Source organism: Uranotaenia lowii, chromosome 3 (genome assembly GCF_029784155.1).
Source record: "Uranotaenia lowii strain MFRU-FL chromosome 3, ASM2978415v1, whole genome shotgun sequence".
Taxonomy (NCBI): Eukaryota; Metazoa; Arthropoda; class Insecta; order Diptera; family Culicidae; genus Uranotaenia; species Uranotaenia lowii.
Genome location: NC_073693.1, coordinates 213519423 through 213627371, shown reverse-complemented (window position 1 = coordinate 213627371; position 107949 = coordinate 213519423). Strand labels below are relative to the sequence as shown.

The window sequence follows — 107949 nt, the reverse complement described above, 5'->3', positions numbered from 1 at the left end:
ACCACGAGACCACAGAAAGAGTACTATATGTGCCGTGATCGGGATTCGATCTCATGGACTCTGGCTTAGAAGACTGGAACACTATCCTCTAGGCCACGACCGGCGGCACAATGTGAATTTTAAGCATGTTGTTATTTCAACGATGACAATAAAACTCTATTTTCTCGTTAAAATCTAAGAATTCAACAAATTTATGCCGACCGTTCTCAAAAATGGGCGCGTGGAGACAAGTAGTTTCTAGGTAAGTTTGTAGTACTTGAATTATACTTCAAGATGTGGTGTTTAGTTTATGGATCCACTTGCCCCATTTTACCCTAGAAATTGGTGAAATTTAGGAGAAATAAAACTTGAAATTGCGATAACTTCGGAAGACAAGGTCGTAGAGACTTAAGACCTAGTGCAAAATATGCGTATTGAGTATCGCAATAAATGTTGTGAATATCATATTTATGTAAGTTCAAAATTTACAATAGTTAAGTACAAAAAACAAATTTTAAGTATGTTTTAAACTAAAAGCTATATAACTCTGCACTGAATAGAGATAGAGCTCTTGTTATTTCAGCAAAGTTTCATATTTTGATGATATCTACAACTTTGTAGAACAAATTTGGTCTCTATATCTTCAAACAAAAAAGTTAGTGTTTTTATTTTTATCGTAGTAGGCTGTGACTAATTTTTGATACTTTCACGTTATGGGAAACAATCTTACTAGTTAATGTTTTGAAGACATCTAATAGCTAAAATGAAAGACAAAAGCACCAGGAAAAAAGTTCCATTTCAGACCCTTTTGGACCACTGTGCGCTGGCAGGAATCAGCGTGACTGAGTTGAAGGGCTCCGAGGTCTCCGTAAAGCCTGGCTCGTTGCGTCCCGGTGAAGAAGTCCGTGAAGAAGCGAGGAATTGGGGATGTTCGTGAAAGTCAACACGAAAGCTGTTGGAAGGTTCGGACGACGAGAAACTCGAGAGTCTTCTGCGGTTGCTTAAAGTCGAGGCTATAAAAGACTCTTTGTCCATTCTCGGTAAACCATCAGTGAAGGCGTTCACTTGCGTATCTTGAATTTTTAATATCAGGATTATGGTTAAAAACTATCATAAATCACTCCTAAACATTTTTTTAACGTCTTCTCAGAATTCAGAAAAAAAAAATGAAACGTCAGCTTCAGAAAAAAAATTCAAAAAAAGTTTACTCAAAATTAAAACTGAGAATTAGAGGACAAAATGATGATTAAGACAATTTACCAATGATTATTAATGAAAGCTTTCAAACTAAATTTTTTTGACAATATTAAAATCACAATCAATGTCTAGAAACAGCAGCTTATACTATTTATGACGCGAATGAATTCTGAAGATGAATACCTATTGGCTAATAATTGTTGGCGGCGTACCACTCCATGGCCTTTTAACCGTAATGGCAAACACTCTTTCACGTAAATTTCTTGGTTGACAGTCCCGGAAGCTATGAAAATGCTGCTTTTCAAGCCACAGGTACTTTGGCAGTTTCATGTGCTTGAAAATATCTGTAACCTTTTCCCTTCCTTTTGCCGTATAAAATTCCTGTCCCGGAAGCTGCTTGTAGTCGGCTTTGACGTAGGTTTCGTCGTCCATTACCACGTAGTCAAACTTCGTCAGCATCGTCGTGTACAGCCTCCGGGATCGCGCTTTGGCCGTCGTATTTTGTTTATCATCGCGATTTGGAGTCACTTCCTTCTTGTAAGTCGATAGTCCGGCTCGTTTTTTGGCACGATGCACGGTTGTAGACGATACACCCAGCTTATTTGCGGCATCTCGGAGAGAGAGGTTAGGGTTTCGCTTGAAACTACCGGCAACCCTCTTTGTCGAATCAGCGGCTTCCGGTTTCCCTGATCCAGACTTCCTGGCTGTCGGCAAACGTTCCCCAAACACTTTAATTATATTTGTAACGATTGAATTGGCAACTTTTAGCGATTTTGCCAGCTTTGCGTGCGAGTAGCTCGGATTTTCGCGATGCGCGAGCAAAATTTTGATACGCTGCTCTTCTTCCTTGGACGGCATTTTGACAACTGAAGAGTGAATTCCAAAATCAAAATAGGAGCAAACATTCTACACACACACCTTCGAAATAAAGGGTGTTCAGGTTTTTTAAATGCAAAATTGAAAGAAATACGTTAAGTTGATATTGACCGAATTTTGACCGTGTCACCCTTTAACCTACATAAAAAAGAGATTCGGCCTGTGTGCCAACAACCAATTCGTGTGGATGGGATAGGTTTTGATTCTCCTTTGAAACATGCAACTAGAGATTCTCTCTGGTCCTAAAATTTCGCGCAACATCCTCTCTGTTCACACAGCAAAGGAAGAGACTCCTCATACAATCTGAGGGGGCATTGAAAGTATCGTATATATTGAAGCAATCATGAGCGAGTATCGGAACTTTGAACTCAATTATGTTGTTCAGACAATATTCAGCTACAGCTATTAATTTTAACGGTATTTAGTGTTTAAAAAAATCTGAAAAACATGCATCAGAAAAAAATACTATAGATCTGCTACCAAATGCCAAAAAATCTTAAGAAAACTGAAGTAAGAATCTATGTTGTGCACAAGGTAATATTTGCTTGATTTTTTTTTTCAGGATTATGACCACAAAAAATGTAAAAAAAATGGTATAAAAACCATACTTTTCGATCGATGAACCGTCGAAATTGTTTCAGTTACAGTAGATTTTTTTTTTCAAACTTGCAAAAGGTTTCGTCGTCGATAATAACGCTCACCGATTCATGTAATTTACGAGCTCTTGGTTTGACGAAGGCAGCTTGTTTTTGACTCCTCTTGGCTTCTGCTGTTTCTTATAGGTCTCTAAAACCAATGTTACCTTGGCACGATGGATAGTACGGAGAAAAGATCCCACTTTTTTGGCCTCATCGCGAACTGAGGCAGTCTTTTTACTGATGTAAACAAGCATAACTGTCCGGTCCAAAGTTTTGTACACCGGACCCGTTTTCTGCCCAAATTTGTTAATCTACAAAGCTGCTTTCCTCTTCATACTTCCAAATCGCATTTCAGACCGTCCCAATGCTTAGATTTTACATTTTCGCCAAGTGACTCAGCGAAATGTTGGGGAAACTGGAAAAGTGCATTTGTGCATGATATTTTTACACTTTTTCTGGAAAATGCATCTCATTTTCACGAAAACTTTGAAAACTTTAGTTCACGATACACAGAGTCTTAGGTTAGGCTGTGAATGACCCGCCCAGCAGAAATGCTGTTTGAACGTTATCCGGAATGAGAAGAGTTTTATGAAAATCGTGCTTTGACTTAATTGGACACCCTATAACCAGAGGGAGGCAACGTTACACGTTTTGTCTATGTATCGTGTGACCAACATCTTTTAAATAAGTGGTCGTGAATCTCGTTTTTAAGCTTTTTTTCCTCAGATTTAAGCTTTTTTTACCTTGAGAAGATAGGAGATGAAAGCTTAAATCCGAGGAAAAAAGCTTAAATCGGTCAAAACGAGGGGAAACGAAGGGGAAATCCGAAAGATGTGCTCCATACGGTTTGAATAGCGTTGCCGCCGCCTGCCTATAACCGAAGTTTAATGGTGAAACTATACCTCGAGCTTATTTTTAGGCTTCTAAAAGTTGAGCATGTTTAGTATTGAGTGAAGCTTGGCGACGAACGAATTAAATTGGCGATCGCTAACTTTTCAGCTAGGGATGCCGAACACTAGTTCTGAATTTTAATAATTCACCAGTAGATAAGTACCTTTTGAACATTTACAACGTTTGTTGACAAAAGAGTCTGGGTTAACGTGTATAGAACTTGGTTTTATGATGTACACGCACCCAAAATAATCTGCACGTAGCGGCTACGTGAAAAACTACATAATTTTTATCCAATAGATTTTCACGTAGCTTCTACGATTAAAACATGTGAACGCGCCCCTAATAAGAATTGGTGCTTCATGAATGTCATCTAAAATTTACGTGAATTTAAGATCGTTGCGATTTGGTTGGAAGGTGGAAGTTACGTGAAATAAATTTAGTGTTGAGGTGTTGTTTAAATCAGTTGTATTGTTTCTTTCACTTATTCATACTATTTTTTATTTCGAAAATCAATTTTAATAAAATATCAACCATAAATTTACGTAAAATTATTTATTTATTTATTTATTTATACTCACTATAATGATAAAATAAAATAACGTCTTTCTGTGACCGAGGCATGGGTCGTTGTTGTTACGAGGTACCGGTCGCGGAATATTTCACCAGAGACTGCAAGTTGCCATATTGAATCCGTTTCCACTGCTGCTGCTAAATCGAAGCAATTGTTTTGCTGTGCCTGTAAGGTTATAGTAAAAAGTTAAAATTGATAATGATTTTGCCTCCTGCAACCTTAACTTACCGGTAGACGCATCTAAGGATCACCAGTTTTGCCACCTCCGACCTCCCATGGAAAGCCCTGAATGCCTTGGTCCTCCAGCCGCTGCAGGATTGTGGAAGGCATCTTGACTGCATACTGCTGCTGGTTGGGTTAAATACAGCTGTAATGTGAGCAATAACTTAATCTGTATTTAAATTACCTGTGAGATAAATTACGGCCTTTACGGTCCAATCCATCCCGATTTAGAATGTTCCGATTAACGAAACAGTTTGTGGTGACACAAGTAAACAAAGACTTCGGAATGGCCCAGTGCTGCAGCCGTGGGTCGTTTTTCTTCTTATAAGAATCGCGAGCTACACGATCGTTAAAAAAGCTCAAAACGGATTTCAAATCATCAACATAGACTTTACGTGAATTTCATGGATCGTCTATGTGGAAGGAAACAAGTTATGACAAAATCACATAGAATCGATTTGATGCAACAAAATCTTCATTTACGTGAAAAATCCCGTAGAAAAAATTTCTAAATTATTTTGGGTGCGGAGTTGCAATTGCAATATTGTCGCTGAATTCCCAAACCGAAGTTTTCGTCAACATCAGCGCCGGCGACATTAATTGATGACATTTCATGTTGACCAGACATCTATCAAACATCTTCCAATTATTAATCGGGACCAAATGAAAGAAATAGTAACTGGTTGGCAAGGTGGCAATCGCAGCGTGAAAACTTCAGATTTCATCTGCATTGACGGGACAAAAAAGTCTTTATAGAGCCATATAAATCTTTTAAAGAAAACAGTTGTAAACTAAAGAAATTGTTTTAATTTTTAAATCAAAACATCAAATTATATGGCCCGCTAGCCTAAACCATTGGCATTCTTTCCCATCAAATAAAGACTCCGTTCATTTTAGCAAAAAAGAAAAGTTCTCAAAATTACTTAAACATAAAAATTTCATAAAATTAAAAAACAAAAGCAAACAATAGATTAGAAATGACAAAAAAAATCTAAAAAAGATCTAAAATGACCAGAGCTGCAGTCAGTGTCAAACATTTAATGTCAATCGACGTTGAGACTGCCTTAAATGTCGATGTCATGCGATGCTTAGTTTTGGTCAGCAACTTAAGCTTACAATGTCATGATCAAGTTGAAAGGTTAGCATCTTGATTGCTACCACATTTTTTTCTTACAGGTAATGATTTTGCCTAACTGACATTGTTGCTTGGAAATTGAATTCGTAGACGACTTTAATAATAATAATAATAATAATAATTCGTTTTATTCATGTGGCAAAAGATTTGAACATTCTTTTTGATTTGTTGCAATTAGGTTTGTTAACTTTTCAATTATCACGACATTCTTTGATATTATTTTGTTGACATTGTTTACTTGTCGCTGATCAGGTTCAATTTTTTTCAATCCTGGTACTACCTTAATACCACCAGCATTGAAAATGACAAAAACAAAAAATAAAATAAATATATTAAAAACAAAGTTCTATATATATCTAAAACATGAGAACAATAACAGAAAGTACTAAACATTTATTAAAAATTGCGTTAAAAAATTAGTTTATTTTTATAAATCAGTGAGAAAAATGTTGATGATCAAAATCTTTCGATTTTTGCACGGTTCGGTTTTTGCAACACAAAGTTTTCGAGCGTGATGCCAAAACGAAGGGGGCCTGTACTACAGTCCTAGACTCCGTTATTCACGTGGTTTATAACTCAAACGTCATTAAAGATAACCAGAAATGTATACCCTGTCTATCACAATTTTTTTTTCATCAATTCCAGAATGCTGCTCAGGCTGCTGTCCATATATGGGTGCCTCAATATGGCCTCGGCCGGATATGTTTCCGTGCAGTTGCCCTACATGAATCCTGCAGGTATCAATTACGTTAGTGGCCAAACTCACCTTCAGTCCGGTTTGGTGGCCGGACCAGTAGCTGCGGCCAGATATCCCGCTACCGTAAGCCACCATGGTGTTCAAGTTGTAGGCAGTCCATCGTATTATTCGTACAACTTACCGAATCCTTTGTATGGCTATGGCGCTGGACATGTGACTCCTGTGGTGTATGGAGCAGCTTCTAAGCCTTCGGTTGTTACTGTAGCTCATCAACCAGTACAGCCAGTTCATACCGTTCAATCCGTGCACCCTGTTACAGTAGCACATCAGCCTGTGCACCCTGTCGTTACTCAAGTACACACAGCAACTGTGCAACCGGTTCACGTTCAAACTGCAACCGCGATACCAGTTCACTATCCTGTTTCAACAATTGCAACTCCTGTTTCGACCACTTTCACTAAAGTTTACACTAGAGAGGAAGACTCAGTTTCAACGCATACTGAATCCCCACTTCCGGTGATAAAATCAAGACGATACAAAGTCCGACGTCCAGCTATCCAGAATCACTTCTACGACATTGAGGAACGAGTTATCATACGGCCAGTTGGCAGTGCATTGGTAGAGCTCGAGCAACCCATTTCCAAAACGGAAACTGGTGTCAAGACGCATGTTGTACAATCTTCTTCGGAACCCGGTATCCATGATGTTGGTCAGGGACATTTCGTTACAACAAAAACAAGTGTAACGCCTAAACCTCCATTCATCATTTATCAACAAACACCGGTCCACCAGGTTCCAGTTGTGACACCAAGCATCGTAACAACGAAAACAAGTGTAACTCCAAAACCTCCGTTCATTATCTATCACCAAACACCGGTTCATCAGGTTCCAGTTGTAACACCAAACCCGGTCATCGTACACGCAAGTAACACTGGACACGTTTTGCATCAACCGGTTCCGGTAGTTCCACAAGTTCAAACGCCTGTCTACGTAAATCACGCTCATCCTGTCTACGTTCACGTGGACAACGTCCCCACTAATACAGCTGTTTCTACGGTTAAACCAGTTTATGCTTCCACTGTTCCAACCACTTCATACCCTACGACAACGGAAAGCAGCTACGATTACGATGATAGCGTAGTCGTTGAAGCACGAAGCGGTGATCGTACGGTGCATGAAGTAACATCAACAGAAGGGCCAGCTAAACTGTACTCTGCAAACAATACAAGAAGTCAACAATCGCTGAAACCAACACGATGCGATGAAGTGTTATTAGATGAGCTACCGAACCGAGGAGATATTACAATCACATATGCTACTAGAGCTACCCATCAAAATCAAGAGTACGAAAACGAAAACATTACTGACAGTACAGATTCTACCGAGGAACCTGCTATTCCATCTAGTACTTCGAATTCGTTGAATGTTGAATCAAAGACCACCTCAAATGTAAGCACTCAATCACAGGAAATCAAAGTTGAAACTCGCCAACAAACGAAATCCAAATCCAACATCGAATTCAGTGATGAAGTTTCCGACCGCATTATAATTTCCAACAACGGATCCCCTGAAGAGGCCCGCTCCAATCAGGAACAATTCATTCGGCTTCTTTCGGAACGCGATTCGATCTCCGAGGTAGGATTGGGGCCTAAAGGAGAAACTTCCAGCAGTCTTATCAACGCCTACGTGCGAAGTCGAGTTCTTTTGGCAACACCCGCTCCCCTGGGCTCGAAAGAATCCAGCCGGACAGTCAACATCCGGCGAATCATCGTCTCGCGGCCAGTAGAAACGGAACAAGAAGTCGAGGTGCGAGAACAAGCTTACCCATCCTACGGCTTCGGGCATCAAGTTGCTTCCAGCACTGAACAAGTTCCCGTCTACACCCCTTCGAAGCCGCCGGCTTTCGCTGACGACGACAGTAAGTGAGTTTGGCCGTTTAACTTATAGTATAATAAAGTTTTGTTATTGAAAGCACTTTCTTCGTTGTTCTTGCATTGCAAAAGAAACTCATATCACGATTTCCATACCTATATCTGACGTAACGATTATTTCGGACCACGATCGTGACTCAACGGGCGAGTCACGCACATTCCGGCCGAATAAATCCATTTCGAAAATGTCATCCATGCGGTTCAAAACTAGCCAACCAGCTGCTCGGCCTAGACCTTTCCCACATAACGTCGGGAAGAAGACAAGTCCTATTTCCTGTAGGCTAATCTTCTCAATGTCAGTCAACAGCCCTGCCCTTCACGTGTGCGTTTCACTGGGCAGTAGTCGAAAAAAAAAACCTCTGGGTAGGTAGGTATCACTCGATATGAACTGGGTCAGGAGCAGTTGTTCTTGCTTCCATGGGGCAAGTGACCTTTAGCGTTTGCCGATCTTCATTGATGATCCAGTTAAAAGTTCATTTGCTCGCGTTTTGCGACCTTCAGCAGCGGTTGCTTTTATGTTTTCAGGAGTGGTTTACTCTTGGATGTTGTGCTGAAAACTATGCTGTGCTGCGAGCTTTCAACTTCCATACAACGACGCTCTGAGTCATGTATCACTGGAAGTCGCATGTAGGCTTTGCTGAATAAAAGCTTAAACTAAGGTGAGCTTTTACAGGGGGAAAATAAAACGAGCTTTTGAAATCCCTCGGCTAGTCAGCAAAGAGAGATTTTGAAGCAAAACTTCAAACTAGTAGGGTGGCATAATAAAATAAAAATTAAGGTAACATTTGTTTTAGAGAAAAAGAAGTTTAAAGAAAAGTTTAAAACATTGTGTGACGATTACCTTTAGTGCCGTTTTGATTTATTGTCTAAGCTTTTTCAATGATTTCAGTTAATGAAGTTCATGATTTGTTTTTCAAATTTTATAAACCGGTGCTATTGTACTCTTTTCAAACTTGTATTACACCAACGTAAAGGAATTCCCAATCGTAGATTTGAGTACAATTTCCTTCCATCCTTTAAAATAACGAATAACAGAGCCTAAGCATTAGATGCGAATTCCAATATTCATAACATAACACGAAAAGTTTTCGTTTTATTTCCAGACAAAATAAATATATCTCGCGTGAGCTTTCATTTCGCCAAAAGGACCAAAATGTATACAAAGAGATTTATTACGAAAAAATACAAAAACTGACATAAACTAGTTGTAACTTCTTTCCATTCAGAACATTTGGAGCCTGGACAACATATTCTATATGTGAAATAAAAATTTTAAAGTCATTTTGATAGCTTTTGCAGCAGTTTTTTTTTGTGAATTCTTAAGATGTTTCATACGACGTAATGAAAGCTCACGCGAGACATATTGAGGCTAAAATATTTAGCATTATTTCGTGGTCGATATGAAATTTTGCAAACAATATGTTAGTAGGATTTTCAGGGAATCAAATCTTTTTTTCAAGTGTGTGTTTCTGAAAATTTAAAAGATGTTACATTAATTTTTCTTGAATCAGATAAAGTGATTTCCAATATGTCATCTGAACTCATTAATCGTTCAATTGGATGAAAAAAATTAGAATACATGCATTTTTCTAAATACTGTTTAATGATATTCAAATGATTATAAAATACTTTTTTTTATTTCCTTACTGGAAACGGCTCATACTTTTAGGCTCTAACCCAATGTTGCCATCCGTCCCGCAAAAGCGGGACATGTCCCGCTTTTTTGTTGAATTTATTTATTTATTTATTTATTTATTTATTATAATTCAATCATCTGACAATAGTGTCTCCATGACAACAATATATTGAAAAACTTATATAATTCAAAATTTTTAACTATTTATCAATGAGATAAGTTCACGTAATCTGCTAGAATTCCTTATCCTTGATTTGTATACAGCAGTAGTTGTGTTAAAGTCAAAGTCTTCGTAGAACCAGTTGAAGATTCTGCACATCATTCGAAGAGGTTCACCTTGACCATAGTTAGTTCGATGAAAGCCAACACGGATAAATTCTCGGCCTCTTAACATCCGTGAACCAGCGTTGATGTTAATTTCACGAAGTAATGTGGGGCAGTCGGTTTCACAATCCAGTATTTTCTTCAGAAACACTGCTCGGGCTGTTATACGGCGTTCCTGAAGAGTCTCCATTCCAAGCAACAGGCATCTCTGGCTATATTCGGGAAGTTCATACTGGTTGTTCCATGGTAGGAATCTCAATGCGTATCTAATAAATCTAGCTTGGACTGCTTCAATTCTGTTCGACCAAAACTTGGAACTAGGGCTCCATACAACCGAAGCGGTTTCCAGAATAGATCGCACTAACGAAAAGTAGAGAGATCGCAGGCAGTAGGGGTCACGGAATTCTTTGGAAATTCTGGTGATGAAGCCAAGGTTTCTATTAGCCTTAGCAATTATCGCCGAGTAGTGTTCGCGAAAAGTCAATTTTTCATCCAAAATCACTCCTAAGTCTTTAACAGACGTGCAACGTTCAATGGGGGAACCGGAGATATTGTAGGACCATTCAATAAAAGTTGTCTTGCGGCTGAATGAAACGATAGCACATTTTGGAATGCTAATAGCTAGGCAGTTCACGCAACACCAGTCATTAAATTCGTTAATGTAATGTTGTAACATCTGGCAGTCGGAAATCGTTTTTATCTTACAGTAAATTTTTAAGTCGTCTGCATAGGCCAATCTGCACTCCTCAGGAAGCAGTAGAAGGACATCGTTGAAAAAGATGGAGAAAAGCAGCGGACCAAGATTGCTGCCCTGAGGGACCCCAGAAGGATTCCGAAATTCTTTCGATTCATATGATCCTATTTTTACTGACACTTGTCTGTCGCTAAGATACGATTCCATCCAGGTTATGTCCCGCTGTCCCGCTGTCCCGCTTTTTCCTCAAAATGTCCCGCATTTTTGGGAAAACTTTTACAATGCACACTGGTATAGAACATCAATCTAGCGCAACTAAATTAATAGCGCCCATGGATGGAAAGATAGACTTTTGATGTCTTCAACAGTATTCCATAATTTTATAAGGCAAATACTTTGAAATAAAATATAGAGTCGAGGGGTCCACCAATAGCAAGATAAAAATGCTAACTTTTTTGTAAAGCATTTTAGAGCTTTGGTTTCTTCTACAAAATTGTTTATCTTGTTTGCTGAACAAGTCAAAGTTCTATAATTTCATTCTAAGGATTTACAATGAAATTAAAAATAAAACCTTGAAAAAACAGATTTTTAAATCTGGATCGTTGTAGGTAAGGCAAAACCATTTTCAGTCTTCGAAACAAAGTTGAAATAAGTTAAGATCTACAATCTTTTAGTACATGACGATGTGTTTTGAAATTGCTGAAGCGCTGTAGAAAGCATTTAGTGAAATATGTTAACGATTTTCAAAGAGAAGTTTATCAAATTGCGCAAATTTTCGCACCATCAGGCAATGTGGATTTTATTTTTGGTGTTAAGAGGAATCATTACCATATAAAACTAGCGTGGAACTTGGTGGAACTCGGAGCAGTTTAAAGATTCAAAATCTAGTATTTTGTTCACAAATATCACTTTTTAGACATTTGTTTTTACAACACTTGCTTCGGTTAGGAGTAAATGGTGTATATCAACGTGTTGACAGCTCTGGTTTCAAAATGGTCATAGATCCTTTACTCAAATTGAGTTTGTAATTCAACGAAAACTTATTATCTCAAAAGTGTTTTTTTTTTGTTAAATAGAGCAAAAATTGGCCTGCCATCAGCTACTGAAAGCTGAAAGCTACTTTACTTTTGGAGTTAAATCACTTCCACGTGTCACAGATCATTTATATAATGATGTACTAGAACAGATTTTATTGATAAATTCGAAACGGAAAACCGGTTAATTCATCTAATTATTTCTTATTCTCAAATTCTGCAAGTTCATTGCATCAAATAAACTAAGAAACTAATAAAGTGTCTAAAAAAAGTGATATTTGTGAATAATATACTAGATTTTGAATCTTAAAATTGCTTCGACTTCCACCGAGTTCCACGCTAGTTTTATATGGTAATGATTCCTCTTAACACCAAAAATAAAATCCACATTGGCTGATGGTGCGAAAATTTGCGCAATTTGATAAACTTCTCTTTGATAATCGTTAATATATTTCACTAAATGCTTTCTACAGCACATCAGCAATTTCAAAACACATCGTCATGTACTAAAAGATTGTAGATCTTAACTTATTTCAACTTTGTTTCGAAGACTGAAAATGGTATTGCCTTACCTACAACGATCCAGATTTAAAAAACTGTTTTTTCAAGGTTTTATTTTTAATTTCATTGTAACTGCTTAGAATGAAATTGTAGAACTTTGACTTGTTCAGCAAAGTTATGTATTTTGTTAAGATTGTAGAAGAAACCAAAGCTCTAAAATGCTTAACAAAAAAGTTAGCATTTTTATCTTGCTATTAGTGGACCCCTCGACTCTATATTTTATTTTAAAGTATGCGCCTTATAAAATTATGCAATATTGTCGAAGACATCGAAAGTCTATCTTTTCATCCCTGGGCGCTATTAATTTAGTTCCGCTAGATTGATGTTCTATACAAGTGTGCAATGTTAACTGACTAGCAACGGAAAGAATCAAACTTTAGTCTCAATTTAAATTCTGTAATAAACAGAAAATCTTTCAGATATGTCGTTTTCTCTAAACAAGCAGAATTTTTCATAGTTTATATAAGACAATACTGAATAACTTAAAAGTTTTTAGCATTACAATAAGATTCTGATTGAATTAAGTGTTCTTGGAGCACGTTTAACCAATTTATGAAGAAAGTATTGTTGAAGTTGCTTTTCAATAATTATAGAGTATAGAATTATAGAGATTATTTTTTTTCAGCGGAATTTTAGTTAAATTGCTTAATATCAACACCACCTTTTTCGAATCGATTGTCCAAAGTATATAAAGATGGCAGTTTTCTCGAGTTTTCAAATTTTTAAACAAATTACCAAACAAACTAATTTATATATAAATTACACAAAGATGATTTACGCGGTATTAAATCCATCGTTTACATGTACGACTTGAAATATTTTCTCACAAATAACGAGTTAATTCGCAAGAACCGTGGAAAATGACGGTGCATATAGCAAAAAACCGTGAAAATCAATCTGCGTTAAAGGAAAACCTTAGTGTACTTTCTAAATACAACCTTGGCTGATGATAAACGTATAAGTTTTGCTCCCCAATAAAGCTTTTTAAGACTTCCTCAAATGTCCCGCTTTTTTCGGCTGTGTCACGCTATTTTTTCGTGAAATGTTCCGCTTTTTTCTGAAAGTATCTGGCAAGCCTCTAACCCTAATCCGCTCTTGAGTGTCAATATGACACTATTGGAAATTTGGCGGCTTGTAACTTTCTTCGGGTGCATCCAAATAATACAATTTCTTCGAAGATCCTCAATGAATTCTCGAAATTTTTGATTAAACATCATTACTTTTTTATGGACGCACCCTGAGAGCCCAGGAATAAAAAAACTCCCTAATCAGACCTTGAGCGTCAACTTAACACTCTTCTCTTGTTTCTCAACAGATTCTTACAAAATTTATAGTTTCAGAAACCTCGTTATGTAAATCAAATATGTTTCTAAGACAATATTCAGTTAAGTTTCCGTTATTCAAAGTCTAAGGAAAAAAAACCCAATAAAAACATGTTTCGGGAAAAAGACTGTAAATCAGCTAAGGAATCAAAAACATTTCACTAAGTGTCCAAGAAAGATGAAGATAGAAGCTATACGTTGGCCATAAGTATAATTTTTTTTTGAAATTTTTTAAGATCATGACCAGAAAAAAATGTAAAAAAAACCTATGTAAAAACTGAACTTTTCAATAAATGAATCGTCAAAGTTGTTCAAGTCATAGGGGGCACTCGTATATGGCCGGACACTGCCTACACACTCATCTGGCGCAATCCCTTATAGTTTAGTTTTGACCCGTTATCGGAAAAGACTGGGTTAACTCCTTTTTCATGTAAAGTCCTTATACCCCTTATAGTGTACACAGCATGTACGTCAAAGCAGAGATGAAAATTAGTAATGTAAGCATGTAAAATCTACACATTATTTTGGAAGCCTGCTCTGCGATGTCAGCCCTTTGATGTTAGCCCTTAAAGTGTCAGAAGGATTGAAAGATAACAATAAAAACATATCATAGTTTGTTTTGAATTTCTGTATTCGGCAAGGTATAACTTTCATGCTCCTGTTATAGAATAGGAAAATATTCAATCAACTCAATCAACTGAACTTATCTTTAAGCATTAACCGATTCATTGAATCGTCGAACGAGATCGGTTACGGCAGAAAGAGTTCTATATTCTGAATGACAAGTTAAAAAACTACCCTTTATTTAGTAAGCCAGCTTTTCAAAATAATGTGTAAAATTGACTCGAGGAAACGACACTTTTTTTGACAGATCTCGACTGTTCGCAATAATGGGTCAATTTTACAAGTTTAAGGTGTTGCGCCAAATGAGTGTGTATGGCCGGACAACATAGATTTTTCAAAAACACAATATCCTAATAATGTTTTTACACCATGAATATACAGTAAATAGTAGCCTAATATGGTGTAAGAAATATGGTTATCGAATCTGAAAAGGTAAACCAATGATAGGCATCTAAAGCTTTTGCCTAGTAGTACGGAGAGGATCGCTTAAACTTTGCATTTGTATTGTGTTCAGTTTTTTCGGCTTGTGAAATTTGAACTGCACATGAACGACACCGTTGATTGGTTTTCTTTCGACTACAGTAGCTAAGATAACAAAACGGAAGTTCAAACGAAATATTAAGAAAATTTAAAGAAAAAAAAGTGATTTGTCTATGACTGGACACCAAATTGTTGTCTATGATCGGTCAAGAAAATATCCAAAATTATAGATGATTTCAACATGAAACTTTCATTTTTTCATCTCTATACTGCCGTTCTAAGCAAGAATGTCCCATGTGGGTCATTTTCACTTTTTTGCTGGAAACGGTCTCTTTTAGTGTTAACTTTCGAATAAAAACACAAACAAGTATACTTTGTGCTGAACTTATACGAAATTTTCATCCAGGGAGTTGTCTCTATGTTGAAAGATCTACGTAAGAATGTCACACTAGAAAAACTTCTATGAAAAATGCAAATTTTATCAAAAAATCCTCTTAAGATGAGTTTAAACTGTTGAATTTAATGTTATTCACTGAAAAGAACACTAAAATAGAGGGCGGAGGAGCCTTGAGTGTTTTATTCAGAGAAATTTTCACTAAACACTTTTCGGTAGGCACTACTTAGAGGATCCATACTCAACTATACATTTTTATTAACAAAGAGGAACGTATTTCTCAAATTACGGTTTAGCATGAGTTTTTGGGAAAAAAAGACTACGCAAGCTTTTAAAATCATAGAAAAGTTGTAGCCGTGTGACAGTTTTTGTGTTCACTACGTGTTCACTACGAAAAAACTATCGGTGAATTTTTAGTTTGTGAGAAAAATTGGAAATATAGCTGATATTTCAATCGCGTTTTTCTCATTTGCACGTTTTCCCACATGGGACAATCTTGCTTGGAACGGCAGTATAGCACCCTCAAATGGTTAGCAGAAGGTAAGGATTTAATAATTATTCTGGTTTCTGACAAACTTTAAATTTTGCTGTCTGGTCTAGAGATGTACCGAATATTCGGTCGGCCGAATATTTGGCGCCGAATACCGCCAAAAAACCGTTAAGCCGAATATTCGGCTCACCGAATAGTTGAGCTAGGCATTCGGCCGAATCGGCCGAATTTTTATTTTTTTAATTTAAACAAAAACAGACTTTTCAAATTTTTCAACTGATGTTGGATAATTTATAAAATATCCAAAAGTAATGTTGAAAAGGCCTTAAAATAACCAAAAACTTATGGTTTCAGTAAAACATTTTAGGTGTATCCGTGTATTTTTTACTGTAGATAGCTTTATTTATTGATTATACATGTATCCAGGCTTGTCCATAAACCAAATAAGGAATTTGAGAAAAGATAAATCTGACCGGGATGGACACATATTTGTTTAAACTTTCCGTATTTTACCCGGATTTATTCAGATTTTTTGCTAAATCAAATAAAAAACTCAAATTTCTCTTAGAAAATTTTGTTAAGAGTGAATTTATTCGTTAAATAAGATTTAAACACTGCTGTTGTGATTCGATGAAAACTTTTAATTTCAAGTAATTTAATTTTTTTCCTTTTGTATGTTTGATAATGATGTTCAGATTTTCCTTTTTAATACAAGTTTCTCAACGAATCGTCCAAAGCCGACCCGGCCGTATGGATACGTGTCGTAGAAAGTATTGTGTGCTTAAGGTTAAAGAGCATCGTTCTTTTTGGCAACTATTTTTAAGACATCTAGCAAAAATTAGACATTTATCTAATTCGATGTTGAAAAAAGCAAATTCAAAAAGCTTTAATCCTGTTTTAAAATGTTTTGTACCAGATTCCACTGGAACCCAATCTCTTTTGTGATAAACGTCCTAGAAGCGGCAAATCATCTGATGTCCTTCCAGCTAATAATGACATCTTGAAAATCAAAGAGATCTCTACTTAAAAAGATCTGATGAATTATACATCTGGATGAAAATAATCGACTACAAAACATTAGGGGCATTAAGATGGCAGAAAAGACGAAAAATGAATTTATTGTTTTGTTTGGTATTGAAAATGCAACAGAATATTCGACCGAATATTCGGCCGAATATTCGTTTGGCCGAATAGTTGAACAGGTCTCTATTCGGTATTCGGCCGTTCGCCGAATACCACCATTCTGTACATCTCTAGTCTGGTTATAGACAATTTTTCTCTAGATTTTTCGAAACAAATGTTTAATTCTGGTTTGTCAAAAAAACTTTTATGACTGGCTTCATAAAACGTTCAGTATTGGAAAACACGTACTCACAAGACCTGGGCAAGTGATTTCAGACATTTTGCTACGTTTTTTGTGCCATTGGGGACAATTTTGGTGAAGTAATTCGTGGTGTCCAGCCATAGACAACACTTTTGGAAATGAGTGAAAACTAACATAAAATTATTGCTCTTACCACATGAATATGTTGTTAATTATTTTTCTTCTAATGTAGTTAAGTGATCATAATATTGATACTCTTGAAATCAGTAGAAGAACCAATATTTACAAAAATCTTTTTTTGAAGTTATTGCTTAAAAGCCTTAAGTGTCCGGTAGTAGACAATTTCCCTCTACCAGATAAATTTTAAAAAGAGCATTGAAATGTTGCAGTAATTTGTCACATTTTTGCGTTTGTAGATTTTCCAAATACGAAACACAGATTTTTTTTATGAATTTTCAAAAGTAGCTGTTTTTCGAACTTTTTGTCAATTTGCAATTACTAAAAAACCATTATGTTAAACGAATAATTGATTTGATAATAAATGATTGAACATTTCAAGTTGACTTCATAAGATCAAATTGTGGCGTAACCATCATACACATATTATTTCACACAACTCTCAAATTCCATTTCATACTCACAACACATACCATAGCCAATATTCAATGTAATACAAAATATAAATTTATCTCTTTCCACACACAGTTATCAACCTAATTACAAACACATAAATCCAAGATGTGCCATAGACTCAACCTTGTAAATATAGTTTTAGTTGAATTCAGACACCCAAACCGAACTGTCTTGAATTTCTGGTTATCCGAAACCATTCCCCAGAAAACAACTATTTATCCCATAACTGGTGACCCCGACGTGATAAACGCGCGGAAAACGATTTCCGTTACAATAAAGAATCGTTTTAGTAAAACCCCGCAGTAAAACCGCGAACGCGAAACTCCAATCCACATTCTGTGAACCTCGCCAAAGACTTTAAAACAAAATGGAGTCCGGTGATAAAAGTGACTCGGTCAAAGCAGAGCAACCGAGTGGAATTAAAGAGCCGACGGTTATTGCGAAGATCAATTTCCCGGATTTCGATCCGGATGACATTGAGACGTGGTTTATTTGTCTCGAGGCCGCGTTCAGTGTAAACGGAATAAGAAACGACAAGTTCAAGTTTAACGCGGTGATCGTCGCTCTCGGTTCGCGCGCTAAATTTGTGCACACAGTGATTTCCAAGTGCAACGAAGCGAATACTAACGACAGATATGAAACGCTTAAATCTGCCGTGGTTGCACATTTCCGACCCTCCGAAACGCAGCGGTTGACTAGCTTGCTCTCTGGGATGTCCCTAGGGGACCAAAAACCTAGCGTTCTTTTGTCCGAAATGCGACGCTTAGGTGGAGCTGGTTGCACCGATAACGTTCTTGCTAATTTGTGGTTACGAGCACTTCCCAACACCGCTCGATCCATAATTGCCGCTATTCCTACCGCTACGTTGGATGACCAGGCAAAGGTTGCTGACAAAATTCTAGAAGCCCCTCGTGAACAAATTTTGTCAGTTCAGTGCAGTGAACCAAAATCGTCATCATCTCTGGAAGTGCAAATCGCCGCTTTGTCACGTCGCCTTGACGAAGCCCTTTCTGGAAATTTCCGTGATCGAGAACGACAAAATGGCCGCCCACGTGGTCGTTCGTTCAGTCGTCGTGATTCTACTCCAGCCCGAAGCAAGACTCCTCGTCGATGGATCTGCTGGTTTCATTACCGGCACGGCGCCCAAGCGCAAAAGTGTGAGAAGATAAAAGGTGACAACCACAACGTTAAGTGCATTTTTTTCGATGGGAAGATCGAGGTGTACACTCGAAACAAAGATCAGTAGTGATCCACAACAGCAATCGTCAACCTCCCGAAGAATGTGACCAACACACCAGCAGCTGCCTGAACCCGAAACATAACCCGAACCATAACCCGAACCCAAACACGAACATCCAGCGAATCCACATCTTCGACACAAAAAACTCCAATCGATTCCTCATCGACACAGGCGCAGACGTCTCCGTCATCCCACCATCTCCAAGAGAACGTTTCTCACCGACACCATCGCATCAACTCTTCGCAGCAAACGGCACCCGAATACAGACATACGGCACCAAACGTCTTACAGTAGAACTTGGCCTGCGTCGATCATTCGTGTGGGTATTTATCATCGCAGACGTAAAATCGCCGATCATCGGAGCGGACTTTCTCAAACACTTCGATCTGCTTGTGGATTTGCGAAGAAACAAGCTGATCGATAACACCACACATTTAGAAGTCCAGAACATCACCACGACCAGTGAACCATCCATCACCACGTTCAACATCAACTCTCCATTTGCTGAAATTCTCCACGAATACCGAGACATCACTGTTCTCGATATGAAGCACAAGCCGACCAACACCAGCGTCGTCCATCAAATCGTGACAACTGGTCCACCTGTATTTTGCCGTCCTCGTCGATTGCCGGTGGATAAACTCAAGGAAGCGAAAGCCGAGTTTCAATTCCTTATGGAGCAAGGAATTTGTCGTCCGTCGAAGAGCTGTTGGGCGAGCCCTCTTCACCTTGTCAGAAAGTCGAACGGCAAATGGCGTCCATGCGGAGATTATCGAAATCTCAATGCCGTTACTGTTCCTGACCGATATCCTGTGCCACATATTCAGGATTTCTCCAGCATTCTGTATGGTAAGCGTATTTTTTCATGTATAGATTTGCAACGGGCCTACCATCAGATACCAGTAGCCCCTGAAGACATACCAAAAACAGCCATAACAACTCCTTTTGGCCTTTTTGAATTTTTATACATGACTTTCGGACTGAGAAATGCAGGACAGACTTTACAAAGACACCTACATGCCATCCTAGGTGACCTTGATTACGTTTTTCCCTATATTGACGACCTGTGCATAGCATCCGACACCATAGAACAACACAAACAACACCTTCGTATAGTCTTCGATCGCTTGCGACAGAATGGTCTCGTCATAAATGCATCCAAATGCCAAATTGGTCAACCTTCTGTTGAATTTCTCGGTCACGAAATTACGCCCGAGGGAATTAAGCCAAAGTCGAGCAAAGTTAAAGCTATCTTAGACTTTCCTAAACCAACGATCGCCAAGCAACTAAAAAGATTTCTCGGCACCATAAATTTCTACCGACGCTTTATCCCCCGAGCAGCAATCAATCAACAAATTTTGCAAAAGCTTATCCACGGCAATATTCGAAACGATTCCACTGTGCTTGTGTGGGATAGAGAGTCAGATGAAGCATTTGAGCGATGTAAGGCCGATCTTGCCAAAGCTACCCTTCTCGCTCACCCTTCTCCTGATGCCAAACTTTCCTTGGACGTCGATGCTTCGAACGAAGCGATTGGCGCAGTTCTACACCAACTCACACCAAATGGTCTTCACCCTCTTGCATTCTTTTCTCGCAAGTTGAGTGAAAGCCAGCAGAAAGCAAGCACCTACGACAGAGAGCTTCTCGCCATGTACGAAGCCATCAAACACTTTCGTGACACACTACAAGCTCGCGACTTTTGTGTGTACACGGACCATAAGCCTCTCACCAGAGCTTTCAAACAACGTCCAGAGAAAGCTAATCCAACACAACAACGACGACTTGGTTTTATAAGTGAGTACACCACAGACATAAGGCATGTGTCTGGCGAAGATAACAAAGTCGCCGACATGCTTAGTCGCATCAACAGCATCACCTCCGAAGTGATCGACTACGATCGTATGGCTGATCTACAGAAATCCGACCGTGAGCTAAACGACTTTCTGACGAACCCTCCGACCAATACATCGATGCAGCTGAAACTTTTGAAGTCTCCCGCATCGACTGCTCCTCTGTATTGCGACGTATCGACCGAGGCAATCCGACCATTCGTGCCCGAAGAACAACGACGACAGGTAATCGCAAAGTTGCATAATATCTCCCATCCAGGTGTCCGTACAACAACCCGCCTTGTAGCCGAGCGATTCGTTTGGCCATCCTATCGTCGTGACTGTAAGCAGTATGTCACTTGCTGTATACCGTGCCAAAAATCAAAAGTACAGCGACACAACAAGGCTCCCATCGTTCGGATCGCTGTTCCTGATATTCGATTCGCTCACCTACACATGGACCTAGTCGGCCCCTTACCGCCTTCCGAGGGCAATATGTATTGCCTTACCATCATCGACAAATTCACCCGGTGGCCCGAAATATTTCCGCTACCGAACATGACAGCAATTACCGTGGCCCGAGCGTTCATCAACGGCTGGATCGCACGATTCGGCCTACCAACACATGTTACGACTGATTGTGGTAGGCAGTTCGAATCAGAGTTATTCAACACTCTGACAAAACTGCTTGGCATAACACACTTGCGCACAACACCATATCACCCACAAGCAAATGGCCAGATCGAACGGACACACCGACAGCTGAAGGCAGCGATCATGTGCCATCAACATTCCCGCTGGACCGAAGTTTTGCCGATCGTTCTTCTCGGGATGCGCTCATCCATGAAGGAAGATCTGCAAGCAACGTGTGCTGAACTCACTTACGGAACAACACTTCGATTGCCTGGTGAGTTTTTCCAACAAAGCGAATTCAATAAGCCAACATCCGAATTCGTAACCGACTTCAAAGCCATCATGTCTCAGCTGAGACCAACACCCACCACGAATCACTCGAAGAATTCTGCATTCATCCAGAAGGATTTGTTTACGTGCAGCCATGTTTTCATGAAGGTTGGTGCGATCAAACCACCCCTCACACCACCTTACGACGGTCCTTACCGAGTGATTCGCCGTAAAAAGAAGATCTTCATCGTCGAAGTAAATGGTAAGCCGACTGCAGTTTCCATCGATCGTCTTAAGGCCGCTTTCTTACAAGCAGAAGCTGCTAAAGAAGATGATACCAGTACGAGAAAAGCCGAAGAACCACCCATCTACAAAACACGTTCCGGCCGCAACGTGAGGATTCCACAACGATATTGGTAAATCTAAGGGGGGAGTAGTGTGGCGTAACCATCATACACATATTATTTCACACAACTCTCAAATTCCATTTCATACTCACAACACATACCATAGCCAATATTCAATGTAATACAAAATATAAATTTATCTCTTTCCACACACAGTTATCAACCTAATTACAAACACATAAATCCAAGATGTGCCATAGACTCAACCTTGTAAATATAGTTTTAGTTGAATTCAGACACCCAAACCGAACTGTCTTGAATTTCTGGTTATCCGAAACCATTCCCCAGAAAACAACTATTTATCCCATAAAATAAACATATAATCGAAGGATATATCCGATGGTATTTTTCCTGTCAAATATTTTTTCGCTAAACTATCGTGAAAAGAATCAAAAATTTGCTGTTTTTAAACAAGATTCAGCAAACATTTTGAACGAAAAATTGCATAAGTTACACATTATGAAACCAAATTTTTATCCCAGCACTTATTTATGAAATACCGCCAGAACCCTTAGGGTTCCGAAGTGTCAGATGAAAAAATAATATATTGTTTAGATTAAGGTTGCCAGAATTTTTGAAGCACGTATCCGGACCGGACAAATCCGGACTATTTTAAACCTGGCAAAATCTGGGCATTCGATTTCAAAATTCTCGACCCAAAATCCGAGCAAGATCCGGGCAAATTTTGTCAAGATCCAAGAATTTCTCAGCAAAATTAAAATAAAAAAAACTTGAAAAATGAATATTTTCATCATAATTATTAGTAGACTTTAAATCGTACTTTCAAGAAACTTTTCACGATTATTTTTATGAAACTTGCTCAAAAAGTTAAGTTTTCGACTTAATTTTGCAACACAGTTTGTTTTTTTTTATATGATTTGAAGAATAGAGTGAAAAAATCAGGACAAAAACCGGGCTTTTTAAATGAAATGCGGGCCACCGGGCCAATCCAGACATTTCCCAAACATTTAATATCCGTGCAAATCCGGATAGAAATGGCCACCTTAGTTTCGATAGCTATGTATTCAAGATTGAAATAGAAAATCTATTCTGCGCGTTTTCTCGTTTGCTTTCATGATTTGCCGCTTGTGGTTATTCCCGATAAGTAGAAAAAAAGCTTTTTTGTAATTCCACACAAAAATATTTGTTTCAAAAAAAAAACTGGTTATATTGTAGCCTACTTTTTCTACCGAAAAAAACAGTGTTTCGAAAGTAGTGATTTTCGACATTGAAATCTGTTTTTGTACATTCAAGTTTTAAATTGATCATACATCGAAAACTGCTTCTAGAGGGAGCTAGTTTAAGAGACTCTCATAGCCAAAGTGGTATAACTGCAAAAATGATCGATTTTAAGTTTTTATTGCGAAACGATCCTTCATGTTCCAAACTATATTTAGGAAGTTTTTTCAGATTTTCATCATTATTTTTTTTAATACTTCAACTTTCGAACCAAATCTACAATTTTTCTAAAGAGCCTGTTTTTTCGATGGTAGTTTTTATGCACTGGTCGGTTTACCGGTTATCAGAAAAGCTTTGAAAATTATTGATAAACTAACAGGTAAACTTGATCATTTGGGGTTTTCGAGGCATTTTGTTTCACGCGTCTTAATAAATGTTCATGATAAAATCGCCTTCGCACATATTTGCAGACCACGGAATGATCCAAAATTACAAAAAAAAAACCGTCTGGCGATGACACCCTTTTAAAATGTGATGTCTTCAAAATTATATCCCTAACTGCATAAAAGCATATTTTTTCTGTATCAAAGATAAGCTTCAAAAAACTATGTGTTGTATGTATTTTTTTTATTAGATAGTAGCTTTGTTCAACTTAAATTGCATAAATTTCTAACTGGGGTATGAAGATATTAACTTAAATCTGATCAGTTTCACAATGTTATACCTCTGGTTATAATTTTTGATTGTAAATTGTATTAATCGAGTATTAATTCAACACATCAACAAGCTGAAAGCCAAGTGACAGATTCTTACCACTCACGATAGTCAACAGAATTAGCAAAAAAAAATGTTAAAACCAGCATCCGTTTGTTTATTACTAATCTCATTGATCATAGAACAAAAAACTTTAAGTCATTAAAAATTTTATGCTGATATGAAAAACACTTAAAAAAATATTTTAGCCTCAGTTTTATTTTGTGTTTCTCGTCCTTCTGAATGTTCAATTCCACATTCTAAAGGGTTTTGATGTCACAATGCCTCAAAATTAACATTTTTACGACGTGCACAGAATTTTAGAGCTAATTTTTAATAAATTTGGGCTCTAAATCCAAATCACAATTGTTAGTTTTTTTTCTATCAGGTTTTCTTTTTTAAAGCTCTTTTAAAAATAGTTAGACATCTTTTTAAAAAAAAATTCTGCACTTTTCCGAAAAAAACTGCATAACGTTACAAAAATTTAAAAAATAAAAAATAAAGTTTCTAGAAGCTAGTAATTTTGACTTCTGCGAACAAAGAAAAGAAGTATTCTCTTTGCTTTCTTTCACCTGCTCTGTAAAATTTAAAAATCTTGACGATTTTTTAACAGTAATTTTAAAGTTGTTAAATATAATAAAACTTGAGAAGTTCACTAATGTCAGAAATACTTGTAACGATATCTTTTCAAATATCTAAAAATTGTAGAATTTAACTTTTTAAATGAATTTTTCCTCCTAAGCAAAAAAATCAAAATCAGATTTTGTCTTTCATGTTGTTTGCTGATTTATCGGATATCAATGATTAATATCATACAGATCTGCCTCATTTTTTAACTAATAAAAACTTATCACCAAAGTTAGATTTGAAAAACATAATCTGTCAAAAGCTTCGAGTTCAGTAAGCTCAAATTTTTCAAATCACAATCATAAAACAGAGGCACATAAAATGCTGTTAAATTTAAATAATAAAAGTGTGATATCTTTTCAAAATCTTTATTATAAAGATTTTAAAATGAAAACACGTTTTTATAGCAAAAATTTCATTGTTAAAAATAATCTTATCTTTCTATGTGATGTTTATTAAATTTCAATCAAATTTTCCCAATTGACTATTGAAATTTTTTAATTTTTAGATAAGTTTGTCTTAGGTTTTTAAATCTGAATTTTCAATTTTTGAAAACAAACTTTTGTTGGAATCCACTCAAACTAAATATTTAAAAAAAAAAAAAAGATAAACATGGTTTGCACAGACATTTTTTTTTTACTATTACGTGTCACTGAAACTGCACCTTTAAAATAAATCAACCTCTAATTAACAAAACCAGTAATTTTAAATTGTTTTTCTTAAAAGTTAACGAAGATTCATTTATTATTACAGCAAATGTCCTGTAAAAAAGTTGTGCACTAGAAATTAAATGTCACGTAATTTGTTTTTCGACCTGTAAAATAACGTTAAATGCCCTGCTCCTTTTTGTTACAGGACATTCGCGTAATTTTACAAGAAATAATTTTTTCTCTGTGTTTCATTTGTTCCATTATTGAAATTGACGGGGACAACATATTCCGATTTTATTTTTTTTTTATAAATTTCATTATTATAATTTTTTTTTGTATAGATCTTTATCTAATGTAATCTATGAAAAGTTCAAAAAGTAATTCGAAGTTGCACCAAATTAGTATATGTTTTGTGTATTCAGCATTTAAAACAAGTAGGTACTTGGAATTCCATTCTTTTGTTTAACAGTTTCTCAATGATTGTTCAAGAAATCAGTTCCCAACCCAAAGTTGCCGAAATCACAGAAAAATCTGTATTTTCACAATGTTTTTAATCACAGAATCTATGTTATAGATTACAAAATTTTTAAATTTTACAAAGATTCCGCCGAATTTTGTGATTCTGATAGTTTTTTTGATCATGTATCTTTTTATGCCAATATTTATCTTGAATTTCTTTTCGTGATTTCGTTAAAAATGTGATGCTGAGCTTAAAGATAATATATGTTTTTTCCTAAGAATTGCTTTTTGTTTGATATGACTTTTCAATAAAATTAATAAAAATAACGCCACAGAAAGCTGGCACAGATTCTTTGGTTAAAATCACAGAAAAACAGAATTTACTTTATCCAAAAAAAAAAAAAATATTTTACGGTAACCTTGGCTATGGTAATCTCTCTATGTTTTTTTCCAAACTTAAACGTTAAGAACTTTACCGGAACTGTACAAAAAAAACAATGAGGAACCAAATTCATTAACAACTTCGGATACAGGTTGTTTTGAGGATTAATGTTTGGAACGACTATTTTTCATTAAAATTCTTCTAGGTACCCATTTATCTCTAAATGTAGTTGAGAGTGGGGTAACGTGGACCATGGGAAAACGTGGGCCACTCTTAATATCTCAGATATGTGTTAAGATAAAAATCTCAATCCAACTGTCATCGCCGTCGCTTTGCGTAAGCATATTTTTCTATGCGATGTTTACTTAAGTACGCAACATATGCTTCTTTTATTTTTTAAGCTTAAAAAAATTTACAAAAAAATTACTTACATAATTAAACAAGCACCCGCTAATTGCATCAATGTGGAACCTAAAGCTCATAACAAAAGTATGCTCATACGCTTATGATCTTAGTTTTGTAATGTTCTCAAAAATCAAAAAGTCACACAAACGCAACCAATTTGCAAATCAGAGCTTGTATGGAATCGTGGACCACGTTTTGTGGGGTATCTTTCCCTATCTGTAAAATTTTCTTATGCCAAATGAAGTGTTATGAAAAATATTTTGTCTATCCTATATAAGGAATTTTGCCTCATCTGAAATTGCTTTAAAATAACTTAATGAATAATGAACTTTCAGTTTTGGGTCAACTCGTAAACTTTGCATGTTATTTAGTCAATTTGGATTTGGTGGCTCACGATTCCCCACAGTTTTTCTAAATCCAAAAAAAATCCTTTTTTTTTCAAACAGACAGAGCTCGGGGAAGTCAATTTATTTAAAAAAATATAATAAAATTGCCTTATAATTAAGCAGTTGCGGAGCAAAGAAAAAAAGTTGCCTATGATACCCCACTCTCACATATTATTTTTTTAACTTTGTGGCAAGGTATTCTCCACTTTCTCCTCCGCATATGCGGTCAAGACACTCTCTAGCCTTTCTGTGTATTTATCATGATTAATTATTATCAAACTTAGTTCGAATTTAGCCCTTTCGCAAAAACAAATTTGGAAGAATTTTGATAAAATCTGTAGGACCTAAAGAACTAGATATATAAATTGGCTTTGCATGAGCCGCGTAATTGAATTTCCTTTCTTTAAGATTCCCAATCAGATTTGCTCCCGGCTGCAGCAATCTCCGTTTGAGCAGAATTGTTATTGCCCGACCGGCACTTGAAATTCGATCCCTTCTGGCTGCTTCTATAGGGTGGATGGGCTGGCCCGCGCATGTGGCATCGAACCGGAAGATTATAAACCGGTTGCTGGAGATTCAAGGTCAAACCATCCGGGAACGGGTGTAGAAAAAGGAAGACAATTTATTCTCCAGTCTCGTTTGTAGCTAAGTTAAACTGTAGCAAAAACAGTCAACAATCTTCGTCTTAGTCTCCTTCAATAACAGTGAGGCTCAGAACCTGCCAGCACACCGGCAAGCTCAGGAACTTGTTTCCCGTCACGTGACTCCCCGGTACCCGACTCGGCGCAATCGATGAGCTCATAGGTTAAAGTTTCCTGAGATTTTATTAGACAAAAAACAACCCACCCGAGCCTTTCTAATTGTGCCGGGGCATTGGGGATATGTTTTAGTAAATTTATCTACACCTTTCGTTGTCTCCTCTAGCCAGATATCGATATCCACTCGGTGCAACGAACTTAGAATTGATTGAAGCCTTTTACAGCATCAGCTAGCAAAGCATTGTGAGTGAATTCGAACTGAAAAACTGCACCACAATCGGATTGCGATTCATTTATAATCACCTAGCAGTGTGGCTGCATTGTTGCTGCATAGTAATACTTTTAACCCAATTTTACAACCTATCTTTTCAATTATATAAATTTTCCAAAATATGGAAGAAATGGTGAAAATTTTATAAACAGAATAACGTTGTAAAAATACAGAAGCATCACCAGGATATGAAGCATACAAATTGCTTGAAATCATCGGGTAGCAAAGGTATACAACATGCTTAATCGCAGTATATTGCACCGAAATAACACGCCCTAAATCAAAGATCATTTAAGAAATAAGCACTAGGCCGAAATAAAACATCTTTGCTGCTGGCGAGTCGGAGCCAGCTTCTTCAATTGTTGATTTCAAGAATCTCGTCAATTGTGCGTTTTCCAGGCGGCTAGACTACCCAAGTAACCCAAGTAAGCACTAAAGCTTTGCCTTTTTATAGCTTTATACAAGCATTCAAGTGCTAAATGACACTATATCAGCACATCAAGTGCAATTTTGCATTACAAGAGTCCTTCGAGTGCTATGCTGCATCATTTCAGAATTATGCCACTCTTTTAAAATGCAACCCGCATTTTATCAGCTTTGCACAATGCTTTTGAAATGCAACATAGCTCTCAATCAAAGTGACAAATGCTATATTTTCTAAGCATTAAATTTGCATTACTTAAGCTTGCTTTAATGCTTTTTAGCACTATGGAAGTACTACAGTGGGATTAGGCCAAAGCTCATTACCATTGATTTATGCTGAATTAATGCAAATTATGGGCACCGGTCGCCAAAAAATTGATTCAAATAGGGCTTTTTTTCGAAGATTTAACGCGGACCTGATAGGTCCACAAGCAGAGTTACTGAAAAATGTACGATTAATGGATGTCATGAGTTCGATTCCAGGTCACCTTCACCAGAAAAATGAAAAATAATCATCTAGAAAATTCAACCCGAGAGATCCCCTTTATATGCATCAGCGAATATCAAAATAAGCCAAATTCATTATCATGGCAGAAAAATGGAGCCAAACAAAAATCGAATTTTTTTTTTACACGCATGGTTGTACCTCATTTGAACGCCATTTGCATTTTCTCAGCATTTTGCCCGCCAACGCTATAGCATCAACTTAGCATAGCACAGTGCTTTTATAGGGTTATACCAGTTTCTGCACTAAAGCCGCAGTTAATTTCGCCAAACCTGGCTCACAGAGCTAATATGATGCACAGAATCAAGCTCTATAGCTGACGTTAGAGCAAAACTGGTGCATGTTTTTAGTGTTTATGGTTACTTGGGTACTCCACCACGAGCTTCTAGGCTTTGCCTCTTCTGCGTTGCCCATCTAGAAGTCTGTCAAGAGACTTTTTACAAAACTCGTTTTTATCTCCTCGCTGTGTGTATCCAATCCATCTCCACTCACGTTCCCGATTCTAGTGCTTTTTGATGGCGATGTATTTCCACATTTGAGATCCAGTTGCCAGGCCACCAAGGCCGTGTGAACAGAGGGGGTTTTAGGAGTTTTTCCAAGTTAAATTTTCAGTTCAAGTAGTGATAAAGTAGTAGTACTTGCTTACTTACTTCATGATCCCGCGCCTATCCTTCGGTGCATAGGGCCGTGGTAAAAGACCTCCACTGTTGACGATCCGGAGCCAACGTCGTCACCAGGTCCCAGTCAAGATTCTCATCGACAGTTCGGATTTTAGCGACTAGGCTTCGGTGCCACGAGTTTCTGGGTCTGCCTCTTCTTCGATGTCCTTCTGGATTCCAATCTAGCGCCTCCCTGCTAATCTCGTTTTCATCTTCTCGCAGCGTGTGCCCAATCCATCTCCAATTTCGTTCCCGAATCTCGATTTCTTGCGCCCTTTGATGACACCGGCAATGTCCTCATTCGAGATCCAGTTGCCAGACCACCAAGCGCTTATGATATTCCGTAGGCAGCGATTCACAAACAATTGCAGTTTTCGCGTCGTCACCGCATATGTGCACCAAGTTTCGCACCCGTAAGCAATACGGATTTGACGTTTGAGTTGAAGATTCGGATTTTTGTTCGTAGAGAGATCTGGCGTGACCGCCAGATGTTTCGGAGCCTCGCAAACGCAAATCGGGCCTTTCTGATCTGGGTTTCGATGTCTTTCCTGGTACCACCATAAGGCGTTATCTGGCTACCAAGATATTGAAAGCACTCTACTTTCTCAACTTTTTGCTCAGCTACCATGAAACTGGAGGGATTTCCTGTGTTGATCTCCATCGACTTGGTATTTCCGACATTGACTTGGAGACCTGCTGCCTTGGAGCTTTCGGTGAGGTCGTCGAGTTTGCTCTGCATATCCGGTTGTGTTTGGGCGAGCAAAACAATATCGTCAGCCAGGTCAAGGTCGTTCAGTTGTTCCATTGTTGAAGCCACGGCAATCCTCGGTTCGGTGGACAGTCAATCGATCCAGTCAGAATCTCATCCATTACGATTGGAAAAAGTAGCGGTGATAAGATACATCCTTGTCTTACTCCAGCAGTTACCGGGATTTGTTCGGACAAGACACCGTCGTGCAAGACCTTGCTCGGAAATGCGTCGTATTGTGCTTCGATTAGATGAACTAATTTCTCTGGTACTCCTCATCGACTTAAAGCCGCCCAGATGTTTTTATGGTTAAGTCGGTCGAATGATTTTCGAAATCAACGAACGCCAGCAGAAGAGAGTCCTGGAATTCGTTGATTTGTTCCAGTATGATTCATAGCGCAGTGATGTGGTCCACACATGATCGTCCGGATCGGAATCCAGCTTGTTGCCGTCGGAGTGTAGCGTCGATTTTCTCCTGGATCCTGTTCAGGATCACTTTGCAGAGTACTTTGAGAGTTGTACAGATCAAAGTTATGCCACGCCAGTTACCACACTCGGCCAGGTCTCCTTTCTTCGGGACCTTTACGAGAATACCCTGCATCCAGTCGGCCGGGAATGTTGTAGTATCCCAGATGTCAGCGAAAAGACGGTGCAACATTTGTGCTGACAGAGCAGGGTCGACTTTCAGCAATTCAGCAGGGATGCAATCGATCCCAGATACTTTGTTGGATTTCATGTTTTTGATTGCAGCTTCTATTTCAGCCAGCAAGGGCGCTTCCGAGTTGACACCATTTATGAGGCTTACTGTTGGCGCTTTGAACTGCGGGTTCTGTTGGCCATCGCTATTCGTGACTCGGAAGTTTTGGCGATGTGCTCAATCGGTCAATAACATACCTGCTCAGTCTTTCAGCAGCATTCTTGCATTAGTCCTTGCAGCACTGAGGCGGCGAGAAATGTCATAAAGTAATCGGATATCTCCATTGGCGGCGGCTCTTTCCCCCTCTTCGGCTAGTGAGTTTGTTCAAGCTCTCTTATCTCGTCTACAAGCTCGTTTAACTGCCTTTTCCAGCTCCGCATACCGTAAGCTGGTTTGGCTGACCCCGTACATGCTTGCTCAATTTCGACTTTCGCCTTTCTCCGATCATCGACCATCCTCCAAGTTTCATCCGTCATCCGTTCACTTCTTCTTCCACAAACTTTCCCGAGAGTACCATGGCTCGTCGTGATAAAGGTATTCTTGATTCCACACCACTGTTCTTCGACTGTTCCGTCTGTCGGTGATTCCGAGGCTCGGTATTCTAGCTGTTCAACGTATGCCCTTTTCACCTCTGGATTCTCCAACCGGCGGACGTCGTATCGACACCCGACTTTCTCCTCGCGCCGTTGGACACGTGCAACTCTCAGTCGTATCTCACCAAGGACGAGGTGATGGTCAGATGCAATGTCTGCGCTTCGTTTGTTGCGGAAATCAAGGAGGCTCCTTTTCCATTTTCGACTGATGCAGATGTGGTCAATTTGATTTTCTGTTCGGCCATCTCGGGATACCCAAGTGACCTTATGTGCTGGTCGATGGGGGAAGAGCGATCCACCGATCACCATGTTGTTGTTGCCACAAAATTCTACAAACAGCTCTCCGTTTTCGCTCATCTGTCCTAGACCATGGCGCCCCATGATGCGCTTGAGGTCCTGATTGTCGGAGCCAATCTTTGCGTTGAAGTCGCCCGAATGGATTTGAATGTCACCCTTCGGAATTTTCTCTACCACGCTGTTCAGTTGACTGAAAAACTGCTTTTTCTCCTGCGATTTGTAACATCAGTTGGCGCATAAAACTGGACCATTGTAAGGTTTCTAACCCATGTTCTGAATCTGGCTACGATTATTCTTACGTTTATCGGTTCCCATCTAATGAGGGCCGCGTAGGCCTGCGGGCTTAACAGGAAACCAACTCCTCGTTCGCGAGTAGCATGTTTTCCTCGTATGCCAGAGTAAAGCAGGACTTGCCCGGACTGTGTCTTGTGTTCTCCAGTGTTAGGGCAACGGACTTCGCTCAGTCCCAGAATTTCAAGCTTGAGGCGGCTAGCTTCTCTAGCAAGTTGAGTCAGCTTGCCTTGTGGGCAAGGATTAAAACATTTCAAGTTCCAATTCGTGTCCGTGTTTTCATGCTAAAAGTCGTCGCCAAAGTTCCAGGTCGGTGGTAAGTGGTAAGTTGTAAAGGGAAATTACTTGGTTCCAAAAGGTGTTGAAAAATAAGTGTTGATAAACATGTCAGAAATTTGGGTAACGCCGATGTGGTCTAGCGGATGGGCTGGCGCGAGTCTGGTTTTGGTATGCCAGGCGCTTAGAACTGACTAGGTATATAAAATTATAATTGTTAATCAGTTGCCAGCTGGTCAGGTATATACCTGATTGATCCTTCTTCCAAAATATACCTTACATAAACACAGTACATTCACTGCTTAACAGTTCATACGAAGCCATGGATCCGGGTATAGTGTACGCGCATTGGATATTTGTCGAACTTAATAATCTAAATATTGCGCCACTGGGCTTCTCTATAAGCAACATTGTAGTTGAGGATGCAGTCATCTCAAAAGCAGCAGCTAAGCTCAAAAATTCTTTCTCTACAGTGTCCTAATACCTGCTACTTTTATTAAACGTTTCATGTCTGTTTTGCTGACTCCTGTTAGGCTTATTTTCCAAGCTTCGCTTGACAGACCCATCTTCCTCTCACTATGGAAGGAGGCTTACATGTTTCCAGTGTGTAAAAAAGGTAACAGGAGAGATGTCAACAACTACCGGGGAATCTCGGCGTTATGCGCAGTAGTCAAACTATTCTAATTGGTGGTCTTGGATCCAATTTTCTTGTCCTGTAAGAATATTTTTTCCTACAATCAACACGGATTCTTGCCCTCCACAAGCGCTCAACGACAACTAACTGTAGGGATTAGAATTGGGTAGAGGAATGACAGCATTATATTCGGATTTGCCATGTACTAGAATGAGTGAAATATCAAGGTTATTATTATAAAACGATAATGACTATACACGTATAAGCGTGTATTTCATACGTTCAGCAACGGATTTCCGTTAATACTCGAACGAGCTTACGATAACGTGTGTGAGTGAATACTTGTTGGAAAAAAAGAAAGAGAGCGTGCCACTCTTTCTAGCTTCGTGTGAGGGCTGGAAAAGTCAGTTAATAAACGAGATTGAAGTAGAATAGACGCGTAGAAGAAATGTTATTGCACGTCGTGGAAATACAAGCTTGAAAAAATACGGCCAGTTACTATACTAACCTTCTGACGTTTACTTCTTACGTGCATGAAAGTTTTGCTGCGAAGTCTCATACCGACGCTATTTACACCGATTTGTCTGCGGCATTCGACAAAGTCAACCACGATATTGCCTTTGGAAAGCTCGAACGCCTGGGTTTCTGTGGAACTCTTCTTGACTGGTTCCGGAGCTACCTATCAGGACGTTAATTAACAGTTCGTACGGAGGACTCTTTCTCCAGACAATTCACTGCTTCTTCTGGTGTGCCTCAGGGAAGCCATTTAGGACCGATTATCTTCTCAATCTACTTCAACGATGCGTTCTCACTGCTCGAAGTCCCAAAGCAATGCTATGCTGATGACCTAAAACTATTTTACAACATCAACGGCTAGAACGATATTGATTTCCTACTAAATTTAACCTCTTCGCACACTGGTGTGATATAAACTGCCTGTCTTTAAATCGCAGTAAATGTGCAGTCATCAGCTTTTCAAGAAAGCGGCAGCCTTTTTCCGCTGAGTACTTCCTCGGCGATGAGCCAATCGCACGCGTAGAACACATCAATGATCTGGGTGTAATTCTAGACCGGAAGCTGGAATTCAGGACACGCACAAACTACGTTGTCGACAAAGCCTCGAGAAGTCTTGGATTCTTATTTCGAGTGTCCAAGGACTTCAAGGATGTGTATTGCCTGAAAAGTTTGTATTGCAGTATTGTTCGCTCTATCCTTGAATATGCATCAGCTGTTTGGTGTTACTACTACCAGAATGGGGCCGTACGGATCGAGGCTATACAGCGGCGCTTCTTGCGATTCGCCCTTAGACCAAGCTTGCGAATTTTGATTTTTTTTGCCCGAGTCGAGTTTTTCTTTGACTCCATCCTTATGCTGCCTGAGTTGGGTAGAGAATCCGCTCAAGCTAACCCGGACAGAGCCGAGTCAAATAAAATCACCACTCTTGGCTCTCTTGCTCAAGATCAACTCCCTACTCAACCGAGTGGTGAGTTTATCAGACTCCCAAGGAGCCTGAGTCTGATGGGAAAAAAAATCCGTAGAGTAAAAATAAAATCCGCTCACAGGTAGGCTGATTTTAAATCCTTGAGTCGGGAAGAGTCTCTTGGTTTTGACTCGCTTGAGTATTTTATTTTGACTCGCTTGAGTATTTTTTTTTGACTCGCTTGAGTATTTTTGTTTTGACTCCGATTCTTTTCGGCTAGCTTGATTTTTTTTAGATTTTGACTCAAGGTTTTTTCTGGCTTGCTGGAGTCGTTTGATTTTGACCGGCCTGAGTCGTTTTTTCTACTCGCTTGAGGCTTATGGAGTTTGGATTCTGGCTCGGCTCGTCGTTCGTGTGGAGTGCACTGGTAGAGATGATTGATTCCTTTACCTGTATTATACAGGCTGTATATACCGGGACAAGCGTCGGATGTCTGGTTTGAACCAAATTTGTTCTATTCGCGCTGTTTGCTTGCGTCGCTGATTGTAGTGCGCTATATAAATTACAAAAGAGTTTTTAATTTCTATCTGTAAATATAATTCATTTAGAAATTGTTTTGAAAAACGACGGCATAAGCCAATTAAGTTTGTAATCATACAAGAAACAATACGTTAACGCAATTATTTATTATGGTCCATTTTAAAATTTTCAAAACTACTTAACATTTTTATTGATCATTGCGTTTGAAACTTTAAAACTTTAACTCGAAATAAAGAATTCACTTTCAAAATTCAAAATTTGATATTTTTAGTACAAATTTTATGATTGACAATTAAAATTTTAAAATTCATAACTAAAAGTCAAAAATAAGCATTCAAAATGCAAAATTCACAATTCCAAATTCCATACTAAAAATTCAAACTTCAGCGATCAAATTTTCAAATAATAAATTCAAAATTCCAGAAAAAAAAAATTTGAAACGCAAAATTTAAAATGCAAAATTTGAAATTCAAAATTCAAAATTGAACCCTAAAAATGCATAATTATAAATTAAAAATTCCAGATTGAAAATTCAAAATTATAATGCAATAAATATAATTCAAAAATTAAAATTACAAATTGAAAACAAAATATTTGAAATTAATCATTCAAAATTCTATTTTCAAAATTCAGAATTTAAAATGAAATATCTTAAATTTGAAATTCAAAATCCAAATTAAGAAATTTAAAATTCAAATTTATGTAAGTACTTAAATTCAAAACTTACAAAATTCAATAATTTAAATTTAACATTCAAAATGTTATATTCAAAATTCAACATTCAAAATTTTATATTTAACATTCATAATTCTTTTTTCAAAATACGAAATTTAAAATCGAAATTCTTCATTGAAAATTCAAAATAACATATTCCAAATTCAATAATTACAGTTATAGTTTTTTGATTTTATCACTGTTCGATTTTATCAATACTCGCCAAATTCACGCTCGATTTTTTCACGGTTATTGTTTTGATTTTATCACGCTTTTTAAGAAATCGTTCATGAAACCATTCCAGGACCTTAGTTTTTTTCAAATTCATATGAAAAACAAAGGATTATCTACCCATAAACGATTTCGAGAAACACACTTTAATAGTCTAAGTTATACAAATTTCAAAATGTTTTTCGACAAGGTAAACTTAAGCAAAGGTGTGAAGATTAAAATAATAAAAATTGAAATTTGCAGATTTAATTTTTTTATGCATTTTTCGTTGACATAAGAGATATCAAAGGTTAAATTTCCATAAAAACTTAATAATTCACTTTAATTAGATGAAGACTATAAAATTGATATTCAACATGTTTTTATTTCAAGAAAATATCTTAAAATTGTTAAAGAGATGAATAATTTGAACTGAAATCGATCCTTTGTGTTTAGTAATCTTACATTACATCTTATGATCAAAATTTATTGATACAAAACCTTTTCACCACTGAAAATATCAACGGTTTTGCCATATTCACGGTGAAATTTTTTTTCGACCGTGATAAAATCAAAAACTACTATACTACAACATCATGAGCATTTCTAGATCATGAATAATATCCAATAAGTGTTCGAAAGTAATTCAAAATTTCAATTCCACAATTCATCATTCGAAATACAGAATTAATAACTCAGAATTTGTCATTGAATTGTAAATTTTAAATTTTTGATCTAGAATTTTGCATTTGAAAATTTTAGTTGAGCATTACGAATTAACAGTTAAAAATTTGGAATTTTAAACTTAAAATTTAAACTTTAAATTTAAAATTTTGAATTGTTTTGTATTTTGTATATTGAATTGTGAAATTGGAATTTGGAATTTTGAATGGAATTTAGAATTGGCAATCTTAAATTTTAAATTTTTAAAATTGATTTTAAATCGGATTTTGAATTTAAAATTTAAGATTTTTCATTTTAAACTATGAATTCCAAATTTTTGATATGGAATTTTGAATGCTAAATTACAAATGTTGTGTTTTTGATTTATAATTTTGATTTCTGAAATCTGCTATCTGAAATTTCTAATTTTGCATTTTGTAGGTTGATTTTTGAATTTCGAGTTTCAAATTTTGAATTTTAATTTAGAATTCAGATGATTGAAGTTTGAATTTCGATTAGGGAATTGTGAATTTCGAGGGCTCATTTTCAACCCTGAGTTACGAATTTCAAAAATTTTAATATAAATAATAAAATTGTATTAAAATTGTATTAAAAATGTCAAATTTTGAATTTTTGAAAGGGAATTCTTAATTTTGAATTACAGTTTTAGAATTTCAAAACGCAATTTCGCAATAATCAATAAAAATGATAAGTAGTTTTGAAAATTTTAAAATGGACCATAATAAATAATTGCGTTAACGTATTGTTTCTTGTATGATTACAAACTTAATTGGCTTATGCCGTCATTTTTCAAAACAATTTCTAAATGAATTATATTTACAGATAGAAATTAAAAACTCTTTTGTAATTTATATAGCGCACTACAATCAGCGACGCAAGCAAACAGCGCGAATAGAACAAATTTGGTTCAAACCAGACATCCGACGCTTGTCCCGGTATATACAGCCTGTATAATACAGGTAAAAGAATCAATCATCTCTACCAGTGCACTCCACACGAACGACGAGCCGAGCCAGAATCCAAACTCCATTCGCCTCAAGCGAGTAGAAAAAACGACTCAGGCCGGACAAAATCAAACGACTCCAGCAAGCCAGAAAAACCTTGAGTCAAAATCTAAAAAAAATCAAGCTAGCCGAAAAGAATCGGAGTCAAAACAAAAATACTCAAGCGAGTCAAAAAAAATACTCAAGCGAGTCAAAACCAAGAGACTCTTCCCGACTCAAGGATTTAAAATCAGCCTACCTGAGAGCGGATTTTATTTTTACTCTGCGGATTTTTTTCCCATCAGACTCAGGCTCCTTGCTAGTCTGCTCAACTCACCACCGAAGAAAAAATCACATGTGCTGTGCTGAGCAGATTTTCTAGTCATCAATTTGACTCTACTCACCACTTGAGCGATTTTTTTTCGGAGCGAGTAAGCGGTGCTTGGTGAGTAAGGTTCAAAAAGGAATCTTGATTTTATTTTACTCTCGCTCAGCCTGGGGTGGATTTTTTTCTGTTCCGCCTCACACTCACGTTCGTATGAGCCGATTTTTACTCGTTGAGTTGATTTTTTGCAAGCTTGCCTTAGACACCTGCCTTGGCAAAACCCGTTTCACTTGCCAAGCTATGAACATCGATGCCGTCTCATAGACATAGACACTCTTCAAGCCCGCAGAAACGCAACATGAGCTTCCTTCGTCGCCGATCTCTTGACATCGCGAATTGACTGCCCCACGCTCCTAGAAGCCATTCCTCTCAGTGTGCGAACCCGTGGACTTTGAAACCAAGATCTTCGATTGTATGTTCCCAATCGTTTGAACAATTATGGAGCTAATAGCGCTATAATCGGTGAAATGAAAACATTCAACCGTTTTTCTGAGCACTTCGAGTTCGACGTTTCGAGAGATGTTTTCCGTAGTAAAGTTTTAAGTGTATTGAGAACCCTTTAATTAGACTAAGTACGCTTTTTATATTAATTTTAAGTCATCATTTGGACCAATATGTGTTCCGTTGATTTGTAATAAATAAATAGAATAAATAAATAAAGAATGCACGTGAACCCTTCACTAGAAACTGCGGTGAATCTGTGCACCCATGGTTGATAACCAACTTACAACATCGAATTCCTTATATCAAATTCTAGCATTTGTAAATATTATAAAGTGTTTGTTGTTTTCATCGGCTTTTTTCGGCATAAATTAAAACTTGCCAGTTGGTCCAAAAGTTTCGAGCTACTTTTGGCGTCTCGCTCCTCCTCAGTGGACCTTAAAATTAAATTTATTAATTGTATAATTTTTCCATTTTACACGAACTAATTATCTTACATTATCTTGCGATCGTCGTACTGTTATTCGCTGTCTATTGTTTGTTTTCGATGTTATGTTTACTCTAGGCAGAGGCCAGAAGTATTTTGAACGTCCTATGAAAGGCTTAATAACATTTTTAAATTACCGTTTTATTAAACTTTCAACAGTAAGAATCAATCATCCCAAGAGCATTAAATTCATCCGGCATTTTCGAAGGTTTTCGATATTTCTGTATGTGACACTCGTAATCATCGAAATTATGTAACGCTATCTTAATACTTTTCCCTTCAAGCATCAAACAGTCATCGCGCTGCATGCGGATAAGGAAAAAGCGCCTGAAACCGAAAGTGGAATTCTGCTCCACACGTATCACCTGCCAAGCCAAGCCAACCCAAGTTTCGAGCCAATGATTGCCGATTCTCGAAGATCATTACCGAGGTTAAAGCGCTGCTGCAGTTATAGATTGTATCGCGAAGGTGGGCTTACGACGAGCGGATTGTCGCGTCCACCAGTTGTTGTTTGTTGTTGTTTTTTGTGCCGCCATACAAGGATCACTTTAATATTTTTTGCACACTAAATTTAAAGAAACGGTCATAAAGGGCAGCATTGTCAGCTGTGTTGAGTCGGATTTTTCTAGCTAACGTGAAAAATACTGCCCAGGAACACCCGTTAATTTGCTCGCGTTGGTGGATTGACGACGAGACGGTGTGGTTTTGATGCGAGAATCACTTCCTTATTCGAGATATGATTAAAGTAGCAAAAAAAACGAAACGATCACACGACTTCCCCGCGTGGGGCAACGTGTGAGTCAAAACGGAATCTCCGGCTAGGCTAGGGGCAGCTTTTGGGATAGTAACGGTATTCACGTGCTCGATCGGCTGGCTATACTGGCGGCGTGTTGCGTTGTTGTTGTTTACTTCAATGGGGTATTTACGCAAAAAACGGTTATGTTTTTTTATGAGACTGACAGCGACGCAGATGAGGAGGTAAAAATTTACTAAAAGTGGGTGTGTTTCTTGCTGTAGGAGCTGGGTAGTTCAGTATTTCACATCAGTTGTTGCTGTTTCTTTTATTAAATTTCAGTACCTATTGTAATTCATATGACAGAATATTTTATTCTTACTATTAAAAACAGATATTTATGCATTAAGCTTTTTCTTACTCAATGCATAACTATGATTTTCATCGAGTTGCATACACAAGTTTATGCAAATTTGAAAAATTCCCTTGATTTTTTTTTATATTTACCTACCATGTCAACAAATTACAATATGTAGACGATCATGACAACGGCTGAAAATTGATGATCAAGTAGGCCGTGGAATTTGGTTTTCTACACTGAATTTTATTCTGAAAATAAGCGCTTTTCGATACTGTTTTCAGTGTCGGAATGTTCACTTTTCAACACTAAATACAGACCCCGTTCGTTTTTGGCAACATTCGATTTTGGCAACATTCGATTTTGGCAACATCCGATTTTGGCACATGTGCCAAAATCGAACGGTTTTTAGAAGCGACATTACCTTTTAGTTTTCTCTATAACAGGACCAATATAATTTAGACAATCATCAAAAAACGTTTCTACGTTCAGAAATGGTAATAGAATACAACAACAAAAACTAAAGTTTTTTATAAAATTTATAAAGTACTCAAAAAATACAAAAAGATGAAAAATTGAAAAAAAATTGAAACAAATACAAACAAAAGACTAAAAATGTGAAAATCAACTTAAAAATGATGAAGAATGACAAAAACAGCTAAAAGGACAAAAAAACAAAGATTACTAACAAAACAAAAGTAGTGCAAAATGCATAAAAAACCTGAGAAAAAAAACTATAAAAAAAACTAAAAATAGTCGGAAATTGACTTAAAATAACGTTAATGATAATAAAAATAGTTATTTTGTAAAAATAAGGGAAAAAAGTTTCAGAAAAAAAACCGTTCGATTTTGGCAACATTCGATTTTGGCAACACAAAATATTCGAGCATGTTGCCAAAAACGAACGGAGTCTGTAACATTCAAGATTTTTTAGAATAACTTACCCCTTACGTATATGGAATATTTTTGTTGAATTAGGCTATCACAGTAGACTGAGTCGATTTGGGGTCATTTTTGAATTTCTTAAACCCTAGGGTCTAAAAAGCTTCGTCTTGGTCCAAAACTCATCCATGATTTTTTGCAGAATTTTTAAGTAACGTTTACATGAGTAAATTTGAACTTTTAGGTTTGTATGGGAAAATTGAATATTTTGTACTGAAAAATCAACATCATTTTTGTTTCTTCTGTGGAACCGAGCCAGCTGACAGTTTTTGTGCCAATTTATAAAATTCCGAAAGAAAATTTTCTGTTGAACAACTTTGTAGAAAATCATAACTTCGTATCTTATTAGGCAAAAAAGTTATTAGCAGTTTAACAGAGGTATGTCTTTTCGCATTGATAAATAATAAATTCAATTGACATCACTCCTGGAGTCTCGCGAAGTATAGCATGAAAAGTAGCCGTGCAATACCTCGCTTGGCACCAAGCAGGGATGTCAATTGAATTTATTGTTTATCATTGCGAAAAGACATACCTCTGCTAAACAGCTAATAACTTTTTTGCCTAATAAGATTCGAAGTTACGGTCTTCTACAAAGTTGTTCAGCGGAAAATTTCCTTTCGGAATTTTATAAATTGGCACAAAAACTGTCAGCTGGCTCGGTTCCACAGAAGAAACAAAAATGATTTTTCAGTACAAAATATTCAATTTTCCCATACAAACCTAAAAGTTCAAATTTACTCATATAAACGTTACTTAAAAATTCTGCAAAAAATCATGGATGAGTTTTGGACCAAGACAAAGCTTTTTAGACCCCAGGGTTTGAGAAATTCAAAAATGACCCCGAATCGACTCAGTCTACTATCACAGCTTATACATAAAAATAATATGAGTATCGGATAAAATGGATTTAAATATCCATTATGATATTGTTTTAAATTGCAAAGCCATTACAAGACTTCCGTAGATTTATATCCATTAGCTACAAGTTGTTTGATGTCTTATGAAAAAACATTAATATAATCCTGTAAAATGTAAATTCACTCTCTTTTAATACCACTGTAAACTCCTTGCAAAGTATAAATCCATGTGTATAGATTTGTGTTTCATAATAAAAATAAACTAAAAGCTTCAAATCCTTTAACAGACGAAGCAAGTAAACTTCATAAGGTTCTCAAAATTTAACCATTTCTCATAACGAATGAATGTTTCTCGCGTGAGCTTTCATTACGCCGTATGACATGTAAACAACATGTAAACAAACAGTTTTATTACAAAAAATTACAAAAACTGACATAAACTAGTCGCATTTTCTTTCCATTTAGGTTATTTGTAGCATGGACAACGTATTCTATAGATAGGTAAAATACAAATTTTTAAATTGTTTTGATAACTTTTGCAGCAGTTTTCTTTGAATTCTTAAGATGTTTTATACGACGTAATGAAAGCTCACGCGAGATTTGTTATTTTAAATGCATAACTTCTTGCAATTTCATGATACTTCACATAAAACATTTCACCACATGAGGCAATATAAAGATGTTTATCGTACCTTTAAAACCGTTATCCATTCTGAAACTAAAATTGCTTACACTGTTATCAAAACAGATCAATTTGTTTGATGTTTAACTTACTTGTTAATTTGTCATAAACACTACCGTTAGATAAAGTCTCTCATTATCGGCCCATAACGCACAGTTTTAATCATTCATCGATCTCAAACATTTCTACCTCCTACCCACTCTCATTAAGTCGCAAAGTCAAACCTACCTTAAGCCACTTGACTCATGACGTCTCCAACAGGTTTGCTAGAACACAACCAAACAGGGCGCTCGTCAGGTCCTGCAATGCATGACGCCACCGACAAGTTTGTTTGGAAGCTGTACGCTTCCATCGATCGTGGATTAGCACGTGACAAAATTTTGTTTCTTCCAGATTTTCGTTGTTTCGAAGTTGAAATGAATTATTTGAAAATATTTTGTTCCATACCAATTTTGAGTGCTCTTTAAATGGTTTTTTTTGTTTTGTTTGTTTTGTTTGTTTTGTTTGTTTTGTTTGTTTTGTTTGTTTTGTTTGTTTTGTTTGTTTTGTTTGTTTTGTTTGTTTTGTTTGTTTTGTTTGTTTTGTTTGTTTTGTTTGTTTTGTTTGTTTTGTTTGTTTTGTTTGTTTTGTTTGTTTTGTTTGTTTTGTTTGTTTTGTTTGTTTTGTTTGTTTTGTTTGTTTTGTTTGTTTTGCTTGTTTTGTTTGTTTTGTTTGTTTTGTTTGTTTTGTTTGTTTTGTTTGTTTTGTTTGTTTTGTTTGTTTTGTTTGTTTTGTTTGTTTTGTTTGTTTTGTTTGTTTTGTTTGTTTTGTTTGTTTTGTTTGTTTTGTTTGTTTTGTTTGTTTTGTTTGTTTTGTTTGTTTTGTTTGTTTTGTTTGTTTTGTTTGTTTTGTTTGTTTTGTTTGTTTTGTTTGTTTTGTTTGTTTTGTTTGTTTTGTTTGTTTTGTTTGTTTTGTTTGTTTTGTTTGTTTTGTTTGTTTTGTTTGTTTTGTTTGTTTTGTTTGTTTTGTTTGTTTTGTTTGTTTTGTTTGTTTTGTTTGTTTTGTTTGTTTTGTTTGTTTTGTTTGTTTTGTTTGTTTTGTTTGTTTTGTTTGTTTTGTTTGTTTTGTTTGTTTTGTTTGTTTTGTTTGTTTTGTTTGTTTTGTTTGTTTTGTTTGTTTTGTTTGTTTTGTTTGTTTTGTTTGTTTTGTTTGTTTTGTTTGTTTTGTTTGTTTTGTTTGTTTTGTTTGTTTTGTTTGTTTTGTTTGTTTTGTTTGTTTTGTTTGTTTTGTTTGTTTTGTTTGTTTTGTTTGTTTTGTTTGTTTTGTTTGTTTTGTTTGTTTTGTTTGTTTTGTTTGTTTTGTTTGTTTTGTTTGTTTTGTTTGTTTTGTTTGTTTTGTTTGTTTTGTTTGTTTTGTTTGTTTTGTTTGTTTTGTTTGTTTTGTTTGTTTTGTTTGTTTTGTTTGTTTTGTTTGTTTTGTTTGTTTTGTTTGTTTTGTTTGTTTTGTTTGTTTTGTTTGTTTTGTTTGTTTTGTTTGTTTTGTTTGTTTTGTTTGTTTTGTTTGTTTTGTTTGTTTTGTTTGTTTTGTTTGTTTTGTTTGTTTTGTTTGTTTTGTTTGTTTTGTTTGTTTTGTTTGTTTTGTTTGTTTTGTTTGTTTTGTTTGTTTTGTTTGTTTTGTTTGTTTTGTTTGTTTTGTTTGTTTTGTTTGTTTTGTTTGTTTTGTTTGTTTTGTTTGTTTTGTTTGTTTTGTTTGTTTTGTTTGTTTTGTTTGTTTTGTTTGTTTTGTTTGTTTTGTTTGTTTTGTTTGTTTTGTTTGTTTTGTTTGTTTTGTTTGTTTTGTTTGTTTTGTTTGTTTTGTTTGTTTTGTTTGTTTTGTTTGTTTTGTTTGTTTTGTTTGTTTTGTTTGTTTTGTTTGTTTTGTTTGTTTTGTTTGTTTTGTTTGTTTTGTTTGTTTTGTTTGTTTTGTTTGTTTTGTTTGTTTTGTTTGTTTTGTTTGTTTTGTTTGTTTTGTTTGTTTTGTTTGTTTTGTTTGTTTTGTTTGTTTTGTTTGTTTTGTTTGTTTTGTTTGTTTTGTTTGTTTTGTTTGTTTTGTTTGTTTTGTTTGTTTTGTTTGTTTTGTTTGTTTTGTTTGTTTTGTTTGTTTTGTTTGTTTTGTTTGTTTTGTTTGTTTTGTTTGTTTTGTTTGTTTTGTTTGTTTTGTTTGTTTTGTTTGTTTTGTTTGTTTTGTTTGTTTTGTTTGTTTTGTTTGTTTTGTTTGTTTTGTTTGTTTTGTTTGTTTTGTTTGTTTTGTTTGTTTTGTTTGTTTTGTTTGTTTTGTTTGTTTTGTTTGTTTTGTTTGTTTTGTTTGTTTTGTTTGTTTTGTTTGTTTTGTTTGTTTTGTTTGTTTTGTTTGTTTTGTTTGTTTTGTTTGTTTTGTTTGTTTTGTTTGTTTTGTTTGTTTTGTTTGTTTTGTTTGTTTTGTTTGTTTTGTTTGTTTTGTTTGTTTTGTTTGTTTTGTTTGTTTTGTTTGTTTTGTTTGTTTTGTTTGTTTTGTTTGTTTTGTTTGTTTTGTTTGTTTTGTTTGTTTTGTTTGTTTTGTTTGTTTTGTTTGTTTTGTTTGTTTTGTTTGTTTTGTTTGTTTTGTTTGTTTTGTTTGTTTTGTTTGTTTTGTTTGTTTTGTTTGTTTTGTTTGTTTTGTTTGTTTTGTTTGTTTTGTTTGTTTTGTTTGTTTTGTTTGTTTTGTTTGTTTTGTTTGTTTTGTTTGTTTTGTTTGTTTTGTTTGTTTTGTTTGTTTTGTTTGTTTTGTTTGTTTTGTTTGTTTTGTATGTTTTGTTTGTTTTGTTTGTTTTGTTTGTTTTGTTTGTTTTGTATGTTTTGTTTGTTTTGTTTGTTTTGTTTGTTTTGTTTGTTTTGTTTGTTTTGTTTGTTTTGTTTGTTTTGTTTGTTTTGTTTGTTTTGTTTGTTTTGTTTGTTTTGTTTGTTTTGTTTGTTTTGTTTGTTTTGTTTGTTTTGTTTGTTTTGTTTGTTTTGTTTGTTTTGTTTGTTTTGTTTGTTTTGTTTGTTTTGTTTGTTTTGTTTGTTTTGTTTGTTTTGTTTGTTTTGTTTGTTTTGTTTGTTTTGTTTGTTTTGTTTGTTTTGTTTGTTTTGTTTGTTTTGTTTGTTTTGTTTGTTTTGTTTGTTTTGTTTGTTTTGTTTGTTTTGTTTGTTTTGTTTGTTTTGTTTGTTTTGTTTGTTTTGTTTGTTTTGTTTGTTTTGTTTGTTTTGTTTGTTTTGTTTGTTTTGTTTGTTTTGTTTGTTTTGTTTGTTTTGTTTGTTTTGTTTGTTTTGTTTGTTTTGTTTGTTTTGTTTGTTTTGTTTGTTTTGTTTGTTTTGTTTGTTTTGTTTGTTTTGTTTGTTTTGTTTGTTTTGTTTGTTTTGTTTGTTTGCTTTGTATTCTTTTCAACCGTCAAATTAATCGTACATCGACACGCCCTGAAAAAGGAATTTAATGTAGTAATCCTACCAGTACTACCACTATTGCTTCAGCCGGTAGTATTTTTTGCCCACTATCTCGGCTTCTATCAGGTACCTTTACTATCATCAATAACAACCCCTTTGGAGGCGTGTTTCATAGAGTTATCAGACGCGTGTGTGAGAAAAAAATACTCCGTTCTTACCTCTTTTTTTCTTCTGTCTGATTTTCATTCCTCTCGTCGGCGTCAGCAAAATAGAGCACTCAGCTTATGCCGATATATAAGAACTTGATCCGTTTCGTCAGCAGCTAGTAAGCATTACAGTTCTGAACCGTTAGCAAAAAGGACATCATCCTTCAAACCTTCCGAAGGTTGCATCTAAAGTGATTTTAGTTTAAACTTCAATTTTGTGTAAGTATTAAAAAACGTTACAAACGTGGAAGATCACCAATTCGATGTGCCCGAACAAAGAAAAGACTTATTAGACAGTGGAAACGACGAACCTGTTACAACGTGATTGCATCAACTGATAAAATCAAGTGCGAATAAAATTTAAAGAAGAATGAAGAAAGGTTCATGAAGTTTCAGTGAGAACCATGAAGATCATAAAAATTCTGTAATTAAGTAGTGAATATTGAGGTATCAAATATTTTCGAAAATGTGATAGCACCATTTTTTTAAAGTGATATTACTTTTTTTTTGGGTCCATAAATAACATTTAGGAGTTTTTAAAAATTCAAAATAAAACTTATCGTTGTTAGAAAGCTTCCAAATTTTCACCCAATTTGAAAAATGAATTTATCAATTTTATCAAACTTCTAGGTCTTATTAAAGTTTTTGATTTTATAAATTCGGCTTTTTTTTTATCAAATCGAAAGGACTCTGAATTTCCCATCTCATTTGAACTTTACAACTAGATCACAGCTTAAAGTTCAACTTCTTATCTGCATTTTAAGGACCCTGTTAAGTGAAAAACGAGTAACGAGTTTGCCGAATTATCCTCATCATTTTATTTCTGCCAATAAAATAACGTTGTTAAAATATAAAACCCAGCTTGCTGAGATGTCAGTCAACATGCAAATGTTCTGTCAAGCGGTCTTCATCTGGAGGTAGTCACTCGCTTCACGAGAATCTCTTTGTTCATCAACTAATCAGTTTTTTATCCGTTTCGAATCTTGATCGTGTTTCATGTGGCTCATATATCTAGAAAAGCTATTAAGCGCCCAGAGTCCGCTTTAAACCAGCCACATAGAGCCGATTTACCCAAGAGCTGTGAGCAGACAGGGATTTCCTTGTGAGCGCCAGGAATGAATTTGCCCTCGCATACCTAACTCAGCATCTCTCGCACAATAACAATCAGGTGGAAGAATCGGTCGGAAGTGAGCTGTTTTGCCTGGATAATGACCTATGAATTATCGGTAAATTGAATAAATGGAAATAGCTCTCGAATGACCCGAGGTGTAGAACGAAGATAGCCAAGTCGCCAAGCTTACACGATCTCGATCGAATGCAAAACGAGACGAAGAAAGAGAGATAAAAAATGCAATAAGCTTTAGCGCGTTTATGCAACCGACATTAAACTATTATCGCAGGGGCCATACCACAAGGTAGTAGGGATTCCAGTAGTCGAAAGCCAGTTTTTAACCGGCGTGGCTGCGATATTAGTAAAAATTGTTGATCAAAACCGTTGCTCTCAGAAGTTGAGCACGATTTTTTTTGTTTCTTTCGATTTTTCGTTACGTCATATCGCTTTTATTCCACACTAACATTAGGCGCGCAATTTAGCTAATGCATCTAATGTGCAGCGTCCGAAAGCGTTTTTGGTGAATAAGGAAATGATTTTATCGGTCGAAATAACCGATAGTAGCCTTAATTTTGCTATTTAATTGATATTCCTACTTCAAATCTGTTGAGCAGAAATTAGTAACAAAAACCATTTAATCTGAAGTCTGAATCCGAAAGCACTTTTAATTTTTTTAAATTTCATGTTACAATATTGTCATGAATTAAAGTTAAAAAAAAAAGTTCATGATGTTCCTGATTCGGATTCTGATATTTATCAACATTATTATCCTGTTTTCGATCCTGATGAAGAACCCAATTCAGATCTTAATACTGAACCTGAAGATAATCATGAAACTGATCTTGATCTTGATTCTGAACTTAACCCTGACTCTGAACCCAACCCTGATCCTATCCTCACCCTGATGTTAATACTTAAACTAATTCTATCTACCTTCTCAAAGGTCGGGCGCCGAAAGTCCGATGCATAGGGCCGAGATACAACATCTCCACTACCGACGATCCGGAGCTAGCGTCTTTACTAGCTGCCAGCCAAGAATTTCGGCAACTGTACAGATTTCAGAGGCTATACTACACCTCGTTGCAAATCTCATTTCCATCTCTTCACAGCGTCTGCCATAGGGATAGCCATCTCCACTTACGTTCCTAACGCCGTTTCACGTTTGAGATCCAGTTGCCAAGCCACCAAGCATGGATGATATTCCGCAAGAAGCGATTTACAAAAACACAAGCTGTTTTCGCGTCGTCACCGCAATTGTGCACCAAGCTTCGCATCCGCACAACAATACGAATTTGACGTTTGAGTTGGAGTTTCGGATTTTTGTTCGATTACGATGAGAAAAAGAAGCGATAATAAGAAACATCCTTGTCTCACTCCAGCCGTTACCGGGATTGGATCAGCCAAGATATGTCACGCATGACATGTCACGAAAATGCCTCATACTGTGCTCCGATGAGAATGACTAGTTTATCTGGGACTCTTCGTCATCTTAGAGCCATCCAGATGTGTTCATGGTTAAGTCGGTCGAATGATTTTTCGTAATCAACGAACACCAGCAGAAGAGAGTCCTGGAATTCGTTGATTTGTTCCAGTATTATTCGTAGCGTTGTGATGTGGTCCACACATGATCGTCCCGATCAGAATCCAGCCTGTTGCTATCGGAATGTAGCGTCAATCTTCTCCTGGATCCTGATTAGGATCACTTTGCAGAGTACTTTGAGAGTTGTACAGATACAAGTTATGCACATGCACACCAGTTTCCACACTCGCTCAGGTCCCGTTTTTTCGGGACCTTCACGAGGGGACCCTGGATTCAGTCAACTGGGAATGTCCCTTACTAAATGTGTACCAGATGTCAGCGAAGTAACAATGCAATATTTGTGCTGGCAACCCGATCAGGAGGGAAAAACAAAATTATATCAAAATGAGATATTTTGATACTTATCTTTTTTCTATCTAAATGAGTTATAATTCAGTACTCGTAGGATGTTAAAATATCTCAAATTATATCAAAAAATCTATACGATCATAGCTAAATTATATCAGTTTTTGATATGCTCATATCAAGATTATATCTCGTTCAGATAGCATAGTTTGATATTGGACAGAACAAATTATATCAAAATTATAACTTATCAAGATATGAGTGCTTCGAGAAAATTTTCTAGTGGAAGGTCAATAAACCACATTATTTGATAAAACCATGCCCCATTTTTGGTTTCCCCAAAATTTGATTCAAATTTATGAATCTGTTGAGCGAAACTCGTTAATGTAAGATTTGAGCCGTTGACTTCGATGTCCGTGTTTCAGAAAAAGTTGTACGTATATCAAAATAAGATATAATCATTTTATTTTAGGACAATCCGACAAAAATCTTGATCAATGAATATGAGCTCAACCCCATTCAAGTTTGTCAATCAGAATAAGATATATTTCAGAATGGAGAAACTTAAAATCGAAAATTTGGAGTACTTAATTATAACTGAATCAGATGTAAATATCTTGGTGAGATACGTTTGAGTTATTATTTTGATATGCTCTCCTGATCGGGAAGGCACACATCGGCTTTGAGAATTGCAACAGGAATGCAATCGATCCCAGACGCTTTGTTGGATTTCATGTCTTTGAAGTCAACTCTATTTTAATTCTTTCCCATCGTAATCCTGATCTGTATCCTAAGTCTTATCCTCATCCTTATCCTTATACTTATTCTTATCTTAATTCTGATCCTCATCCAGATGATTGCCCTTATCTTGACCCTTATCCTTATCCTGATCCTAATACTCAACTTTATTCTCATTTTTATTCTTATTCCAATCCTGATTCAGACTATAATCATGGACCTGATCCATATCCTTATCCCAATCTGAATCTCAATTCTAAACCTTATCCTGATCCTAATCCATATCTTTATAGTAATCCTTATCCTAATCCTAATCCTTATCCTAATCTTAATCCAAATCCTAATCCTTATCCCAATCGTAATCCTAATCCTATTTCTTATCATAATCCTAATTCTAATCTTAATCGTCATCCTGATACAAATCCTAATTCTAATCCTATTCCAAATCTTTTTTCCGAATCCTACCCTAATCCTATCATAATTCTAATTCTTATCCTAATCCTAATATATGTATATATTTATCCTTATCCTGATCCAAATCCCAATCTTAACCCTTATCCTGATTTTAATCTTAAGGACTGTATTCGAAAAAATGTAACATTTTCATTTGTGAATAACTTTCAAAGGAATTGATGAAAATTGAGCGTGAAAAATCAGGGAAGTGCCCCATTGAAAGGCCCCAAAACTGCTGGAAATCAACTATGCGATCATAATTCATGTGGTTAATTGTTCTAGGGGTTCTAGAGGATCTAAAAATGTGCAAAAATTTGCATAAAAGAACGAATGATTCATTCCATGAAAGTATTGGAAGTGAGGGGCTTAACAAAGCGCCATCCAAACCTTTCAATTGGAGAAGTGGTAAAGCAGGTAAATTTCTCTGTCTGATTCGTCCGACAAACAAAAAAACAGACCAAACATCGTGTCTTAATGATGAAAAACGCTGTCCACCGATAAAATAAACAAAATACGGTGGTTAAATCGTGAACAAAATGACAGATCGGTTAGCGGGGTGAAATTTTTAAAATTTCTTGGAGGAAATCGATACGAACTTCTAGCGGACACTTAACAGATCTCCTGTCAGAAATTTGTCAGTGAAAAGTTTCGCCTGAATGTTCGGGAGAAGAACGAGAGTAAAAATGCTGGTAATCCAACCGAATCGGCTAATATTTTTGCAGACTTTTTCCGAAGTGTGTTTTGCTCTGCTGATGTATTCCAAGACAAAAACTACCTAGACTCTTTGCCTTCCTATGACATTAATTTGCCCTTACCGTGCTTCTCTGAACAAGATGTTAACCAAAAGTTGTCTTCTGTTCACCCAACTAAAGGTTCAGTCAGGTCCTGACTGCATATCGCCATCGATTTTAAAATATTGTACTGCATCTCTAGCTGGTTAAATTTGCAGTATTCTAAATCAGTCACTTAATGAACGATCGTTCCCTAGCGCATAAAAAATCGCGGCTATTTGTTCAATATACAAATTGGGAAATGCGCACAACGTCGAAAATTATCGTCACATCTCAATTTTGAATTCAATCTCTAAAGTATACGAAGCTTTGATGCGAGAAAGACTTTACGCCGCCTTAAACCTTTTATATCCGAATCACAACATGGCTTTGTGAAGAAGAGGTCGACAGTTTGCAACTTGATGTGCTACGTAAGCTTAATCAGCAGTAGCCTAGAAAAAGGTTGTCAAATGGGCTCGATTATATCGATTTTGCAAAAGCTTTCGATCGAGACCTGCACGATATACTTATCATCAGAAAGTTGGACCGACTTGATTTTCCAACTTGGTCGCTTGAGTGGATCAAGTCGTATCTCACAAATCGCTGCGCTTTCAAAAAATCACGATCTGGAATATTCGAAACCCCGTCAGGAGTTCCCCAAGGAAGCCACCTCGGACCGCTACTTTTAATTACGTTTGTAAATGATCTATGTGAAACACTCCACTCTGACAAGCTCTTCTATGCTGACGATCTGTAGCTTTTTAGGAGGATTCAGAGTAGTATAGATGGTATGGCACTGCAAGCTGATATCGCTAGGCATGAAATCTGGTGCCGCTTGAACGGGATGCATGCTAAATAATGCAAAAAATGTAAGGTAGTGAATTTTACCCGCTCACGAAACATCGTCAATTTAGACTTCCACCTATCTGAAAGTTATCTGGAAAACGTGGAGTCCATATTTGATCTTGGAGTAAAGATTGATAACAGGTTCACATTTGCTGAACACATTGAAATTACTTCTGCAAAATGTTTGTAAATCTGGCCACGCTTGAAAAAGTCATACCGAACTTCAGCAAACTTTTATTATTGACACCCTGACTTATCGTGTAGACTCTTCTTACATACTCCAGCGTGTCAATTTATACGTATCCACGAGGTTATTCGCTCTTCAGCGCTGGTGTCCCAGTCATACGGGACTGTTGGCCAGCGGGTAACATCGTGATGTGGGAACAGCTCATTGACGATGACTCTCAGTTTATCGGGGCACGTTTCAGGTGGTGCACCCCCACTTTTAGTTCTGCCCATGACTATCCGATAGGCATCACCCCATGGACAGTCGTTGGCGTCACGGCATAACTGCTTGAAACGTGCCCTATTACTTGCGTTGATGGCCCTGCGAAGGGCCGATCTCGCGCTTGTGAAGAGTGGCCTACGCTCCGTTCGCTCTTCTTGGGTCCTTGCGTTCTGCATCCTGCGCCTTGCCCTATGGCAGTCGGCACGCAGACCCGCAATTTCCTCCGTCCACCAATAGACGGGTGGCCTAGTGCTTTTATGCTTGGCCCTTCTCGGCATCGCAGCATCGCAAGCGCGAGCTAGAACCCTCGTCAGTTCTTCCGCGGACAGGTTGTCCAGGTTCCTCTCCCAGTGCAACGCTTCGACAAAGACGTTCTGGTCGAACTACGTTGTCTTCCAGAGGCGTTCTCCTGTACGAGACTCGCGTCTACCTGTCCGCGTACTTGAGCCTAGCCGATAGCGAATCGCAAAGTGATCGCTATTCGTGTAGGCCTCGCTCACCATCCAATTGCATACCAACCCCGGGCTGCCGCAGGTGACATCTATGGTTGACTCGCTCCCGTTCCAACCCTGGTAGGTACTGGTGTTCCCTACGTTGGCCACATCCACATTAAGCCTCGCCAGGGCTTCTAAAAGTATTTGACCTCTGGGGTTTGTGAGGCGGCTACCCCATTCTTCGGCCCACGCGTTTAAGTCGCCAGCAATAACTATAGGGCTTTTCTCCGTTAGCACATCTACCATCTCCTCAACCATAGTGCCGAACCTCTCCAAGGACCATCTTGGGGGAGCATAGCAGCTACAGAAGTAGATCCCGTTAACTTTGGCCACCACCATGCCTTCGTTTTCCGTCGCCACCACTTCTTGTATGGGGAAACTACTTGTTACCCATATCGCGGCCAGTTTGGCATCATCGGTCGCCCAATTAGTGCCATTCGCAGCTCTGCGATATGGGTCTGCCACTAGCACGATGTCCAACTTTTCCTCAACTGTCATCTGCCGCAACAGCTGGTGTGCTGTGTAGCAGTGGTTGAGGTTAAGTTGGACGACCTCTATGCTCTTGGCACCCGGGGTGGAACCGCCTGCGCCTTTGTGTAGGCGGGGCACCTAGGGTTGCCAGCAGCGTGGTCTCCAGCGCAGACAGGGCATTTAGCAGGCTTCTTGCAGTTAGCCGACTTGTGGCCGGTTTCGCTTCAGCGCCAGCATATGCCGCTTCTGTCTGGCCCAGTGCAGTCGAACGACTTGTGACCGTTCAACAAGCACTTGAAGCACCGATCCGGTTGCTGGGGGATGGATATCTGACAGATAGACCATCCCACCTTTAGCCGCCCACACCTAAGTGCGGCGTTTGCTGCTGAAACCGGAAGTTTGACCAGCCCAATCTGCAATCGGGCTCTCGCCTTTATCCGTTCCGTCTCTTTTTGTTTCTTTTGAATTTTTTCTCATTTTGAATCCCACGAGTGGCAAGGTAACGAACGGTCCACTGCGCCAGTGACCTGCTTAGCGCAGCAAGGACTGGGATACTGTGGGGTGTGTCCCGGTGCCCCACAGGCAACCGTTAGAGACTGGCGTGACTAAACGACCCGCCAGCCTTCCAGGTACATCGGCACGGTTAAGCTTTACACCTTCACCAATGGAGTCGGTTTCCGATAGAAATTCCATTGCCGTGATCAAAATTCAATAGCGAGGGTCTTCATAAGGGGGGGGGGGCTAGTTCTCTCGGCCGTACATATGCATAAAGCAGACACGTTTCCACTCTGCACCACGAGGTGGTGGAACTACTTCGCAGAGCTGCGAATGCTGTGAATGTTTCAATGTAGTGTACCATCCGTATGATTTCAATGTGTGTAAACGTGAATTTAAACAAGACATAACTAGAATAACTTAGTTTTTAAAAAAAATTGTCTGTATGGTAATTCCTTATCCAAAGACCAAGGAATGAAAGAAATTTCAAAAAAAATATTTAGCTCAAAATTTGGCTAACGATCTGTGGAAGAAGCAAATCAATTAGTGGTACATAACGATTGGCAAAATAAACGGCCAAACATGCCAAAAAAATCCCTACAATAGCGACCGCTTTCTTCCATGGCACTTTCACAGGTTTCATTAAGGTTTATATTCTGTTTTGGTTGGATCCAGATTCTTGCTGTTAAAATAAAACTGTGATAGAGTGATAAAGAGTAAATAATGTTGTTGCCTTGCAAAAGGTGGAGAATCTGATAAACTTGTCATAGCTTCGATAAAATAGACAAACTTGAAGTATTTTTAAGGTCAAATTCTTTTTTTTTCTAGGATTTTAACTCTCTCGAGTTATTCATCCTGAAGAGGCCAAACTCCAGGAAATGAAGAACGAATTTAAATAGAATTTAAATAGAACTAAAATAGCCGTGATTTAGAAAAACGGTAATTCAAAGTATGCTATAAAGATGGCGCATATGTTGCCGAAAAATTTAAGTCAATAAACTTGTTCGTTAGACGTTATCTCAAAAATTACTTGACTGATCGCCACATAATTTTGCACATGTAAACATTACATTACTAGATAGTTTCTCTGAAAATTTAATCAATTTTCATCCATCCGCTCAAAAGATATTCACATAAAAAAAATCTCAATTGAACATGAAATATTCGCTATAAAAAAAACTCATTTCACTGATTCTTGGATCAGAAACAAACTATACAAAAAATATGATATTGTTACAAAAACTTTAATAAAAATTTCGATTTTGATTTCTCAGTACATTTCATTCAAATACTGCATTCTATTGTCTATTGATTGTCTTAAAATCAGATAAATGGTTTCCGACTTCGACAAGACTATAGATCTGAAAATCAAGCCAAATTTGAGTATCCAGAATAGGTTCTTACAGAGGTTTTGTGTCTATAAAAAAAAAACGCATTTTCGTCTATCAATGTATGGATTGAGTAACATTTTCTAAAAAGTGTTTTAAACGGATCTTTTCGAAATTTTACAAATAAATTCTATAGTTACATATGTACATATTCTGTGACATTGGCTCTCTTATTTGATTCAATAAGAATTGAGAAAGTCCTTTTTTCTGAGCCGTTTGTATAAGTTTTCATTAAATCAGATAACAGAAATCCGAATTCTTAAATCGTGTTGTCTCATTTTTTTTATCAAAATAAGATAACAACTAATAACTTAGATAAAGGAGAGGGGAAAAATGGGATAACAACAATTACAATACAATTCACCACGATGCATTTGGCAAAAAGTATGGCGTCGGATGGATAATATGCGAAATAATAAAAGCAACCATCTGACGTACCTACCCGAAAAAGTAGCACGCATCGATAGAATTGTCACAGCAATAGAACCTGTGCGGGAAACACATGCGAGCGCTTTTTGGTTGATATTATGCCCGGTCGGATGCAATCTCATGTGTTCGACCCGTCCATTTTTCGATGTGGATTTGAATGCAACGAGTTTCTTCCTCGTTTCTTATCAACATCAAAACGGAGAGCAGCAAATAATCATCCAAGACGTCTAAAGCTGTTAATAAATCAAAGCCCGTTCACACTTTCGATTTCTTCTACCCAAAGTGCTCAAGCTTTGATAAGGTTGAAAGATCAATGCTTTCCTTCTTTTGTCATAATACTACTTTTAATTGTTTAACTCACCGAAATGCCAATAATCAAATAAGAATATGTCTATAATAAAATTTTACATATTTTATAAACAATTTTAAGTTAAAAATAAATTTCTTTTTATACTGTGAATTATTTGAATGACTCATTATGAACATGAACATTTTTTTTCTCAACCAGTAAATTTCTTGTTTTCAACTGTAAAACTTAACGTTTATTGTTTTTAAATTAATTCTAACATTATTAATCTCTGATTAATAAATTATGCCCGAAAAAATGTAAAGTTTTTCTGAAGACGAAATAACAAGATAAAACTTATTTCCAACTTATTATCAATATTTTAAAGTTAAGAATTCAGCAGTTCATGAATTCAAAGATCACCTGTATTCGAGTTCTGAAGTCTCGTTTATTATTCTAATATTTCAGTTCTGAAATGTTGTTCCTGAGTACAAATAGTGAACAGATAAAAATCGGGGTCAAGCTAGTTCAAATTCCTCAACTAAGATTTTGAATGTTGTTTCAGTTGGTAAATAAAACCATTATCACACCGAGGCTATCTCTTGCTGTTTCCATTTCGGAGCGATTATTTCTGAGACAGTATTATGACTACTTTTAGCTTATCTCCAAGCAATCCGAATTCTTATTTATAAAAATGCCATCACTTTGACATCGCCTTTTTTACACGGAGACACGTGCATTCATGCATCGATAACTCGTCGACAAATAAAAATCCGATCTCAAACCTTTTACGTTTGTAGTTTTACGCAACAAACGCTCTGACGGTGTTAAGCACATCGAGTATTTGAAAGTTCGCTCCAATAATGCTAATTAAATCGTTGCCCCATAGATTCACCCGCACAACCGCAAAATGAACGGACTCATCGTCTTCACTTTCGCCCTGCTGTGTGCCTCCGGAGCATCCGCTCAGATCTATCTTAACCAACCAATTGCACTGGCACTGCAACATCAGCCGGTCCACCAACAGGTTTGATTGGTCAATTTTGCTACAATCCACTTAACAAATTACGTCAATTAAATGGCAAACAAAGCTAAATGAGTAATTTCCATCTCTCTTTAATTGTTTTTGTTTTCGTTTGTTTTCTAGCAACCGCCATTGGCTCATCCGGCTGTGGTCGAAAACGCCATGCACGAAGCTCAATATCCGGCTGAGCTGCAGAACAATTTCTACAAAAACCCGCACATTGCTGAAGCGCTGGCCAAGGAATCCTGGTTTGGGGATAAGGAAATGCCCGTCTACGAACGTGCTGCCGATAAGATCCCCCGCGATCGTATTGCCAAAATCATCAAGAACGCCGGATTCATTCGCAGACGTTAAGCCTAGAAACAGAAAGGTGAAAATGCTTTCCGATGATGCTGCATCTGTTGTTGTTTTCTTTATTGAACATTGTGTACATAGATAGGATAAATCATTCCTGTAGTAGATAGTGCATCGGATAGATGCAATACTAGAAGTACAAAACGTAGGATCTGTAATATTTATTTGTAAATATTGAACAATAAATTATTCAATACGATTTTTTTATGAATTTTTATTAAAAAAGAACGATCCATACAGTGTGGCTTATTGGTTTTTGAGACAGTATGAATGGAGTAATTTCTTCACTGCACATTGTTCTTACTCGACAAACAAGGAGATTTGAAAGGCCCAAGTTTACTTCTTTCTAACTTCATAACAGAAAATACAGGGTAGTGTTTAGGGATTGAATCCTCTCCATTATTTTTGTTCAGTTCAAATTTCAAATTTGAACCTTAAAAAAAGTGCTGGATATTTACTAAGTTTTTTTTTTTTGTTCACACTGTAGGTTTCACACTGGTTATTGAAATCAAAAATTCTAGAACTCATTGTTTGTTGGACTATTTTGAAACCATGATTTCCAAAAAAAAATCACGAACCCTATAGAACTAGAGGAAATATCGGATTGTGCAACAATTGGTCTGCTCAATCTTCTCTTGCCCAATTATTAAACATCATTTTATTCTCTAGCTGGCTGCATAACTAAATAAAACGCATGATAAGATGCAATAATTAACTTATTACTTACTACATTCAGTTGATAAAATTCGAATTGTCTTTTGGGGATCCATATATAACGCGTCTAGGGGGGAGAGGGGGGGATACTTGTTGATTTTGATTATAAAATCTCGTACGAATTTGTTACGTAGAGGGGGATCAAAAATTTTCTAGAATTGCGTGACGTGATATTTGAACGGCTTTTTATTTTTTTTTTTTTGTAGCGGCCCACCACACTCCCCCATACTAAAAGGCTCCATTGAGCCCCCTGGTAATGGACGCTACTGTTCTCAGCACGTCTGGCAGCAGAAACAACAATAAAAAATCTAATACGCGACGCGAGCAAAACATTACTCATGCTGAGAACTCAAAGTTTATAGTTTAGTGCGAGGATATGGGGCGATATAAGTTAAACTAATTTATACTTTGAATCTCAATGGAAAGAGATTTCCTTTAAAGAGATTCATTTTTAAGAAAATTTTAAATCTATATATATAAAAAGCAATTTCTGTGGGTTTGTTTGTTTGTTTGTTTGTTTGTCCACTATAGGCTCAGCCATCTAGGTAGAGAGCTGAAATTTGGCATGGATACTCATTAGGACCAGGAATGATGAAAAATGTTTTCAGATTTTCGGATGAACCCTTCTAAAGGGGGTCGTCCATACAACACAAATATTGTTTTCGCGATATTGACGTTATTTATTGTCGGATTGTGACAAAAATTTGCACATAGGGGTTTTAAGAGATGAGAAATTGATTCCAGGTATTGAATTTTGTGTCAGGGGTCGGCAAAAAGAGTCGTCCATATGAACTGTTCAGTGTTTTTACTATATTGACGTTATTATGCATTGGATTGATATGAACATTTACACATGAGTGTTGTGAGGGACGAGCAAACGATTACAGGTATTAAATTCAGAATCAGGGATCGGCCAAAGGGGTCATCCATACCAAATTTTTTTTATGTTTTTACGATATTGGCGTTATTATGCATTATACAATAAACAGTATTGAGATGAAAATTTGCAGACGGGGATTTTAAGGAACGGACAATCGATTCCAGTTATCAAATTTAGTAGAAGGAGTCGGCAAAAGGGGTCGTCCATATCAACTGTTCAATGTTTTTGCGATATTGGCGTAGTTTTAGATATGTTTTTGATGAAAATTTGCATAAGAGTATTTTGAGTAAAGATCAATCGATTCCAATTTTCAAACTCAGGGTCAAAGATCGGCCAAAGGGGTCGTCCATATTAACACTGTTTTTGCGATATTAATGCTTAAGTACATTGGATTAAGATGGAAACTTGGTACGTGGGAGTTTCAAGGAACGAATAATTGACGTTATTATGCATTGGATTGAGATGAAAATTTCCACACAGAAGTGTTGAGGGACGCTCAATTGATTCAGATTTCAAATCTCGAGTCAGGGGTCGGCAAAAATGGTCGTCCATGTTATCTGTTCACTGTTTTTGCTATATTGGGAGTTATTCTGCGAGTCGAGTGACGTGACTCTTAAAATTTCACTTCTTTATCCTGACTTCAGGAAAAGTTTCAGAGAAGTAACGTTAGTATGAATGAGCTCCAAAAATCGATCACAGGACATATGAGCTGAAACTTCTAGCCTAGAGTGGTTTCTAAAGTCGGCACAACGAGGTAACGATTTTGCACATCACGTCACGCGACTCTCAGACTAAGCCCCATTGTCATGATTATACATCGGATTATAATGAAAATTTGCAGATGGGAGTTTTACAGCACATGTAATTGATTTCACGTTTCAAATTTTAACAAGGAATCAGTAAAAGCTTTTGTCTTAAAAAAAATTTCGATTTTTTTTGCAATAATTACGTTGTTAAGCATCATATCGAGCCAAAAATTAAAACACGAGAGTTTTGCAGGACGCGGAATTGATTCCTGATAACAAACTTTCTATAAGACGACAGAAAAGGGGGTCATCCACATTTACTGTTTAATGTTTTTGCAATAATTGTTTTATTATGCAAGAGATCCAGGCAAAATTTCATTCACGGGTGTTTTACAAAACAAACAATTGATTTAAGAATTAAAATTTTTAATAAGACGACAGAAAAGGGATCGTTAATATTGCCTTTTAAATATTTTAGACATAATTTCGTTGTTGTGCATCCGAAAAAGATAAAAAATTGTACACGGGTGTTCTCTTCGACAGTCAATCAATTTCTTATTTTAAATTTCCTTTTAGTAGACAAGCAAATAGGTAGTTTCCAAATTCTGTTTAGTATTTTTAGCAATTTTTTGGTGAAAATGCGTCCAAATTACCAACCAAATACAAAATCGTCAGCTTTAAAGTTAAAAACGAAACGAAGTTCTTACGGGATCAGCTAGTATTTATATAAAAAGTAATACTAAAATTAAAAGATTAAAATTAAAAGATTAAGTTATAACTATAATTTTACAATAATTAACACTACAAAATTACAAAAATAATAAAGGCTAGCTTTGTTCGGCTTGTTTTACGGACTTAATTTATTTTTAAATATTTGAAGCAATTTGACTTGGAAAATGGATCGTGAATTGATTTCTTTTAATTTTTTGGGTAGGGAATTATATTTTGTTGGTCCAATAAACTTTTTTTTTTTGTTTCGATTATAGTCGTTTTACCATCTTTATGGCATTCGCGACTTTATCAACGTTGCAGTTGGTGGATCGTTATTGAAAAACTATCCGGTACAACTGTGTTCGATGTTTACTCTTGGGCTCGAACTCGCGGACATCGGCTCAGGAGACAACAGACTTGCCAACTGAGCTATATCACAAGCCCTTGTTGGTCCAATAAACGATATCCTTTTTTGTCCTAAGGAGGTTGAGAATCGACAGCGTTGAAGATGATTTAAGTGACGAGTATTATGTGTTCGTATTCCCGTTGTGAAACGTAGGTTTTGAATAGAAGTTGACGAATGCAGGTTATCAAAAACATACAATATAGTTTGGAGATCACAAAGATCTGATAAGGGTAAGATATTATGGACTCTGGCTGGATGAATTAATAAGCCTAGTTGGATGCAGCAAAGGAAGATTGTAAATATTTTTCAAGCATCTATTTTGCAAAGTTTGAAGTTCATGTAAGTGTGAAAGAGATGCTCGTCCCCAGACTGTTATAAGATAGAGAAATAAAGAGTGAATGAATGCATAATAGAATTTTAGAAGAACATGTTGTGACACGAAGTTCTTCAATCTTCAGAGTACACCACAAAGGGGAGAAATTCTTTTTTTCTAAATGTTGTATATGACAACTCCAGGAAAGAGTACTATCTAAATAAATACCTAAGTATTTGAAGGTTTTCACCTCTTGTATGGCAAACTGATTCATATGTGGATCCCTGTGTTGTGATATAACTTTCCTGGATGAATGGAATAACATGTATTTAGTTATTTCGTAGTTTAAGGAGAGCAGATTGCTATTGAAAAATGTAGATAGCAATTTCAAATCATATTCCAGGTTTTCGATAATTGTATTTGGAGACTTTCCTGTGTAAAATAAAGCATTTTCATCCGCAAAAAGCCGTGCTGTACCAAAAAGGGGAAGATTACAAATGTTGTTAATGTAAATTAGAAAAAGTAAAGGACCCATGCTACTGCCCTGTGGAACCCCTATATTAATATTCCTTATATGACATGTTTCCTTTTTTCTGCTAAATAAGTGGAAAACTACGTTTAAGAAGTTTGGTTTTCACGCAATGTTGATTTTCAATTACTTTACTTTTAAGCAAGGACACTTTGAATATGATTCAAGAAAAAATTATTATATTTTAAGCCTTGAGTGCCGTTCCTTTTATACAAATTCTATTATTTTAAAAATAATTATGACAAAAATTTCTTTATAATTCAGAAAATATGTTTCTCTTATCTCCAAATCTTCAAATGGAAATATTGAGTTCATTAAACTACTTGAAAGTTGTAAAAGTAGCCTTAATGCACGTAAACTGACTGGTTTTGAGGGAGTACTTTTATACCAGATTTATTTAAAAGCCCTTCGTCCCGACCATAAACTCAAAATTTTATGCAAATAATTCCTGACAAAATTTTCCCACACTTCGAGTTGATCTGCTGCATCTACTAAGCAGATTGGAATATCTGAAATACTTTTTATTTCAATGTGATGTGAATGTTTCTTGAAGATTGGTGACATTCTACAGGAGTTACATTCATTACAAATTATCCCATTTTCACGTAAAAAATATTTTAATCAAATAAATTTTTTTATACAAAGCTGCATATCTTGGGCATAAAACAGTCGAATGATTTGAAGCTTTGGGCGTTGTTGAGAGCATTCTTAAGCTTTTACTTGATATTCAGTATGTTAAAATAAATTAACTTTCAAGTGTGACAAAAAGCAATTATTTAAAAAAAAATTACCTCTTCTTCATATGGGTAAAGGGGATCAAAACAGACCTTGTCCTTTTATCCTTTCATCAGCAAATAGTTCCATTGAAATATGTTAATATGCTTTGAAATATGCTAATTTCCACCAGCATAAAATCCTCAATGACACATCTCTGTAAATTAAATCAAAAAAGTTAAATTCAAATAATTTATAACAAATTCCAAATTTCATGGGTGCAATATATTCTTTATATTCATTTGAATATTTCGAAGGGGAATTTCAAAATTCCACAATAATCATTTTTTGAGCTAATAATTCCAACAATTTAAAAATTTAGCATTACTTTAAACATACTGCGTTAAGTCCTAAAAATCTAGGCAAGTAAGTAAAACCAAGAAAATTGGAATCAGAATGTAAAATTATCTTGTTCAGGGAGGGCCATAAAAAATAATAATACTAATAAAATCTCGTATACATTCACTCTTATTCAAGTTAAAGGCCCCCCCCCCCATAGAATATGCATAGCAGAAATTTCCCGCAATTTGGGATAATTTTATTCAAAATCTGACAAAATCTGATCATTTGAAATTTTTCAACACATAATCCGGATAAATCTTAGCAGAGTTCTGTGGTTATTAAAAAATAATCAAGAAGAAATCGAGGAAACCTAAAATAATATATTTTTCTATTGAACTACGTCTGCAGCGTTCAAATCTTTTTTCCAACTCCCGAAAAAACCTTTAATAAAAAACAAATTGAGCTCAATTTGAATTTTCTTCTTTTAATATAAAAAATGTGAATGAATCCAGCAAAATACGGACTTGATTTTACTATATCCAGGCAATTTACTCTTAATTAATCCATAAAAACATATTTTAGGAGAGATGAATCGTTTTGTTTGGAATATGAAATTTTTCTTCACATAAAAATATAAACAGCTTTTGAGGTGGAATAACATTTCTTAACCTTCGACGAAAATTGAATACATTTCAATAATTATTAGTTATTGAAATAAGATTTGCAGTACAGAATAGGCACAATCGATTAAAACATCTCCCATTTTCAATAATTACAAGTTTTTCGCATTGAGTGAAATTATATGTCGCATTTACTTCAAGCTTTTACATTATATGTGGGAATTTCATAAATATGTAATTTATGAATTGGTTCATGTCCACAAAAAAATTCAAAAAGACTTTAATAATAACATTCAAAAATTGTCAATATCCGAGTAAATTTCGTTCATTATACGAGTTGAATAATGATTATGAATTTGAAATTATCATTTGAAATTTTTGAACTTGAGCTGAAAATTAAATGAATCAAACCGGCCCATCTAGAATTAGTTTATTGATGATTTCTTAAATTTTCGTTTGCTTGAACTCTTGAATTTTAAATTTTACTCTTGAATTTTGGGAAAAAAAACTTTTATTTAGATTCTACTATCTAGGACTATATAACATCAATTTGAAATCTCATTTTCGCATATCAAAGGTGAATAAATTTGTGGGCTTTGTTTCTGAAAAATGGGGGATGAGAGGTTGGTTAGCCGAAAATTAAACAAAAAGAAGTGAACTCGGCAATTCAAAAAGCTGCCTGAAAGTGTCTAAGCCAATGAATGAGTTTTATTTTTCTTCAATTAAAAGGTGTTTTGAAAGCCTATTTAAAGTAGGATTTGTGTAATTCAATGAATGTATAAGTTTTAAGGTGTTCGGCGTTCGGGTTGCTTTAAAGAGGGCGGAAGAGCTGTGCCGGGGCATTGGTCTCAGAAATAATTCAAATTCTATGCCTTGTCCATCCCCAGGGGTGGGTGGTTCTTAGTTGCTCTTATTTGATAGAATGTTAAAAAAAAAGCTTAATTGTGACGATGAATAGAGAGGATGAAAAAAAGAGAAAGTAGTTGAAGATTGTTCAATGGCTGACCAGAAGGTTCGAAAATTCACGTTCTGATACAAGCCGTGGCTTTAATATGTAACCCAGCCAATCTTTAAAACGGCTTTAGGCGAATGTAGATACACTTTTCTATAAGTGGAAACTTCCAGAAAATGGAGCAGCTATGAAGGTGGCAGATCAGCGTCGATAAGACTAAGTCGATGAAATGAAAGTCAATACAGGAAATCCTTCCAATTTCACGGTCCAATTTGTCGGTCGATTCCGGCATGTTCACTGTGGTGGAATTGGCTAACGCGTGAGTTCAATTCTCGTCGGTGAGCCGTTTAATCTTTTTCAATAAAATCATGGTATTGGCGGCTTATGTCTTTCCTTCTGGGGTATCAATCATGTTTCTCTAACACTTTCCGTCATCTTCTTAAATCTGTTTCCTTTCTCTTCCTGTGATTTTTTTTTTCGGATGATTGATATAATCAAACAATTTGAATAAAACTCTTTATTAACCAACACTATCGAAGAAGCATAAGGATACAACATTAAATTGTTAGTCAAATCTAATTCACTATTCCTTCAATAAATATTATTCATCTATCCAATCTAGATTCTTGAGTGCACGCGGGAAATGATTTTTTATTGGTGCACCTGTTTGTTAACAAATTAATGAATGAAAGCTTCTTAGACTATATGTTTTGAATAATTTAGAAATCTTGTGAATTACTGTGATTACAGTATGATAAGCCATGAATTTTATGCACGCAGATCGTATGATTCATGGTCATGAAACGGTGTTGATTTCAACTATTGAAATGCGTAAATAACTCTACACTTATCGTTTTATCTTCTATTAAAACATAGAGGTTTTGTGTTTCATTCAACCAATTGAAATGTTAATAGCCCGGATAATTGTATGATTGTTGGGAAGGTTTGAAGTCGTTATATTTATGATTCGGTGGTCCATCAATTTCGGCACTGTTGATCTCGTCTCCCACCGGAAGTCCGTTCGAAGGTTTGAAGGACTTAGATTGAATCTCCACGGTTCCACTGCGATGGGTGATGGCTGCGTGGGCTGCGGCTTCCGCTGCGTTGTTTTGAGCTTCCTGGGCCGAAGCTGCCGCCTTGTGAGCCGCCTCCTGGGTAGCCTCGAAATCAACTCGGGCTGCGTTCAGCTGCTCCTCGATGGCTTCAACTCGGGCCTTGGCCGTTCCAACCATCTGCGTTTGCGATGCCAGCTCAGCTGCAGCTTCGCTTGCTGATTGCTGAGCGTGCTCTGATGCTACCTGGAAACGATAAAAAATAGACAATCAAAATTATTGGAGTTTGCAAAAACACGTTTATTCTTTTCTTGATTGAAGTTCCAGTCAATGGTTTTTAGGATTATGGAAGAAAATTTAGAGTATGTACTAAAATTCAGTGTTGTTTTTATTTTACTCTCAGTAGTGTCTAGCATGTCTACAATGGAGCAGCTAAACGACGTTGTCTTAGCAGACGATATTGTTTTGCTCGCCCAAAGACAACAAGACATGCAGAGCAAACTTGACGACCTCACCGAAAGCTCCAAGGCAGCAGGTCTCAGAATCAATATCGGAAAGACCATGCCGATGGAGGTCAACACAGAGAATCCTTCCAATTTCGTGGTAGTTGGGTAACAGGTTGAGAAAACGGAGTGCTTCCAGTATCTTGGTAGCCAGATTACGCAAGATGGTGGTACCAGAAAAGACATCGAAACCCGGATCAGAAAAGCCCGATTTGCCTTTGCGAGTCTCCGAAACATCTGGCACTGTTCTGGCAAACGTCAAATCCGTATTGTTGTACGGGTGTGAAACTTGGTGCACATACACGGTGACGACGCGAAAACTGCAAGTATTTGTGAATCGCTGCCTGCGGAGTATCATCCGCGCTTGATGGCCTAGCAACTGGATATCAAATGAAGTACTACATCGCCGGTGTCATCAAAGAGCGCTAGAAATCGAGATTCGGAAACGCAGGTGGAGATGGATTGGGCAAACGCTACGAAGAGATGAGAACGAGATTTACAGAGAGACGCTTGAATGGACTCCAGAGGGACATCGAAGGAGCGGCAGGCCCAGAAACTCGTGGCGGCGAAGCCTAGCCGCCGAAACCCGAACTGTCGACGAGAATCTTGACTGGTACCAAGTGAAGACGCTGGAAGACGGAGACGGAGGATCGGCGCGGGAACGTTAAGATAAGTAAGTTAGTGTCTAGCAATTGAGTTTCTCGTCATGCCAAGAATGTTAAATCGGATTCTAGATAGTTTAGGGGCTCTAAATATGATTCATTGGCATGGATTATGCCGAACTGCCATGGTCCAAAAAGTAGCAAGACACGTCTCCTTGTATGGCAAAGGTTGCACTATCGAAACAACGAAACGTAGAAGCGGCCTGGAACCCTGCTCAAGAGGTAGACAACGGGCAGGAAAATCCGCGGGCCAAAAATCCTAGGGTTGCCAGCCAAGGGAGATAAAGAAGACCGGACAACGGTCGGAGTAGACTGACCCCATCGACGGGGGGCTGTCGAGTAGAGTGCGTCCGACCGTACGGTTTGAAGCTACAAAGATAAGACAATACCTTCTGCGTAGCGGATGCCGTGGGTGCGCCGCGTTCGTGCGTAGGATGCTCCACCTTCGGGGAGTATCCGAGTAGGGCGGTTCTCAACGACAGAAGCTGCGGGGATAAGACTTGACCTTCTTCGCAGTGGAAATCGTTGGGGTTATTCCACGATCGGGGAATACCCACGGGTAGAGTGGCTCTCGACGCCGGGTGAGCTATTCGAGTCGGAGTAGGATGACGTCTTCGTCGGGTCGGGAATCATCCGAGTCGTTGCGTTAAGTTTCGCGCGTGTGCCGTATCAAGCGCGAGTCTAGGATAAGCTACTCTCGATCAGGCACATGACGGGCAAGGTGGCAAACTTCGAACCCTGAAGATAAAAGGTCGGTCAGGCCTCAAACCTTCAGGCAGAGAGGTTTGTGTGATCAACCCCGAGTCTTTATGATAAGGGGTCGGGTCTCGAGTCTTAAGAGGAGGGATCAGGCCCTTTATCAACAAAAAGAAGGGGTACCAGTGGTCACCTCGAGCCATTACGAGGAGAGGTCAGATTTCAAGTCGTTAGAGGGGAGATCGGGCCTTGAATCTTGCAGAGGAGAGGTAAACCTCGAGTCGATGCGAGGAGGGGTCGGATCTCAAGTCGTTAGAGGAGAGATCAGGCCTCAAGTCGCGAAGAGGAGAGGTTTTGTGGGAATCTCGAGTCATTGCGAGGAGATGTCGGTTCTCAAGTCGTTAGAGGAGAGTTCAGGCGTCGAGTCGTAAGGATGAGAGTTTTTGCTGAAAGTGGTCTCGTTAATGAGTATTGCCTTGGAGCGCATTAGCGCGAATAGACCTCCCACTATTGAAGCATAGTGTACTAAACAGTTCGAGGTGGGAACCAGGTCTGCGGCCCCAGGTGGAGTTAAGGGAGTAGGGGCTATACACGAGTATACACGGAGTATATAATGAGTCTTCCCATTGTACCCATAGACCCAGAGTAGCAAACTGGAGGGACGCGGTGGCTCGCCGTGCCTTGGAATACAATCCGTAAACCAGGATTTACCACCTGTGGTTACCAACTAAAAAAAAAGAGGTAGAGCGCAACAGGTTGAAATTACGAAGAACACATCGACTGATAGCCATGCATGTACGTTAGACTGCCCCAAATGACCCGACTTTTGAAAAAGTTATACGCTGCAGCCTTAAATTGATCCTGGGTCTAGTACAAGATCTCATGCCAAATTTGGGCCAGATCGGACTACGGGAAGGGGTCGCTCAACGAGCCTGAAGTTTGTATGGGATTTTGAGACATTTTGTTCGAGAGGAACATGAAAAACTAGCTTTTCGTCAATAACTTTTGTCTCCTTCGACCGATTTCTTTCAAAAACGGGTTTTCTTAAAGCCTTAATTATGACAAATATTTCATCCGAAGGTTTCATTTCAATTAAAGTTAAGATAAAAAAGTTAATAAGCTTCAAAAATTGGCTAACTTTTTAAAGGGTGATATTCATCACTGTTTTAATGAGGCGACTAAATGTCCGACCAGAACACTCAATGTGAAATACATGCCGTTTCGTCAAATAATGATCGATTTCAACCATTGATGTTGCGCTCGATTGCAATTTTTGATGTTTTTTTTAATATTTGAATTTGGATGATATTCACTTGATAGTTTGGAAAGAAGTAAGGGCGGAAAAATGCTTGACAATTTAAAAGAAAAATTGCATAACCACAGGGGCTTAGAAGCATGACTGGACGATTTGTGATGCCAATAAAAAAACAAACTATTTTTTCATCAATAACTTTGGTTTCCGTCAGCCGATTTCTTTCAAAAACAATTTTGCTAAAAGTCTAAATTATGATAAATATTTCATCCGAGGACTGCATTTCGATAAGAGTTAAGATAAAAAAAGTTATTAGGCTTCAAAAATGGGCTAACTTTTTTACGGTGGTATTCATTACTGTTAATAAGGCGTTAATATGTTCGACCGCCCCAACTCATTGACAGTGATGAATACCATCCTTTAAGAAAAATCGTTTTTGAAAGAAATCGGCCAACGAGAACCAAAGTTATTGATGAAAACAGGTTTTTCATGTTTCTTCCGAGCAAAATGTCTCGAAATATTGTAACAGATGCGTCTTGCCCACAATGTCAGTAACTTTTTATAGGGCGCCACTTCCAAAGAGGAAGGTTACTGACACAAGATCTGAATGCCGGCCCAGACTCTTAAATAGGGCGGGTTGTAGTTATTTGGCTCGATTTATCTTAATCTGGCCCACGGTTGACCAAGTGAAAGCAGTTTAATTAAACTTGAACCACTCTGTCAAGTTATTTCCAAGGGGTGAAGCAGAGAATCTTACCTATTCCATATCGAAAATTTCTAATAAGAAACTTGCGCTCAATAAAGGCTTGCACTCAAGGAATTGCCTAACCATCGGCGTAAATCCATTTTTAAACATTTCTCCCGACGCGTTTCAGCGTTTGAACTCAGGGAGGATCAAATTGTTGTTATTAGTGTAGTATTACTTTTTCAGCTGTATTTGTTGTATTCTGATTAAAATAATTTCCTTGATTTCCTTTTTACTTCAATTTCGGTCTAACCGTTTCCATTTTTTTCCAAAACTTTGCAACATCAGATCCATAGTCTGATTAATATTGTGTTTTGTTTTGTTTTTTTTTTTTTTTTTAAACACTTTGTACTTTATTATCTCAGATGCACTGTCTGAGTACAAATTCTTCCATTCAGGTCGTTTTACTGACCCTATTAAACCGTTCTTCATTCGGGTAACCGACCATATAAAATGCTGCTATAATTTGATTTTCGTAAACTATTTTGTCTAACTAAAGGCGGTTTTTTTTATGGCTGAATATATGAATATTGCCCAGCCCTAAGCAAGCTGAGATGTCATGTCACAGTCCGAACTGTCACTCATGGATTATTATGCTTTGGACGAAATCTATTTGCCTATGATTTTTTTTTCAGGAAACGAAACTTTATTGGTAAGTATAAATTTAAGATAAAATGAGCTATGACGGTGTTGCATAACACATAAACAAAACAAAAAAAAAACACTCAATTCGAGGTATCCAGTTTCAAGCAACATATCGATGTTTGCCTCCAGTGACGAGAATCTGAACCAACTTCAATTTCGTTATAACGATATGTTGTCTAGGTAGATGCTTGTAATAGTTGGGATTACATATTATAATTTTTCGTTCAGATTCTGAGATCAACTATTCTTCGATAGGTTTCGTAGCTAATTTCCAAAATATCACTCACTGCAATCCATGGTGGTCTTTTTTTTACACTTCGCTTTCGTATTGATTCCTAAAAGCAAAAGTTAGCACATTTTATCTTAAATTTATACTTACCAATAAAGTTTCGTTTCCTGAAAAAAAATCATAGGCAAATAGATTTCGTCCAAAGCATAATAATCCATGAGTGACAGTTCGGACTGTGACATGACATCTCAGCTTGCTTAGGGCTGGGAAATATTCATATATTCAGCCATAAAAAAAAACCGCCTTTAGTTAGACAAAATAGTTTACGAAAATCAAATTATAGCAGCATTTTATATGGTCGGTTACCCGAATGAAGAACGGTTTAATAGGGTCAGTAAAACGACCTGAATGGAAGAATTTGTACTCAGACAGTGCATCTGAGATAATAAAGTACAAAGTGTTTTAAAAAAAAAAAAACAAAACAAAACACAATATTAATCAGACTATGGATCTGATGTTGCAAAGTTTTGGAAAAAAATGGAAACGGTTAGACCGAAATTGAAGTAAAAAGGAAATCAAGGAAATTATTTTAATCAGAATACAACAAATACAGCTGAAAAAGTAATACTACACTAATAACAACAATTTGATCCTCCCTGAGTTCAAACGCTGAAACGCGTCGGGAGAAATGTTTAAAAATGGATTTAAGCCTCCTCGATGTTAAAGCGTGGCAACACCCCCGGGAGAATAAAAGTTTTACGAAGGAGTAGCCCACAAATTTCAAACCTCCCTGAGTTCCAACGTAGCAATGCGTCGGGAGAGAATTAAAAAAAAATTTAGCCTCTACGATGTTATACGCGAATCGCTCCGGGAGAAAAATTTAATAAAAAAAAAAAAAATATTAATAATAAATTAAAAAAAATATGTATAAAAAAAAAAAAACTGAATAGTAAGAAAATTTAAGCCTCCGCGATGTTTAGACGTGGCAACACCCCCGGGAGAAAATTGAAGAGGCAGGAGAGAAAAATTTAAACCTCTGTGAGTTCAAGCGTGGAAACGCGCCCGGAGAAAATTTTTAAATAGTAAGAAAATTTTTAACCTCCGTGATGTTTAGACGTGGCAACACCCCCGGGAGAAAATTGAAGAGGCAGGAGAGCAAAATTTAAACCTCCGTGATTTCGAACGTGGCAACGCGTCCGGAGAAATTTTACAAAAAAAAAAAAAAAAACCCTAGAAAATAAAAGTATAATGAAAATTTAAGCCTCCGCGATGTTTAGACGTGGCAACACCCCCGGGAGAAAAATTGAAGAGGTAGGAGACCAAATTTAAACCTCTGTGAGTTTAAGCGTGGAAACGCGCCCGGAGAAAATTTTTAAATTGGAAGAAAATTTTTAATCTCCGCGATGTTTAGACGTGGCAACACCCCCGGGAGAAAATTAAAGAGGCAGGAGAGAAAATTTAAACCTCTGTGAGTTCAAGCGTGGAAACGCGCCCGGAGAAAAATTTTTAAATGGTAAGAGAATTTTAAACCTCCGCGATGTTTAGACGTGGCAACACCCCCGGGAGAAAAATTGAAGAGGTAGGAGACCAAATTTAAACCTCCGTGATTTCAAACGTGGAAACACGTCCGGAGAAACTTAAAAAAAAAAACAAAACAAAAAAAAATGATGAAAATTGTAGTTACCAGTAGTACGATAAATAGGAGACAGGGCAAATGAGTTAGATAAATTTACAAAATAAAATTAAACCTCCGTGAGTTCTAACGCGGACGCGCGTCGGGAGGAAAATTAAAAAACAAAAAATTTAAACCTCCAGAAGTGGTAACGCTGCAACGCGTCTGGAGAAATCTTTAAGAAATAAATAATTTGATATAGAGTTTGAAAAAAACGAATAAACTGATGAAAAATCGAAAAAAAGACATTATTATTTCGGTTTTCTTAAAAAAAAAAAGAAAAAGAATAAGCATGAAGCAAGTTTATAAAAATTTTGAAATGTTTCACTTCAAAATTTTTATGGTTTTTGGATAGGACGAGTGTAACGGTCCAGTTAACGTAGTCAAACGGATCGTTCAAATCAAAAAGTAGCGCATTACGAAAGTGCCATCTTGTGGTGGGTTTTGAAAGTATTCAACGGTAACAAACGCAAGAAACGGTCCTTCTAAAACCGTTGGCGCGAAATTGATCTAGGCATAAGATCGGAAATGATTCCTGAATCCGGTTGACCACCGTAGGTATGGGTGTAAGCGAGACAGAAGATAGGGAGCTGATCTTTTGTAGTAGAGCCATAGGCCTGACTACCTTTAAAGAAACTTGTGCTAGGGACTTGATAGCGAAGCGCCAACCGGAATGGTTATACTCTCAGTACACGATATTAAGTTAGTCGGAAATAGTTGTGATCCTTAGATTTGGATTAGTTATTTTTATATCAGCTTTGATTGAGTCCGATCAAAGTTCAATTCAAATATTGAAGTGCTAGTTCCTACATATTATTGTAAATTATAAGCGAAATCGTACAGTAAGTAGATGAAACATAGTAATATTCATGGCCACGTGTAATTGATGGGCTTATTTAACAGTGGAAAATAAGATCGAGTCGTGACTCCAGTAGGATTTTTGGTACGCTTGGGAAATAGCGATCATAGGTGAGGTAATTTATTAAAAAGAAGCAATTCGAAACTGTTGGACCACATAATGATTACCAATGTGCACCGTTGACAGGTAACCCGCGTCAACGTGGGTGTAAGTGTGGGCTACCTTTTTTTTTTTTTTTTTTTTTTTTTTTTTTTTTTTTTTTTTTTTTTTTTTTTTTTTCCGACACGTCTAGCAGCCTTAGGATCGTCCTGCACGGTGAATATACAGTGCGATACTCGGTTGTGGTCTGAGAGCCCCCGGGTACGGAAATTTCCCCAACACAGACGAATCCCGTCGGATTGGAATACCTAGTCGTTACAACAACTCAAAACGACTCCCGTACATACGTCATCAACCAGCCACGGTTAGGAATCCCAGCAGTATCATCCTCGGTTGTGGTTTGAGAGCCCCCGGGAAGGGATCCTGGCCACCCTGAAGGCTGTGTCGGCTTCCGCTTCATTCGGTTACGTCATCATCCGATTACCCACCTACGTCAAGGAGCTACTAGCAGTAGTCCACTCGGTTGTGGTTTGAGCGCCCCCGGGTCACGCAAAGTCTCCTACGCTGGTTGCTTCCTGCGCTCTCCACTAAGCAGCAGTCGCCAACCTCTAGGCGACTACGATAAGTACCATCAACTTAAAACAGGACGTCGGCCGTTAAAATAAGGTAACCTCTGTAAAAAAAAGTCGGTTAGTGAAAGGGAACTAGATAGGAGCTTACTAGATCACTAGGAATATATAAACAAAATCTTGCTATAAAGAAACAGTTCGGATATGCTTTTTTTTACTAAATTACCTCACCTATGATCGCTATTTCCCAAGCGTACCAAAAATCCTACTGGAGTCACGACTCGATCTTATTTTCCACTGTTAAATAAGCCCATCAATTACACGTGGCCATAAATATTACTATGTTTCATCTACTTACTGTACGATTTCGCTTATAATTTACAATAATATGTAGGAACTAGCACTTCAATATTTGAATTGAACTTTGATCGGACTCAATCAAAGCTGATATAAAAATAACTAATCCAAATCTAAGGATCACAACTATTTCCGACTAACTTAATATCGTGTACTGAGAGTATAACCATTCCGGTTGGCGCTTCGCTATCAAGTCCCTAGCACAAGTTTCTTTAAAGGTAGTCAGGCCTATGGCTCTACTACAAAAGATCAGCTCCCTATCTTCTGTCTCGCTTACACCCATACCTACGGTGGTCAACCGGATTCAGGAATCATTTCCGATCTTATGCCTAGATCAATTTCGCGCCAACGGTTTTAGAAGGACCGTTTCTTGCGTTTGTTACCGTTGAATACTTTCAAAACCCACCACAAGATGGCACTTTCGTAATGCGCTACTTTTTGATTTGAACGATCCGTTTGACTACGTTAACTGGACCGTTACAATATCATACAAACTTTAAGCTCGTTGAGCAACCCCTTCCCGTGATCCGATCTGGCCCAAATTTGGCATGAGATCTTGTACTAGGACTAGAATCAATTTTAGCCTACAGCGCATAACATTTCACAGGTTTTGAATTTTCCATACAAATTTGGGGCAGTCTATTGTACATATTTCCACCTTTGGGCGACTCAACCGCCAACAATTTTTGTTAGATCGAAAAACACATGGACCAAGGCTTTCTGATGCCAATAAAATGATAATTTTTCGAAAAGAGGGCCTTTTACATTTTTCTCACGTTTCTTATTATATAAGCTGTAGCATTCTTTTGATAGAGAATGAGGGTGAATCTTTTTATTGGCATCACAAATCGTCCAGTCATGTTCCTAAGCCCCTGTTGTTATGCATTTTTTTTTTAAATTGTCGAGCATTTCTCCGCCCTTACTTCTTTCCGAACTATCAATAGATCATCCAAACTCAAATATTAGAAAAACATCAAAAATTGCAATCAAGCGAAACATCAATGGTTAAAATCGGTCATTATTTGACGGAACGGCATGCATTTCACATTGAGTGTCCTGGTCGGACATTTAGTCGCCTCATTAAAACAGTGATGAATATCACCCTTAAAAAAGTTAGCCAATTTTTGAAGCTTAATAACTTCTTTATCTTAACTTTAATTGAAATAAAACCCTCGGATGAAATATTTATCATAGTTGAGGCTTTAAGAAAACCCGTTTTTGAAAGAAATCGGTCGAAGGAGACAAAAGTTATTGACGAAAAACTGGTTTTTCATGTTCCTCTCGAACAAAATGTCACAAAATCCCATACAAACTTCAGGCTCGTTGAGCGACCCCTTCCCGTAGTCCGAAGTGGCCCAAATTTGGCATGAGATCTTGTACTTGGCCCAGGATCAATTTGAGCCTGCAGCATATGACATTTCACAGATTTTAAATTTCCCATACAAATTTGAGGCAGTCTAATGTACGTACAGAAAAATCTCAACAGATGCAGCTTTTATTATCGCGGACAGGATTCTCATCGACTTCACTATGGCAGAGGATAAAGAGTGTTACGTAGCTAGGTAGGTAGCAGGAGGTAAAGTTCAAAGAGCAGCGTCAATACTGAAGTGGCTCAAGCAATAGGACGCATCGAACAACGCAAAATGAACGCATAGACTAATCCCGTGGCTTTAAGATTGGGTTAATCGGAAGTAGTTAAAGAGAAATCAACCTTTACATGACGTAATTCCTTCTGGGCCATGATGGGTGCTTTGAGTAATACCTTCCTAGGTTTAAGCTAATCACCTCGCCACATGGCCCGGAATGCGTAGATATGGGGGAATCGGCAGAGCATACTATCTTTGTCTACTCCAAGTTCATGCCAAGGCGTAGGAAACTTCTAACCTTGAACGGTGAGAATGTTGTGAATAAAATAAGTCGCGACGAACATTCCAATACTGTTTCCATAATTTTGATTTGCGCTGAAAGTCCTAAACTTAACCCAGATAAAACGAATCTGTTGAGGATGTTCCAGTAAATTACTGCCAGTAATATTTCTATCATCTTTATTTTTTTTTTCATTTCAGTTATGATAAATATTGTTATGTTGAAAAAAAATTCGGAAAGGTAGAATTACATTTCAAGTTCAATAGAAGAAGTTTAGTTTTCATAAATAATTGAAAAAAAATTAACTCAAATGAAAGAATTGTAATTTTTCTCTTTCATTTCAATCTATTTAAAACTGACTTTCATCATTTTATTACCATATTTTGTTTTTGAACATTGTTTTAGGTTTTGGGTTGGGCCATCCAGGCATCCGATTGGAGTGATTCTTGAGCAGAGCATTGGGCGATCGTGAATTATGAACGGGTCTGTCTTCCCTCCTTGTTGGGCGCTTCGCGTTGCAGTGGCTTGATCCAGACGCTAATTTGTTCCTTTGATGGAGACAGTTTGATCCTATCTCTATTTCGATATCTAATCGCCTCTGTCAACATTTCTTATTCCTTGGAACGGTTCATTCTAAAATGTTGTGAGCAAATCTACACAGTAAATTTTTGCCTCAATTTTCAGCAAAAAAAATGCTGGAAATCAGCAAACATTCTCAATATTTCTGAATTTTCCAGCACTTGACCTGCATAACTGAAAAAGCAGCAAGCGATCTGTCAAATTCTGTTTTTTTTATTTTGCTAGTTTATTTTTGTTGACCGCGAAGAGTGTTTATATATTTGTCAACTATACAATGGCGATGACGGTGTTGCAAGTTAAAAATCTATTAAATAGATTAAATTTTGATGAATGATTGTATTATATAAGAAGCAATCCCAAGGGTAAATTTCTTGAATATATCTTAAGTATTTAGTAACAGTAATTAATAAATATCATATCATTAAGACTAAACTTAGCGCGGCCACTCCACTTCCAAATATTATTTTACTTTGAAATAAAATTTAAATAAATGTCGCTTAAGAGAATTTTTAAATATGACTCCCATGCGTAAAGTTGCCAGAATTTTTTTTTCAGCTCGTATCTGGGCCGGACAAATCAGGCAATTTTATATAGAAAACCTGGCAAAATCCGGGCATTTGATTTCAAAATTGCCGACTATAAATTCGAGCAATATCCGGGCAAATTTTCTAAAAACCCAGAAATAACTCAACAAAAATAAAAAATAAATTGAATTTTTTTTATCAAAACTTATAGACAGATTTTGAATCGTATTTTAGGCTTTCAATAAACCTTTCTTGATTGTTTTTATAAAAATTGGATTTGGAGACGTCCGTTGTTTTTTTGTTTGATTTGCAAATAAAGTGAATTAATCCCGGCCAAATCCGGGCATTTTTCTATGAAATCTGGGCAACCGGACCGGGTCGGACTGTTACCAAATTTTGTATCAAATACCCGAGCAAATCCGGGTAAAACCGTGCAGTCTGGCGACCTGATCTATTAGACTGAGTCGATTTGGGGTCATTTTTGAATTTCCCAAACCCTGGGGTCTTAAAAGCTTCGTCTTGGTCCAAAACTCATCCATGATTTTTTGCAGAATTTTTAAGTAACGTTTACATGAGTAAATTTGAACTTTTAGGTTTGTATGGGAAAATTGAATATTTTGTACTGAAAAATCAACATCGTTTTTGTTTCTTCTGTGGAGCCGAGCCAGCTGATGGCTTTTGTGCCAATTTATAAAATTCTTAAGGGAAATTCTCCGCTAAACAACTTTGTCGAAGACCTTAACCTCGTATCTTATTAGGCAAAAAAGTTATTAGCAGTTTTATAGGGGTATGTCTTTTCGCATTGATTAACCATAAATTCAATTGACATCACTGCTGGAGCCTCGCGAAGTATTGCATGAAAAGTAGTCATGCAATACCTTGATAGGCACCCTGCAGTGATGTCAATTGAATTTATGGTTAATCAATGCGAAAAGACATACCCCTATAAAACTGCTAATAACTTTTTTGCCTAATAAGACACGAGGTTAAGGTCTTCGACAAAGTTGTTCAGCGGAGAATTTCTCTTAAGAATTTTATAAATTGGCAAAAAAACCATCAGCTGGCTCGGCTCCACAGAAGAAACAAAAACGATGTTGATTTTTCAGTACAAAATATTCAATTTTCCCATACAAACCTAAAAGTTCAAATTTACTCATGTAAACGTTACTTAAAAATTCTGCAAAAAATCATGGATGAGTTTTGGACCAAGACGAAGCTTTTAAGACCCCAGGGTTTGGGAAATTCAAAAATGACCCCAAATCGACTCAGTCTACTGATCTATCCCTAAATGACGGGGTAAACATTAAATTTACATTGTACATCTTTTTTAGAATAAAAAATTTGCGGTTGATTTAAAAAAAATGCTGATTTCCATCAATTAAGATAGCTGGTTTCCAGCGTTTGAGATAACTGATTTCCAGAAATTGAGTTTGCTGATCCTTTTCAGGAAGTCAAATTGCTGGAATTATTGCTGGAAAGTCGCCAGGGCCAAAATCAGCAAAATTATGCTGGTTTCCAGCAAAAAGAAATTCGCTGTGTAGTTAATGATTCTTGAACAAGTTTCGAAGTTAAAGTTGCTCACTGCTACTGACTGTACCTTGCGAACCGGGTGGTGAGAAAAAAATATATTAGAGGTGCAGCCAGATGGGTCATGTTGAATTTCGAAAACCAACCATATACATTTCGTTTACCTATTGACCCAAAAAAACTGACCTGAGCGAAAAATCAGTTCAATCGGGTTTGGGCGACTAGAGGTGCCTCAAAGTGCTAAAATTTCGGTTTTTATACCCTCAAAAATCACCAGAGGGAAAACCGAAGGAAATTGGAAAAATCAAAATTTTAATTTTGATGCAAAATGACTTAAAAATGCATAAAACGTCGAGATCTTTTATCTCTAAAAAAAACATTTTTGACAAAAAATCGATTTTCTGAGTCTTCTGGGACCCAATATATTAAAAAAAAGCCGGAACAAAACAAATTCATTTTTCGTCATCCCTCCCTTGGTTTTTTTTTTTCGAAATTCCCGAAAAGGGAAATGAATAAGTCATCCCCTAGGTATTTTATTTAAAAAAAAATGATAAATTCTTCAAAAAATTAAACAATTGAACAGCGAAACTCAAACTCTAGAACATGGAAATGGTTTTACCTTTTGTATTCGAGATTTTATCAAATTTTTTATCAAAAATAACTTCATTTTCAAATTTTTGCAATGTAGATTGTATACAAGTCTATTACATGCAAGCTTTTGTTCAGTTTGTTCCAATTTATTGAAAGTTTTTACCATGAAATGAATTTTGAAAATCTCACCTTATAAGTAAATGAGGTAGAAAATGTTCGATTGAAATTGGATTTTTAAAATCTCATCTTTTCACGGAGAAAAAAAATATAGGTTAATCAACAATATTCCACCTATATTCAATCATATTGATGATTGATTCTCGACCAACTCTTTTTATTAAATATTCAACTATATTTGTATGATTGGTTTTATACAATCAACTATGAATATGATAGGTTCAACTACAATTGTATGATTGATTCAATCATAAATATGATAAATTTAACTATAATATACTGAAGGATGTTGGGCATTCAGCTATATGTATATTGTAGATTCAACTGTAGTGCTATAGTTAATTATACTATAATTATGATTCATTCAATTATACTTCTATGATTGATTTTATGCGTACAACCATGGCCGTAGGAACGGGGGGGGGGGGGTTTTGGGGGTTAAACCCCCCCCATGAGTGTCCAAAAATGCAAGCGAGGTATTGAACTCTACACTCAAAATTTTAAATTCATACTCAAATTATGATAGTAGAGCAAAGATATTCAAGAGTAACTATCTGGACTAAAAACTAATACAAAAACCTCAAAAACCAATTTCAAGTATTCTGCTACAGTTTTTCAAAATTTTCTCACTTGTGCATAGAATAAGATTGTCAGATTTTTTTTACAGCATGTATTCGGGCCGAACAAATGTTTTGAATCCGTGTATTCGATTTAAAAATTGTTGACCAAATCCAGGTAAAACCGGGCAATTTTGGTCAAAACCCAGAAATTACCCATAAAAAATCTAGAATGATTATTCTTTCAAACTTGATGCAAAAATTTTGAACACATAAAAAAATTACAATACTATTTGTTTTTTTTTCTATGTTTCATTTGAGAATGAGAATGACGACAATCCCGGGCAAAATCCGGGCATTTCCAATGAAATCTGGGCAATCGGGTCGGATCGGACTTTTCCCTTATTCAATAATAAATATCCGGGCCAATCTTGGCAACCTCATCATAGAAATTCAGGTCTGAATATTAAATTTTAAATTTAACCCATTTTGGAGGTTCTGGTTCCATATTCCTATAACCAGAATTATATTTCTACATATTTTCGTATTTCTTATGGTGTATCAAGATTGGGATTCTTGATTTTCAGTTCGAATAATCAAAAGAAAGTAGGAAACCCGTGTTCGATTTCGGTTTTGCATCCATATGAAATTTTAATCATGTTTTTCGAAGATCAAATGCATTTTCAATATTTTGATAATAGTTTTCCGAATGTGGAAAAAGAAGAGATTTGTTCTATATTCAAATTCGAAGTTCTTAAATTTTTTTCTAACACAAAATTTCAACATTAAAAGCTTCTAAGAGGCGATTCAAAATTGAAAATCAGATTCAGATTCATCATTATAAATTCTCATTTTCAATCAGATTCATAAAACAGATTAAAAATAAATGATTGAAATAATGAATTAAGATTAAAGTAGGACTAGAGAATTTCAATAATAGATCCCTGAATGAGGGCTCTAAGATTTGGCTCATGAAATTCTAATCTGGAATTAAGATTCTTAAATCGTATTTTTTGTACTTTCGAAAATCGTATAGAAATTCAGAAACAGATTCAAAGTTTAATTTTTGGATTCAGGTTTAAATTCAGATTTAAAATTCAGAAAAAGATTCAGCTTGTGAATGCGTTTTTCAATCAACATAAAATTGTTGAGAAATTCAAGAGAACATAAACATAAAAAATTGTCAATTCAATTTCCAGATTTCAAAGTTTTTAATCAGAATTAGTATGTACACACAATTCAGCTGAAAATCGCAAATATAAAATAGAATTAGAATTAATTTTCTAAGTTTTGATTCATGCAAAATATTCCAGATTATATTTTAAAAAAATTAAACATTTATTCTTTATGAAAAATAATTCCTGATTCAGAAACAAGAACCTGAGGTAACTTAAAAATCTGCATAATTTTTTTTATTTTCATGGTGTATTGTTTAACATTATTAATATAGAAGCTTTTTTAAAGCCAAATTCCAAACTAAAATCATAAACTTAGTTCAAATTTGCATCAAGCAAATTTGATTCGTATTTTTTTTTCTCTTCCTGTTTTTTTTTTTTTTTTTGGAAAATTGTATTTATTTTCATCAAAAGTTAGAATTTTGGAATTTGCAAAAGAGTTTAGAAGATTGGGTTTGTTTGATTTGAGTATTGAAAAAGTTTATTTTTAAGAAATTGAGGGCTATCCTAAAAAGAACTTATTTTATGATCAAATCATACAACTTTGATCTAAAAGACTTTTAAATAAATTCAAAAAATTATCCATTGATGGAAGCAAATTACATATTTTGTTTTTAGAGGTTTAATAAAAAAAATAGCTTACCCTTTAGGCTAAGACCACTTTTCTAAAGCTACTTTTTTTTAAGGTTTTGTCAATGACACTTTTCCATCCTTGTGGCATTCGTGTCTTTTTTCAAGTTACCATTTCATACGTGAAATATTAATGAGTACTTAATAATGAATAATCATATAGTTACAAACATTATTTGTTTTAATTTTTTTTATTCCTGAGTTGTTAAGTAAAAAATCATAGGTAAACATTAGTCACCAAAACCCCCCCCCATGAGTCGGTTCTTCCTACGGCCCTGCGTACAACTATATATTTACACTTGATTGTTCGTATTTTTACGGCATATTTTGATTTTTTACATATTATGTTTATTTGTTATTAGCTGAAAATACACAAAAGATTATGCAAAAAGATTATGGATAAAAAAGTCTTCTAGTTGTTTTAAAAATTCGTATGGTTGCCTCTTCCATGCCAATGATTTTCAATTCAACGTACCTTTTTACTTGATCAACATCGATATCTACGAACAAATCAGCGTTGCTGAAAAGTTGTTTTGGCTATCGAGGATTTCTCATCTGTTGATCGCAAATATGGCTAAAATATGGCGGATTTAGCTATTTTATTCAGGTCAACTTAAACATTCCAAAATTTAATTTTAGAATGTAACAAAATAGAAGATGGTGGATGTTATTTTTTGGAGGACACACATCAGAAAGCGAAAATGTAAGTTTAATTTTCAAATCAATTTTAGCACGTAAGCAAAAATAATATATTCCAAGATACCTAGCTCTTGAATTTTTTCATATAAATGCTAACAGACAATCATTTAACAAACCTTAACACCATCTACTGACAGAAAAGGTCAACATTTCCGGATAATTCAACTTTTCACATGTACCCCTCGTTCCGGGGGGTTCAAATGCACTCTAATTTGCTTTTGTTCAAATTTGGAATACATTTGCAAAATGCACTCTGACATACTTTCACCAATTTTTAGAGAAAAGCTGACTCAATTTAATTGAGAACCTCGTTTTTGCGCATTCAGATTCCTCAATTAAAAATAATAATCTTCATTTAAAACAGATAACTTATTTGTATTGCATATCTCGTTTTGCCTGATTATCGATTCCAAATTCCACAGAACAGTGCTGAAAATATTGCGATTGAGGGTTTTGATGACTTGGCCAAGTATTTATTTTGATTGGGATCCTGATTTATGTTTTATACAGATTAGTTTACCAAGGTCTTAATTTAATTTAGTCTAATTCATTCAGATGAAGATAAATTTTATCTAGTTTTATTAAGATGTTTAATTAAAAATCTTAAAATTGCAAAGTTTTCCAATTTAAGTTTAAACAACTAGGGTAACAGACTTATTTTGGACCAGAAGACCAATTTTGGACCACCTTGTGTAGCTCTGTTATAAAACAAATAATCATGAAATTTTTAGCAAATATTGTTGAAGCCCGGGCACTCAATGTAATGCACTATTTTTTTCATTATTGCTTGATCTATAAGAGAGCTAATCAAGGTGGTCCATAATAGGTCCCCTGATCCAATATAAGTCCGTTACCCTAGTAGCCACTTGCAAGCAAGTGATAAATATCATAGATTAGAAATTTAAAATTTTTAAAATGATTTTATATCAGGAAATGCTATTTCGTTGTTTTTCAAAATCAGCCATTTCTTTAACAATAAAACAGAAAGTAGTGTTTTCTAACTGTCAAATTAGATCTAGAAAAAAAAATTCAAACTTGTCCACGTCACCGGATGGGGGGGGGGGGGGGGAGTCTCTTAAATCTCATTTTTCTATCCGCGTGGTATCTGAACGGCCCCCAAGGCGAATGACGACTCTGATACCGAAAAACCGTTCTAATTCTGGAGAGCCAAGACCACGTAGAAAAAGACCTCATTGTGTTTGTTGTGCAAATGAACCCTCAAACTGCTAGTTATTTCCGACCGTGTAATATTAATGGTTTTTTTTCCTTAGCGTGTTTTACTAAATAGTTGCATTTCTGCCGCAGCATTTGATGGTGGCGCTTTTGGATTTTGTCCGTCGATTCCCGCAAGAGTTCCGAATCTTGTAATGGATAATTTTTGACGTAAGTCATTTGACTTTTTTTTTTTAAATATTCATAATGTTCTCTAGGTTTGAACATTTTTTTGATTTTGACAACTTTTTTTAAATTTGTTTCAGGTCCAAGATGGCGCATTCCGCGAAAGTCTAGAAAATTATCTTTCTAGAAACGGCGGAGCAGCAGCATCAATTAAGTACATTGCATTGGTTTGAATAAAAACATATGCCACTAATGAAATATATGATTAAATTAAAAAAATATATATGTCTTATTAAAAATAAAAAGGAAAAACAATACATTCAACTGCTCAAATTTATGTGAATAACTTTCGGCAAAGCAGTCCAAATTATTTTTCTTAACAAACGAAGTTTATTTTTAAACCGACGTTTCGATATCGTATGATATCATCTTCAGGGATTCTATAAATGTGTTTTGAATTATAAATTTGTGTGTGATGTGTGGTCTTATGTCTAACTCTACTTACAAAAATTCATCGTTGTTTCTGCTTTTGTAAAAGCGTACTGTTAAGATTTCTTCGTCACTATAATTTCACTGTAAGTAATATCGTTGAAACTAAGAAAAGGTGTCGTGAGGTTTGAATTTAAATTTGAATTCTCACCAGAAATATAATTTTGTAGGGGTAAATTTATGCGGTAGAGTTTTGTATAAAAGTTGTTTCGACGGTACTATGACTATTGTTGGTTTTCTGAGTAGTTTTCTTATAGTTACTTATACTTACTCAGAAAACCACAATCCCTGAAGATGATATCATACGATATCGAAACGTCGGTTTAAAAGTAAACTTCGTTTGTTAAGAAAAAAAACTTCGACTGCTTTGCCGAAAATTATTCACATTAAAATCATCCAGTCGACATCTTCAAATCAACAGCTCAAATTAATTTTTATTAATATTTGAATCTACAATTTCCGACGTTCATGGGGAGCAGCATTACGGTGAAAACAGCCATACTGACTAAAAATTCCTGTTGGATTCTCGGAGCTGATGCGATCGCTAAATCAGCCATTTATCTATTTGTGGCAACGTATAATCAGATTGTTGGCTTGATTGTATTTTCGGGTCAGAACCAAACAATCATATTGATGGTCCTTTGGACGCGTAATATAACTGATAAATCTATATATTTTTCTCCGTGTGGTTACGAAGAGTAATATGATTTTGATGGCAATCAACACACCAACGATTTTGGCACTGTCCAGCAATTTCTGCTTTCCGATGAAACGTCACTCGGTGCCACCAACCAGAATGTTCAAGAATTCCTCCAGCGGTATCGATTCGTTCGTTTAGAATTGAGGTGCTGCCATATTTGTCTGGAATTGACCTAAAGGAAGTAATAAAAATTTCACTAGTATATTCAAAGAAGCAAATGTGACACACTAACTATGTAAACACATGAAGTGTTTGAATGTGTATTATTTATTTAAATATCACACAATCAATTATAAAAGTATAGTCGAATTTACTATATTTATAGTTAAATACCTTGAATCAATCACCCAGTTGTAATTGAATCTGCTACTAGTGCCACAGATAAGTCGTGTTCAGTGGAAAACTTTTCGTACTTTTATTTATTTATTCACTTTTTCTAAAAATGATTGAAAGCTCAGATTCCGACTTCGAGAATACCCTTCTTGAAAGTCCGTCAGCTGCATCAATGAAACGCGCTGCCATCTCCCCGGCAGAAAGTTCCGATAAGAGGCGACGCATGGCCCTGTCATTCGATTTTAAAATTACCCTCAAACGTCAAGATCGGGACATAGATGAAGGTTACTTCGATGAGCTTAAATCCTTACTCATCAAACTGCAACAGGAGGTTCCGGACGATAGCCACCAACCACGTTTTTTCGGTTGCGGCTTCATGTCGGGAGTCGCCTGGTTCCATGCTGCTGACGCAGAAAGCCTAACTTGGCTGAAAAATGCACTGGAATCCTTGAAGACCAGTGGAAGATTTTCTGATCTTTGTGTTTTGCCATTTACTCCCATGCCGCCGCCACGCAAAGGCATGATGACGGTGTCCAACGATCTCAATCTCAGTGGTCATAACGCAGCTGAGATACTGCTTAAAAACATATGGAAGCTTAACAGGGCTTCCTTAAACACAAAATATTGGAGAGTGAATAAAATTATACCCCTCCCCAATGGGAAGTATAAAATATTGCTATCCATTGACGAGGAGTCAGCAAAAACTTTGGAAAAGCTTAACAATAAAATATTCTACTCTTTTGGAAGAGTTTACGTTAAACTTCTTTTAAAGCAAATTGAAAATAAATAAATAAACCAAAAGTTCAAGAATTTCATGTAAAACAGGTTTAAAACATATTTCAAATAAAAACTTTATAATAAAATAAAAGAAAACTGTTTCATTTTATTTTCGCAAAGTCTTAGCTTGGTGAACATAAAAAAAAATAATCAAATCGTAAAAAGCGATAATATTAGTAGTAATAACTTGTTTCAAAATAAATAAAAATTATAATCATAATTATAAAAACTCAATAAGCAAAATAAATCAATAAAATAAATAAATAAATAAATAAAATAATAATAATAATAATAACATTAAATAAAAAGAAGATTTAAAAAATTTAAAAAAAATTAAAATAAATAAGGATAAAACGAAATGATATATTTGAAAAATGCTTCAAATTTTTATGTGGATAAGTTTTTACCAGAGCAAGAAAATAAATAGAAACAAACAAAAAAAAATATTTACTCTTTTTACCATTGTGACAATGAGCTTTATGCTCTAAAATCCTTTATGTTGATAAGCTTCATGCTATGTTACATTACGACCCAAAGTGGAAAAGGGCTACAATGCTCAAAATCTCTATGTAGATAGGCTTTATGCCACCTTTATGGTTTTGAATTAATTTTCATACCTCCGTGTAGGTGCGGATTTTTCAGGTAAATGATGAAATTTCCTTAAAAAAAAGGCCAGGCACAATTTTTCCGTTTGTTTGGATAACGTGCCACTATTGAGCCTACCCTTTTCTGATACCTGATACCTGATCATATTTAAAGTTGAATCAGTTATACCGCTACAGTTGAATATATCATATTTATAATTAAATGATAGAGGTAAACCAGAAATGTAGAGATGAATATATTATATGTATAGTTGCATGCATAAAATCAATCGTACAATTGAAGTTGAATTTATCATATTTACAGTTGAATCAATTATACCGTTACAAACGAATCTATCATATTTATAGTAAGATGTGAAAGGTCAACCAGGAATGTAGAGTTGAATCTTTTATATTCATAGTTCGATGCATAAAATCAAACTTTAAAGTGGAGTTGAATCTATCATATTCACAATTGAATCAATTATGAATATTGCGAAAGGCAATCATAAGTTTGTAGTTGAGTCTACTATATTTATAGTTGGATGCGTCGTCGCCTTTTTTCTCCGTGTTATCTTAAAAAGTTACAGAAAAAAAACTCTAAAAGGAACAAAAAGACAGTAAAAAATTGAAAACTTTCGCCACTTGACAACTACATGCCAAAGCACAATTTGAGAAAAATATACGATTCTTATGGAAGCAAAAAACACACACGAATCAGCGTTTTTAAATCCAATTTTCAAGTGTCTTCAAGCAAAGAAAATCATGTACTGCAACCTGCAGCAGATCCCCCTGATCGTTTGAAACTAATTTGAGCTGATTGTTTCATCTCAATTTCCACATCTGACAAGCAAACAAGATCTGCCGCGATTATTTGTTTAAATTAGTGATTTTATGAGACGAACACGAACGGCAGAGCATCGTTACAAGACAAGCTGTCGTCAACCCCCATTTATCTACATACCTGTGCGTTGTTCAGAGCAGCCGTCAAAACTTGAACATGATTCAAAGCTTGTTGCGCAGCGTGTTGAGCAGCTTTGGCGGATCGTTTGGCCTGTTGCAATTGCTGGATCTCGGCGTCCAGCGCTTGATGCGCTTCCAGGCTCTGCTGTTCCAGACCTTGCAGCAAAACTTGTTTACCGTGCAGTGCCGCCTGAGCCGTGGCCGCAGCTTGTGCCGCAGCCTGAGCCAGTGTGTTCTGAGCTACGTAGGCGGCCTGTTTGGCTGCAGCATGTTGATTGGCTACAGCCGAGTTGGCCTGATCGGCCGAGCCTTGCGCAATCGATCTTAGACCACTTCCGGCACTGTATCCAGACTTGGGAGCGTAAGTCCCCCCATAGGCACCGGCAGCCGTGGCAGCCTCGTAATCGTACTCGTAGTCCTTTCGCTTCTCGGCCTTCGTCCGCGCCTCGATTGCATCTGTATGGGGGAAAATTCAAGGGGATGACATATTTAGCGAATTACAACCGAAAGATACGATCAGCTGTTAGTTTTTCGCTGTGCTGCTCTGAAGTGCACTGTGGCATAACTTCGCGAGATTAAAACAACTAGGAAGCAAACTTTATACTCACTAATGCAAATCAGCAAAACTGCCGCTATGGCCACCACTTTCATTTTTCAATTGATTTTTAACCCACAAAAGTACGCTCTACCTTCTGCTCGTGTATCGTCTATCGTCCAGCTAGCCTCGGGAACTGCTTGAAAATCTGCTTGCCTGCAAAACATGCAAAGAAAAGAAACCACATGACATTACTTACGATCGACAAATGCTCTACAACCTGCGGCCAGGTTGCAATGATTTACGCAAAGTTTGCCGTTTGAAAATGGCACTCGGGTGTGAAGATGACGAAAGTGGAACGATTGATAAACTCCAAACAAACGGTCAACTGAACACACCAAAAACCATTAAAACATCCGAAGCTTGCAATTACGTTTTCCGAAAGTATTGATTAATGTACACTAGTTTTAAAAAGGCAATGCTTACATAAGTTATGAATTCAAATTGTTTCCGCCGGTTATCAAAACAGTACACATAATGGCGCCAAATCGAAACATCATTCATTGTTCAGAGATGCCGAAAAAAGAACCACATCTCGGGGGCTTTACGTATGACGTAAGTCTCTGTTGCACCTCATATTATTTACCACCAAGATAACTGACTACGCTAACGAGCTGGCGCAGCTGTTGATGAGCTGCAAAACAGACGAAGCCGTCCAAGCAAACTTGGTACCTACCTTCTACTCTCCCATCCCGAGAGCTCTAGATTTCCTGATCTCCAGCGGCCTGTGGTCTTAATCTGTTTATTGGATTTTTATTGTATCTATCAGCCAGCCAATTGATTACCTAAACGGAGGAGATCGATTCAAAGCGTTTTTGTTTTCACTCAATCGTCATCAGACATATTGTAAAGGCAAAGTATTGCAAAACAATTCTGATTTGTATTGATTCAATAATCCTTGCAGCCTTGACGCATTAGGGTCGAACATCGAACCATAAAAATGTTTTGACTGTCAAAAGTTTATAGGTTTTGCCACTTCTATCAAAACATCGATAAGGTCAATTGATTTATCGAATTCTTTTCAGCATGTGGTTTTAAAAAACGACGTTGGTTTTAAGTAATGATTTTCATCAATTTTCTAAAATTTATGGTTCATGGTTTATGATACGCTTTTAAAAGTGTATTAAATTTATTAATGTATTAAATGTATTAAATTTATTAATTGTTCACTTAGTTATTCATTCATAAGTTCATATAAATAACTTTTTGTGACAGTTTTACCGTTTGTACTGATCAAAAGCTTTGAAACCAAAAAAAAAGAAATTGATAAAAGATATTCGGTCGAATAAATGGTTTACAAAATCAACGAGATCGCAATCTAGTGAACCTGAAAGAAAGAAAAGCGACGTTGGATCCCTCTTAAAATAAAATATCTGGCCGCATCGTTGAAAGCTTGGACAAAAAAATCTCAGCACTATTTTCTGGCTCAATGTTCAAGCTCTAAAGGAAATCCAACGAATTAATATGAATTCGATACCCAGTTAATCTTGATAAACGGTATGAATGATTTGAATTTTGTTAATTGTCAGATAGTTTACTTACTACGAACATGAACCAGAGCAGTGAAAAAATATTCCTCATTATTTGAACTTGAATTACAACAGCAGTCACCATACTCTTCTTGGTTGAGTTTTCAACTAGAAAGGTAAAAGCTTTACGACAATTTTGACTCCAAGTTGAAATAATTTAAACAGGTACAGGTTTTTTTCAAACAAAAATTGAACTGAAATATCTTCATTGAGTGTAGACAAATGTTCTTTTCTTAAATCAATAAGCATTTTACTAAGGTATGGATATATTTGATCTTATGATATGTCTCATATACTATAGTGAGTCCGAAAAATATTGCCAAAAATTATCTGTACAATGGAATTCAAATTGTACTAATGATTAATTTATAAGTAATTTTCATCAAATTTTCTACACAAACATAATTAAACACATGGTATTGAAATATCTGTTTGTTGAAAATAGAGAGGGGGTGGTTTCCTTACAAATTCATTGTGAAATGTTACAGAACTCGAACGATTTTCAAACGAGTATGGTCGAATTTTGCACGAAATGTAGTTTTTGGGTCATGAAATTATTTAATGTATTATCTAATCATTTTTATTCAGGGGGGCTCGTATACAAAATAAATTGAAATATGATAGATTCGAACAATTTGAAAAAAAAATATTGAAAAATGATAAACATTAGCGTTTTGTTTTCATGAGATGAGATTTTATTTCAAAATTGTTTTTTGTAAACGAACAACAACACATAAGGTAAGTGAGCCCTATTTTTGCATGGTCCTTATCTTGGCATGCCAAAATGCCTTTTCATGTTTTTGAGGTCCAAATTGAGCTAAAAAAAATTTGAATATATTTTATTGCGAAGAGAATAATTTGTTTCAAATCTGTGCATACCTAATTTTTTAATTGTTTGTACTTTATTAAAGTAGTCAATTTTTTCGATCTGCATCCGAGGCAATTATGTTGGAAATCACCGTATGAAAATCAGAAGAACTCACCTTTCTAGTGCAACTGTTAAATTCACATGCGATTTAAAACGCGGGCATTCATTTGAAAAATTTGCAATAAATACTTATGCCTACAGTTGATCTCGACTAAAATAAAAAATTCTAGAAAGACAAAAGAATGAATATTTATTTAGGTTTTGAATAAAAATTTAAAACTAATTTTGTTCCTTTTCTTGGCATGCAATTTCAATCGAAATACACCACCAGTGTTGGAAGCTGAAAAAAATACATGTTCATTAAAGAGGTATTTTTGGGCTGATGTTTTCCCTAAAAATTCATGTAAAACTACGCACAAATGTTTTCATACTAATTGGGTTGTATGATAAGATCGTTTCTATCAACTTAAGCATCGAAATAAGTTGGAGAACATAAATGATTCGACTAACTAAAAGTTATATCCATGCATTTTAAATGCAAAAATCGCTATTTGGGAACCATGAATCGAAGGTACATTGGTATGCTTGCGAACAGCATTTGCACTGCAGTCTGCCGAACAGAGACCACGTGGTCCCCAGAGGCCGGCAATTCTATTCCAACCGTATGGAGCACATCTCTCAAATTTCCCCTCAGATTTCCCCTTTTTGACAGATTTAAGCTTTTTTCTTCAAATTTGAGCTTTCATCTCCTATGCTCTCAAGGCAAAAAAGCTTAAATCTGAGGAAAAAAAGCTTAAAAAACGAGATTCACGAACACTTATTTAAAAGATGTTGGTCACACGATACATAGACAAATCGTGTAACGTTGCAGGGATCTGGTGGTCCCCTACAGAACACAGTGGTTCGAAATTAAAAAAAAACACTTTGTGAAATTAAGCAACTCACAAGACTTAAGATGTTTTTCTTATCAAAAACTTTTAGATCGATGGCAATTTATGACTTCAGTATATAAAATACATAATTACATAATTGAGTTTCGGGATCGTTTTCTATTGCTTGGAAACCATATACTCAGATTTAATTTTTTGGATTATTGATCTATTTTTTCTCTTGGAAACAGAAATTGAAAGTTCAGGAAAATATCGTTTCCAATTATTCCTTAAAATATTAGATGTGAGACTTATTAAAAAATGTTTTAGCAAGGTTTACATTCTAACATCTATTTGGCGTGTCAAACCACTGCGCAACGCCTCGGGCATTCGAGATGGCTCTTGAGTCTTGCTAGAAGCTTATAATCTCAGCTAACGAATTCAAAAGGGCAAAATTTTAAAATACCATTCAAAGAATTTTTCAATTTCTTACTTTATGAAGCCAAACTCCACAATATGAAGATAGTTGTTTGGTAGTGAAAATAACCCTATGTGTCGCAATCGCAAGTCTCCTAAAGTATTTTATTGTCAACTTATGGTCTATAAAAAATCAAAAGGAATAATTCGAAAATGATTTATAAATGACAACACATCATGATGCACAAAACCATAGAAATGTCGTAAATGAATCTGTCTTGTGGTTTAGAATTCCTGAATTTGTCCAGTTAGCATTCAAGTCAGGAAATTCTTCAAAAAAAACTGAGAAAATCTAAGCAATTTTTTCAATTTTTGGAAAAATCTAATCGATGAGAAAAGTTCAAAATAAGATATTTCAATTCAACGTTACAATACCACTTTCACAACAACCACGTTCAAGTCGTTTTTTTTTAATAACTCGTTTATTTGACACGGCTCTTAGTATTACTCCCGTTCAAGTCGTATTTGATTTTTATTTTGATGAAATTATCTAAAAAAACCTCGCAAAAATGATGAACTGTGAAATCTTTTTAAAAAAAGGAATGTGGAATGAGGTATGTGAATCAATCGGCGCCAGATACGGATATTTCACCGCAATATTCTGGCAGCTGAACCACACCAACTTTTTTTTTAACTCTACGTTGAAAACCTGGACTAGTCTAGATAAGCCCATGCCATCTGAAATACTTTTCCTAGATTAATTGGCTCTATTCAGATTTTATCAGTCCTTCATAAGTAACTTACTGTATACATATTGGAGAAATTTTTTGAAAGGTTTAGTTTAAAAAGTTTGCTTACAAAATACGTTAGTTTAGATTTCATCAAAGGGATTTAATGTTCATAAAGAGGAGAAAGTTCAAACCACGCGCGGACATAATTCGTTTCTGAATCGGTCCTCTGATGAAGGTTTGGTTGTCATTCATAAACCAATGATTCTTGTTCATACACAAATATTCTGAAACAACCTGAGGTGTTTATAATCATCACTTTGTTTAAATGAGTAAAAAGTTTAAAGTTTGAAAAATTTAAAAAAAAATGCGGAAATTCTGGACTTCCGACTTTTTGAAATGAAAGCTTATTTTGTGCTTCCCTTCTTCCAACCAAATTTCATCAATGTTTTCAAAAACTTTTTTGTTGTATGAGTGAAGCCCGGTGTTCCATCGTCGCATAGAACTTTACGCTCAGCTGACGTCATTCTGTCAGTGACCTTATATTCAGAATAGCCAACGATTCTGTTAACTGTCAATTGAGCATTGTTGGTAAAGATCTATTGCACTTTGCTGGTGGCCAAGAATCGGATCAACGAAACGGCAAACAATTGGTACGGCGGCCAAGTAATTGGAGCACCGCAGTGAGTACTTTGCATGCATTTTGCTCGCATAAATGAAAGTTCAATAGAGAAAACATATTTTTGTTGATTTTTAAGCAAGTTAGCAAGTAAATTCTTCAAAGGATGTTCTATGGTACACTCAACAGGAAGGTTGGAATCTTGAAAAAAAGAGTAAACCGTGCCTTAGGTGCCAAGGTCGGGTACATTTACCCTACCTACAAGATCTCAATTAAACTTGATGTTTCCACGAAGTGTACATCTTTCGAGGATGTAATGGCGTGCATCATACAAATGCTAAAACCACCAACCCACAGAAAGTGTACAATGTATGCCGTGACCAGGATTCAATCTCATGACCGTGGGCTTTGAAGACTTGAAGGCTCTCCTCTACGCCACGGGCTGCGACAGACTCCTCCCATTTTTTGTGTGGCTTGCTGCCATGTACTACCAACATTAGGAATTATACTAATCGAAACATATCTGAACGATTTTTTTTATATTAGAGACGTTTTAACCAACTTTTGGTTATTCGCGTAATATCTGAGCGATATTCATCAAAAATGGTATAACACGAGTTTTGACATAGTTAGATAATTTGTTGTTTTGAAAAACCTTTCCAATTATTGTAAAAAAGTCTCGCATCTCAAACAATCAACTTGCACTCGACATAAATAGCAGGGTTTTTGGGTGCGATAAATATTTCTTTGTTGTTTTGAGATCTCTCATTCCTTCTGGAAGGAGATAGGAAGAGGGGAATGAGGCTGTCATACATTTTAAAGCCTGACTTGAGAACTTATCGAGCATATAAACCAAATTTTGAATGGGACGGTAAGCCGGTACTTGAAAACGATAAATGATTCAATCAATGTTTGTTAAACCCCCTTCCCTTTTTCATTCTTCCATAGGGGAAATGGAAAGGGGGGGGGGGGCTCTCATAATTTTTTTTACAGAACTCGAGAACTGATCTAGCTAATGGAATCAAAATTGACATGGGAGGGTATTTGAGTAGGAGCAATATTTTTATGATTATTTGGATTACTTATTTGAAATAAATTTGTCATGGGAGGGCTATTGTTTGCGACCCCTCATTCCTTATAGTCGGAAGATGAGAAAGAAGGAAAGAGGCTCCAATCCTTTTTATTAAGATAACTATACCTTATCAAAAAAAAAAAAAGAAAGTAAGATTTTCATGGCAGGATAGGGTACGAGAATTATTTCTATGATGATTTGAGACCCCTCCATCCATACAGAGAGGAGATAGAAAGGAAAAAAAAGGCTCTTATACACTTTCTCTTATATTCATACCAGAAATCAATCCCTTCTTTCAGAGGGGAGACGAGAGAAATGGAATGGCTTTTTAACATATTTCTTCAAAGAACTTGCTACCTGAACCAAAGAACCTGCTATATATTTACAAAAAATGTTTCCATGTAAATTTGAAACCTGGTCTATATTTAACGGGCAAGAGAAGGGGAATTCCATAAACGTGAAACATACATTTTTGCATAATTTAAGTGCTGTTAAATCAAATAAAAGCAGAGTAGTAATTTGAGAATTTTAACAATGATTGAAAAAATATACTTTAGAAAAGGTTTTTACAACATAAACAAATCATTCACGAAAATTAGAATTAATTTTCTTAGTATTGCAGTTCGAAGCTGAAATTGCTGCTTCCATTTTAAAGAACGATTTTAAAATTATAATGATGTTAACTATAATGATAAAAATTTCACTTATTTTAAAAGGTGTTGCAAAGCACACCGGGTCAGCTACTTCTCAATATTTTTCAGATTACAGCCAAATCATTTACATAAGCTGTGAAATTTATCACAAAAACTGAACATAGCTTATCAGATAATTATTCAATTCAACTCAAATTTTGAAAAAAAAAAATGTTGGGGAGAGTGGAATATCATGGGCTACTTTTATTTCATTGCTCCATAACTTATTTATTATATAAGACTAGCTGATCCCATACGAACTCCGTTCCGCTTTCAATTTAGAATATGTCATGAACATGAATGTCAATTGCCAGGCATTTTCCAGATGCATTTCCGAATGCATTGTTAAGCAATAATTGCAAAAATGTCGAACACGTTATATGCACGATTGCTTTTTGTGTCGTTTGCTACTAAATTTGAAACCAGGAATCAATTGACCGTGCCAAAAAATCCCGGTATATGAATTTTCGTCTCGATGCGGTTCAATATCGCGTAATTATTCCAAAAACAAATTTAACAGTAAATATAAAATACCCTCTGTTTTATAGTTTGAAACAAATATTGAATCAGAAATCAAATGACCGTCCTAGCCGCCACACAGGAGTATTTTACCCCAAGTCCTGGCCAAAACCTCAAAATTAAAATTTAAAAAAAAAATATTTTTTTTAAGTTTTTTGGTTGTTAGATAGTTGTTGCATATTAGTATTGTCGATTTTAAATCATCGGTATAGTGAGTTCGTAACGGCGTAATGGCGAAACATTGATGTATCAAAATTATAAATTTTGTCTTCCAAAATTTGATGTAAACACGTACAACTACAGGCTGCGTAACATGCAGAATAATGTGACTATTAACAAAATTTGTTCTAAAAATCTTCAGTTTTAATATGACCCATGAATTGTGGTTGAATTCTTGATAAACACATGTAGTAGAGAAGCTAGACAAAATAGTGCAATGATTTTTGAATAAACTAATATTGTTTTTTTACAAATTAGTGTTTAAGTTTATCTTCCGGGCTCCGCCGGCAATAATTTCATATATCATACGAATGATTTTACCTTCCTTAAACATGTCCAAAAGAAAAATCGTGCGCATACTTGCGAACTCAAGCTATTTTCAATTTTGAAATCTAAAAATTTGAGCGATTTTTGTCCCTAATTTTGTTTCAGATAGCGAGCAAGCCATGCTTTTACTTTGTGTTATATACACGTTTTTATTGCGTTTGGTTTGTTTGTTTAAAAAATGGTATTTTTCATCATTGCTGATAGTTGATCGGCTGGTTTGCTTCAAATTTGCTTGAAAACAAACATTTTATAAGGGTGCAGCGAGTGACCCAAAAGGACCAAAATTAAGAAATTTGAAATTTTGGTTAAAAATGATTTGTGTATACTTGAAAACAACGAAAAAAAGATTTTTAATCATTTTAAAGAGAATAACAGGTTTTGGCCAACTTTTTCCATAGAGTACTCCTATGTATACACGGCGCATAAATTTCGACTCGATCGTTGCATAAAATCGGAATTATTGCCCAAATCTAAACAACCCCTTTTCGGTGGCCTCTTTTACAAACTTTGATATCTGAAATCGGTTGCCCTTCCCTCAAAACTGCCGTGTGCTAATTTTTAAACCAATCCATTGCATAAAACGTCAATATCGCAAAGAACAGTGAACGGTTAATATGGACGACCCCTTTGGCCGACACCTGAGCCAAAATTGGATAATTGGAAACAATTGTTCGTGCTTATAATTCCTACGTGCAAATTTTCATCTCAATCCGATGTATGGTAACGTCAATATCACAAAAGTATTGAAAAGGTAACATGGACGACCCCTTTTGCTGACCTCTGACCCAAAATACACTCCTGAAATCAATTTTTCATCTTTCAAAACCGTCATGTGCAATTTCATCACAATCCGACGGAAAATAACGTCAATAACGCGAATACAATATTTATCTTGTATGGACGACCCCCTTCAGAAGTGGTCATCTGAAAATCTGAAAACATTTTTCATCATTCCTGGTCCTAATGAGCATCCATGCCAAATTTGAACTCTCTAGCTCTAAAGACGGCTGAGAACTTAACTAGTTTAATAAAATAATTAAATCAAAGAATCATATGATGCGTACACAAGTTATCAACATACAGAAATATATGCTAACGCAAAGCGACGACGATGGCAGTTTATTGAGATTTTAATATCAACACACATCCGAGATAGATATTTACTAGACAATATTCAGCTACAACACTTCAGTTTTCCGTTATTCAAAGTCGAAGAAAAAAACCGAAAAAACATGCTTCGAAAAAAGATTGCTGATCTGCCTTATCAGTGGATCTTCTACGGAACACTAAAAAATTTCATTAGTGTCCAAGAAATCTTAAGTTACAGTCTACACGTTGCGTACAAGGATATAATTTTTAGAAATTTCTTAAGATCATGACCACAAAAAAAAATGTAAAAACTGGATTTTGGTTGTTTTAGTCATAGAAGATAAGTTTTGATAATTGGATTGGGAAATTGACGTATTTTGACACATTTCTGTCAGCGTGGCTTCAAAGAAGTAAAGATGCAAAAGCAAAGATTTCATTAATTGATTGAGGGTCCCAGGAGAGCGGTTTTGTCAAGCATCGCACCGCCGATGCAGTTACATCACTAGAACCGGTATGAAATTTGCTTTCTTTTGCATATAGTTTATAGCCAGAACCTTAAGTTAATATACTTAAAATCCAGTGCAAAGCTGAATTTCGGTGTAGGGATTTTCTCAGAAAATCCAAATTGATAAAAAAGTTCGAAAAACAGCTACTTTTGAAAAGTCGACATAAATTATGTATTTCGTATTTTTTTTAAATCTAAAGATGCCAAAATGTGTCAAATTACGTCAACTTTCCAATTCACTTTTTGAAATTTTTCTGCTGTACGGGTTTTACACAACTTTTTTACATTTTTTGTGGCCATGATCTTAAAAAAAAATGAAAAAAATGTTCCATATATGCAACATACAGCTTCTAACTTCAGCTTTCTTAGGCATTAAGTGAAATTTTTTTGAGCCCTTAATAACTTTTTTACAGCCTTTTTCCTGAAGCATGTTTTTGCATTTTTTTTTTAACTTCAAATAACTTTGAAATTTATGATTATAACAAAAAATTGTCTGAGAAGCATATTTGAGTCAAGCTTTTCAGAACTATAAATTTTGTAGAAATCGGTTGAGAAACAAGAGAGTTTCAGCGAAAATGGTGTTTGCCGTCATTTGACCGCTCGCGGTATGAATAGGTATATACAAAGTGTCGGTATGTTTTGTGTTAAAACGTCATGTGAATGATTACAAATTTGGCATTACAGTTACCTATTTAGACAATTCACATCGATCAATATCTTATGTGAAACTATGCTTATGCTAAGAGACGAGGACGACAGTTGGATTGATTTTTTTCATCTCTCATCTTTAGACGGAGTTTACTAGTATCGGTATAAACCAAAGCCAAACATTATTTCAACTTACTTTGGCGCAGAATGTTTCGGAACATGTTAATCTAACAATCTATACCAGGGATGAGAAACCCGTGGCCCGCGAAGCTTTTCTCTAATTGAATTATTTTCTCCGATTTTCCATCTATAGATTTTCAGTTGTCATAAAATACTAGTTAAAAGTTTATTATTGTCATTTTTTCATTATGAATATATTTGTTTTAACGTTTCTCAAAGATTTAAAACTAATAATATTTTTTCACTTCCATCAAAGATGAAGCTATATGATAAATCTGCTCATCAAATATTTTGTATATCACTAGGAGGACCGGCAATTTAAATATACCTATTCGGACCGTGGCCAGTTAAATTGCCTGGTAAAGGGGAAATTTTTTATAACATAATATTTTTTACTTTTTTCTTTTGATATTATTTTGTTACTTATTTGGAAATATTTGTATAATAAAATAAAAATATTTTTTTCACCATGGATACACAATCACATAATTGATAATTGACGATTGCGTGTATGTCATAAAATGAATATTCAAATAATTATCAAAAAATTAAAACACATTATCATGGTTATGGGAATTGACCATGAGTGCGCGGTTTCACTTCAATTTTGTCGTTGTAGATATTTTCTAGCGCCCATCTCTTTGAAGTTTTTCAACCTGTTGCTTATGAATTGTACTTGATATTGTAGATTTTAAAGCATAATTTTTCTACAAGTAGAGAAATTTACCATGAGTGCACGAATTCACCGCCATTCATCCATAATCTTTTTTTTTTTGCATGCTGAAGGTATAGAAGAACGGCCTTTAAAGTTGCGAAAGAAATTTTTTGTTACATATTTACATATATGATTTTTCACTACGGGTGCACGAACTCACCGCATTTTCATCAAATATTGTATTTTTCGCATATTTTTGAAAAAGTATTTAGATAAAACCTAACTATGCTAAACTCGAAACCATGTCTCAACATGAATTTTAAATAAACGATTTTTATTTATAGATCAGTTTTTTTCCATTTCTGGGAAAAAATATTTCAGTCACATCTTGAAATCATATATTTACTTATTCGTTATTAAAAAAACAGATATTTGCAATTGTAAATCTATCTGATAAAATGGTAATTGAATCAACATCCAAGAAATTTGAGAACGGTTGTTATGGACCGAGTGAACTTTAGGAATTCTGTGCATCAAGTTATGTCGTGCGACGGAATACTGTGAAAATAAAAATAAAGAATCAACATTGTTAAATTAAATTGTAGATTTTTTTTCTTAAAAGTTTTTCAATCTACCAATATTGCATTTCAAATACCTATCCGATGTATTTGATTTGTAAGCAAACAGATTTAGGACTGAACGAGAAGCCCTGGCCACTATCATTGATCTAAAATTATACAAATAAAACTTTTCTTCGGCTTTTGAAAAACGTGATTTTAAATATTGTTTTTTTTTCAACTGTTAATTTCCGTGTATATCAAATGAAATTTAAACTGCTTTAATTATTCTCGTTTCCCAACGTCTGACTCAAAAAAATTCTGAAGCAAGTTGAGAATAATTTCACTCTATATAATTTATTACGGCGAATATGCAGTCATTCCGTGCACCCATGTTGAAATATCATTTAAATCATTCAGTTTCATAACTTATGTCTTCAAATATGAATAAATGAGTAAAAAATTCATAAAAAATTTACTCATACTAGCTTAGTATAGAAGATATTTCTCGGTGAGCTTTTATTACGTCGTTTGAAACTACAGTAGTTTTTCGATTTTATCACGGTGCGATTTTTCAATACTCGCTAAATTCACGCTCAATTTGATCACGGTTATTGTTTCGATTTTATCACGTTGTTTTTGGAAATTATTAAGAAATCATTTTCCATTTTTTCATTTAATTTCAAGTTCCAAAAATTCGCGGTTTTGCCATTATCACGGTGAATTTAGCGTGATAAAATCGAAAAACTACTTTGAATGTAAAGAAACAGTTTTTTTACAAAAAAAAACCAAAAATACAAAAACTGACATAAACTAGTCGCAGCTTTTTTTCCATTTAGAATATTCTATTTATATGAATATGTGAAAAACAAATTTAAAATCTGTTTGATAACTTTTGTGGCAGTTTTCTGTGAATTCCTAAGATGTTTCATAAAACGTAATGAAAGCTAATGCGACATTTATCACCAAAAATTACTCAATTACTCGGATGGACATGTATTAAATCTAACATAACTATTACAAATCTTGATGAAATTTCGCCAAATTTTGACAGAAAGTTTGATTATAGTAGAGCAACAAAACAGACCAAAAAAATTGGGAGTCAAGTGCTTGAAGCGCCACACAGCGGTCAATCTGAGAACTTTTCCCATAAATCTTCATGACTTCGTTTCGAATATCAATAATTTAATAACGAATGACACACTTTTGCCCATCATTAATCAACTAGGGCTCATTGTTTTGAATGAAGACTGCAAATAAAACCAAAAGCTAGCGAAAAATAATGTATCTTGTTTGAGTTATAGGGTTTTGAATTTTACCAGTCATTTTGACTGGTCACGGTCCGAGTGTTCACGGCGAAATTTGTTTCGCTTATTGAGAGAGCTAAGAAAACAAAAAGTACACAGATTTGTAGGAATTCAATTTTATCGGACCATCAGAAATCGGGAAAATCGAAATTTTAATTTTAATAACCAAATGACCAAAAAATCCAAGAAACGTCGACATCTGGTGTTATCTCAATCTCAAAGTTACTAAAAATCGACTTTCCAGGACTTAGGTTTTCCGAAAACCAACCGTTGTTTTTAGGAAAACGGCTAAGTCTCAAAAAGTGGATTTTTTTAACCAAAAATTTGTTTTCAAAATAACACCAGATCTCAACGTTTCATGCATTTTTAAGTCATTTGGCACTACAATTAAATTCTCGGTTTTCCCGATGCACATGATTTTTAATTTTTGAAGTCAATTTTTTACCATTTTTTTTAGATAACACCAAATTTTGACGTTTTATGCATTTTTAATTTATTTGGCATAAAAAATAAAATTTCGATATTTCTGATTTTCTTTGGTCTTTGCTTTGGTGATTTTCAAGGGTAAAAAGACAAATCTTTCAGCTCTTAGAAATTTTGCACAGGTCATTGTTTTGCGTCGATCTACAAAATGTAAATGATAATGTACATTTCATTTTACGAGCTCCAATCAAACGATCTATCAAACCATTAAACTTTATCAAACTTTTGTAATTAAAACTTAATTCAATTATAAAAAAAATCCTTTTCAAGAACCTTAAATTTCAAGGAAAAAATACATTCTTTTAAAATAGGGATAAAAAACATGTAGATCATTATATAAAAACAGAAAATTATGGGCCAATTGTGGGTAAGCTTGCCAGATTGGTCGGTTTTGCCGGATAAACATAAAAATAAAACTTGGGAACGGTCTGATTCAGCTCAGATGGCCAGATTTCGCAAGGGTTCATTCACATTGTTTGAAAAATGATACAAAAAACCTCAATTTGAGTTATTATAATTCTTAATTTTATCATCCAAAAATGAAATTTGTGAGTAAGTTTTACCAAAAATAAATGTGAATGGTAGACTATGAATAACGGTAAACCGAAGTGTTGTAGCAGAACATTGTCTGGAAAACATATTTAAATTACATTACGAGGTTTTTTAGTCTATAAATTATATAAAAATCGATTGGGAAACAAGAAAGATATAGCAGTTTTAGTCAGAAGTCTCGAATTGACACTCCACTAACTAACTCTAAGTGGTAAATATTTCTGGGACCGATAGGGGTAAAAAGTGTAAGAATTTTTCAAGTTTTATATTTGATCATTTTATTTTTGATGCATTAAAATAGTGTGAAATGTTTAACAGTACTGAGTTAAGCTGAAAAAAATGCAAAAACATCGAGACCAGGACATACAGAATAGAACTGCTTATTTTTAAACGTGGAAGTTAATTGTATAAAATTGTGTTTAAATTACGCCGGGGATATCCAATTTCCTTAAAGTTTTTCAAAGTGAAGATTTTGGGAAAAAGACCTAAAACTATTTGAAACACCCGTATTTTGAAAAGCCCCAAGCCGATTCGGTCCAAAAGCTGGGGATTCGTCCGTGCAATGCAGATCTGAGCTTAGCCCAAGTGTTCGTCTCTCCAAAATTTTGTTTCAATTACGCCGGGGAAATTAAATTTCGCATGGGTTTTTCAAAGTTAAGATTTGGTGAGTTATTGGAAAAAAGACCGAAAATTATTTAAAGTATCCGAATTTTGAAAAACATATAATATCATGTGCTTTAAAAAGTTTTATTTCGTCACGTTAATTTTAGCGAAATCTAAGAATAAAACAGAAGTCAAAGTTGAAAATGTAACTAGTCTCACGTGGTTGTTTTTTTTTCAATTTGGCATCCGCGACTTTGTATCAACGCTGCAGTTAACGGACAGTTATTGAAAAACGTATCCGGTACAACTAAGTTCGATGTTTACTCTTGGGCTCGAACTCGCGGACATCGGCTCAGGAAGTAGCTGACTTGCCATATCACAAACCCCCACGGAGTTGTTGGTTGTTATGACTCGTATAGAAAAAAAAAAAGAAAAAAAATACTTCACACAAACCTTATTTTCTAGGAAAAAAATACTTTCAGCTCAACAAATAGGTATCTGTCACCTGCAGAGTTCTTTTGCACCAACCGAATGATTAATGATCCAAGTGATTAGATGTTGACGAGAGTCACGTGCCTTCATGCTCGAGTGCTTTGCGGTGACAATATAAGGGTCTCTTTTATATGACATTTCAATCCGTTTTTGGGGTCAATATGAAGTCGATCAAGCTTGTGGATTAAATTAATTTTGCCATGCGTTACGGATGCTTTTTTGTTTGTGTTGTTTGGGTTGGTAAGCTTGTGAATATCAGAAAACAGATTTTACATGCTTTAATAAAAAAAATTAACAACATTTGAGATTTTTGGATACCTAGTTTATTTGAGAAAAATGTATTGGAAAGCGAATAAATAAGATGGGAAATATCGAGAAACCTTATAGATCTATTTGAGAGAAAGATAACTTTCGATAAAGTTTAACGTGCTGGAAAGGATTATGTCGAATAATTCGATCGGGTGAGAAAAAGTGTTAGTCTTTTTAACTACTTACAGCATCCAAATTCGTCACACTGATCACGTCATATGTTTCAAAATCAGTACAAAACTAAGTACATTTTCCTTGGGATACCAGAATGAGTACTTAAACATGGATCACCAAAAAATTTAAAGCATAATTATCAATATGATTAGTTTTAAAAAGGCTGATCAATTTACAGAGACCGGCATTTAAACGCATTTCGCTAATAAGTCTGCTAAATTTTGGTTAGAATAAATATATTTCAAATTAATTTTTAGAAAACTTACGGATGTACCAACTCCATTACCTTGTGGAAAATAACATTCATCAACATTCTTGCTTAATAAATTGCACCTAGTGGAGTTTGAATATCCATTACTTCACCAGAAATTTCGTGCGAAAATAAATTTCTCAACAAAAAAGTAGAAAACTAATTAGCGATTACAGATCTATCACCAGTTACTAGAAAAAAGCAAGTATCAGCATTCTTCCTTGACTGATTGCTTTTGATGGAGTTTGTTTACCCACTAGAACAAAAGTTTGGTGAAAAAAAGTGAAAACTAAATAATGTAACAAAACCGGAGCAGACAAATAAGCGATAAGCATTTTAATGCCGAACATTTGGCCGAAAATTGTTATTATAGGCCTATATAGGACAATAACTCCTATGATCTTCCAAAAGTCACACACAGAAAAAATATACATAAGAAATAATTTGAACGGAAATTATCACCGATTCAATGTTGAATATGAAATGTAAACCATTGCGAAGTATCTTCATTCAGTAAACCTTTGATCTTTCACCATACAAATCTAACACTATAGATATCACTATTATTATATAATTTGTCTGCACCTTAGTTCGAGGCAAAATTAATCACCTATCACTTTTTGTTCATACAGCGTGACAATTTTGTAACACAAATGGTCCCTTTCAATTTTCAACTAATCGATGAAAACCATCTTCTTTCATTTAACTGTTATTGCTTCTTAAGCTTATTGATTCATGAATTCAATAAATTATAGCTTTCCAGACACCTACCGATCAAAATGCAATTTTCCGCAGCGTCCACTGAGTTCAAACAGCTCCTGTTGGTGATCCTATTGAATTGAAACTGCTTCTACACTGAACACTGAAAGCACAACTGTTGGACAAACCAATCTTTCCAATCACACTTATGGGTATCTCGAATAAATGATCTCCAACTTTTCACCTTCCAAATCGCGCACCAGGTAAGAAAAAAGAACGCAAACCAGACGAAGCGCAGCTCCACGCTAGGAAATAGCGAGCTTTTTCCCACCCAAATTACGTTTTCCGACGAGAGCAGCTCGAAAAGCTCGACCCACCACACAGTTCACGAGATCACTTGCTGTCTGTCTCTTTCGCTGATGCGCTAGGCGTAAGGAGGGGGCTTGAGGCGTTCCAAGATCACTGCCGTTCGAATTTCCACGCACGGATTTCACTGACTGGTTTCGTCGGAGTTTCGGTAAAAGTACCTACACGGTTTCGTTCCAACGGCTTCACGGTGGCAAATGATGGTTCCCCTAATCAGTCCGATGGCTTTTATAGATATTTGTACCAAAAAGGTGTCCGAGTGGCCTCCTGAAGAGCCCCAAGCCGGTTGGGGTCCGAAAGCTGGGGAATCGTCCGTGCAATGCAGATCTGAGCTGAGCCCAACTGTTCGTCTGTCCATTCGCCCGTCCATCTGTCCGTTTAGCGGGCCAACAACATGGCTGATTTGTGACAAAATACAACATAATTCTCTCCGTGTGGTTAGCGAGGCTTTTTGTTGTCTTGGGGTCTTGGAGGCATCGCTGAGGGTCTTAATCGTTTGAAGAAACTGACCGGTAATTGAAGGCGCTAAACGTGCTGTTTTTCGGCAGCCTCAAATTGAAAAACATTCGAAAGAGGAGTTTCAATCTTCATTTTTTTTTCGTTCGTTATAAATTGAGCTATGTATCTGATAAGAGCAGCTTCACATTCAAGTGTTTAAATCAATCGTTGGTTGTGCGCGAGTCCCCCCGTGGTGTTAACACAGCAAATAAACTTATTCGCCCGGAAACAAACTTAATTTCAGTTAATCAGTATGGAGGGTTGAACAGAGACATAAGCTGTTAGATAATTAAACGAAATTGAATTAGATCAGTTTGTTTTTTTAATATGTCAGCACAAATTTTCGTCCATGTGAGGGTTTAGATACGAAAAATAAATTACGAATGAGAATTATTTCAGAACAAATCCTCATGTAGGATTCGACTAAACATCTTACACTTTTCATGGACCGATCTTCGTTCTGATTAATTTTCATAAGCTTGAACATTCATTTCATTAAACATGAACTGAAAAACTCGAAATTATTTTAAACACTACTGAAATAGTAATACTGGGTTTCAAAACAATGATTCTCTTAAACAAAACAAAACGAATATGTAATATATACTTCTATCAGTTCAACATTCTAAATACCTTTTTTTATATTTCTTGTTTCTCAAGCAAAAAATTTTACATGATCTCAGAGGCATCCAAATATATGTTTTTTTAGTTTTTGAACGGTGCATTTCAGAAACGAAAATATCTTAAAATATCAAGATTCAAAATAAATGACTGTATAGATAATAATTTTCAAAATACTCAATTATAGTGCTTCATTTGAGCAAATAAAGGGTTTTTTTTTTTTAAATATGTCTTTATTTGTATCAATTCATCATTACATTTATATTACATTTTTTCATTAAATTAGGTGTTCAGCTCAATAATGAACTGTTCAGAGCCCTATAGTTAACTAGATATTAAAAATTTATTTGTAAGAATTAAATTTGCTTAGCGCAATTAAGTATTTGATGTAGGAGAACATCCTGTAATGGCAAAAATATTTTAAACTTAAAACTAAACACTATCCTAAAATTAAACTAGTTATAAAGAGAACGAATCTCTGCGATGGAAGACTGCATCGATTTGCCTCTGAAGTTGGAGATGATTTTGTTGGCCATCTCTTCGATCGATTCAATGCCCGCAATCCGATGAAGATCTTCGGTGCTGTGCCAAGGTGGAAGCCGCAAAATCATTTTCAGAACCTTGTTCTGAATCCTCTGGATGGCTTTCTTCCTCGTCGCGCAGCAGCTAGACCAAATCGGAACTGCATACATTATCGCTGGTCGGAAAACTTGCTTATAAATAAGCATCTTATTTCTCAGGCACAGCCGGGATTTCCTGTTGATGAGAGAATAAAGAGATTTAGTATATTTATTACACTTAGATTGAATATCTTCAATGTGATTTTTAAATGTAAGATTCCGATCAAGTGTAAGTCCCAAGTACTTCACGTGATCAGACCATTCTAATGAAACCCCATTAAAAGTTATGGAATGATTTTCATTAGGTTTTAAAAATTGAGCTCTTGGCTTATGGGGAAATAAAATAAGTTGAGTTTTGGAAGCGTTAGGAGAAATTTTCCACATTTTCAAGTAATTCAAAAAGGAATTTAAATTTTGTTGCAATCTACTGCGTACCACCCGTAAATTTCGACCTTTGGCTGAAAGCAAAGTATCATCAGCAAATAATCTTCTACCTTTTCCTTCTGGTACATCAGGAAGATCAGAAGTAAAAATATTGTATAAGATTGGCCCAAGTATACTACCCTGAGGGACCCCAGCTCTAATGGGTGTCTTTTCAGAGCATGAATTTTGATAGCTTACTTGTTCGATAGGTTCGGCTAGTCAAATAATTTTGTATAATTTTGGTGAGATATACAGGAAAATCAAATCGAGCTAATTTAGCTACTAAACCTTTGTGCCAAACACTGTCAAAAGCTTTTTCAATATCAAGAAGAGCAACACCAGTTGAATAACCCTCAGATTTGTTAGCGTTAATCATATTAGTTACACTCAAAAGTTGATGTGTAGTAGAATGTCCATGACGAAAACCAAATTGTTCATCAGGGAAAATAGAATTCTGATTAATGTGAATCATCATTCTATTCAAAATAACTCTCTCAAATAGTTTACTCAAAGAAGGAAGCAAACTAATTGGTCGATAACTTGAAGGCTCTGAAGCACTTTTTCCAGGTTTCAAAATTGGAGTTACTTTGGCATTTTTCCATTTATTGGGAAAATAAGCCAAGTGAAAACATTTATTGAAGATTTTAACTAAAAAATTTAAAGTGCTTTCAGGCAACTTTTTAATAAGTATATAGAAAATCCCATCTTCCCCAGGGGCTTTCATATTTTCAAATTTTTTGCAAATCAATTTAAGTTCATCAACATTTGTCTCACAAGAACTTTCAAATACATTTTGTTTAGAAAGAATATCATCAAATTCTAGGGAAATTTGAGCATCAATTGGACTTACAACGTTTAAATTAAAATCATGAGCAGACTCAAATTGTTGGGCCAATTTTTGAGCTTTTTCTGCATTCGTTAAAAGAAGTTTATCCCCGTCTTTCAAAGTAGGAATTGGCTTCTGGGGCTTTTTCAGAATTTTAGTTAATTTCCAAAATGGCTTTGAGTAGGGTTTTATATCCTCTACTGCTTTAGCAAAATTTTCATTACGAATGAAATTTAAACGACGTTTGATCTCTTTTTGAAGGTCGCAATAAATTAATTTCAAATAAGGATCCCTAGTACGTTGATATTGGCGTCGACGAATGTTTTTCAGTCGTATCAAAAACTGAAGATCATCATCAATTAAAGGTTGATTAAATTTATGTTTAACTTTGGGTATTGAAGCGGCTTTAGCATTGACTATTGAAGTTGTCAAATTTTCTACAGCCAAATCAATATCTTCAATTGAATTCAGTGGCACGTTTACATTCAAATTACGTTCAATAAAATTCCTATATCGCTCCCAGTCAGCTTTTTGAAAGTTAAAAGTTGATTTTAAAGGGTTTTCAATGGGACTTTGGGATAAAGAAAAAGTTACTGGAAGGTGGT

At 35.9% G+C, this 107949-nt stretch overlaps 3 protein-coding genes and 1 long non-coding RNA gene across 5 annotated transcripts in view; 2 read left to right on the top strand and 2 right to left on the bottom strand.

Moving 5' to 3' along the window:
* The window catches only part of LOC129755285 (mucin-2), a 14454-nt gene extending 6271 nt beyond the window's left edge, over positions 1-8183 (top strand). Inside the window, exon 2 of the mRNA XM_055751709.1 lies at positions 6158-8183. Within this exon, the coding sequence (XP_055607684.1) occupies positions 6159-8135 (1977 nt within the window). The 5' untranslated portion in view covers position 6158 and the 3' untranslated portion in view covers positions 8136-8183. The remainder of the gene's footprint in view (positions 1-6157) is intronic.
* Positions 4182-4822, bottom strand: LOC129755286 (uncharacterized). Of its 2 annotated transcripts, none has more exons than XR_008739224.1 (3): positions 4562-4822; positions 4384-4503; positions 4182-4320 (listed from the first exon to the last, which is right to left on the bottom strand). It is a non-coding gene; the product is annotated as an uncharacterized LOC129755286 (long non-coding RNA). The 2 variants fall into 2 exon arrangements; XR_008739225.1 differs by having other exon boundaries at positions 4384-4500; positions 4562-4819.
* Positions 8184-46128: 37945 nt separating the features above from the next.
* Positions 46129-57405, top strand: LOC129755989 (uncharacterized). The gene is made up of 3 exons (XM_055752733.1): positions 46129-46284; positions 56769-56906; positions 57027-57405. The coding sequence occupies exons 2-3, from the start codon at positions 56790-56792 to the stop codon at positions 57255-57257; spliced, it is 348 nt and encodes a 115-aa protein (XP_055608708.1). The 5' UTR covers positions 46129-46284; positions 56769-56789; the 3' UTR covers positions 57258-57405.
* Positions 57406-64686: 7281 nt separating this feature from the next.
* Positions 64687-104575, bottom strand: LOC129757769 (uncharacterized). Its single transcript, XM_055755065.1, has 4 exons — positions 104063-104575; positions 87642-87784; positions 87035-87489; positions 64687-65482 (listed from the first exon to the last, which is right to left on the bottom strand). Exons 2-4 carry the CDS (start codon positions 87682-87684, stop codon positions 65093-65095), a joined length of 888 nt encoding a protein of 295 aa, XP_055611040.1. The 5' UTR covers positions 87685-87784; positions 104063-104575; the 3' UTR covers positions 64687-65092.
* Between the last annotated feature and the right edge of the window lie 3374 nt (positions 104576-107949).

Excerpts from the sequence above, each read along its gene's own strand:
- LOC129755989 (XM_055752733.1), top strand. The coding sequence starts at position 56,790 with ATGAACGGACTCATCGTCTTCACTTTCGCCCTGCTGTGTGCCTCCGGA. Across the intron at positions 56,907-57,026 it reads ATCAGCCGGTCCACCAACAG|CAACCGCCATTGGCTCATCC; the intron begins GTTTGATTGGTC and ends TTTGTTTTCTAG.
- LOC129757769 (XM_055755065.1), bottom strand. The coding sequence starts at position 87,684 with ATGAAAGTGGTGGCCATAGCGGCAGTTTTGCTGATTTGCATTA. Across the intron at positions 87,490-87,641 it reads AGTTTTGCTGATTTGCATTA|ATGCAATCGAGGCGCGGACG; the intron begins GTGAGTATAAAG and ends TCCCCCATACAG. Across the intron at positions 65,483-87,034 it reads CTGCTCTGAACAACGCACAG|GTAGCATCAGAGCACGCTCA; the intron begins GTATGTAGATAA and ends TATCGTTTCCAG.